Source organism: Triturus cristatus, chromosome 12, assembly GCF_964204655.1.
Source record: "Triturus cristatus chromosome 12, aTriCri1.1, whole genome shotgun sequence".
In the NCBI taxonomy this organism is placed as follows: domain Eukaryota; kingdom Metazoa; phylum Chordata; class Amphibia; order Caudata; family Salamandridae; genus Triturus; species Triturus cristatus.
This window is the reverse complement of record NC_140595.1, coordinates 265,961,347-266,105,525: the sequence shown is the minus strand read 5'-3', so window position 1 is coordinate 266,105,525 and position 144,179 is coordinate 265,961,347.

The following is a 144,179-nucleotide window of genomic DNA, read 5'->3' as shown; positions in this document are numbered from 1 at the left end:
GGGATGCATATTTAGATTACCCCAGAGGAACAAATGTCTTCAGCTAATTCTAAAAGGGTAGTCTGTTGTAAATTGGCAGCGATTGGATTAGCCTTAGCGGAATCCATCTTGTATTTAGAGGCTATCTTGTCCATTTTGTGGAATCCATTTTGTATTTCTGGCAGCCATTTTGTTTGCCATGTGCTGCCACGTGCTCAACATGTGCTTTGTCCTCCCTCAGTGTTGACTGCTTTTGTAATCTGCCTAGAAACAAACTATATTTAGCATCTTCCACCTTTGCACATGCCCAGTGAGTTTTCAGCTGTCCTTGCAGCTGTTAGTAGTATGTAACTGTCAGATGTGTTTACTAGCATTGGCAAACTGTTAACTCCTCCTACTTGTCGACTGTGCATTTCTATATGACCTTATATGTACATAAAACCTTCTCCTGTACTTGTACCGCCCTCTTTTGAGCCCCTGTGTGGGTATAAAAGGACCATGCTCCTTCTGTTTGGTGTGCTACTTCATTCAATACCGAAGGGTGCTGTGTGAATGTAGTTCCACCTCATGAGGTTTATTAAACTTTGTATTTTCTATTCCAGTTTCTGTGCCAACTTCTTCCTATTGGTCTGAGGACTCTGTGCAGAGAAGGGCGAACCCCTTGCACTGGTAGGCCTAGCTGAGGTCCACTTCTACACCTTGCCTGAATAATTAGATTTAGAATTTTTACGATATTGAAACTTTAGTGAGTGGAACATCCAGAACGAAAGGTATAATTGAGGTAACTTTAGTTAGTTACTTAGTCCAGATGCTGTGAGCACAAGAGCACGAGAGATGAAGATTTGCTGAATGCTACAGAGCTCGGAATGCTGTCGGTGTAGCGGGTGATGCTGATGCTGGGAGAGATGCTGTGAGATGCCGAAGAAGAGCCAAATGCAGAACTTGAAGCAGAACTTTCTATCCTAATTTAATTGGGTTAGATCAGAAGATTGCGGAAGAATCTCGAGAAGGAAGAGAGGGGTACGGGGCAATCGTCAGTTCTAGAGAGATCAACTATACTATCCTGAATCCTGTCCTGAAGTCTTTGTCGCCTGAACTATCCCGGGGGAACCTTACCAGCTCCTTGGCCAGGGGGTTGGTCTTCACACCATTCTTGGTAATTATAATTTTGTATATTTGCAGATGTTCTTTTCTCTCTGTCCTCTCACTTTCTGTGCATAAGTCATTGCATGAGTCCAAAGTATGTGTTTTGATGATTGATCAATTGAATTTTCTCTCCTAGTGAGTGATGGTGACTGTACTGTATTTTTGAAGTGGTTCACATGCATTTAATTTAGATAAAGACTTTAAACTTTTCCCGAGTCTATGGTTATTTACTTCGATGTATAGAAAAGTTAGGTTTATGTTCATTATCACCATCAATTAGTTCAACTAATGGTCCATCGACCAGAGGAAAGAACTTTTTGATCTGTGAAGGGTTAGCTAAAGATGAATAGAGGTATTTTAGACTAATCCTGAACATTGTGAAAACATATAAACCAGTCCAGCGGTTTACTCAATTGTGTGTGTTTATGGGTCCAGGTGAGTATATGGTAGTAGAGTATCTGTTGTTGTTGGTACGCCGCTGGATCAGTTTTCTGGTAGCAGAGCTATGGTTATTATTGACTAGTTTAATAATAAATATTGATTATTGATTTATGTTTTACGAAAGAGTAGCGTCTTGTTTTATGTTGTCCAGAAATCCCGGGGAATGAATAGTGGGTGGTGACAGAAGCCACACTGCAGTGAGTTTACTCGCCTGTTGGAATAGCACTGAGAAGCTATGCAGGGCTGGCAGTGTTAAATTAGGGACTATTTTTCTAATAAAGTAGAGTGTGAGTGATAGCAGAGAGTTCGCTGGTGAAACTTTGGTCTTATTTCCTAGTAAGGGTAACACTGAAGGAGTAACATGTTCTTCCGAGCTTGAATGAAGAGTAAACAGAGGTTTTTACTTGCAGTAGAAGAGTAGTAATTCTGAAATCTCCAGAATAAGTCAAAATCTATCCTTTGCTTAGTGGAACAGGCAGAGTTGCGAATGTTTTTATGTTGTTTTTAACGAAAAGTATTAAGAAATAAGTTTTCATATTACCTTGTGAAGGGAAGGTCAGTCGCTGGAGTTGTACTGACGTCACAGAGAGCCGCGCTGGAATTGGTTGAAACAGCGGGCGTGAGACAGAAGCAGATTGTAAAGGATTGGTCGAAAGGGAAATTGTATATTGGATTCTGATTTGACTGCTGGTGCGAGTCGCACAGATAGAAGATTTTAAGGGTTTGCGGAATACAATTTTATACATCATTCAGCTAGAATGTATGGAGAAAAGAGAAAAATGTTGTTAATAAAGAGAATTAAAAATGTCTTTAAGAAAGATAAGTCTGTATTGACTAGAGAGGGAATTCCTATTCCGCCACCGAAAACACCTGCTTCCTTTATGATGATGAGAAGAGGATATCATACTTGTGTATGGTTGAAGAATTGGATAGAATATACGAAAGGTGATGGAGTGCCAGCTTTTCCTGAACATGGTACATTTAATTGGAGAATTCTTCAGAATTTGAGAATGAGAATGAGAATGAATGATTTGGAACCGAGACCTAGGCTAACTCAGTATGAGGCTTCGGAAAAATGGGAGACTGAGGCATATGAACGAGAAAAATGTCGAAGTGGGAAATATAGAGAATTTTTTCCCAGATGTTTACATGAGTCACGCGAAGGCCAGATGAAGCAATGGAGAAGAGCTATGATATCAGAGGGTTTATATCCAGTGTAAATGGCTGAGGAACAGTCTGGAGGCAAGTGTACAGAGAAAACAAAACACATGAATGTGACAGGATATGGTGAGTCAGATGATGAATTGATAGAGAATATTTTAACAAAAAAATCATCCACCATACCAAGAAGGACCCAGTAGAGTCACCCCAAGTGCACTGGTAATGGGAACGCCCTTAGTTCCTCAAATTTTACACGATACATCAGTCAATAGGATGATTCATGATAGAGAAAGAGAAGCATTGAATAAAAATAGGGAAGAATTAATACAGAAAATAAATCAGTTAAATTTAAATGCTGAAGTTTTGATAGTACCAGTGACTATAGGTCCTGTTATTCCATTATATGGAGATAGAATGAGTTGTCTGAAACCTCAAGCTGTAACCATTCCTTTGAGCAATCCCAGAAAAGAGACAGTAATATCTGATGATCAAGCTAGTGAATGCGATTCAGTCATTTCATTAATGGACCTTCCTATAAGAGAGCCTGTAATTGAAACTCTGAAAAGAGTAAAACCTGGAAATTTGAAAGAAAAAGGGTCCATGATACCTTTAGGAACTAGAAGCTCGACAGCAGTCACTCCAGTAGATTTGGAAAGATGGGCACGAGGTATAGAAAAACGAAGCTCAATACCAAAGATTTTAGATATTTACAGATTGAAGGTGGAGTTGGAAGCGATGATAGCTGGAAATGTGGGAATAGAAAGATTGAACCTTTACAGTGAGTAAAAGTTGTTGTTTATATGTCGGAGTATAACCAGAAATGCAAAGTTCTTTCATGAGAAATTGACAGAGATTGCTTCAGAGATTGGATTGGATATAGGGGGATCAAAACTGATAAGGATTTGGAGAATATGAATGTGAATATGAATGTGTCTGGAAGAAAACTACAGATAAAAGAGTTAATGAACATTTTGCAGAAGTGGGGAGACATTGACAAGTGGAGAACTAGGTGGACAAGAAAGAAGGAGGAAGCACAGGCAAAGGAAGCGTCATCTGCATTCTTGTTAAAAGAATCAGAAAAGGCAGAAAGATTGTGTCCCATGACAGAAGTTCCTGGTGGTGGATATGTTCATGTTCCATAGAACAGACAGGATATTTTGTCATTTACAAATGATTTTCCTAGGTTAAGAGAGAAACTCGTTGAATGATACAAACAGGTTGAAAGATTTGTGAAAGTTTCAAAATTTCTGTTAAAGGATCTGGATGGTCTGTTTGATATGGTGGTACCTGCTGATTTATGGATGGAGTGTAAGATTACAGTTGATTGGCCAAATGAGGAGTTTCCAGGAGATTCTAAAAAAGGAGAACCCTCAGATGAGGTGATGAAGAAATATCATCAAGTAATTACTTTTCTGAAAGGGAAACTCCCTCCCAAAGAAATGGATTGGGTAAAGATAGATAGAACAACTCAAGAGCCAAATGAGTCTGTGCATGCATATTATGAGCGTTTACTACAGGTGTTTAAGCAGTTTAGTGGCTTTGAGAACATTGGTGATTAGGATATGGGACATTTTGTGTATCGGTTTGTGTACGGTTTGAAACCAGAATTTAGTCAGATGATTCAACAGCACATGTTGTGCTGGCAGAGTAAGTCGATTGACGAGATTTTGAAATATGCAAAGTATTGCGGAGATGACATTGAGGCAAGGCGTAGAAAGTTAAAAGAGAAAATGATGTGGGCACAAGTGAAATTGGCAGAACAGCAGGAAAATAAATTAAATACCCAGACTGATAATCAGGTAAAAGAGCAGAATCAGAATGATCAAGTGGCGAATGGTGGTAAAATTAGAGGACGAATGAATAGAGAGGAAGCAAAGAAGAAGTTTCCTTGTCATGCGTGTGGAATGCTTGGACAGTGGAAGAACGAGTGTAAGAGTATTCATAATAATAATGAGCCAAATCAAAATTTAAATCCACAGACGCAGAATGAAGTGATTATGAATCAGCCACAGCAGGTAGTTACTCCACAGTATCAGGTGCCACCAGTTCCTAGGCCAAACTTTATGAACCCTCAAAAGTACAATACCAGCGCCGGATTTCAAGGAGAAAGTGGTAAGAAAAATTCTGCGGTTTCACAATATCTTTTACAGAATAATAATGAAGAAGAGGATTACGTCCAATGACGGTGCCTGAGGGGGGAGGAAGAGGAGTGCGTGCTTGGCGCATCCTTGCCAGTAGATCAGTCAGGTCCATTTATTGATGGAAAAGTGGAAGGAAATTATATCACTTTTCTATTGGATACTGTTGCTACCCGGTCTACTGTAAGAACAGCAGACATCCCAAACCTACCCCTCTCGGGAGAATCCATCCAAGTTGTAGGAGTTTCGAATCAGCAGATTAGAAGCCCAATCACAAAGCCAATGGAAGTGCATATTGTAAATTTTAAAGACATGCACCAGTTTGTAGTGTGTGATTCTAGTCCAGTAAATCTGTTAGGACGAGACCTATTGTGCAAGAGGAACTGCACAATCTACTGTACACCAGATGGTGTCGTTTTCCAAACCCCTGGTGAAGATATTGTATACAAAATGTTGTTAGCCAAACAAGGTACAGAAGTAGATGGAATGTTTTCATTGATGACTGAAAGTGAATAACCAGAAGAATTGAGAACCACAGTGAATCCCAGTGAATGGGATTTTACAGGAAAATATATTGGGCTCATGTCAAATGTAGACCCAGTGAAAATAACGGTGAAAGAAGGAGCAGTTTATCCAAACACACGACCGTACAAATGAGTCCAGAAGTAAATGCAGGAGTTGCTCCAGAAATTGACCGAATGATTAAACAAGGCATTTTGAAAGAACTAACGAGTAGTCCTTGTAATTCACCAATAATAGGACTTTAAAAGCCTAGTGGGAAGTACAGAATAGTGCAGGATTTACGAAAAATAAACAAAATTGTAGTGCCTTGTTGCCCCGTAGTGCTGAATCCAGCAGTGATCTTTTATCAGATATCCTGGAATGCAGGCTGGTTTACAGTAATTGATTTGTGCCAAGCCTTTTTCTCTATTCCTTTGCACCCAGACAGCCAATATTTGTTTGCATTTAAGTTTGAAGATCGTGCCTTGGCATGGTGCCGAGTTCCTAAAGGGTATACAGAAAGTTCCTAAATTTTTAATCAAGTCCTGAAAAAGTGTCTAGAAACATTGGTCATGCCCAGAAACTCAGTGTTGGTTCAGTACATTGATGACTTACTGGTGGTATCAAAAACACGAGAAGACTGTGTTACTGACACAATTGCATTACTGAACCATTTGGCCGAAGGAGGACACAAAGTTTCTCCAGTGAAATTGCAGTTTTGTCAGCAAGAAATAAAATATTTAGGCCACAAAATAGAAAGAGGAGTTAGAAAAGTGACCCCAGAAAGAATAAAGATAATCAAGCAAATGCAGTTACCAAAGACACAAAAGGAGATGAGAATGTTTCTCGGTGTAGTTGGGTACTGTAGGCAGTGGATTACAGGATTTTCCCTGCTGGCAAAACCATTCATTCAGTTAACTCGAAAAAGAGCAAAAGATCTGATTGTCTGGAATGATGAGTGCGTGGAAGCGTTTGTGAAATTGCGAAATAGTCTGTGTGAGGCCCCTGCTGTAGGCATGTCCGATTATATTAAATAATTTGCACTGTTCTGTTGTGAGAGAGAAAGTTGTGCACTTTCAGTTTTGACTCAAAGACATGGACTAAGCTGACATCCAATAGCATCTTTTTCTGCTACTTTGGATCCTGTGGCTTCAGCTTTAGCCGGCTGCTTAAAAGCAGTAGCTGCTACTTGTATGAGTCTGGAGCAAAGTGAGTCGATTGTGATGGGACATCCATTTAAGGTTTCTGGCCCACATTCAGTTGAGATTCTTTTAACAAGAACTCAAACACAGCACCTTACCCCTAGTCGGATGACTAAGTATGAAAGAGTGATTCTTGGACCAGAAATAAGATGTACAATGATGAATCCTGCTACATTATTGCCAGACCCATGTTGTGAAGAAGTGAAAGATGAAGTGGATCATGATTGCTTGGATGTGACTGAGATGTGTACTAAGCCCCGAACTGATATAAAAGAAACACCCTTAAAAGAACCAGATCATGAACTATTTGTAGATGGCTCACGCCTGAGAACAGAGGGAGGAGGACTCAGTGCAGCATACGCTGTATGTAAAGTAGCGGGGGTCATTGAAGCATCCTGTTTACCGGGAGTCAAATCTGCACAAGTAGCCGAATTGGTGGCCTTAACAAAGGCATGTAAAATTGAGACAAATTGGAGAATAACCATATTTACTGATAGTCAATATGGTTTCAGGGTTGTGCACAACTTCGGCCAGCTCTGGATGCAGAGGGGATTTCTGACTTCTACAGGATCTCCAATAGGAAATGGCAAAAATGTAAAAGAATTGTTGGAAGCAATACAATTGCCAAAAGAAATAGCAGTGGTTAAGTGTGCTGCTCACCAGTCAGGAAATGACTATGTGGTGGCAGGTAACAGATATGCTGACCAAATTCCTCAATATTGTGCTAGAAATAAAATGGCACTTAACAGAAAGATTGAAGCAAGTGAAATCAGCTGCCAACTTATGCTTTTCTCAGCTCTAGAAACAAGGGATGAGGTTAGACAGGTGCAGGATGAAGTTGAGGTGAAACAAAAAGAATTCTGGATAAAGTCAGGTTGTGAACGAAGGACAGAGGATGATATATGGGTGTACACTGATGGCAGACCAGTCAAGCCAGACTGCCTACTCTCTCAAATGGCAAGAACGTATTATGGGGACACACATGTTGGTAGGAATGCCATGATTAGACTATTCAGACAAAATTGGTACAATCCAAAGTTTAGGGTAGTCGCAGAGAGTCTTTGCCAAAGATATTTAATTTGTCAGCAGCTAAATCCAAGCAGTAAGACAGTGGTCAGTTGGGGAAAAATTGGAAAGGCAGAAGGACCATTCACAAGATTACAATTAGATTTTATTGAGTTACCTCCGAGCAAGGGATTGAAAAATGTACTTGTCATAGTATGCCTGTTCTCGAAGATCGATAGAGACATATCCCACCAGAAGAAATGACAGCCTCGCAGTTGCTAAATTACTATTGAGGGAGTTGATACCTCGTTTTGGTTTTCCAGTGACTTTGGAATCAGATAGAGGACCTCATTTTAATAATGAAATAATTCGATGAATCTGTGAAGCATTCAAAATTGAACAGAAACTGCACTGTGCATACTGCCCAGAGGCTTCTGGGGTGGTTGAGCAATTAAATGGCACAATCAAATCAAGGTTATGAAAAGTGTGTGCATCAACATCACTGAAATGGCCAGATGCATTGCCTCTTGTATTGATGGGACTACAAAGTATTCCTGACAGAAAAACAGGATTGAGTCCACATGAAATACTCATGGGAAGGTCAATGAGACAAGCATTCATTCCTGGACATAAATTGATGAATATAACTGATGATTTGGTATTGGACTATTGCAAAGGACCTGTCACTCACCAGTTTGGAGAAGACGCAGTTGCCAGGCAGCTAACGCAGGCACATGATTTAAATCCTGGAGACTGGGTGGTAGTGAAGAAACACGCCAGAAAGTCATGCCTAGCACCCAGGTGGGATAAACCACGTCAAGTCATACTGGTCACTACTACAGCAGTGAAGTGTGCAGGTTTACCCAATTCAATTCATGCAAGCCATACCTAAAGAGTTCCAGGCCCCACTGAAGAAGAACAACAACTGATTGAACCAGTTGAGACTGCTGAAGGTTGTGAAGTTGGAGAATCTAGAGTGATAGATTCTGAAGTAATAGACAAGGAACAACCAAGCACAAGTCAGGGGGAATGGATACCAGTGATTGACACACCTGAAGTTGTTATTCGAACAAGAAGAAAAACCAGATTAGAAAGACATGAAAGTAGTGAGGATCAGATAGGTATAGAAGAACACGCTCAGGTAGAAGAGAATAAAGCTACCCGAAACCATGAGCAGGACCAGACAGGGTGAGAAGAACATACTCAGGCAGAGGTGGACAAAAAACTATACAAAGACCTAAGCAGGGCCAGACAGAAGAAGAAGAACACGTTCAGGCAGCAGAAGAACAAATTGTAGTAAGACCTGAACAGGACCAGTTAGGAGAAGAAGAACAAGTTTGGGCAGAAGAAGAAGATACATTTGAACTAAGACCAGAACAGGACCAGATAGAGGAAGAAGAACAGGTTCAGGTGGATTACATAAGACCTGAACAGGAACAGGTAGAAGGTGATTCAGAAGAAAAAGAACGGATTGTGCCTAAACACCCTGAAAATAAAAGAACTTTAGAAAAAGACGAAGAAGGTGAAAGTGCAGTTCAGATTAAAAGGGTCAGAAAAGGTGACAACTGGCCAGATGGAGTGAAAAGATTAAGATACTGAGAAAAGCAAGAGAAAAACCAGAGCAAACTCAGTCTAAACAATCGATTGTGAGAAACACTTGAAGAAGCCCAAGACTGAGAATTTTGAACAACAAATACAAGGGCCCCGAGTGGACCTATGTAATATTAGAAGAGTTTGAAAATGTAGACTTGAGTGAAGAGTCAGACAAAGTAGATGCTGCACAGAAGGGATGAACAGAAAGTGAGGCCACGTTGAAAACAAGAGTTTGAAATTACAAGTGAAGAAAGGAAAAGAAGAGAAATCTTTTTAGGTCAAAATGGCGAGAAATGAAGTCACTGAGCAACTGAAATGAAGTTTAAAGCAAAGATGTTGTAGAGATTGCATATGTAGTATTCTATTAGTAATTTCAATATGGCTATTACTAACAGTAGTGGTGCCTTATTTTATGATAAAAAGTAAGAAGAATGATACAGTTTCTAATGGAAAAGCAGATACAGTAAAAGGAGATAGAATAGAATTAGAAGCACCAGATGAGACAGATTTTCATCACACAGTATTAGATAATGACACATCTTTAAATGCTTTCACAAAATTGTTATTTCAGTATGTAGATACAATGGAGATTAGTGATCGTTATGTTTGTATGAAGTTACCAGCGTCAGTGTCAGAAGGTGTTACATATCACCATTTACCTCTAACTTATGGTATATCATGTAGCGTATTAGTAAGTCTGTTCTATAAAACCGGAAAACTTCAGTATTATTATTCAAACTTAGATGTAGTATTCGCAGAACTTCCTATTCGAAAAAATATGAATCCAGTACTTAGTAGTCAAGGTGCACAGTTCATGGGTGAGTTCTTCTTAACAATGAAATCAATAGATATAGTAAAAGCACACAAGAAAAATGTAACATGTATATTACGTGAAAAAGAGAAAGTATTTTTGAATTTAGTTGAGGAAAGGACACAGGATTTCTAAAGAAAGCTGCTGAACAGAAAACTCATGTACCACCATGGACTGAGAAAGAGGAAATTTATACAGCTGGCAAGGTTCATGCTGTGATGTCCCTGGACTTTGTGAAGAAAGGGAAACCCTGCCTCCATAGGTTAAAGACAGATTATAATAACATATTTATTGGTTCCAGTGAATGTGAACATAACTTTCTAATTTTGGGAGGTTGGGGACTAAAAGGGGGAGCTGATCCAGTATTTCCTGGGGTTCACTACGTGTGTAGGAATAATGCATATTATAAGTTGCCTGCACGGTGGTACGGAAGCTGCTACTTTGGGATATTTCCCAAAAATTATCATGTAAAAAGAATCACTGGAAGCAATGAAAACACTAATGAACTAACACGAAGAAAGAGAGCTAGTTTTTCAGAAATAGTAGGTAATATATTTGGTGCATTGATACCTTCAGTGGGAGTCATTCTGAATTCACACAGAATTTGTAAATTGTCGACCGTAGTTGATCGTCTCTTGACTGATACTGCTGGGGATTTCTTGATGGATTAACAAAATCGACTTGCGCTTGATATCTTATTAGCAAAAGAGTGCGAAGTCCATAGAATGCTGAAAGCGCAACATTGTTGTACTTACATACCTGATAAGAATAAGGAAATTAGAGGGTATATTAGGAATATTACAAAACTTCATTAAGATTTGAAACCATGGGAGGTTGACAGTGTATGGGAAAGACTAACAAAAAGTATTTCATCAATAGGGACCGTGGTTTTCTGATTTAGGGAAAAGTATTTTAGGTCAAATAATTCTTCCAGTAGTTGGTATAACAATAATAGTTTTGACAATAATGATTTGGTGCAAATGTTGCAGAAACAAAGGAAGAGTAAGGAATTATGAAAGAAAGGAAAAGAAAGAGGGAATATGATGAGATTCAAATGGAGGAAATGAAAGGGAGGATCTACAAAAAGATGAGAGATTTAGAAAATAAAGATGAAAATGAGAAAGAAAAATTGGAGAACGAGAATGAGAAGTGCTGAAAGTTGGCATCTGGTTTGGGATGGGTAATTTTGTGATGGCTCAAAAAGACCATCAGAGAGGGGATTGATGGAGCAAGGACTCGTGGAAAAGAAACTTGCTCGGATGCAAGTTATTAAAATTGTTTTGTGTTAAACGAATGCGCACTACAAAAACACACGGGTTAGTGAAGCTTGCTTATGTGTTTAATAGCGTTAGCAACACGAACAAAGGACTAAAACCGCTTTAAACGGGGAATCTTTAGTGAGCATGCGTCAACTGCATCTACGCAGTATGACAAGCTGATGCTTGGAGGGAAATTCTTGCGCATGAGCAGAAGGCACTAACATGGCTGCTTAAAGGCTCGCATGCATGGCATCTGCTTTGTAGAAAAGAAAACGAGCTATTTTACTAAATGCTAATGCGGGAAAAGTATTATTAAGTAAAGGGGATTAGTGTAGAGGTGGGTGGTAAACAGTACAACCATTTTATTTTTTAAAGTAAAATTTGTCTTTCTGACTTTATCATTAGTGCGCATTTGAGCCTCTCATGTATAACTGAAGTAAGCTGAGCCATGTGGCAACTGCGCATGTCTACTGAAAGTGAACCCGGAACGATGACTCGGAGTTTGAACAAAAGCCAAGGTCGCAAAGTGTCCTAGCCTGAGAACGGATGGTGAATCGTTCAACGGAATGGACTTACATGTTAGGCTTTTAACAAATGTTGCAAATGAAATGCGAATGCGGGTGGGAAATAAAGTTATGAATAAAAAATTAAGGGGATGGATTTGGGAACAATGGTTTAACTGAATTAGATGTCATGTAAGCATGGTGTGATGATCATCCCCCCTTGCCTGACCAATTAGATTTCAGATTTTTACGATATTGAAACTTTAGTGGGTGGAACATCCAGAACGAAAGGTATAATTAAGCTAACTTTAGTTAGTTAGTTAGTCCAGAAGCTGTGAGCACAACAGCACGAGAGATGAAGATTTGCTGAATGCTACGGAGCTCGGGATGCTGTCGTTGTAGCGGGTGATGCTGATGCTGGAAGAGATGCTGTGAGATGCTGATGAAGAGCCGAATGCAGAACTTGAAGCAGAACTTTCTATCCTAATTTAATTGGGTTAGATCAGAAGTTCGCGGAAGAATCTCGAGGAGGAAGAGAGTGTCAGAGAGGGGTGCGGCGCAATTATCGGTTCTAGAGACGTCAACTATCCTGTCCTGAATCCTGTCCTGAAGTCTTTGTCGCCTGAAATATCCCTGCGGACCCTTACCAGCTCCTTGGCCTGGGGGTTGGTCTTCACACCTTTCTTGGTAACTATAATTTAGTGTATTTGCAGATGTTCTTTTCTCTCTGTCCTCTCCCATTCTGTGCATAAGTCATTGCATGAGTCCGAAGTATGTGTTTTGATGATTAATCAATTGAATTTTCTCTCCTAGTGAGTGATGGTGACTGTGCTGTATTTTTGAAGTGGTTCACATGCATTTAATTTAAATAAAGACTTAAAACTTTTCCAAAGTCTGTGGTTATTTATTTCAAAGTATAGAAAAGTTAGGTTTATGTTCATTATCACCATCAATTAGTTCAACTAATGGTCAATCAACCAGAGGAAAGAACATTTTGATCCGTGAAGGGTTAGTTAAAGATGAAAAGAGGTATTTTAGACTAATCCTGAACATTGTGAAAACATATAAATCAGTCCAGCGAATTACTCAATTGTGTGAGTTTATGGGCCCAGGTGAGTATATGGTAGTAGAGTATCTGTTGTTGTTGGTACGCCGCTGGATCATATGCACATGTTATACTAATTTAGCTCAATAAAGAATTGAACACAAAACCTTATCCTTTGTTGTTAAATGGGAGATAGGGAGATCTTTCTATCCTGGAGCTGAAATGAACAGTGTGTAAACAAGAAACCTCTGCTTAAATCTCAGCTTCCTCACTAGACCAAATTGTGTGATCTTAGACAAATCACTTCGCAGTGCCTCATTTTCCTTGAATGACCAATTTGAGAACATCATGAATATATTAAGTTCAGAATATATACTATACAAAATGTCACTCATATTTGCTTTAAAACCCAATTATGTTGCTTCACAAATAACCAAAGGAAATGATGGACGGAGTGTTGAACATTGCAAGCACTCACCCCCAGTCAACTGATCTGGGTTTAATCCATCACCGTTCTTTAGCCCACTCTGCCACTCCAGTTCAGACATGGCCATATGCAATCAGTCTGACCCTGTGCCTCATGGGAATAGTCCAGTCCGAACTGCCAAGCCATGTCTTCCCTGGACCGGAAACAAGCTTCCTAGGACCGGTTTCTGGCATTTCAGCCGTATTCAGCCAGGCTTGCTTGAATCCAGTGGCAAAGTGAGCAAGGGACTCACGTCTGAGCATACCCTGCCAACTTATGGCGAACAAAGCAAAACCAAAGGAAATGATGGACGGAGTGTTGAACATTGCAAGCACTCACCCCCAGTCAACTGATCTGGGTTTAATCCATCACCGTTCTTTAGCCCACTCTGCCACCCCAGTTCAGACATGGCCATATGCAATCAGTCTGACCCTGTGCCTCATGGGAACAGTCCAGCCCGAACTGCCAAGCCATGTCTTCCCTGGACCGGAAACAAGCTTCCTAGGACCGGTTTCTGGCATTTCAGCTGTCTTCAGCCAGGCTTGCTTGAATCCAGTGGCAAAGTGAGCAAGGGACTCACGTCTGAGCATACCCTGCCAACTTATGGCAAACAAAGCAAAAACCAAAGGAAATGATGGACGGAGTGTTGAACATTGCAAGCACTCACCCCCAGTCAACTGATCTGGGTTTAATCCATCACCCTACTTTAGCCCACTCTGCCACTCCAGTTCAGACATGGCCATATGCAATCAGTCTGACCCTGTGCCTCATGGGAACAGTCCAGCCCGAAATGCCAAGCCATGTCTTCCCTGGACCGGAAACAAGCTTCCTAGGACCGGTTTCTGGCATTTCAGCCGTCTTCAGCCAGGCTTGCTTGAATCCAGTGGAAAGTGAGCAAGGGACTCACGTCTGAGCATACCCTGCCAACTTAAGGCGAACAAAGCAAAAACCAAAGGAAATGATGGACGGAGTGTTGAACATTGCAAGCACTCACCCCCAGTCAACTGATCTGGGTTTAATCCATCACCGTTCTTTAGCCCACTCTGCCACCCCAGTTCACACATGGCCATATGCAATCAGTCTGACCCTGTGCCTCATGGGAACAGTCCAGCCCGAACTGCCAAGCCATGTCTTCCCTGGACCGGAAACAAGCTTCCTAGGACCGGTTTCTGGCATTTCAGCCGTCTTCAGCCAGGCTTGCTTGAATCCAGTGGCAAAGTGACCAAGTATGGAAAAGTTAGGTTTATGTTCATTATCACCATCAATTAGTTCAACTATTGGTCAATCAACCAGAGGAAAGAACATTTTGATCCGTGAAGTAACCCTTCACAGATCAAAATGTTCTTTAAAGATGAATAGAGGTATTTTAGACTAATCCTGAACATTGTGAAAACATATAAACCAGTCCAGCGGTTTACTCAATTGTGTGAGTTTATGGGCCCAGGTGAGTATATGGTAGTAGAGTATCTGTTGTTGTTGGTACGCCGCTGGATCATATGCACATGTTATACTAATGTAGCTCATTAAAGAATTGAACACAAAACCTTGTCCTTTGTTGTTAAATGGGAGATAGGGAGATCTTTCTATCCTGGAGCTGAAATGAACAGTGTGTAAACAAGAAACCTCTGCTTAAATCTCAGCTTCCTCACTAGACCAAATTGTGTGATCTTAGACAAATCACTTCGCAGTGCCTCATTTTCCTTGAACGACCAATTTGAGAACATCATGAATATATTAAGTTCAGAATATATACTATACAAAATGTCACTCATATTTGCTTTAAAACCCAATTATGTTGCTTCACAAATAACCAAAGGAAATGATGGACGGAGTGTTGAACATTGCAAGCACTCACCCCCAGTCAACTGATCTGGGTTTAATCCATCACCGTTCTTTAGCCCACTCTGCCACTCCAGTTCAGACATGGCCATATGCAATCAGTCTGACCCTGTGCCTCATGGGAACAGTCCAGCCCGAACTGCCAAGCCATGTCTTCCCTGGACCGGAAACAAGCTTCCTAGGACCGGTTTCTGGCATTTCAGCCGTCTTCAGCCAGGCTTGCTTGAATCCAGTGGCAAAGTGAGCAAGGGACTCACGTCTGAGCATACCCTGCCAACTTATGGCGAACAAAGCAAAAACCAAAGGAAATGATGGACGGAGTGTTGAGCATTGCAAGCACTCACCCCCAGTCAACTGATCTGGGTTTAATCCATCACCGTTCTTTAGCCCACTCTGTCACCCCAGTTCAGACATGGCCATATGCAATCAGTCTGACCCTGTGCCTCATGGGAACAGTCCAGCCCGAACTGCCAAGCCATGTCTTCCCTGGACCGGAAACAAGCTTCCTAGGACCGGTTTCTGGCATTTCAGCCGTCTTCAGCCAGGCTTGCTTGAATCCAGTGGCAAAGTGAGCAAGGGACTCACGTCTGAGCATACCCTGCCAACTTATGGCGAACAAAGCAAAAACCAAAGGAAATGATGGACGGAGTGTTGAACATTGCAAGCACTCACCCCCAGTCAACTGATCTGGGTTTAATCCATCACCGTTCTTTAGCCCACTCTGCCACCCCAGTTCAGACATGGCCATATGCAATCAGTCTGACCCTGTGCCTCATGGGAATAGTCCAGTCCGAACTGCCAAGCCATGTCTTCCCTGGACCGGAAACAAGCTTCCTAGGACCGGTTTCTGGCATTTCAGCCGTCTTCAGCCAGGCTTGCTTGAATCCAGTGGCAAAGTGAGCAAGGGACTCACGTCTGAGCATACCCTGCCAACTTATGGCGAACAAAGCAAAACCAAAGGAAATGATGGACGGAGTGTTGAACATTGCAAGCACTCACCCCCAGTCAACTTATCTGGGTTTAATCCATCACCGTTCTTTAGCCCACTCTGCCACCCCAGTTCAGACATGGCCATATGCAATCAGTCTGACCCTGTGCCTCATGGGAACAGTCCAGCCCGAACTGCCAAGCCATGTCTTCCCTGGACCGGAAACAAGCTTCCTAGGACCGGTTTCTGGCATTTCAGCTGTCTTCAGCCAGGCTTGCTTGAATCCAGTGGCAAAGTGAGCAAGGGACTCACGTCTGAGCATACCCTGCCAACTTATGGCGAACAAAGCAAAAACCAAAGGAAATGATGGACGGAGTGTTGAACATTGCAAGCACTCACCCCCAGTCAACTGATCTGGGTTTAATCCATCACCCTACTTTAGCCCACTCTGCCACCCCAGTTCAGACATGGCCATATGCAATCAGTCTGACCCTGTGCCTCATGGGAACAGTCCAGCCCGAAATGCCAAGCCATGTCTTCCCTGGACCGGAAACAAGCTTCCTAGGACCGGTTTCTGGCATTTCAGCCGTCTTCAGCCAGGCTTGCTTGAATCCAGTGGAAAGTGAGCAAGGGACTCACGTCTGAGCATACCCTGCCAACTTAAGGCGAACAAAGCAAAAACCAAAGGAAATGATGGACGGAGTGTTGAACATTGCAAGCACTCACCCCCAGTCAACTGATCTGGGTTTAATCCATCACCGTTCTTTAGCCCACTCTGCCACCCCAGTTCACACATGGCCATATGCAATCAGTCTGACCCTGTGCCTCATGGGAACAGTCCAGCCCGAACTGCCAAGCCATGTCTTCCCTGGACCGGAAACAAGCTTCCTAGGACCGGTTTCTGGCATTTCAGCCGTCTTCAGCCAGGCTTGCTTGAATCCAGTGGCAAAGTGACCAAGTATAGAAAAGTTAGGTTTATGTTCATTATCACCATCAATTAGTTCAACTATTGGTCAATCAACCAGAGGAAAGAACATTTTGATCCGTGAAGTAACCCTTCACAGATCAAAATGTTCTTTAAAGATGAATAGAGGTATTTTAGACTAATCCTGAACATTGTGAAAACATATAAATCAGTCCAGCGAATTACTCAATTGTGTGAGTTTATGGGCCCAGGTGAGTATATGGTAGTAGAGTATCTGTTGTTGTTGGTACGCCGCTGGATCATATGCACATGTTATACTAATTTAGCTCATTAAAGAATTGAACACAAAACCTTGTCCTTTGTTGTTAAATGGGAGATAGGGAGATCTTTCTATCCTGGAGCTGAAATGAACAGTGTGTAAACAAGAAACCTCTGCTTAAATCTCAGCTTCCTCACTAGACCAAATTGTGTGATCTTAGACAAATCACTTCGCAGTGCCTCATTTTCCTTGAATGACCAATTTGAGAACATCATGAATATATTAAGTTCAGAATATATACTATACAAAATGTCACTCATATTTGCTTTAAAACCCAATTATGTTGCTTCACAAATAACCAAAGGAAATGATGGACGGAGTGTTGAACATTGCAAGCACTCACCCCCAGTCAACTGATCTGGGTTTAATCCATCACCGTTCTTTAGCCCACTCTGCCACTCCAGTTCAGACATGGCCATATGCAATCAGTCTGACCCTGTGCCTCATGGGAACAGTCCAGCCCGAACTGCCAAGCCATGTCTTCCCTGGACCGGAAACAAGCTTCCTAGGACCGGTTTCTGGCATTTCAGCCGTCTTCAGCCAGGCTTGCTTGAATCCAGTGGCAAAGTGAGCAAGGGACTCACGTCTGAGCATACCCTGCCAACTTATGGCGAACAAAGCAAAAACCAAAGGAAATGATGGACGGAGTGTTGAGCATTGCAAGCACTCACCCCCAGTCAACTGATCTGGGTTTAATCCATCACCGTTCTTTAGCCCACTCTGTCACCCCAGTTCAGACATGGCCATATGCAATCAGTCTGACCCTGTGCCTCATGGGAACAGTCCAGCCCGAACTGCCAAGCCATGTCTTCCCTGGACCGGAAACAAGCTTCCTAGGACCGGTTTCTGGCATTTCAGCCGTCTTCAGCCAGGCTTGCTTGAATCCAGTGGCAAAGTGAGCAAGGGACTCACGTCTGAGCATACCCTGCCAACTTATGGCGAACAAAGCAAAAACCAAAGGAAATGATGGACGGAGTGTTGAACATTGCAAGCACTCACCCCCAGTCAACTGATATGGGTTTAATCCATCACCGTTCTTTAGCCCACTCTGCCACCCCAGTTCAGACATGGCCATATGCAATCAGTCTGACCCTGTGCCTCATGGGAATAGTCCAGTCCGAACTGCCAAGCCATGTCTTCCCTGGACCGGAAACAAGCTTCCTAGGACCGGTTTCTGGCATTTCAGCCGTCTTCAGCCAGGCTTGCTTGAATCCAGTGGCAAAGTGAGCAAGGGACTCACGTCTGAGCATACCCTGCCAACTTATGGCGAACAAAGCAAAACCAAAGGAAATGATGGACGGAGTGTTGAACATTGCAAGCACTCACCCCCAGTCAACTTATCTGGGTTTAATCCATCACCGTTCTTTAGCCCACTCTGCCACCCCAGTTCAGACATGGCCATATGCAATCAGTCTGACCCTGTGCCTCATGGGAACAGTCCAGCCCGAACTGCCAAGCCATGTCTTCCCTGGACCGGAAACAAGCTTCCTAGGACCGGTTTCTGGCATTTCAGCTGTCTTCAGCCAGGCTTGCTTGAATCCAGTGGCAAAGTGAGCAAGGGACTCACGTCTGAGCATACCCTGCCAACTTATGGCGAACAAAGCAAAAACCAAAGGAAATGATGGACGGAGTGTTGAACATTGCAAGCACTCACCCCCAGTCAACTGATCTGGGTTTAATCCATCACCCTACTTTAGCCCACTCTGCCACCCCAGTTCAGACATGGCCATATGCAATCAGTCTGACCCTGTGCCTCATGGGAACAGTCCAGCCCGAAATGCCAAGCCATGTCTTCCCTGGACCGGAAACAAGCTTCCTAGGACCGGTTTCTGGCATTTCAGCCGTCTTCAGCCAGGCTTGCTTGAATCCAGTGGAAAGTGAGCAAGGGACTCACGTCTGAGCATACCCTGCCAACTTAAGGCGAACAAAGCAAAAACCAAAGGAAATGATGGACGGAGTGTTGAACATTGCAAGCACTCACCCCCAGTCAACTGATCTGGGTTTAATCCATCACCGTTCTTTAGCCCACTCTGCCACCCCAGTTCACACATGGCCATATGCAATCAGTCTGACCCTGTGCCTCATGGGAACAGTCCAGCCCGAACTGCCAAGCCATGTCTTCCCTGGACCGGAAACAAGCTTCCTAGGACCGGTTTCTGGCATTTCAGCCGTCTTCAGCCAGGCTTGCTTGAATCCAGTGGCAAAGTGACCAAGTATGGAAAAGTTAGGTTTATGTTCATTATCACCATCAATTAGTTCAACTATTGGTCAATCAACCAGAGGAAAGAACATTTTGATCCGTGAAGTAACCCTTCACAGATCAAAATGTTCTTTAAAGATGAATAGAGGTATTTTAGACTAATCCTGAACATTGTGAAAACATATAAACCAGTCCAGCGGTTTACTCAATTGTGTGAGTTTATGGGCCCAGGTGAGTATATGGTAGTAGAGTATCTGTTGTTGTTGGTACGCCGCTGGATCATATGCACATGTTATACTAATGTAGCTCATTAAAGAATTGAACACAAAACCTTGTCCTTTGTTGTTAAATGGGAGATAGGGAGATCTTTCTATCCTGGAGCTGAAATGAACAGTGTGTAAACAAGAAACCTCTGCTTAAATCTCAGCTTCCTCACTAGACCAAATTGTGTGATCTTAGACAAATCACTTCGCAGTGCCTCATTTTCCTTGAACGACCAATTTGAGAACATCATGAATATATTAAGTTCAGAATATATACTATACAAAATGTCACTCATATTTGCTTTAAAACCCAATTATGTTGCTTCACAAATAACCAAAGGAAATGATGGACGGAGTGTTGAACATTGCAAGCACTCACCCCCAGTCAACTGATCTGGGTTTAATCCATCACCGTTCTTTAGCCCACTCTGCCACTCCAGTTCAGACATGGCCATATGCAATCAGTCTGACCCTGTGCCTCATGGGAACAGTCCAGCCCGAACTGCCAAGCCATGTCTTCCCTGGACCGGAAACAAGCTTCCTAGGACCGGTTTCTGGCATTTCAGCCGTCTTCAGCCAGGCTTGGTTGAATCCAGTGGCAAAGTGAGCAAGGGACTCACGTCTGAGCATACCCTGCCAACTTATGGCGAACAAAGCAAAAACCAAAGGAAATGATGGACGGAGTGTTGAGCATTGCAAGCACTCACCCCCAGTCAACTGATCTGGGTTTAATCCATCACCGTTCTTTAGCCCACTCTGTCACCCCAGTTCAGACATGGCCATATGCAATCAGTCTGACCCTGTGCCTCATGGGAACAGTCCAGCCCGAACTGCCAAGCCATGTCTTCCCTGGACCGGAAACAAGCTTCCTAGGACCGGTTTCTGGCATTTCAGCCGTCTTCAGCCAGGCTTGCTTGAATCCAGTGGCAAAGTGAGCAAGGGACTCACGTCTGAGCATACCCTGCCAACTTATGGCGAACAAAGCAAAAACCAAAGGAAATGATGGACGGAGTGTTGAACATTGCAAGCACTCACCCCCAGTCAACTGATATGGGTTTAATCCATCACCGTTCTTTAGCCCACTCTGCCACCCCAGTTCAGACATGGCCATATGCAATCAGTCTGACCCTGTGCCTCATGGGAATAGTCCAGTCCGAACTGCCAAGCCATGTCTTCCCTGGACCGGAAACAAGCTTCCTAGGACCGGTTTCTGGCATTTCAGCCGTCTTCAGCCAGGCTTGCTTGAATCCAGTGGCAAAGTGAGCAAGGGACTCACGTCTGAGCATACCCTGCCAACTTATGGCGAACAAAGCAAAAACCAAAGGAAATGATGGACGGAGTGTTGAGCATTGCAAGCACTCACCCCCAGTCAACTGATCTGGGTTTAATCCATCACCGTTCTTTAGCCCACTCTGTCACCCCAGTTCAGACATGGCCATATGCAATCAGTCTGACCCTGTGCCTCATGGGAACAGTCCAGCCCGAACTGCCAAGCCATGTCTTCCCTGGACCGGAAACAAGCTTCCTAGGACCGGTTTCTGGCATTTCAGCCGTCTTCAGCCAGGCTTGCTTGAATCCAGTGGCAAAGTGAGCAAGGGACTCACGTCTGAGCATACCCTGCCAACTTATGGCGAACAAAGCAAAAACCAAAGGAAATGATGGACGGAGTGTTGAACATTGCAAGCACTCACCCCCAGTCAACTGATATGGGTTTAATCCATCACCGTTCTTTAGCCCACTCTGCCACCCCAGTTCAGACATGGCCATATGCAATCAGTCTGACCCTGTGCCTCATGGGAATAGTCCAGTCCGAACTGCCAAGCCATGTCTTCCCTGGACCGGAAACAAGCTTCCTAGGACCGGTTTCTGGCATTTCAGCCGTCTTCAGCCAGGCTTGCTTGAATCCAGTGGCAAAGTGAGCAAGGGACTCACGTCTGAGCATACCCTGCCAACTTATGGCGAACAAAGCAAAACCAAAGGAAATGATGGACGGAGTGTTGAACATTGCAAGCACTCACCCCCAGTCAACTTATCTGGGTTTAATCCATCACCGTTCTTTAGCCCACTCTGCCACCCCAGTTCAGACATGGCCATATGCAATCAGTCTGACCCTGTGCCTCATGGGAACAGTCCAGCCCGAACTGCCAAGCCATGTCTTCCCTGGACCGGAAACAAGCTTCCTAGGACCGGTTTCTGGCATTTCAGCTGTCTTCAGCCAGGCTTGCTTGAATCCAGTGGCAAAGTGAGCAAGGGACTCACGTCTGAGCATACCCTGCCAACTTATGGCGAACAAAGCAAAAACCAAAGGAAATGATGGACGGAGTGTTGAACATTGCAAGCACTCACCCCCAGTCAACTGATCTGGGTTTAATCCATCACCCTACTTTAGCCCACTCTGCCACCCCAGTTCAGACATGGCCATATGCAATCAGTCTGACCCTGTGCCTCATGGGAACAGTCCAGCCCGAAATGCCAAGCCATGTCTTCCCTGGACCGGAAACAAGCTTCCTAGGACCGGTTTCTGGCATTTCAGCCGTCTTCAGCCAGGCTTGCTTGAATCCAGTGGAAAGTGAGCAAGGGACTCACGTCTGAGCATACCCTGCCAACTTAAGGCGAACAAAGCAAAAACCAAAGGAAATGATGGACGGAGTGTTGAACATTGCAAGCACTCACCCCCAGTCAACTGATCTGGGTTTAATCCATCACCGTTCTTTAGCCCACTCTGCCACCCCAGTTCACACATGGCCATATGCAATCAGTCTGACCCTGTGCCTCATGGGAACAGTCCAGCCCGAACTGCCAAGCCATGTCTTCCCTGGACCGGAAACAAGCTTCCTAGGACCGGTTTCTGGCATTTCAGCCGTCTTCAGCCAGGCTTGCTTGAATCCAGTGGCAAAGTGACCAAGTATAGAAAAGTTAGGTTTATGTTCATTATCACCATCAATTAGTTCAACTATTGGTCAATCAACCAGAGGAAAGAACATTTTGATCCGTGAAGTAACCCTTCACAGATCAAAATGTTCTTTAAAGATGAATAGAGGTATTTTAGACTAATCCTGAACATTGTGAAAACATATAAACCAGTCCAGCGGTTTACTCAATTGTGTGAGTTTATGGGCCCAGGTGAGTATATGGTAGTAGAGTATCTGTTGTTGTTGGTACGCCGCTGGATCATATGCACATGTTATACTAATGTATCTCATTAAAGAATTGAACACAAAACCTTGTCCTTTGTTGTTAAATGGGAGATAGGGAGATCTTTCTATCCTGGAGCTGAAATGAACAGTGTGTAAACAAGAAACCTCGGCTTAAATCTCAGCTTTCTCACTAGACCAAATTGTGTGATCTTAGACAAATCACTTTGCAGTGCCTCATTTTCCTTGAATGACCAATTTGAGAACATCATGAATAGATTAAGTTCAGAATATACACTATACAAAATGTCACTCATATTTGCTTTAAAACCCAATTATGTTGCTTCACAAATAACAACAACATTGGGCTTATGGGCACATGACAAACCAATACCTTGACTAGTTGACTCATAATAATATCATTAGAGCACAAAGATATTCTTGACTGTTTTTAAGTTCACGTTTAGAAACTATTACTTTCAATTTCACTCTAGTCACACTAGTGGTCTGTTCTAATGTATTAATGTGAAACACGTACAGGTGTTGAAGAAATAGGCTTTTTTAATTTGAAGGAGTCTTTATAGATTTTCCATGATTTATATGCAAACTTTCAAAGGTTTCTTATGGTGGTGGGTCAGCTATCTTTGCGTATGCAGGCATTGATCACCTCTAAAGAAGCCATATCTGCCATTATAACAATGGGACATCATGGTAGATATGCTTCCCAAAGAGGCATAACAAACAGTGAACGGCTGTAGTAGTAGTAGAATACTTTATTTTGGTTACCATGACCATCAAAGTGTACATACAATAATACAATGCAAAGTGTCTAAAAATATAAATCAGTTAATAAATGGGATTGCACATGCTCGGTTTAAGATTTTTTTCCCTATCTGTATAACTATAAAATCTCAATGAGTACACATTTAATTCCTCCAAGTAATCCATCTATACAGAATTGACTGAAAAACTGAATACAAATAATATGATTGTCAGGAGATTCAAACCTCAACCAATTTTAAAAAATATTATTAATATGCAAATATATAATCCAATAAATGTGAATATAAAAAATTTGCATACAGCATGTTTCAACATGCTATCTCCTTTAGAATGTTAGTGCGCCTATTCCAAACACCTTGCAAGAATTTGCTGACAGCAAAAACATTGGCCGGGGCCGGGTCACTTTTTAAAACTCTATGAGCCTCTAAATATCTTGATAAGCCCAAGGACCGACATGTTGGTCAAATCCATTGGCGATGCGACCCAAGGTATGCTGAACTAAAAAACAAAATGTGTGTCTCAGTCTCGATGTCCAAAGAACATGCAGGACAAAGGCCTGTGGCCAGATCCTTGTTCCATGGATCAGTAAAGGATCTCAATGGGAGAATACTTAAGCGAAAACAAACATGCAAGCTTTTTGCTAGGCGAGGAGGTATAAAATCTACAAATGTTTCAAAATAAGGGACCACTTTAAAATCAAGATACATGTTAGTCAACGATCCATTTGATCCATTTCTTATGTAACCTTCATGTATATGTGCCCAGTAGCAGGTTTTCAAATTGACAATGTCAGCTCGAGATATAGCATTTTGCGCATCCTATAACCTGTTAAGACCCAGCCTCTGGAACCAATGTGAAATAAATTTAAGCCAAGGAACTGTCTTTGTACCCATTAAGTTAAGTAGATCTTTGAGTGCATCTCTGTAGTCACTTAGCTCCGGCGAAGCCAATACATTCACGGTTTAAGTGCTGCCTGATCGTTTATTTCTCTTCAGTCCTAATTCAAAGTATAGTGGAATTAAAGGGGTACTATTGGGGACAGAGACAATCTTTCTTGCAAATTTACTTTCAGCAATGGATAGTGGATGGACATCTGCGTAGCTTCAGTTCCTGGCACCGTAAAGTGCAGCGCCCTGTGCTTTTGCGCGGTAGACCTCTAGGGCTGGTGAATCAAGACGTGAACTTGTTTGCTTTTGTAACCTAATAATAGTATTTGATCTCTGTTCTATTAACATGGCACTCCCATTAATTTGCCCTCTCCATTTAAAGGCCTCATCTAGCTTAAGCCCAAGATAGTCAAAGCCATGCACCCTCTCCAGTGCTTCCCCACCCAGGTGAATATCATAGTTTTTGGAAGGCCCATTCCAAATACCATATATTTTGTTTTGTTTACATTGAGGTCTAGGCCCCTTGCCCTACAGAACCCTTGGAACTTGCCAATTAAGATTTGAAGCCCCATCGGGGTTTTAGAAATAAGTAAGGAGTCATCCGCAAATAAAAAAATAGGAATCTCTCTCTTGCTCAGGTCGGGGTAATCATTTTTACAATTCAACAGTACATCCACTCCTTCATTCATATATAGAGTGAATAGTGTAGGAACAGGAACGCACCCCTAGCGGACACCCCGCAAAACAGGGATGCGTTTGGTTAATTCACCCTGGCTGCAATATCGAACTTGAGCAAAATTCTTAGTATGAAGTCTGCTCATGAGCTGGATGAGGTTAGTAGGAACACCCATAGATGACAAAATCCGCCATAAGTTATTCGGTGGAGTAATATCAAAGGCTGGCCTGAGATCTACAAAGGCCATATAAAGTTTTTTTTTGAGGCATTGTAACATATTTCGAATGTAACATTGCAAATCTAAAAATTGAACAGCTGTACCTCATTTGTGAATACACAGGAGGTTGGTCTACAAACTGCAGTAGGATTCATTAGCCTTAATTTAGCTGAACAGATGTGCCTGCAGATGATGATATTCTTGAAGTTGATTGCGTTCCTGGAAACCATGACACACTGTTCAGTGAGGAATAGGAAGACTGGTTGGATTCTATCTCTGTTTATTTTTCTGAAGATGCAGAGCAATCAGAAAAATAATAGGTTGTCAGACCTGTGCATGTCTGTTTTAGCTTTGCATTGTACTACTAGCATCCGAACAATTGACCTGGATGAGCCTCACTTATCTGACAAGGGTCATTTCTGCACTCTCTGTACATGTAAACAGAAACAAGTGTCCTTTTATGTTGTATGGGCTCTTCATGATGCTCACTGAGAAACTCCACAGCAGGCCAGGTGGTTCTGGAATGTAAATAGGGCTGGTACAGAATCTAGGATACCTGACAGGTCGTTGACTCTGTCCAGCTTTCCAGAGGCAAATGATTTCTGAACTTTTTACCCATTCCTGACTACTTAATTTGGAATCTACAGAGAGAGGGCACTGGCAATGCTATATTGATATAGGCATTGAACAGACAAGCCACATTTCCTAATTTGTATTACTATAACTAGGAGCCACATGTCTCTTTTTGCTTCCCATGGGGTTACATTATCTAAAGCTAGGGATTTCGCATTCAGGCTTGTAAATGGTTGAAATATACTCAAGCCAACTTCTCCAGTGAAATGTGTTTATTCTTCTAGCCTTCAGGTCACATATGTGAATCTTGGTATGTCTGATGAAGTCTTTCATCCTGCTGAGAGTGATAGCAAATCTAGCATAATGTAGGATAGCAGCAATGCCAACTATTTAAAATGCTGGGCTGAGGCATTACATGTGACAAAAGAAACATATTTCCCGTTATCTGTAGTGTTTTGTGTACTTTTGACTGTAGCTAGCAAAATTATCCCAGATAGTAAAATAGTTCAGGGTGTCGAGGAGCCTCCGACAAGTATTTCATCCTCGTCAGGTTTGCAAAACGAGTACCAATAAGTTATGGAATATTAATTTGAAGAAAATAAGTTGTTGTGCTGCTTTGATGGCCTGTAGCAAAACTTCAATTGTGTAAAATATGTGGTAGAAACTAGAATGGGCAAGAATTACAAATTAAGGTTACTCCAGTGGGCAAAATGAAATAAAATTTTGAAAAAAGCGAACTTTCTGATGGGGGTGCGTAGCAGTCATCAGTCAGTCTTTATTTCGACTTGTTGTCATAAAAGACAAATTAAAAACACATTTCATCATCAAATACAAAAAAGAGAAAAAAAAAAAAAGAACAATTCATCATCAGGTATATCTGTTTGAGCTACACAATTGAGTTATACTCAGAAATAATGACACTGTAACTAGAAACAGCAGGATTTAAGTTCACTACATAAGTGGTATTCCTACTCGACCAAATAAGAAAATAAATAACTGTCTTCCATAAAAACACACTAAAACTATAAAAAAGTACCACAATTGTACTGGGTTTACTTTAGGGCGACTGGAGGGCTTTCAGTTTCCCAGCTCTTATTGTCCACATCCATTTCAGAAATTTTGCTAAAGCAATCACTATTGTTTCAGAACAGTCGGTTTGAAATATTCTCAGTGCAGTAATCCCCGTCATAATACCCTTTTGAATACAAACTGCTCTTATCCATTTATGACGGGGGGCCTTATATTCTGGGCAAATAAACAGAACATGGACTATGGTTTCCGGGTATGTTATGCAAAAAGGGCACATTTGGTCATTTTTACTAGAAGCCCATTTACAGGTGACCATATTCAGTGGGAGGGTACCTACCCTGAACTGATGGAATAATTTCCTATCATGAGGCATTGTAATCAGATCCCAGTAGATCTCATACCCAGGAGTATGTTTCAGCTCCAAAAAAGCCTTAGTATACGATGGAGCAATGTTTGACTGAAACTCCTCCTGGGATATGAATGACCAGTAGGCCTCTTTTAACTGTTGTTTGGTAGGAAATAATGCCCCCTGAGGATTGTCCCAAAGATCCCCCAATCCTAGGGACTTAAGGAGAATTTTAACCTTTCTAAACCATAGAAATTTACCCCCAGAATCCATATCACGCGTTTACAGGAGTGCTAACGCATAGTGATTCAATTCTGGCGTTACCCACAGTCTTCTCCAGTATGCAGCTGGTGTAAATCTACAAATATTTTCTAGACTCTGACATCCCAAATCCATGCGCAGAGGTACGAGTGGTGTAGAATGTGGGAGCCCTGTTATACAGCGGAGAAATTTGTTGTGTGCTTTTTGTAGACCTGCTATATCAGACGACCCCCACAGTTCCGCTCCATATAACATGGAAGATCTTACACTTGAGCCATAAATTCTTAATACTGGGGCTACAGGTTTAGTGGCTGACAACTTAAATTCTCTTAGAAGGGCACCAAATAGTTGTGCGTGCTTAGAGATTAAATGGGCCACATGCGGCTTCCACTGTAACCTAGAGCCCAATGTGATGCCCAGGTAACTGAAGCTATCAGTCTGCTCTAGTGGTTCCCCATTCATAAAGACTCTGCCCCTAATGTTCCTATGCCTATGCATCGTCATAAATTTGGTTTTAGAGACATTAACAGAGAGGCCATAGTCATTGCAAAATTTTTCGAAGCAATCTATTGCCTTCCTGAGTCTTTGATAGTAGGAGGGTGTCATCGGCAAACATTAGCAGGGGGACGGGGATGCCGTTCTGTTTGGGTGCATCAGTAGTAGATTCCCTATAGTAATCTATAACTCTATTTATATATAGTGTGAATAATGTGGGTGCCAGCACACACCCTTGCCGCACGCCCCTTTCCGTTCACCTGGCTCTGGTTTCCCCATCTGGCCTGCGCGTAGTTATTTTCATGTAGTTTAATCAAAACCGCAAGCAGTTCAGGTGGGATACCCTGCTCGTGGAGCACTCTCCACAGCCTATCTCTAGGGACTAGATCAAATGCAGCCTTTAAATCGACAAAGGCTGCATAAAGTGTGCCACCACCCATTTCCAATATATTGTGGAAAATCTAAAAACTTGATCTACCGTGCTAGTCAGGGGTCGGAAGCCAGCCTGTAAAGTGGACATGACTCCCGAGTCCTCGATCCAATTCTGGACCCTGAGAAGTACCATTCTGGCCACAACCTTCAGAATACAGGCTATTAGGCTAATTGGCCTGTAGTTTCCCGGGTCAGCTCGGTCGCCCTTCTTAAAAATTGGTATGATTTCTGCTCCCCGCCATATATCCGGCACCGTAGTGCCTTTGGCAATAGTGTTCGCCAGTAATTCAATGTAAGGGACCCAGACTGATTTGCTATGCAGAAACAAATCTGCGGGAATTTTATCTAAGCCCGGGGCCCTGCCTTTGGGAATTAAATTAAGGGCACATTCAACATCTTTCTTGGTGAACACTAGCGTGTTTGCTGATAAAGGACGGCTAAGAGAGGCTAGGGCAGGCAGAGGGACATTATTTGTGTTAGCGAACTGGGACTTAAAGTGCTTGACCCAGTGTTCTGGCGGGACATGATTAACCGGGATTGGTTTTTGATTCCCCATGCCCCACCTCATAAGATGCCAGAAGTCCGTCGAGTCTCTGGACTTACTGGCTACCAATAACTCCTCCCAGTATTTAGTGTCCCACGCTTTTTTCGCGGCATTTTGTGTCCATTTGTAATGATTCCTTGCCGCCTGTATAGCCTCCCTATCAGTGGATCGCACTGCATCAGCTAAAGATTTATATGCAGTCCTGCAGTTTTTATCATACCATGATTCCTGTTTTCTTTTCCCCTTACCAGGGTTCCTCTTCCTCAGAATACTAAAATATTTACTTAGTTTAAAAAAAAGGGTCGAGTGAATATGGACTACCCTGCTGCAGTAATCCTCGTGATCCAGCTGCCCCTGCATTTCGATGATTGCTTCATTTACCATGTCATTCATTTCGCTAATGGTTTCGGGTTTACCCAGACACTCGGCCCATCTAACCCGCCGAGTATCATTTGTCATGACGATATCATCTATTATATCATCTGGTATTAACCACAACCCTTTATGAAGCTGTAGCTCAAGACTGAGAGGGTTATGGTCACTTTCGATACGATGGATTACAGTCATATCACGTATTGAGGTCCAGAATTCAAGATTGACCAGAATATAGTCAATTCTGCTAGTGCTCAGTCCGTTATTAAAAGTTGGATTACCCTGCTCATCCCCTCGTGTCCTACCGTTCACTGCTCTCAGCCCGTATTCTAAACTGAAGGTCTTAAGTTGTAGGGCTGCCTGGGTCCACCGTTTAATAGGGGGTAGACTAAGGGGGGTGATTTGCCAACAGATATCCTCAGCCTCCGTGAGCTCTAGATCCATATGGTCCAGAGGCTCATAGGAGCAGTTGAAATCTCCGCAAATTAATATGTTGGCACCTCCCCTCCAAATACTAACATAGTGTCCCAGTGCCACCACGACTTCTGATGGTTTCCCTCCCGGCTTTCCCCTGGCATACACATTAAAAATGATGAGTTCACCAAATGAGGGAGATTTTAACTTGACCGCCAGAATATCCCTTGAATTAATTTCTAATTGTGTAATTGTAAATCCATCATCCTGTTTTACCCAAGTGGTCAGTCCCCCCTTAGGTCTCCCTTTATTTGTTTTGGTTGCAGCTATTGCAAAGTGAAGATACCCTGATCTGTATTGGGGTTCTAATGCCCATGTTTCTTGCATATTGACAATCATATAATTATCAATAAAAGTGGCCCAATCCCTGGAGGCCAACTTATTTTTAAGACCTGCCACATTCCATGAAACCAGAAACTGGCTCTCCACATTACTGCTTAAAGGATTGTGAACGTTCGTAGTATCTCTTATGCTGCTACTAACCAACACTCCCTCTGTTTCTGATCCACTGACCTCCACCAGACATCCAGTTTCATTGGCCTTCCCTGAACAGTTACTAGGTGTAAAATAACCTGTAACTCCGGGGATATCTTCATAATTGGTTAAACCATGGATTGTTGTATCGCTGACACGGCTACCTTGGTTGTCTGTTTGTGTACAGTGGTCAGAATTATTTGGCACATTTATAATGACACTAGTCGAATCAGGAACTCCATCAGATATATTTGAAACAGTGGGTACATTCCCTTCCATAGCCTCAACCAAACCACCTGTATTTAAAAAATGTGCACCCACTATCTCCTCCCCTCGTGACTGTAGACTTCAATCACAGGCATCCAGACCACTAAAGATGTCAAACCTGTTAGACACCTCCAGCGGAGTGAATGGCACTGGATAGTCCGTGCTCCTATGTACAGTGATACTTGGCCTAGTAGGTACTATATTCCACCCAGATGTTTCTGCAATTGGAGCTGCATGATGCACGGTGCATGGTGCGTAGCTTAAGTCGCAGGATGGCAAATGCTAATCGATATCCGCTACAACCCGACTACTGAGACCGGCTAATGCAGTGAGCAGCTCTGCTTCACTGGATCCAACAACGGGGCTTGGCTGGCTTTCCTCCCCAAGGCGATTTCGCAGTCCCCCCCCCCCCAGGGGCTCATGGACAGAGATGAAGCGGGAGGCTATGCCCGAGGACTGGGCCTGAAAGGAGAGACTATGAGGCCACTTGGGTCATAAGACACAAGAAAAAGAACCCCCCCAACCCCACCGAGGATGAAGCTGATACACCCTGTGGTGCTTGACCTAGGCCATGTCAATCGCCCGGATCGAGGCAAAGCCACTGCCGGACTGCAAGCTGATCCTGCGGGAGGCATGTGGTGAGCCCCGGTAGCTGCGCGGCACTGGTAAACAGAGGCCCAAACTGACCAGCGTGAGGTACCACCGTCCCTGTGGCAACGACAGGGACTCCTATCCTCTGCACTGCGGGGGAGAGCTCAGCACTGTGGTCTCCAGGCCTGGCTGGACACACGCTGCGCGGAGGCTAGGCCTCCAGCGTGGCAACGCAGCAATAAGGGGACAACCACACGTAATTATTGGTACTGGGCCAAGACCCCGAGTGGTCTTATGCACCTTTATTTAACCGCTCAGGTGAGCCCGCCCTCGGGGTGCGTGCAAGTCTTGCGTGAACAGGCCTGGCAGCGCCGTCACTACATTCCTCCAATCTTTTAGAAACTAAGGTGCTTCACATTTGCAACCTCAGTCTTTCTTTATGCACCACGCAAAGACTTTTAGTCTTTGGCTGGGGTCTGGGTTCGGCCGGAGACCATACCTCTGGCTCCGGGAGTTCTTCTCCATTCCTTGCGCACCTGTCCCTCTCTTTGACTTGGGGAACGCGGCACCTGGACTCTGCTGTTCTTCCACCGTCCTCGATTCTTCTCCTTCTGGGCGTGACACAGGCGCTGGACTACTGATAGGGATGCTTGTCGGAGCTATTCCCTCTCCTTGCTCCGGCTCCTCAGTGACACCATCTGTTGGCAACGGCCCAAACTCCACTATCATGACCCATGAGGCGTTCCTGGTAACCACAGCACTGGGAGCAAGTTTTCCTTTTCGCAAAACATCTCCCTGCTGGAGGGTGGGCCAACCCACAATTTCTGCATGCGCTTCTTTGGGGTGGTCTCGTGGGTCCTCTCGACGGTGCCGGCTGTCTCTGAATAGCGTCCACTCCCTCCTCATGGACCACAGGGGGTCGTGTCGATGCGGGCTGCGGCGAGGCCGGTTGAGGGCCACCTCCATCTCGTCTGCGCGAGCGTTTGACATCTCGTGGGACCTGGCTAGTACGAGAATCTCGTTCAGAAAGATGCCCTGTTGTCAGAGTATCAGGCGCCATAGCGTCACTGAACGACACCCCTGAATGACTTGCGCCCTGATCTCCTCCCTCTGGTCCGACAGCATGCAGGAACTCGCCAATTTCTGTAGACGAACGTAGAAAACATCAATGTTCTCGGCCTCCCCTTACCTTGCCTGTCGGAGCTTGAACCACTCGAAGTCTGGGTTTATTTGGGGTTTGAAATGCCTGTTCATGGCTGCAACCACTCCATTGCTGTCGTCGTCCACTCCTGTGTTGGGCAATGTCTCAAATAATTCATGCAGCTCACCCCCTCCGTAGCACATGAGGAGTGATCTTTTCACCCTCCCGCCGGTCTCTCGCATGCCAATAAAGTAATGGTCCAGGCAGCCGATCCAGGACTTCCAGTGTGCCGCAGCTGGGGCGGGGTCTGAGAGCTCGCTGAATGGTGGTAAGGGGGCAGCCATGGCCTGACTAGGCCGAGGTTGGGCAGGTAGGGCCGCCTGCTGAGGGACTGGCAGCTGCGAAGCAGGGGCACCACCCCCTCCATCCGCGTCTTGTACACTCATCCTCAGTCACTAGAGCCCTCGCCAATGCTCACAGGCGGTGGCAGCAGGCCAGGTCGCTGGGTGCAGGCCGATGCGGGCCACCGATGGTGCTGCCGCCACTGGACGTGGAGAGCAGGCTGGTGGTGTGGGTTCTCCAGCTAGTGATGACTACCACTACAACGAGGAGTGTTCCCTTGAGGTGAGCGCTGAGCTGATTCACCTTTGAAACCTGATGGTGACTGCCTGTGGTGCGTGGTGGGCCCAGTTACTGCCGGCCTCGTGATGGCGGGAGTGTTAAACTGCTGGGAGTGTTAATCTGCTGTTCGTATTTGCCTGGTTTTCTCTTCCCTTTTCCTTTTGTTAGGCCAATCCTTACAGCCAGTTTGAGAGGCTAGGCGCTGGGAGCATGCACATATGTGCGCTGTGCGCTGCGGGGCCCAATCCTCTCCTTCGCCGAATCAGGTGTTCCGTCCGCACTTCGGCCGCAGGTCCGACCACGTGATCGTGGGAGTGCGTCTGGGCCTTGTCACTGCCAGGGTGCCAGCTCGATCCCGCTGTGGCTGGAGTGACGAGCACGGCCAGTGCAGGCCCGCGCAGGGCAGGGCCGGCCTCACCTTCAAGGCGTTGCTCCAGGCGCCGACGACTTCAGCTCCCCACCGGTCCCACGCGACCCAGCCGACAGAGCAGGACACCAGGCAGCAGCGCAGTGTGGGGTGGGCACCCGCCAAGGATGCATGCGCCGGTGCACCCTCCACCGATAGACAGCAGCGACGTGTGGAGTGGGCTCCCGCTGAGGCGGCACACACAGATCCGGCAGAGCGGACTGAACACGCCACGCAGGCACCGGGGACAAGCGAGGCAGGTGAGGCACAACAGAGGCGTGGGTGACCCGCCTCATCGCCAATGTGGTGTCCAGGCATGGCTGGATACACACTGCGCGGAGGGTAGCGGGGCAACGCAGCGATAAGGGGACAACCACACGTAATTACTAGTACTGGGCCAAGACCCCGAGTGGACTTACGCCCCTTTATTTAACCCCTCGGGCGAGCCTGCCCTCGGGGTGCGTGCATGTGTACAAGTCATGCGTGTACAAGTCATGCGTGAACAGGCCAGGTGGCGCCGTCACTTCAAGCACCATTTTTTTCCACGATGAGGTGGCCCTTAGGCTTGGAGGTGGGTGTGGCTTGACCTGGGGGAGGTGGGGCGTGTGCAAAGGATCACTATAAGCCCTCCCACCCCCAAAGAGACCTTGTAGAGGCTTGACACTGCTGGGAGTGGGGCTCCTGTTCCCTGCGATCTTGCTGTTGAGACTACACTCGCTCCCCATTCGCACCTGCATGGCTGCCCATGGTGGTGACAGAGACAGCTATTATCTGTGGGCTGCAAAAGTATTCAAATGGGGGCCTGGACTCACACTAATCTGCCCTCACACTTTGTGACATCAGAGGAGCCACCCCTGCCAGCCACCTTTTTCTCTAGGGGACCGGGGTGCTAGAGGCTGGTGCTCTTGCATCCCAGCTACAGACACTGAACTGAAAACTCGAACGACACAGGACCCTGCTGTTGTGTCAGGCACCCACCTGAATTCTAGGTTGTTTCTTTGGGGAGAGATGTGAGAACCCACGCTACATGTGACCTAATCTGGCAACAATGTATAAAGAAACACTGAAAGGTCTCAAGGGGAGGGGGGAATTGGATCAGAGAAACAACTGCATGGATCAGTGAGTCTCAGGAATGAAGACTTGCACCTTCTCTGACTTTGCAGCACGGGACAGGATTGGACTATACTCTGGATTTTGGCACGGTATGAGTACTGCAACTTCTATTAGTGGGGACAAAAAAGTTACTAATTAGCACTGACAAATGTAAGGTGACATCTGCACTCACAAGACACTTATTCATCAATATTCTCAACAGACTACAAAGATGCAGTTACTATATCAACGTGTGGAGATAGAGGAATTCCCAGGGAAAGGTTATAGGATGGAATGTCCTGCAACATACAGTGCAAACAAATACAGTTATGTAAATGCAGTAATTCACAAATAAGGTATCAAAATAACATCAAAATTGAAAAGAAAACATTACTGCTGGAAGATGCGACTGCTCCTTGCAGTACATACAAGTCTTCCTGGATAGATTGGAAAGGGTTAATGATGGTCTCTCGAGCGGATGAGTGAAACCGTTATTGCAATTTATACAGAGAAGGCACATAAAACAATGTAAATTAAATGACAAAGTAAATACCAGTCTTTAATCACTTTAACCACGTTTGTCTAAAGAAGCAGTCCTGCGCCACACACAAAAAAAAAATGTACCTCTTGTTCTGGCGATAAAATAAAAATGAGAGTTTTTGACCACGTTATGAAAAAAGCATCTCTGCACAATACAATAAAACTAAATTGTACCTTTATATCAGAGTAGAATGCAAGACATCTTGTTTTATAGTTTTCTTCCTGTTTGCTTTGGTTTCCTAGGAGACGGCACGTTGGAGCTCCGACGCGCAGCTGCGAGTCCGGATGAGCGGCCACACTGGACCATGATGTGAAGCAGCTGAATGAGTTCTGAAGAGGAAGTCAAGGACAGAAGAATACTGAGTGGGAGCACTGGAGTCCAGGTAGTGTTGTAGCAAAGAGGCAAAGCGAGCGCTACGGCGACTTGGCTTCCTTTTATAGGAGGCTGGACTTAATGGAAGCTTTGCACTTGAGCGTGTGTCTGTCAGAGGCTTGCTGCATGTTTTAATGACAGGTGCAAGGAAGATGAGTGTAGGAGAGTAGGGTCTGCTATCCTGTGGTCACCCCAAATTTTTGCTTTTTGCTTCACTGGTTTTTGACATATTGAGGCTGTGGGCCTGCCAATCAGACCCCCAGCCTGCTGTTCTCTCTACTAAATTAAAACTATGCACCCTAGGTGCATAACCAATTGGAAGTGGATCACCCTGTGAGCCCCTGTACCAGTGTACACTAGGTACCCAGGGCATTGGTGTATCTAAGGCCTACCAGGGGCTGAAGCATGTATTGTGCCACCCCTGGCCTGGCCTAACAAATTTGACACAACTGGCTGATCACTCAGCTGGGGTATGTTGGTGTAACCACCTCTTACTTAGGTGTAGTATACCTATACCTAACCTTAAATGGGACACATGTTAACCTATGAGTCACTCCTATGGTAGGCCTTGACAATCCTGAAGGCAGAGTGCTTGGTTCCATGTGAGATGGTGCTCTGGCATGAGCTGAGCCTGTCTGCAGTGGTCGGAACCACTTCCTTCTACTGTTTCCAGATATCGTCATACCATATACTCTTAAGTGCATTATGAACCTCGCGGTTAAATGCTATCTTTGGTTTGGCTTTATCAAAACATGTCGAGTAAGGTGTCATACGAATTGGAATACTAACCCCTCGCCAATTCTGGCGACGGGGTTAGCATTCCACCCTTCTAGAGGGACACGACATGTACAGTACCTGAAACCCGGGTAAAATCAGACATAGCCTCAGCTCCACAAAATGGATGCTGCCACCACAGACACAAGTCTGCCCTCCTGCTGCTGGGAGTCCTTCCAGCTTGGGAGGTGTGGACAAAGGGTTTCCTGCCAGGGGAGGTGCGTGCACCACCCCAGACAGGATTTTGTGTATTGGTCAGGTAGGGCTTGAAAGAAACCAGACATGCCTGAGGCTCACAAGGAGCCTCGGTGCATATGCCAGTTCAAACCGGTCCTGGGGCACACCAGTTCCGGGCCTGGGGCGAGCTGGACAAAGGATTGGGGGTGTAACCACCCCCCTTCCTGGTCCCACCCTTAGGGAGGGACCTAGCAGGTAGTCCGGCCCCTAGGATCCGAATAAAGGTAGGAGCTGTGTCCTAAGACTTTAGACATCCTGGAATCAACTTAACTACAAGAAGAAGACGGGAACTTTGACGCTCTGCTGCACAGAGGACTGAAGGAAATCTCCCCTGTGGTCAGGGAGTGACCACCTTGCTAACGCAAGCACCATCCAGCGAATCAACGTCTGCTTTGCTGCCGCCTCCCGCCGGAGCCCGAGACCAGAGACTGACAAGACCTGGACCTCCAGACCTCTCACCACCCGATCCACAGTCCCTGAAAAGAAGGAACCCGTGGAGGCAACGAGACACGTGGAGCCAGCCATCTTGAAAAGACCACGACAAGCTGCAAGCGCGACAACCGAGGCTCCCTCCAAGTTGTGCTTTGGGTCCTGAGAAGCCCAACACCCGAGCAGCATCTGCACCAAAGGTGAGCCCTCCAGCATCTCCACGATCTGCGTGGGGCCCCTCTGCATTTTGCCACTCGACGCGCCTAACCGGTTGCTGGCCCGTTGGCTAGTGGCCATCTTGGCGTCGAACTTCAAGAACTACACCGCTGGTCTGGTTGCTCCAGACTGGCCCTTGCTCCCCTCCAAAGGAGCAGTCCCTCTGACCTTGCTGGTCAGAACCATCAGCTTATTTTGTTTTCCAGAACAATTGCTTTTGCCAAGGCTTGTTTGCTCCGATCAAGTCGCCGACACCGCCGACAGCGAGAGCCTGCGTGGGACAGCTCGTGAATCGACTCCTGGACGTCGTCGACCTTCAGGGACCACGTGGCTGCAGAGACAAGCTGCACCTTTCCTCCTGTTTGCACCCGACATCGCCTGGTACCCACCTGGTGCCACGCTGGTCACGGGCTAGTGACTGTGAACACTGTCCCCTCTGCTTACAGGTCTTCTACAACTCCGATCCACTCTGGGATCCACCGCATCTCTTCCGGACCGACCGCCTGCAGCATCTTTGTCTTCAGGCTCCCTTGAACAGATAGAAGAAACCCGACGCACTTCGAGACCTATGCACCCGCTTCCTGTGGGTGAGGTAAAGCTGACACTCCGGTGCCCAAGTGTAGAGTATCATCTCTAGTGCCTGTGTTTCCAATCTTAAGTTCATAGTCCATCCGGAAGATCCTTTTTGCAGTAACTTTGTAACTTTTACGCACCCATTGAAAACCTATGGGAGCCCGCATGTGACTGTTTGCTCTGCACACGCAACCCGTGGACCTCCTGGTCACTAACTAAAGTTAGCTCCTTGTAGGCCCAGCGATTTTAGAGGCCCTAGGCCTTTTCCCTTTTCTGTTCGTGGTACTTATACCACTATTTTAGTATATGGTTCGAGTGGCCACCAGGGCCTATCCATATAAAGTGCAACTTCTGTGTATTCTAACGTATTCTTGTTTAACGATTTGTGCTCCTGTGCTCATAAAGAGTCTAGGGGATACTTTGAGAAATAAAGACATATATATTTTCAATATATATCTGTGTGGTGTCCTTTCATTGGTATAAAGGGGGGTTACATTTGGTAAAACAGCCTGCTTAACATGTTTCACGAGTTCAGCCTCAAAGACTGCTTAGCCTACGCTACCACTAGGGCAGCTGGTCCGAAAAGGTTGACTTACAACCACACCATAAGGGTTGCTTGGCATGGTACAAGGTGGTCACTTTAACTAGTGAACATCATATACCAGGCCAACTTCTCAGATTGGTGAGCAGCGGTTGGATTTGAGCTTGCTGTGTTTTACCTCTGTAATCTCTTTGTTACCAATTGAAAGATCATACAGGTACCTTTAGGTACATATAAAACAAGAATAGATATACTTAAGTTCTACTGAACTTAGTTGTTGTAGAGCAAAGGGAGTAGCACACCCTGACTACAACTACTAGATAGGTTTAGTAGGAAAACCCAAGTGTAGGTAGATTGCAACACATCCACCCACACTTAAGAGCAATGGCTGGGACAGAGGGGTCCAATGTACCCATCTCTGTTGAGAGTGACCCCCAGAGGGCACCATCCATCTTTGCTACCCTAAATCAAAATGAGCTCAGGCAGTTGGCAAATATCAGGGGCCTTAAACAGCCCAAGAATCCTACTTCTGCTAAACTCAGAGAGCTTTTACAGGCTGATGAAGATCAGAAAGCTCTCAGGAAAGCCTCCCAGTTAGGCCCCTTAGGGACTCGAACAGGAGGCCCCCCTTCTGAAAATGCTACTGAGGTACCCCTTTCCAATAGTCACCCCTTAGATGAGATTCATACTACAGAGGATGAAAGTGAGAAGGGTACTGATACAGAAGGTAGTGAGGATGAAGGGAGAACTAGCCCAGTGCCAAGTGTTATACGTGGCCCAGCTAACTTAAGGCTACTGGGGACTGACAATGGGATCACCCCATTGGATCTCCCTAGTGGACTTAACCAGGGGCTTGGGAGGCAAAGGAATCACTCAGGTGAATCTAATGCTTCTCATGCCTCTAGAGGCTCTCAAGGTCACTCCAGGAGAAGGATGACCACCCCTCAGAGGAGGGAGCATGAGGCCAGAATGCAGGAAGCTCAGCTGAGAATCAGGAAACAGGAGCTAGAAGTAGCTCTGATGGAAGAGAAACCGAGTAAGGCTAGGCGACCTAAAGAGAGTGGGTCTATACCCACTGGTGGCAGCATTGTCCCTAAGGACAAGGATAGGGTCTTTGACAATAGGAACCTGTCCAAGGTTGTGCCCCCCTACAAAAGTGGGGATGACATCCACAAATGGATGACTGCTCTTGAGAGAGCCTGCAAAGTGCAGCAGGTTCCTGAAGACCAGTGGGCAGCAATCCTCTGGCTCTCCTTTGAAGGAAGAGGCAGAGACAGACTCCTCACTGTTAGGGAGGAGGATGTCAGAAACTACAGAGTCCTGAAGAGTGTCCTAGTTGATGAGTTAGGCTTAACCACTGAACAGTACAGGTTAATGTTCAGAGACACCCAGAAGACACAGACTCAGGACTGGTCTGAATACATTGAATGTGCCACTAAGGCTTTGGAGGGTTGGTTGCTGGGAAGTAAGGTATCTGATTATACAGGATTGTACAATTTGATGATGAGAGAACAGATTTTAAATAACTGTCAAAACCAGCAACTGCATCAACACTTGGTTGACTCTGATCTGACCTCTCCCCAAGAATTGGGAAAGAAGGCAGACAAATGGGTCAGAACCAGGGTTAAGCAAAAGAACCAGAACCAGGGCCAAGGGGGTGATCAGAAGAAAACAGACCAAAAGGGTGGAGATCAGAAATCTAAAGACCAGAAGTCTTCAACAGGGCCCCAAACTAGTACTAAAGAGGGTGGGTCCCAGCCTAAAGGGAAGAAGAAAGAAGGTCAAAAGAAACCCTGGTGCAATTCTTGCAAGAATACAACTCACTGGACTAGTGATTGTAAAAAGGGTGGAGCCCCCAACACTGTTGCCCCTAAGGCACCTGCTCCCAGTACTACTGTTAGCAGTGTTGGTCCCCAGACAAAGGGTGTAGTGGGAATCACTATGGGAACTGAAGGAGATTCTGACTTAGACAGAACCCTGACACAGGCAGTCCTGATCTGTGATGGGGACATAGATTTGTCCCTGACTGTGAGCCCCAGTAACCTGGGCAAGTACAGACAGACTCCTTTAATTAATGAAAAAGTGGCTCAAGCCTACAGGGACACATGTGCCAGTGTCACTATGGTGACACCAGGCTTTGTGGACCCTGGACAGTACATACCAGGTGAGAATTACCTGGTGACCAATGCCAGCAATGCCACTACTTCACATAGTGTGGCAGTTGTTAACTTCTCATGGGGAGGGGTAACTGGCCTCAAAAGGGTTGTGGTTAGTGCAGACCTCCCAGTAGAATGTTTGTTGGGCATTGACCTAGAGAGTTCTCTATAGTCTGAAGTGGAGTACAGGACACATGCAGAGATGTTAGGTATATCACCACATGTCCTTGCTGTGACCAGGTCACAGGCCAAAAAGTGCCTTACTGAACCTCAGGTCTTGGATCCTGGAACAATGGACCAAGCACCTACCAAGAAGAAGAACAGGAGGGTCAAGGCTGTTCCTTCCCCCCTGCCTCAGAGTGATGATCAACCTTCCCAGGAAGCTGATCTAGAGAACCCTGAAGGAACTGTCCCTGAAGAGCTTGAACCTGATCAGGTTGAGTTTCTGGGGACAGGGGGACCTTCAAGGGCTGACCTGAGGCAGGCTCAGTTATCCTGTCCCTCTCTTGAACCCCTCAGACAGCTGGCTGCTGCTGAGGCTGCTGGGAATGCTCAAGGTACCCATAAAAGTGTATTGGGATGAAGGGCTCCTTTATTCAGAGGCTAGAGACCCCAAGCCTGGTGCAACCAGGAGGTTGGTTATACCTCTGCAATTTAGGGGCTTCCTTCTTACCTTGGCCCATGATATTCCTTTAGCAGGACACTTAGGCCAGAACAAGACTTGGGACAGACTTGTCCCTCACTTTCACTGGCCTCACATGAATGAAGATACCAAGGAGTTTTGTCGCTCCTGTGTGACCTGCCAAGCCAGTGGCAAATCAGGTGGCACAACAAAGGCCCCCCTAATACCACTACCTGTGGTGGGGGTCCCCTTTGAAAGAGTGGGAATAGATATAGTGGGTCCCATGGATCCTCCCACTGCATCTGGGCACAGATTTATACTGGTGGTAGTGGATCATGCCACCAGGTATCCAGAGGCAATTCCCCTTAGGACCACTACAGCACCTGTTGTGGCCAGGGCCCTGCTGGGAGTATTCTCCAGAGTGGGGTTTCCTAAGGAGGTGGTTTCTGACAGAGGTACCAACTTCATGTCAGGATACTTGACAGCTATGTGGAAGGAATGTGGTGTCAACTACAAGTTCACCACCCCTTATCACCCACAATGCAATGGGCTTGTTGAGAGATTCAACAAGACCCTAAAGGGTATGATCAAAGAATTACCTGAAAAGCTCAGGCGAAGATGGGACATCCTTCTACCCTGCCTTCTGTTTGCTTACAGAGAGGTCCCACAAAAGGGGGTTGGCTACAGCCCCTTTGAATTGTTGTTTGGGCACCCTGTAAGAGGCCCACTGTGTTTGGTGAAGGAAGGATGGGAGTTACCTCTCAAAAAGCCTAAGCAAGACATAGTGGACTATGTACTTGGTCTCCGCTCCAGGATGGCTGAGTATATGGAGAAGGCATCCAAAAACCTTGAGGCAAGCCAGGCCTTACAGAAAGCTTGGCATGACCAAAAGGCTGTCTTGGTTGAGTTTCAGCCAGGACAGAAGGTATGGGTGTTGGAGCCAGTGGCCCCAGCAGCACTCCAAGACAAATGGTCTGGACCCCATACAATCCTGGAAAAGAAGGGAGAGGTTACCTACTTGGTGGACCTAGGAACTCCCAGGAGTCCCCACAGGGTACTCCATGTTAACAGGTTAAAAGCATATGTTGACAGGGCAGACATGGGCTTGCTCATGGCTACAGATGAGGGACAGGAGGAAGAGAGTGACCCTCTCCCAGACCTGTTGTCTCAGAACCCTGAGGATGGTTCAGTTGAAGGAGTGACCCTTGGAGGCAACCTCACTGATCATCAGCAGACTGAATTTAGACAAGTTCTACAATCATTTCAACACATGTTTTCCTTGATACCTAGCCAAACTGACTGGTGTACCCATGTGGTGGACACTGGTGACAGTCTGCCTGTAAAGAACAAGCTTTACAGACAACCTGACTACGTCAGGGACTGTATAAAGGCTGAGGTACACAAAATGCTGGAATTGGGTGTCATTGAACCCTCAGAGAGCCCCTGGGCTAGCCCAGTGGTTGTGGTCCCCAATCTCACACCAAAGATGGCAAGAGAGAGATGAGGTTCTGTGTGGATTACAGAGGACTCAATGCTGTCACCAGGACAGATGCACATCCTATTCCAAGGGCAGATGAGCTCATAGACAAACTAGCTTCTGCTAAGTTTTTGAGCACATTTGACTTGACAGCTGGCTATTGGCAAATCAGATTAGCTGAGGAGTCTAAGGCCAAAACAGCATTCTCAACCCCAGGTGGGCACTACCAATTTGTGGTGATGCCCTTTGGTCTGAAGAATGCACCTGCCACCTTCCAAAGGTTGGTGAATCAAGTCCTTACTGGGTTGGATGACTTTTGTGCAGCATATCTTGATGACATTGCTGTCTTTAGCTCCACCTGGGAGGATCACCTGATCCACCTGAAGAAGGCTCTTGAGGCTCTGCAAAGGGCAGGCCTCACTATCAAGGATTCTAAGTGCCAGATAGGGAAGAGTAAGGTTGTGTATTTGGGCCACCTTGTAGGTGGAGGCCAAGTTCAACCACTGGAGAGTAAGATACAATCCATCAAGGACTGGTCTCCTCCAACCACCCAGACTCAAGTTCGAGCTTTCTTGGGCTTGACTGGGTACTACAGGAAGTTTGTTAAGAACTATGGGTCCATTGTGACTCCTCTTAATGATCTGACATCCAAGAAGATGCCCAAAAAGGTTCAGTGGACAGTAAGCTGTCAAAAGGCATTTGATGACCTGAAGGAGGCCATGTGCTCTGCACCTATCCTGAAAAGTCCTGACTACTCCAAAGAGTTTATTGTCCAAACAGATGCTTCTGAGTTGGGTGTGGGAGCTGTGCTGTCACAACTTAATGTAGATGGTCAAGACCAACCCATTGCTTTTATTAGCAGAAGGTTGACCCCCAGAGAGAAGAATTGGTCAGCTATTGAGAGGGAGGCCTTTGCTGTGGTGTGGGCCCTGAAGAAGCTGAGGCCATACTTGTTTGGCACTCACTTCAAGATTCAGACCGACCATAAGCCCCTCTTGTGGCTAAATCAGATGAAGGGTGAAAACCCCAAACTGCTTAGGTGGTCCATTTCCCTACAGGGTATGGACTTTACAGTGGAGCACCAGCCAGGTACAGACCATGGGAATGCAGATGGTCTCTCCAGGTACTTCCACTTAGGACATGAAGACGAGACTGGTCAAGGCTAGTTTAATGTCCCTGCGTTTGGGGGGGGGGTTGTGTAGGAGAGTAGGGTCTGCTATCCTATGGTCACCCCAAATTTTTGCTTTTTGCTTCACTGGTTTTTGACATATTGAGGCTGTGGGCCTGCCAATCAGACCCCCAGCCTGCTGTTCTCTCTACTAAATTTACACTATGCACCCTAGGTGCATAACCAATTGGAAGTGGATCACCCTGTGAGCCCCTGTACCAGTGTACACTAGGTACCCAGGGCATTGGTGTATCTAAGGCCTACCAGGGGCTGAAGCATGTATTGTGCCACCCCTGGCCTGGCCTAACAAATTTGACACAACTGGCTGATCACTCAGCTGGGGTAAGTTGGTGTAACCACCTCTTACTTAGGTGTAGTATACCTATACCTAACCTTAAATGGGACACATGTTAACCTATAAGTCACTCCTATGGCAGGCCTTGACAATCCTGAAGGCAGAGTGCTTGGTTCCATGTGAGATGGTGCTCTGGCATGAGCTGAGCCTGTCTGCAGTGGTCGGAACCACTTCCTTCTACTGTTTCCAGATATCATCATACCATATACTCTTAAGTGCATTATGAACCTCGCGGTTAAATGCTATCTTTGGTTTGGCTTTATCAAAACATGTCGAGTAAGGTGTCATACGAATTGGAATACTAACCCCTCGCCAATTCTGGCGACGGGGTTAGCATTCCACCCTTCTAGAGGGACACGACATGTACAGTACCTGAAACCCGGGTAAAATCAGACATAGCCTCAGCTCCACAAAATGGATGCTGCCACCACAGACACAAGTCTGCCCTCCTGCTGCTGGGAGTCCTTCCAGCTTGGGAGGTGTGGACAAAGGGTTTCCTGCCAGGGGAGGTGCGTGCACCACCCCAGACAGGATTTTGTGGATTGGTCAGGTAGGGCTTGAAAGAAACCAGACATGCCTGAGGCTCACAAGGAGCCTCGGTGCATATGCCAGTTCAATCCGGTCCTGGGGCACACCAGTCCCGGGCCTGGGGCGAGCTGGACAAAGGATTGGGGGTGTAACCACCCCCCTTCCTGGTCCCACCCTTAGGGAGGGACCTAGCAGGTAGTCCGGCCCCTAGGATCCGAATAAAGGTAGGAGCTGTGTCCTAAGACTTTAGACATCCTGGAATCAACTTAACTACAAGAAGAAGACGGGAACTTCGACGCTCTGCCGCACAGAGGACTGAAGGAAATCTCCCCTGTGGTCAGGGAGTGACCACCTTGCTAACGCAAGCACCATCCAGCGAATCAACATCTGCTTTGCCGCCGCCTCCCGCCAGAGCCCGAGCCCAGAGACTGACAAGACCTGGACCTCCAGACCTCTCACCGCCCGATCCACAGTCCCTGAAAAGAAGGAACCCGTGGAGGCAACGAGACACGTGGAGCCAGCCATCTTGAAAAGACCACGACAAGCTGCAAGCGCGACAACCGAGGCTCCCTCCAAGTTGTGCTTTGGGTCCTGAGAAGCCCAACACCCGAGCAGCATCTGCACCAAAGGTGAGCCCTCCAGCATCTCCACGATCTGCGTGGGGCCCCTCTGCATTTTGCCACTCGACGCGCCTAACCGGTTGCTGGCCCGTTGGCTAGTGGCCATCTTGGCGACGAACTTCAAGAACTACACCACTGGTCTGGTTGCTCCAGACTGGCCCTTGCTCCCCTCCAAAGGAGCAGTCCCTCTGACCTTGCTGGTCAGAACCATCAGCTTATTTCGTTTTCCACAACAATTGCTTTTGCCAAGGCTTGTTTGCTCCGATCAAGTCGCCGACACCGCCGACAGCGAAAGCCTGCGTGGGACAGCTCATGAACCGACTCCTGGATGTCGTCGACCTTCAGGAACCACGTGGCTGCAGAGACAAGCTGCACCTTTTCTCCTGTTTGCACCCGACATCGCCTGGTACCCACCTGGTGCCACGCTGGTCACGGGCTAGTGACTGTGAACACTGTCCCCTCTGCTTACAGGTCTTCTACAACTCCGATCCACTCTGGGATCCACCGCATCTCTTCCGGAACGACCGCCTGCAGCATCTTTGTCTTCAGGCTCCCTTGAACAGATAGAAGAAACCCAACGCACTTCGAGACCTATGCACCCGCTTCCTGTGGGTGAGGTAAAGCTGACACTCCGGTGCCCAAGTGTAGAGTATCATCTCTAGTGCCTGTGTTTCCAATCTTAAGTTCATAGTCCATCCGGAAGATCCTTTTTGCAGTAACTTTGTAACTTTTACGCACCCATTGAAAACCTATGGGAGCCCGCATGTGACTGTTTGCTCTGCACACGCAACCCGTGGACCTCCTGGTCACTAACTAAAGTTAGCTCCTTGTAGGCCCAGCGATTCTAGAGGCCCTAGGCCTTTTCCCTTTTCTGTTCGTGGTACTTATACCACTATTTTAGTATATGGTTCGAGTGGCCACCAGGGCCTATCCATATAAAGTGCAACTTCTGTGTATTCTAACGTATTCTTGTTTAACGATTTGTGCTCCTGTGCTCATAAAGAGTCTAGGGGATACTTTGAGAAATAAAGACATATATATTTTCAATATATATCTGTGTGGTGTCCTTTCATTGGTATAAAGGGGGGTTACATTTGGTAAAACAGCCTGCTTAACATGTTTCACGAGTTTAGCCTCAAAGACTGCTTAGCCTACGCTACCACTAGGGCAGCTGGTCCGAAAAGGTTGACTTACAACCACACCATAAGGGTTGCTTGGCATGGTACAAGGTGGTCACTTTAACTAGTGAACATCATATACCAGGCCAACTTCTCACAATGAGTCTCCCACGTAATGACAGGTGCAAGGAAGATGAATCAATCACGTGTAAGCAGGGGAGCTGTCAACAATGAAGGGAGGGCGTGGTAATACTCAGCAGGGGAGAGCTGTCACAAAGGGTGAGGATGGGCAAGGCAATGATTTAGCAGGCTAACACGTGTAGTATTAAAAAGCAGTAAGACAAGTATATTGTACAAACATCATGTTTAGTAAAATCATAAAAAAAGAAAGCGTGAACTAATCAATACTGACTTATCGTACATGGATCTATGTGAACATCCTGCCATCAGAAAGCATATGCATTACACATTAGGAATGTGTGAGAGTTTCCTATTTCGGAACTGAGGCATGCCATACTGTGGAGACGATGGTGGTTCATAACACCTGCCCCTACCCAGGGAACCTTGAGTACACAACTATGGGCAGATTAAGGTCAGTGGTGCTGCACAGACACACATAGTGGCCCACCCCCCCAACTGTTGCACTGGACTCCCCTCTGCCAGGGGACACGCAATAGCCTCCTGCACCCACAGCTGACTAACTGGACAAGGTACTCGCTGCCATAGAGAGTTTCTAGATTTCCACGTAGACTAAACTCACCACCCTGGTGGCTGAGTTGAGTTTCTTGCATGACGACCACCAAAACCTGTAGACAGAATCACCGACGGGGAGAAAACACTGGCCTCGCTACAACCACAAGCCACAGACAATCAATTCAGTCTCTGGGACCTTCAAGGTTGGGTGTAGACACTTGAAGAGAGGGCAGAAGATGCAGGCTGACACTCTTGTAGGGGCAACATGCAAATCCTGGGTCTGCCAGAGGGAGTTGAAGGCCTTGATACACTGGCATTTCTGGAGACCTGGTTTAGATACTTTGTCTCCAATTCAGACCTTACCCCTTTCTTCTCTCTAGAGAGGGCCCACCGGGTGCCGCTGCAGTGCCCCCTGACCCGAGAGCCCCTCCACATTCCATGTTGGCCAAGCTTCTGCATTTCAAGGACCGAGACATCATACTGAGGGCTGCCAGAGTGACCAGCCTTTGACACTTGAGGATAGAAACATCATGTTATTCCTTGACTACACCCAAGTGGTGCAACAACAACGTGCCTCCTTTCTGGAGGTCAAAACACAGCTACAACACCTGGGTGTCAAATCATTTTTGTTATTCCCATTCCAGCATAAAATCTCGGTAGATGGTGACTCTCACTTCTTCACCGATCCTAAAGACGCATGAGACTGGGCTGACAAATACTACAATGCATCATCTACCGGGGCCGCAGCGGGACACCCTCCCGAACGGAACGGAAATGACAGATTGCCCCCGACAGGGGTCCTTATTGAGGTCCCCACCATCGAAGTCCCTCGCCCTGGAACAAATTATCGAGGACCACCGTCCGGCCCTCCAGGAGGCGGCATCCATGGGGACTAGAAGGGGAATCTCAGACTCTGAGGGAGGCCCATACATCTTCTCCTTAGATGAAAACTCTATCTCATCAGAAAGCTATAACCAGGGGCCACAGACCTCACCGCTGATGACTCCTCAAAGTGCGGCACTATAATTTAGCCTCACCCCTAATGTCTGGACACAGGTGCTAAGAGTACTTACTTCCATACTTACACCACATTTTTCTATCACCAGCCTGTTCACCGCCCAAAGACTGTGAGACAACAGCCTCATGGACCAATGGAGCTGAGACATTGCTCCGCTCCATTGATGATTGCCGCCCACGAATAGACTTAATGTCCATGTAGTCACTGGATAACTTAGCAGTGGCTCCTTCTGAAAATCCTCAGCCACCACAAGTGACCATTATTTCATTTTTATCTCTGCCTTGGATGGAAATACAGATGTGTTTGGTTGATCCCACAAATCATGGAGCCCTAATGAATTCAAGACTGACTTCATATTTGTAAGCCATGACATTCTGTTGAATTGGTCAGCCTTCATAACATCCTTTAGAGTGTCAGTGTATTGGGTGAGTTCGGGAGTGGTCCACATGCATCTCCTGTACAAGGGCAGCAGACTCATTTTGTCCGAGGCCCTAGTGACGACTAGGACACAGAACAGAGGATATAATCGAGTACTAATTGGGAGAGATGTCAAGTTCTGAAGAAATTTGTTCTCAGTTCTTATGATATCATGTTTTGAGAACCCCCACAACTCCGACCCAGACAGAGCTGACCCTAAACCATTGGCCTCTTACATTTTAAGTGCAGGAGAGATGGGTTTGGAATAAGATGTCAAGAACTTCTTTAGTATTACGCCAGAAATCTGCTTAAGCCTGTTGGTGGCCTTACTAATATGTGGTTGCCAGGACATGCCCTCTGCAAAGGTAACCCCCAAGTATGCAAAAGAATAAACTTGTTCTAGGGGGACTCCTCACAAGAATAATTTGCTTTTTAAAGATCTATGCTGATTAAAAGATATCACCTTAGTTTTCGAGGTATTGATTCCCAAGCCCCGGTCCTCACAGAACTCATTGAAATGAGTCAAGACTTTCTGGAGGCCTGACGGGGTCTTTCAAATCAGTGAGGTGTCCTCCGTGAATAAAAGAATCAGAGTTTTGGACTCCACCAAAGATGGGGCGTTTGCTTCCAATTGGGCCAAAAAGGGCACAATGTAATTAATACAAATTGAGAATAGGGTGGGTGCCAACATACATCCCTGATGAACACCTCCACAGACCGGTACCCTTTCTGTCAGCTGGGCCTGATTCCCTCCCTATCATATGCATGCGTAATTGTCTTTATACAAGCAAATTAGAAGGAATATGATCTTGGGGGGCATTCCTAAATCGGCCAAGACACTCCAAAGTTTGGGTCTTGAAATCAGATCAAAAGCCGATTTTAAGTCGACAAACGCGACGTAAAGAATACCTCAGCGAATCATCACAGTTTTCCAATAAATTAACATAAAAGAAAAAGCCTGATCAATAGTTGGAACCCTAGAGCAGACGCCTGCTAGAAATTGTTCTCATCCATCCAGTTTTGTATCTTATAAAGTAAGCACCGACCAAAGATTTTCTGAATACAATCTATAAGGCTTTTTGGCCTATAGTTGAGGCACCTTGTGCCACACACAGATAGCGTGGTAGGGTTGCGGCGCACAGAGGAAACTCCTAAAGGTTACCCTCTTCTTGAGACAAACCTCCACAACCCTGCACACTATGGCTCTTCCCAGTATTAGTGTACACCTACTCAACATATACACGGGGAGCCATGATCTGGATCCGTTCGGGGGTTCCTTCCCAGGTGGTTGACATAGTAGTAGATAGAGAGGGGTGATACCTGCTAATTGAGGGCCAAATCTATGGTTTATGCATCCTCATAGGGAGTATCTATGCCATGAACACCAGCCAAGGGGCTTTTGGACCTTCCCTCTCAGGTGTACTGTCTCACAAATCTCAAATACCATGGGTGCTGGGCAGGGACTAAAACTGTGTACTCAATATTCACCTTGGCTGCTCCCACTTACTGTTGCCTCGCTCTCCCACACACACATTCGGAACACGTTGCAGGGTGGGTTTGTCAATGGGGACTTGCAGATGCATTCAGGGCCACACACCTGAACTGGCCACACACCTGAACTCCTGACTCTACTTCTTCTACTCTGCACCTCACAACCTGTACGTATGCTTAGACCACATTCTATGGTCCCTTGCCATATTAGTCTCAGTCCACAATGCAGACTACCTAGATTGCATCACCTCAGACCACGATGCACGTACAATGGACTTGCAATGGGACACCCCAAACCCCCCAACACCTACTTGGCGAGCCCCCAGAACTGTGTGGAGTATCCAATCTTATGCAAAACAAGAGTCCCACATATGGAATAACTTTACCGAGAACCATAACTCAGCATCTACCAGGACAATCAAAGGGGGGGTGCCTTGAAGGTGGTCTCAAGAGGGTCTGTCTGAAGGAGGTAGTAGGAGTATGCAGAGCACTAGACAGGGAGATAGAAGAGGTGGACCATCTCTTACCACTGTTGGCGAGAACCCCAGAGTGTGAAGCCTTTAAAGGCTCTACGCTGGCCAAGGCAAAGACCCACCATCAAACCCTTTTGGAGTGCCTGTGCTGCTTTAATTTTGGTGCATATGTGGCCAAAACACACCGTGAGGGAGACAAGTCGGGTCACCTCCTTGCTTGGCTAATCCATTAGGAGACCCGCTCAAGTCCCATTCTGGAAATTACCTCGCACTCTAGTGCCACCATCTATGTGCCACACGACATCTATAGGCATTCCTCAGGGACTACTGCCCCATTTACGAGGCACCCCCCCTTAGCAGCTGTGGATGAGGTGGGGCCCTCCTTTCGGACCTCTCCCTCCCTCGAATTCCTGACGCCACTAGTTGTAAGTCTGGATGCTGTGATTTCAGTAGTGGATATCAATCAGGCCATTCAGGGCCTTGCAAAGAATAAAACCCCAGGCCTCGAGGGGCTGCCGATAGAATACTACAGCACTTTCACCACGAGTCTTGCACCTCGATTAACAGAGATGTTTAACAAGGCCCTGAAATCTGGGCAATTGCCTCCATCTCTCCAAGAGTCCCTCTTGGTATCCACACTAAAAGTGCCTGTCTTCTTACAAAGCAATTACAAGATCCTAGGGAAAGTCCTGTCAAACAAGTATGCTCAGAACCTTCCTAAGCTTATCCATCCAGATCAAAACTGCATAATCTCGGGTGGAGCACATCTCACAGCATTAGGCGCCTCTTTCATGCACAGAATCAAACACAGAAGCGCTTTCCACATGCAGCGTGTCTAATGCTAGACCTAGAAAAGGCGTATGACTCACTTACCTGGGACTATCTTTTCAGAGTACTGGACCGAAAGGGGGTGGTCAAGCGCCTACTAGCTTATACGAAGCGACTGTCCACAAATCCCACCTCCTTAATCTGCTTAGGCTGACTCATCTCACTCCCTTTGCCAGTGGAAAGGGGAACTAGGCAGGGGCGCACCTTATTCTACTTGCTATTTGTGATGGCAATGGAACCCTCACCATTCAGCTCGGTAGGGAGGGGCAAACTTGCGGGAACCCCCTGGATGACAGGACACATGCAGTGTCCCTCTATGCTGATGACCTATTCCTGTACCTCGAAGATGTCAGAGCAGACCTCTCCCCCATTCAAGCCACACTTTGTGCATTTGCGAAAGCAGCGGGCCTCCAGGTCAACTGAGCTAAGTCATTAGTGGACCCACTCCATCCTGGCTTGACCCCTACTAGAGAAACGTCTTAAGGATACTCCACTTAGCTGGCGAAAGACCATGGTCCGATTCGTTGGTATATGCCTCTACTACTCCCTGGCCAAACTCTTTGAGAGTTACCTGCGGGCCACATTGTCCATGTTCAGTTCAGTTCAGTTCAATTGTTTATTTCGTATTGAGAATTCTTAATACATACAAAAGCAAAAATTATAATTGTTCATAAATTTACAGCTAAAAATGTCCATATGTATTCTCATAAAACACTTTAAATATTTAAAACGATCAATTATATCACAGTCAAGTTATAAACAAAAGTTAATGTCTTGGGTTCCAACGGATTAATATTCCATACAATGTTATCGAATAACAACTTTAATTATATCAAAACAAAAATAGCAGCATCCCCATTAGCATATTTTGCACTGTGTGACTCCTATACCAGAATGCAATAATCATCTTGGAAAACAAGGTCAGCTTTTGAGACTCTGTCTCCTGGTTCCGAATTATCCATAAAGCATGCAAATATTTTGATAAACTAACAACAATCACTTCCAGTGTATCTGTTTTTAGTATCCTAAGTGATGGTCCCAGTGACCTAATGGCTAATAATCTACAAAGTGGGATGATTTATTTTCTCCTTGGGACTTTCTAAACCACACAAAAGAGTAAAATGTGACTTAGCAATTCAGCGGCACTATCACAGATAGGGCAGATATTATTGGAGTTCTTTGAGATAAAAAAAAATATATATATATACACAATCTACTTGATCACGTGTCCCTGCAAGCACCGTTATGTGGGCATTACCACCTGTAAGGTCAAACAAAGGATTCTAGAGCACAAGAGTACGATCAGGTGTAAGAAACAAGCCACTAGGCTCACAAAAATCTTTCTTGATTTCAAACACAATGCAGATGAATTTAAATGGACGGTTTTGGAACAACCGTTCATTCCAGCTCACATTACAGATGTGTCAAAGTTTTTATTTTCCAAAGAACAGAGGTGGGTGTTCAAACTCAAGAGCGACAGTTTAGATCTGAATGACGAGATACCCTGGACCTTACTGTAGTCTTATCTGGGGCCCTCTCAGGATACATGATGCCCCAGACCACACTCTTATTTTTAGCTTGGAGGTAGACCCTAGAATTATAGCCTATTTAGGAGTGCATTACACGTCTGGCCCCATGGTTAGTTGAATCACATGTCCAATAGTCTTGGTCACGTGTATCAAGAGGTCTGGCAGGACCTATGACTCTATCTGAGACATATTAATAAACAACTGATGAGAAGAACTTAACCCCTTCGGTGCTCATGACAGAATGGTTCCATAATGAGCACCAGTGCTCCTGTGCTCATGACAGAACCATTCTGTCATGAGGACAGGGGCAAGAAATATTTCAATTTTTTCTTGGGGCCTCGGGAGGTGGGGAAGAGCTTCCCCAACCTCCCGAGTCCCTTCCCTGGGTTTCAATGTGATGATGATCGTGCGCATGGCACGCTGTCGTCATTAGATTGAAAACTAAACTGAAACTTAGTTTCAGTTTTAGTGTTTCAGTGCTCTATGGGGCTATCTCAGCCCCCCGAGCACCGTAACACTTGGGAGAGGTATCGTTGGACAGGGGAGATTCTCCCCTTTCCAATGGAACCCTTCCCTAGTGGATCCCTGGTTAGGGATCATTCCAGGAGTGCGATCCCCAAGCAGTGATCCACTCACTAGCACCAGGGAGGGGGAAGCGGCCCCTTGGGCAAGGGCCTTTGCTCCCCCACATTGTTTTGGGCACAACATACTTTCGCCCACTAGAAACCATGGATTCTTTTTATTGATGTTGGGGTGGGAGCTGCCCAAAAAGGGCATGACGATGCCTCCACCCCCCAGTGAAATTCCAGTCTTTCTGCCCCCCAAGGGGCAGATGGGGAGAGTAGCCCCCAATCTGCCCCCCCGGGGGGTCAGAAAACCCATTAGAAACCAGGGATTTTTTTAAAAATTGATGTAGGGTTGAGGGCAGCCCAAGTTGGGCAGGCCAATGCCCCCCCAAAAAATTGCAACAGTCTTTCGGCTCCCCCAGGGGCAAATGGGGGCATTAGGGACCAGGGATTGTTTTTGTTTTTATAATGTAGTGGTGGGGGCTGCCCAGAATGGGCATGATAATGCCCCTACCCCAAAAACAATTACCACAGTCCTTCTGCCCCTCCCCGGAGGCATATTGGGGCAATAACCCCTTATCTGCCCCCCGGGGGGCAGAAAGCCCACTGGGCCTCAGGATTTTTTTTTTGATTCATGGGTGAGGTCAGCCCAGAATGGGCATGCCAATGACCATAGCTCCCCCCAAAAATGCCACACTCTTTCTACCCCCCTGGGGGGTGGATAGGGGCAGTGGCCCCTGATCTGCCCCTAGGGAGGCAGAAAGCCCACAAGGCGCCGGTGATTACGTTGGCTTTTTTTATGCGTGGGGGCCGCCCAGAATGGGCATACCAATTCCCCAGCCCCAAAACATAGCCACAGTCTTTCTGCCCCCCTTCGGGGCATATCGGAGCAACCCCCCCCCCTCCGATTTCCCCCCAGGGCAGCAGAAAGCCCACTAGCTACAGACTTGTTTTTAGCAATGTGCCTATCTGTGCATTTTGGGCCCTAGCGCAACCGGCACATAGGGAAACCTAGCAAACCTGTACATTTTTTAAAACTAGACACCAAGGAAAATCCCGGAAGGGGTGACTTGTGTGCTTCTCACCAGGTTTGTTACCCAGAATCCCTTGCCAACCTCAAACTTAGTTGAAAAAAAAAAATCCTCACATTTCTGTGATGGAAAGTTCTGGGATCTGCGTGGTTGCACAAAATTCCACCCACCCCGCATTCCCCAAAGTCTTCTGAGAAAAATTGTACCACACTTGTGTGGGTAGGCCTTGTGCCTGTGACAGGAAACGGCCCAAAACGCAACGTGGACACACCACATTTTCTCTGTGAAAACTGATCCGTTTTTGCAAAGTGCCTAGCTGTAGATTTTGAACCCTAGGTCTGCTGGCACCTGGGAAATCCAGCAAACCTACACATTTTTAATAACCTAGACACCCAGGGGAATCCATGTTGGGGTGACTTGTCTGGCTCTCACCAGGTCTGTTACCCAGAATCCCTTGCCAACCTCAAACTTAGTTAAAAAAAAAAAAATCCTCACATTTCTGTGATGGAAAGTTCTGGGATCTGCGTGGTTGCACAAAATTCCACCCACCCCGCATTCCCCAAAGTCTTCTGAGAAAACTGGTACCACACTTGTGTGGGTAGGCCTTGTGCCTGTGACAGGAAACGGCCCAAAACGCAACGTGGACACACCACATTTTCTCTGTGAAAACTGACCCGTTTTTGCAAAGTGCCTAGCTGTAGATTTTGAACCCTAGCTCTGCTGGCACCTGGGAAATCCAGCAAACCTACACATTTTTAATAAACTAGACACCCAGGGGAATCCATGATGGGGTGACCTGCCTGGCTCTCACCAGTTTCTGTTACCCAGAATCCCTATCAAACCTCAAACTTTGTACAAAATAAACACATTTTCCTCACATTTCTATGATGGAAAGTTCTGGGATTTGCGTGGATCCACAAAATTCCACCCAGCCCGCATTCCCCAAAGTCTTCCGAGAAAGATGGTACCTCACTTGTATGCATAAGCTTAGTGCCCGCGAAAGGAAACGGCCCAAAAAGCAACATGGACACGCCACATTTTCATAGTGAAAACTGACTCTTTTTTTGCAAAGTGCCAGCTGTGGATTGTGAACCCTAGCTCTGCCAGCACCTAGGGAAACCTAGCAAACCTATACATTTTTTAAAACTAGACACCCAGGGAAATCCAGGATAGGGTGATTTGACTGGCTCTCACCATGTTCTGTTACCCAGAATCCCTTGCAAACTTCAACATTTGTCAAAAAACCCCCACATTTTTCTCACATTTCTGTGGTGGAAAGTTCTGGAATCTGCGTGGATCCACAAAATTCCACCCACCCCGCATTTCCCAAAGTCTTACAAGAAACATGATACCTCACTTGTGTGGGTAGGCCTAGTGCCCACAACAGGAACAGCCCAAAACGCAACGTGGACACACCAAATTTTACAGTGAAAACTGACACAATTTTGCAAAGTGCCTAGCTGTAGATTTTGAACCCTAGCTCTGCCGGTACCCAGGGAAACATAGCAAACTTATACATTTTTGAAGACTAAACACCAAGGGAAATCCAGGATGGGGTGACTTGTGTGCTTCTCACCAGGTCTGTTACCCAGAATCCCTTGCCAACCTCAAACTTAGTTTTTTTTAAAAACACATTTTCCTCACATTTCTGTGATGTAAAGTTCTGGGATCTGCGTGGATGCACAAAATTCCACCCACCCCGCATTCCCCAAAGTCTTCTGAGAAAAATGGTACCACACTTGTGTGAGTAGGCCTTGTGCCTGTGACAGGAAATGGCCCAAAACGCAACGTGGACACACCACATTTTCTCTGTGAAAACTGACCTGTTTTTGCAAAGTGCCTAGCTGTAGATTTAGAACCCTAGCTCTGCTGGCACCTGGGAAACACAGCAATCCTACACATTTTTAATAAACTAGACACCCAGGGGAATCCATGATGGGGTGACTTGTCTGGCTCTCACCAGTTTCTGTTACCCAGAATCCCTATCAAACCTCAAACTTTGTACAAAAAAACCACATTTTCCTCACATTTCTATGATGGAAAGATCTGGGATCTGCGTGTGTAGGAGAGTAGGGTCTGCTATCCTATGGTCACCCCAAATTTTTGCTTTTTGCTTCACTGGTTTTTGACATATTGAGGCTGTGGGCCTGCCAATCAGACCCCCAGCCTGCTGTTCTCTCTACTAAATTAAAACTATGCACCCTAGGTGCATAACCAATTGGAAGTGGATCACCCTGTCAGCCCCTGTACCAGTGTACACTAGGTACCCAGGGCATTGGTGTACCCAAGGCCTGCCAAGGGCTGAAGCATGTATTATGCCACCCCAGGCTTGGCCTAACAATTTGACACAACTGACTGATCACTCAGCTGGGGTAAGTTGGTGTAATCACCTCTTACTTAGGTGTAGTATACCTATACCTAACCTTAAATGGGACACCTGGTAACCTATAAGTCACTCCTATGGCAGGCCTTAACAATCCTGAAGGCAGAGTGCGTGGTTCCATGTGAGTTGGTGCTCTGGCATGAGCTGAGCCTGTCTGCAGTGGTCGGAACAACTTCCTTCTACTGTTTCCAGATATCGTCATACCATATACTCTTAAGTGCATTATGAACCTCGCGGTTAAATGCTATCTTTGGTTTGGCTTTATCAAAATATGTCGAGTAAGGTGTCATACAAATTGGAATACTAACCCCTCGCCAATTCTGGCGACGGGGTTAGCATTCCACCCTTCTAGAGGGACACGACATGTACAGTACCTGAAACCCGGGTAAAATCAGACATAGCCTCAGCTCCACAAAATGGATGCTGCCACCACAGACACAAGTCTGCCCTCCTGCTGCTGGGAGTCCTTCCAGCTTGGGAGGTGTGGACAAAGGGTTTCCTGCCAGGGGAGGTGCATGCACCACCCCAGACAGGATTTTGTGTATTGGTCAGGTAGGGCTTGAAAGAAACCAGACATGCCTGTGGCTCACAAGGAGCCTCGGTGCATATGCCAGTTCAAACCGGTCCTAGGGCACACCAGTCCCGGGCCTGGGGCGAGCTGGACAAAGGATTGGGGTGTAACCACCCCCCTTCCTGGTCCCACCCATAGGGAGGGACCTAGCAGGTAGTCCGGCCCCTAGAATCCGCTTAAAGGTAGGAGCTGTGTCCTAAGACTTCAGACATCCTGGAATCAACTTAACACTAAGAAGAAGACGGGAACTTCGACGCTCTGCTGCACAGAGGACTGAAGCCAATCTCCCCTGTGGTCAGGGAGTGACCACCTTGCTAACGCAAGCACCATCCAGCGAATCAACGTCTGCTTTGCCGCCGCCTCCCGCCGGAGCCCGAGCCCAGAGACTGACAAGACCTGGACCTCCAGACCTCTCACCGCCCGATCCACAGTCCCTGAAAAGAAGAGACCCGTGGAGGCACAGAGACACGTGGAGCCAGCCATCTTGAAACGAGCACGACAAGCTGACAAGTGCAACAACCGAGGCTCCCTCCAAGTTGTGCTTTGGGATCTGAGAAGCCCAACACCCGAGCAGCATCTGCACCAAAGGTGAGCCCTCCAGCATCTCCACGATCTGCGTGGGGCCCTTCTGCATTTTGCCACTCGACGCGCCTAACCGGTTGCTGGCCCGCTGGCTAGTAGCCATCTTGGCGACGAACTTCAAGAAATACACCGCTGGTCTGGTTGCTCCAGACTGGCCCTTGCTCCCCTCCAAAGGAGCAGTCCTTCTGACCTTGCTGGTCAGAACCATCAGCTTATTTCACCTCCTACAACAATTGCTTTTGCCAAGGCTTGTTTGCTTTGATCAAGTCGCCGACACCGCCGACAGCGAGAGCCTGCATGGGACAACTCGTGAACCGACTCCTGGACGTCGTCGACCTCCAAGGACCACGTGGCTGCAGAGACAAGCTACACCTTTCTTCCTGTTTGCACCCGACATTGCCTGGTACCCACCTGGTGCCACGCCGGTCACTGGCTAGTGACTGTGAACACTGTCCCCTCTGCTTACAGGTCTTCAACATCTCCGATCCACTCTTGGATCCACTGCATCTCTCCCGGACCGACCGCCTGCAGCATCTTTGTCTTCAAGCTCCACGGAACAGATAGAAGAAACCCGACGCACTTCGAGGCCTATGCACCCGCTTCCTGTGGGGGAGGTAAAGCTGGCACACCTGTGCCCACGTGTAGTAATACATCTCTAGTGCCTGTGTTCCAAATCTTGAGTTCCTAGTCCATCCGGAAGATCCTCTTTGCAGTAACTTTGTACTTTTTACGCACCCATTGAAACCTATGGGAGCACGCGTGTGACTATTTGCTCTGCACACGCCACCCGTGGACCTCCTGGTCACTAACTGACGTTAGCTCCTTGTAGGCCCAGCGATTCTAGAGGCCCTAGGCCTTTTCCCTTTTCTGTTCGTGGTACTTATACCACTATTTTAGTATATGGTTCGAGTGGCCACCAGGGCCTATCCATATAAAGTGCAACTTCTGTGTATTCTACTGTAATCTTGTTTGACGATTTGTGCTCCTGTGCTCATAAAGAGACTAGGGGTTACTTTGAGAAATAAATACATATATATTTTGAATATATATCTGTGTGGTGTCCTTTCATTGGTATAAAAGGGGGTTACATTTGGTAAAACAGCTGGCTTAACACGCTTCACGAGTTTAGCCTCAAAGACTGCTTAGCCTACGCTACCACTAGGGCAGCTAGTCCGAAAAGGTTGACTTACAACCACACCATAAGGGTTGCTTGGCATGGTACAAGGTGATCACTTTAACTAGTGAGCATCATATACCAGGCCAACTTCTCACATTGGTGAGCAGCGGTTGGATTTGAGCTTGCTGTGTTTTACCATTGTAATCTCTTGGTTACCAATTGAAAGATCACATAGGTACCTGTAGGTACATATAAAACAAGATTAGATATACATAAGTTCTACTGAACTTAGTTGTTGTAGAGCAAAGGGAGTAGCACACCCTGACTACAACTACTAGATAGGTTTAGTAGGTAAACACAAGTGTAGGTAGATTGCAACACATCCACCCACACTTAAGAGCAATGGCCGGGGCAGAGGGGTCCACTGTACCCATCTCTGTTGAGAGTGACCCCCAGAGGGCACCATCCAGCTTTGCTACCCTTAACCAGAATGAGCTCAGGCATTTGGCAACTCTTAGAGGCCTTAAACAGCCCAAGAACCCTACCTCTGCTGAGCTCAGAGAACTCTTACAGAATGATGAGAATCAGAGAGAACTCAGGAAAGCTTCCCAGTTAGCCCCCTTAGGGTCAGGAACAGGAGGCCCCCCTTCTGAAGATGCTACAGAGGTACCCAGTTCCAATAGCCATCCCTTAGATGAGAATCATACTACAGGGGAGGAAAGTGGTGAGGATACAGAAAGTAGTGAGGATGAAGGGAGAACTAGCCCAGTGCCAAGTGTTATACTTGGCCCAGCTAAACTAAGGCTATTGGGGATTGACAGTGGGTTTACCCCATTGGATCTCCCCAGTGGACTTAACCCAGGGCTTGGGAGGCAAAGGAATCGCTCAGGTGACTCCAATGCTTCCCATGGCTCTAGAGGCTCTCAAGGTCACTCCAGGAAAAGGATGACCACCCCTCAGAGGAGGGAACATGAGGCCAGAATGCAGGAAGCCCAGCTGAGGATCAGGAAGCAGGAGCTAGAAGTAGCCCTGATGGAAGAAAAACTGAACAAGGCTAGGCAACCTAGAGAGGGTGGGTCTATACCCACTGGTGGCAGCATTGTCCCTAAGGACAAAGATAGGATCTTTGATAATAGGAACCTGTCTAAGGTTGTGCCCCCCTACAAAAGTGGGGATGACATCCACAAATGGATAACTGCTCTTGAGAGAGCCTGCAAAGTACAGCAGGTTCCTGAAGACCAGTGGGCAGCAATCCTCTGGCTCTCCTTTGAAGGAAGAGGCAGAGACAGACTCCTCACTGTTAGAGAAGAGGATGTCAGAAATTACAGAGTCCTGAAGAGTGTTCTGGTAGATGGGTTAGGCTTAACCACTGAACAGTACAGGTTAATGTTCAGAGACACCCAAAAGACACAGACTCAGGACTGGTCTGAATATGTTGAATGTGCCACTAAGGCTTTGGAGGGTTGGTTGCTGGGAAGTAAGGTATCTGATTTTACAGGATTGTATAATTTGATGATGAGAGAACAGATTTTAAATAACTGTCAAAACCAGCAACTGCATCAACACTTGGTTGACTCTGATCTGACCTCTCCCCAAGAATTGGGAAAGAAGGCAGACAAATGGGTCAGAACCAGGGTTAAGCAAAAGAACCAGAACCAGGGCCAAGGGGGTGATCAGAAGAAAACAGACCAAAAGGGTGGAGATCAGAAATCTAAAGACCAGAAGTCTTCAACAGGGCCCCAAACTACTGCGAAGGAGGGTGGGTCCCAACAACAGTCCAAAAAGAAGAAAGAAGGTCAAAAGAAACCCTGGTGCAATCATTGCAAAAATACAACTCACTGGACTAGTGATTGCAAAAAGGGTGGAGCACCCAACACTGTTGCCCCTAAGGCACCTGCTCCCAGTACTACTGTTAGCAGTGTTGGTCCCCAGACAAAGGGTGTAGTGGGAATCACTATGGGAACTGAAGGAGATTCTGACTTAGACAGAACCCTGACACAGGCAGTCTTGATCTGTGATGGGGACATTGATTTGTCCCTGACTGTGAGCCCCAGTAACCTGGGCAAGTACAGACAGACTCCTTTAATTAATGAGAAAGTGGCTCAAGCCTACAGGGACACATGTGCCAGTGTCACTATGGTGACACCAGGCTTTGTGGACCCTGGACAGTACATACCAGGTGAGAACTACCTGGTGACCAATGCCAGCAATGCCACTACTTCACATAGTGTGGCAGTTGTTAACTTCTCATGGGGAGGGGTAACTGGCCTCAAAAGGGTTGTGGTTAGTGCAGACCTCCCAGTAGAATGTTTGTTGGGCAATGACCTAGAGAGTTCTCTATGGTCAGAAGTGGAGTACAGGACTCATGCAGAGATGTTAGGTATATCATCACATGTCCTTGCTGTGACCAGGTCACAGGCAAAAAGTGCCTCACTGAACCTCAGGTCTTGGATCCTGGAACAATGGACCAATCACCTACCAAGAAGAAGAACAGGAGGGTCAAGGCTGTGCCTTCCCCCCTGCCTCAGAGTGAGGATCAGCCTTCCCAGGAAGCTGATCTAGAGGACCCTGAAGGAACTGTCCCTGAAGATCTTGAACCTGATCAGGTTGAGTTTCTGGGGACAGGGGGACCTTCAAGGGCTGACTTGAGGCAGGCTCAGTTATCCTGTCCCTCGCTTGAACCCCTCAGACAGCTGGCTGCTGCTGAGGCTGCTGGGAATGCTCAAGGTACCCATAAAGTGTATTGGGATGAAGGGCTCCTTTATTCAGAGGCTAGAGACCCCAAGCCTGGTGCTACCAGGAGGTTGGTTATACCTCTGCAATTTAGGGGCTTCCTTCTCACCTTGGCCCATGACATTCCTTTAGCAGGACACTTAGGCCAGAATAAGACTTGGGACAGGCTTGTCCCTCACTTTCACTGGCCTCACATGAATGAAGATACAAAGGAGTTTTGTCGCTCCTGTGTTACCTGCCAAGCCAGTGGCAAATCAGGTGGCACAACAAAGGCCCCCCTAATACCACTACCTGTGGTGGGGGTCCCCTTTGAAAGAGTGGGAATAGACATAGTGGGTCCCATGGATCCTCCCACTGCATCTGGGCACAGATTTATACTGGTGGTAGTGGATCATGCCACCATGTATCCAGAGGCAATTCCCCTTAGGACCACTACAGCTCCTGTTGTGGCCAGGGCCCTGCTGGGAGTATTCTCCAGAGTGGGGTTTCCTAAGGAGGTAGTATCTGACAGAGGTACCAACTTTATGTCAGGATACTTGACAGCTATGTGGAAGGAATGTGGTGTCAACTACAAGTTCACCACCCCTTATCACCCACAATGCAATGGGCTTGTTGAGAGATTCAACAAGACCCTAAAGGGTATGATCAAAGGATTACCTGAAAAGCTCAGGCGAAGATGGGACATCCTTCTACCCTGCCTTCTGTTTGCTTACAGAGAGGTCCCACAAAAAGGAGTTGGCTACAGCCCCTTTGAATTGTTGTTTGGGCACCCTGTGAGAGGCCCACTGTGTTTGGTGAAGGAAGGATGGGAGTTACCTCTCAAAAAGCCTAAGCTAGACATAGTGGACTATGTACTTGGTCTCCGCTCCAGGATGGCTGAGTATATGGAGAAGGCATCCAAAAACCTTGAGGCAAGCCAGGCCTTACAGAAAGCTTGGCATGACCAAAAGGCTGTCTTGGTTGAGTTTCAGCCAGGACAGAAGGTATGGGTGTTGGAGCCAGTGGCCCCAGCAGCACTCCAAGACAAATGGTCTGGACCCCATACAATCCTGGAAAAGAAGGGAGAGATCACCTACCTGGCCGACCTAGGAACTCACAGGAGTCCCCACAGGGTACTCCATGTTAACAGGCTTAAAGCATATGTTGACAGGGCAGACATGGGCTTGCTCATGGCTACAGATGAGGGACAGGAGGAAGAGAGTGACCCTCTCCCAGACCTGTTGTCTCAGAACCCTGAAGATGGCTCAGTTGAAGGAGTGACCCTTGGAGGCAACCTCACTGCCCATCAGCAGACTGAATGTAGACAGGTTCTAAAATCATTTTCACATATGTTTTCCTTGATACCTAGTCAAACTAACTGGTGTACCCATGTGGTGGACACTGGTGACAGTCTGCCTGTAAAGAACAAGCTTTACAGACAACCTGACCACGTCAGGGACTGTATAAAGGCTGAGGTACATAAAATGCTGGAATTAGGTGTCATTGAACCCTCAGAGAGCCCCTGGGCTAGCCCAGTGGTTCTGGTCCCCAAACCTCACACCAAAGATGGCAAGAGAGAGATGAGGTTCTGTGTGGACTACAGGGGTCTCAATGCTGTCACCAGGACAGATGCACACCCTATTCCAAGGGCAGATGAGCTCATAGACAAACTAGCTTCTGCAAAGTTTTTGAGCACATTTGACTTAACAGCTGGCTATTGGCAAATCAGATTAGCTGAGGAGTCTAAGGCCAAAACAGCATTCTCAACCCCAGGTGGGCACTACCAGTTTGTGGTGATGCCCTTTGGTCTGAAGAATGCACCTGCCACCTTCCAAAGGCTGGTGAACCAAGTCCTTACTGGGTTGGATGACTTTTGCGCAGCATATCTTGATGACATTGCTGTCTTTAGCTCCACCTGGGAGGATCACCTGATCCACCTGAAGAAGGCTCTTGAGGCTCTGCAAAGGGCAGGCCTCACTATCAAGGCTACTAAGTGCCAGATAGGGCAGAGTAAGGTTGTATATTTGGGCCACCTTGTAGGTGGAGGCCAAGTTCAACCACTGGAGAGTAAGATACAATCCATCAAGGACTGGTCCCCTCCAACCACCCAGACTCAAGTTTGAGCTTTCTTGGGCTTGACTGGGTACTACAGGAAGTTTGTTAAGAACTATGGGTCCATTGTGACTCCTCTTAATGATCTGACATCCAAGAAGATGCCCAAAAAGGTTCAGTGGACAGTAAGCTGTCAAAAGGCATTTGATGACCTGAAGGAGGCCATGTGCTCTGCACCTATCCTGAAAAGTCCTGACTACTCCAAAGAGTTTATTGTCCAAACAGATGCTTCTGAGTTGGGTGTGGGAGCTGTGCTGTCACAACTTAATGTAGATGGTCAAGACCAACCCATTGCTTTTATTAGCAGAAGGTTGACCCCCAGAGAGAAGAATTGGTCAGCTATTGAGAGGGAGGCCTTTGCTGTGGTGTGGGCCCTGAAGAAGCTGAGGCCATACTTGTTTGGCACTCACTTCAAGATTCAGACCGACCATAAGCCCCTCTTGTGGCTAAATCAGATGAAGGGTGAAAACCCCAAACTGCTTAGGTGGTCCATTTCCCTACAGGGTATGGACTTTACAGTGGAGCACCGGCCAGGTACTGACCATGGGAATGCAGATGGTCTCTCCAGGTACTTCCACTTAGGACATGAAGACAAGACTGGTCAAGGCTAGTTTAATGTCCCAGCGTTTGGGGGGGGGGGTTGTGTAGGAGAGTAGGGTCTGCTATCCTATGGTCACCCCAAATTTTTGCTTTTTGCTTCACTGGTTTTTGACATATTGAGGCTGTGGGCCTGCCAATCAGACCCCCAGCCTGCTATTCTCTCTACTAAATTAAAACTATGCACCCTAGGTGCATAACTAATTGGAAGTGGATCACCCTGTCAGCCCCTGTACCAGTGTACACTAGGTACCCAGGGCATTGGTGTACCCAAGGCCTGCCAAGGGCTGAAGCATGTATTATGCCACCCCAGGCTTGGCCTAACAATTTGACACAACTGGCTGATCACTCAGCTGGGGTAAGTTGGTGTAATCACCTCTTACTTAGGTGTAGTATACCTATACCTAACCTTAAATGGGACACCTGGTAACCTATAAGTCACTCCTATGGCAGGCCTTAACAATCCTGAAGGCAGAGTGCGTGGTTCCATGTGAGATGGTGCTCTGGCATGAGCTGAGCCTGTCTGCAGTGGTCGGAACAACTTCCTTCTACTGTTTCCAGATATCGTCATACCATATACTCTTAAGTGCATTATGAACCTCGCGGTTAAATGCTATCTTTGGTTTGGCTTTATCAAAACATGTCGAGTAAGGTGTCATACGAATTGGAATACTAACCCCTCGCCAATTCTGGCGACGGGGTTAGCATTCCACCCTTCTAGAGGGACACGACATGTACAGTACCTGAAACCCGGGTAAAATCAGACATAGCCTCAGCTCCACAAAATGGATGCTGCCACCACAGACACAAGTCTGCCCTCCTGCTGCTGGGAGTCCTTCCAGCTTGGGAGGTGTGGACAAAGGGTTTCCTGCCAGGGGAGGTGCATGCACCACCCCAGACAGGATTTTGTGTATTGGTCAGGTAGGGCTTGAAAGAAACCAGACATGCCTGTGGCTCACAAGGAGCCTCGGTGCATATGCCAGTTCAAACCGGTCCTGGGGCACACCAGTCCCGGGCCTGGGGCGAGCTGGACAAAGGATTGGGGGTGTAACCACCCCCCTTCCTGGTCCCACCCATAGGGAGGGACCTAGCAGGTAGTCCGGCCCCTAGAATCCGCTTAAAGGTAGGAGCTGTGTCCTAAGACTTCAGACATCCTGGAATCAACTTAACACTAAGAAGAAGACGGGAACTTCGACGCTCTGCTGCACAGAGGACTGAAGCCAATCTCCCCTGTGGTCAGGGAGTGACCACCTTGCTAACGCAAGCACCATCCAGCGAATCAACGTCTGCTTTGCCGCCGCCTCCCGCCGGAGCCCGAGCCCAGAGACTGACAAGACCTGGACCTCCAGACCTCTCACCGCCCGATCCACAGTCCCTGAAAAGAGGAGACCCGTGGAGGCACCGAGACACGTGGAGCCAGCCATCTTGAAACGACCACGACAAGCTGACAAGTGCAACAACCGAGGCTCCCTCCAAGTTGTGCTTTGGGATCTGAGAAGCCCAACACCCGAGCAGCATCTGCACCAAAGGTGAGCCCTCCAGCATCTCCACGATCTGCGTGGGGCCCTTCTGCATTTTGCCACTCGACGCGCCTAACCGGTTGCTGGCCCGCTGGGTAGTAGCCATCTTGGCGACGAACTTCAAGAAATACACCACTGGTCTGGTTGCTCCAGACTGGCCCTTGCTCCCCTCCAAAGGAGCAGTCCTTCTGACCTTGCTGGTCAGAACCATCAGCTTATTTCACCTCCTACAACAATTGCTTTTGCCAAGGCTTGTTTGCTTCGATCAAGTCGCCGACACCGCCGACAGCGAGAGCCTGCGTGGGACAGCTCTTGAACCGACTCCTGGACGTCGTCAACCTCCAGGGACCACGTGGCTGCAGAGACAAGCTACACCTTTCTTCCTGTTTGCACCCGACATTGCCTGGTACCCACCTGGTGCCACGCCGGTCACTGGCTAGTGACTGTGAACACTGTCCCCTCTGCTTACAGGTCTTCAACATCTCCGATCCACTCTTGTATCCACTGCATCTCTCCCGGACCGACCACCTGCAGCATCTTTGTCTTCAAGCTCCACGGAACAGATAGAAGAAACCCGACGCACTTCGAGGCCTATGCACCCGCTTCCTGTGGGTGAGGTAAAGCTGGCACACCTGTGCCCACGTGTAGTAATACATCTCTAGTGCCTGTGTTCCAAATCTTGAGTTCCTAGTCCATCCGGAAGATCCTCTTTGCAGTAACTTTGTACTTTTTACGCACCCATTGAAACCTATGGGAGCACGCGTGTGACTATTTGCTCTGCACACGCCACCCGTGGACCTCCTGGTCACTAACTGACGTTAGCTCCTTGTAGGCCCAGCGATTCTAGAGGCCCTAGGCCTTTTCCCTTTTCTGTTCGTGGTACTTATACCACTATTTTAGTATATGGTTCGAGTGGCCACCAGGGCCTATCCATATAAAGTGCAACTTCTGTGTATTCTACTGTAATCTTGTTTGACGATTTGTGCTCCTGTGCTCATAAAGAGACTAGGGGTTACTTTGAGAAATAAATACATATATATTTTGAATATATATCTGTGTGTTGTCCTTCCATTGGTATAAAAGGGGGTTACATTTGGTAAAACAGCTGGCTTAACACGCTTCACGAGTTTAGCCTCAAAGACTGCTTAGCCTACGCTACCACTAGGGCAGCTAGTCCGAAAAGGTTGACTTACAACCACACCATAAGGGTTGCTTGGCATGGTACAAGGTGATCACTTTAACTAGTGAGCATCATATACCAGGCCAACTTCTCACAGCGTGGATCCACAAAATTCCACCCAGCCCGCATTCCCCAAAGTCTTCAGAGAAAGATGATACCTCACTTGTATGCGTAGGCTTAGTGCCCGCGAAAGGAATCGGCCCAAAAAGCAACATGGACACACCACATTTTCATAGTGAAAACTGACCCTTTTTTTGCAAAGTGCCAGCTGTAGATTGTGAACCCTAGCTCTGCCAGCACCTAGGGAAACCTAGCAAACCTATACATTTTTTAAAACTAGACAACCAGGGAAATCCAGGATAGGGTGATTTGACTGGCTCTCACCAGGTTCTGTTACCCAGAATCCCTTACAAACTTCAAAATTTGTCCAAAAACCCACATTTTCCTCACATTTCTGTGATGGAAAGTTCTGGAATCTGCGTGGATCCACACAATTCCACCCACCCCACATTTCCCAAAGTCTTACAAGAAACATGATACCTCACTTGTGTGGGTAGGCCTAGTGCCCACAACAGGAACAGCCCAAAACGCAACGTGGACACACCACATTTTACAGTGAAAACTGACACAATTTTGCAAAGTGCCCAGCTGTAGATTTTGAACCCTAGCTCTGCCGGTACCCAGGGAAACATAGCAAACTTATACATTTTTGAAGACTAAACACCAAGGGAAATCCAGGATGGGGTGACTTGTGTGCTTCTCACCAGGTCTGTTACCCAGAATCCCTTGCCAACCTCAAACTTAGTTTTTTTTAAAAACACATTTTCCTCACATTTCTATGATGTAAAGTTCTGGGATCTGCGTGGATGCACAAAATTCCACCCACCCCGCATTCCCCAAAGTCTTCTGAGAAAAATGGTACCACACTTGTGTGAGTAGGCCTTGTGCCTGTGACAGGAAATGGCCCAAAACGCAACGTGGACACACCACATTTTCTCTGTGAAAACTGACCCGTTTGTGCAAAGTGCCTAGCTGTAGATTTTGAACCCTAGCTCTGCCAGCACCTAGGGAAACCTAGCAAACCTATACATTTTTAAAAACTAGACAACCAGGGAAATCCAGGATAGGGTGATTTGACTGGCTCTCACCAGGTTCTGTTACCCAGAATCCCTTACAAACTTCCAAATTTGTCCAAAAACCCACATTTTCCTCACATTTCTGTGATGGAAAGTTCTGGAATCTGCGTGGATCCACAAAATTCCACCCACCCCGCATTTCCCAAAGTCTTACAAGAAACATGATACTTCACTTGTGTGGGTAGGCCTAGTGCCCACAACAGGAACAGCCCAAAACACAACGTGGACACACCACATTTTACAGTGAAAACTGACACAATTTTGCAAAGTGCCTAGCTGTAGATTTTGAACCCTAGCTCTGCCGGTACCCAGGGAAACATAGCAAACTTATACATTTTTGAAGACTAAACACCAAGGGAAATCCAGGATGGGGTGACTTGTGTGCTTCTCACCAGGTCTGTTACCCAGAATCCCTTGCCAACCTCAAACTTAGTTTTGAAAAAAAACACATTTTCCTCACATTTCTGTGATGTAAAGTTCTGGGATCTGCGTGGATGCACAAAATTCCACCCACCCCGCATTCCCCAAAGTCTTCTGAGAAAAATGGTACCACACTTGTGTGAGTAGGCCTTGTGCCTGTGACAGGAAATGGCCCAAAACACAACGTGGACACACCGCATTTTCTCTGTGAAAACTGACCCGTGCCTAGCTGTAGATTTTGAACCCTAGCTCTGCCAGCACCTAGGGAAACCTAGCAAACCTATACATTTTTAAAAACTAGACAACCAGGGAAATCCAGGATAGGGTGATTTGACTGGCTCTCACCAGGTTCTGTTACCCAGAATCCCTTAAAACTTCAAAATTTGTCCAAAAACCCATATTTTCCTCACATTTCTGTGATGGAAAGTTCTGGAAGATGCGTGGATCCACAAAATTCCACCCACCCCACATTTCCCAAAGTCTTACAAGAAACATGATACCTCACTTGTGTGGGTAGGCCTAGTGCCCACAACAGGAACAGCCCAAAACACAACGTGGACACACCACATTTTACAGTGAAAACTGACACAATTTTGCAAAGTGCCTAGCTGTAGATTTTGAACCCTAGCTCTGCCGGTACCCAGGGAAACATAGCAAACTTATACATTTTTAAAGACTAAACACCAAGGGAAATCCAGGATGGGGTGACTTGTGTGCTTCTCACCAGGTCTGTTACCCAGAATCCCTTGCCAACCTCAAACTTAGTTTTTTTATAAAAACACATTTTCCTCACATTTCTGTGATGTAAAGTTCTGGGATCTGCGTGGATGCACAAAATTCCACCCACCCCGCATTCCCCAAAGTCTTCTGAGAAAAATGGTACCACACTTGTGTGAGTAGGCCTTGTGCCTGTGACAGGAAATGGCCCAAAACGCAACGTGGACACACCACATTTTCTCTGTGAAAACTGACCCGTTTTTGCAATGTGCCTAGCTGTAGATTTTGAACCCTAGCTCTGCCAGCACCTAGGGAAACCTAGCAAACCTATACATTTTTAAAAGCTAGACAACCAGGGAAATCCAGGATAGGGTGATTTGACTGGCTCTCACCAGGTTCTGTTACCCAGAATCCCTTCCAAACTTCAAAATTTGTCCAAAAACCCACATTTTCCTCACATTTCTGTGATGGAAAGTTCTGGAATCTGCGTGGATCCACAAAATTCCACCCACCCCGCATTTCCCAAAGTCTTACAAGAAACATGATACCTCACTTGTGTGGGTAGGCCTAGTGCCCACAACAGGAACAGCCCAAAACACAACGTGGACACACCACATTTTACAGTGAAAACTGACACAATTTTGCAAAGTGCCTAGCTGTAGATTTTGAACCCTAGCTCTGCCGGTACCCAGGGAAACATAGCAAACTTATACATTTTTAAAGACTAAACACCAAGGGAAATCCAGGATGGGGTGACTTGTGTGCTTCTCACCAGGTCTGTTACCCAGAATCCCTTGCCAACCTCAAACTTAGTTTTTTTATAAAAACACATTTTCCTCACATTTCTGTGATGTAAAGTTCTGGGATCTGCGTGGATGCACAAAATTCCACCCACCCCGCATTCCCCAAAGTCTTCTGAGAAAAATGGTACCACACTTGTGTGAGTAGGCCTTGTGCCTGTGACAGGAAATGGCCCAAAACGCAACGTGGACACACCACATTTTCTCTGTGAAAACTGACCCGTTTTTGCAATGTGCCTAGCTGTAGATTTTGAACCCTAGCTCTGCCAGCACCTAGGGAAACCTAGCAAACCTATACATTTTTAAAAGCTAGACAACCAGGGAAATCCAGGATAGGGTGATTTGACTGGCTCTCACCAGGTTCTGTTACCCAGAATCCCTTCCAAACTTCAAAATTTGTCCAAAAACCCACATTTTCCTCACATTTCTGTGATGGAAAGTTCTGGAATCTGCGTGGATCCACAAAATTCCACCCACCCCGCATTTCCCAAAGTCTTACAAGAAACATGATACCTCACTTGTGTGGGTAGGCCTAGTGCCCACAACTGGAACAGCCCAAAACGCAACGTGGACACACCACATTTTACAGTGAAAACTGACACAATTTTGCAAAGTGCCTAGCTGTAGATTTTGAACCCTAGCTCTGCCGGTACCCAGGGAAACATAGCAAACTTATACATTTTTGAAGACTTAACACCAAGGGAAATCCAGGATGGGGTGACTTGTGTGCTTCTCACCAGGTCTGTTACCCAGAATCCCTTGCCAACCTCAAACTTAGTTTTTTAAAAAAACACATTTTCCTCACATTTCTGTGATGTAAAGTTCTGGGATCTGTGTGGATGCACAAAATTCCACCCACCCCGCATTCCCCAAAGTCTTCTGAGAAAAATGGTACCACACTTGTGTGAGTAGGCCTTGTGCCTGTGACAGGAAATGGCCCAAAACGCAACGTGGACACACCACATTTTCTCTGTGAAAACTGACCCGTTTTTGCAAAGTGCCTAGCTGTAGATTTTGAACCCTAGCTCTGCCAGCACTTAGGGAAACCTAGCAAACCTATACATTTTTAAAAACTAGACAACCAGGGAAATCCAGGATAGGGTGATTTGACTGGCTCTCACCAGGTTCTGTTACCCAGAATCCCTTACAAACTTCAACATTTGTCCAAAAACCCACATTTTCCTCACATTTCTGTGATGGAAAGTTCTGGGATCTGCGTGGATCCACAAAATTCCACCCAGCCCGCATTCCCCAAAGTCTTCAGAGAAAGATGGTACCTCACTTGTATGCGTAGGCTTAGTGCCCGCGAAAGGAATCGGCCCAAAAAGCAACATGGACACACCACATTTTCATAGTGAAAACTGACCCTTTTTTTGCAAAGTGCCAGCTGTAGATTGTGAACCCTAGCTCTGCCAGCACCTAGGGAAACCTAGCAAACCTATACATATTTTAAAACTAGACAACCAGGGAAATCCGGGATAGGGTGATTTGACTGGCTCTCACCAGGTTCTGTTACCCAGAACCCCTTACAAACTTCAAAATTTGTCCAAAAACCCACATTTTCCTCACATTTCTGTGATGGAAAGTTCTGGAATCTGCATGGATCCACAAAATTCCACCCACCCCGCATTTCCCAAAGTCTTACAAGAAACATGATACCTCACTTGTGTGGGTAGGCCAAGTGCCCACAACAGGAACAGCCCAAAACGCAACGTGGACACACCACATTTTACAGTGAAAACTGACACAATTTTGCAAAGTGCCTAACTGTAGATTTTGAACCCTAGCTCTGCCGGTACCCAGGGAAACATAGCAAACTTATACATTTTTGAAGACTAAACACCAAGGGCAATCCAGGATGGGGTGACTTGTGTGCTTCTCACCAGGTCTGTTACCCAGAATCCCTTGCCAACCTCAAACTTAGTTTTTAAAAAAAACACATTTTCCTCACATTTCTGTGATGTAAAGTTCTGGGATCTGCGTGGATGCACAAAATTCCACCCACCCCGCATTCCCCAAAGTCTTCTGAGAAAAATGGTACCACACTTGTGTGAGTAGGCCTTGTGCCTGTGACAGGAAATGGCCCAAAACGCAACGTGGACACACCACATTTTCTCTGTGAAAACTGACCCGTTTTTGCAAAGTGCCTAGCTGTAGATTTTGAACCCTAGCTCTGCCAGCACTTAGGGAAACCTAGCAAACCTATACATTTTTAAAAACTAGACAACCAGGGAAATCCAGGATAGGGTGATTTGACTGGCTCTCACCAGGTTCTGTTACCCAGAATCCCTTACAAACTTCAAAATTTGTCCAAAAACCCACATTTTCCTCACATTTCTGTGATGGAAAGTTCTGGAATCTGCGTGGATCCACAAAATTCCACCCACCCCGCATTTCCCAAAGTCTTACAAGAAACATGATACCTCACTTGTGTGGGTAGGCCTAGTGCCCACAACAGGAACAGCCCAAAACACAACGTGGACACACCACATTTTACAGTGGAAACTGACACAATTTTGCAGAGTGCCTAGCTGTAGATTTTGAACCCTAGCTCTGCCTGTACCCAGGGAAACATAGCAAACTTATACATTTTTGAAGACTAAACACCAAGGGAAATCCAGGATGGGGTGACTTGTGTGCTTCTCACCAGGTCTGTTACCCAGAATCCCTTGCCAACCTCAAACTTAGTTTTTTTTTTAAAAACACATTTTCCTCACATTTCTGTGATGTAAAGTTCTGGGATCTGCGTGGATGCACAAAATTCCACCCACCCCACATTCCCCAAAGTCTTCTGAGAAAAATGGTACCACACTTGTGTGAGTAGGCCTAGTGCCTGTGACAGGAAATGGCCCAAAACGCAACGTGGACACACCACATTTTCTCTGTGAAAACTGACCCGTTTTTGCAAAGTGCCTAGCTGTAGATTTAGAACCCTAGCTCTGCTGGCACCTGGGAAACACAGCAATCCTACACATTTTTAATAAATTAGACACCCAGGGGAATCCATGATGGGGTGACTTGTCTGGCTCTCACCAGTTTCTGTTACCCAGAATCCCTATCAAACCTCAAACTTTGTACAAAAAAAACACATTTTCCTCACATTTCTATGATGGAAAGATCTGGGATCTGCGTGGATCCACAAAATTCCACCCAGCCCGCATTCCCCAAAGTCTTCAGAGAAAGATGGTACCTCACTTGTATGCGTAGGCTTAGTGCCCGCGAAAGGAATCGGCCCAAAAAGCAACATGGACACACCACATTTTCATAGTGAAAACTGACCCTTTTTTTGCAAAGTGCCAGCTGTAGATTGTGAACCCTAGCTCTGCCAGCACCTAGGGAAACCTAGCAAACCTATACATATTTTAAAACTAGACAACCAGGGAAATCCGGGATAGGGTGATTTGACTGGCTCTCACCAGGTTCTGTTACCCAGAACCCCTTACAAACTTCAAAATTTGTCCAAAAACCCACATTTTCCTCACATTTCTGTGATGGAAAGTTCTGGAATCTGCATGGATCCACAAAATTCCACCCACCCCGCATTTCCCAAACTCTTACAAGAAACATGATACCTCACTTGTGTGGGTAGGCCAAGTGCCCACAACAGGAACAGCCCAAAACGCAACGTGGACACACCACATTTTACAGTGAAAACTGACACAATTTTGCAAAGTGCCTAGCTGTAGATTTTGAACCCTAGCTCTGCCGGTACCCAGGGAAACATAGCAAACTTATACATTTTTGAAGACTAAACACCAAGGGCAATCCAGGATGGGGTGACTTGTGTGCTTCTCACCAGGTCTGTTACCCAGAATCCCTTGCCAACCTCAAACTTAGTTTTTTTTCAAAACACATTTTCCTCACATTTCTGTGATGTAAAGTTCTGGTATCTGCGTGGATGCACAAAATTCCACCCACCCCGCATTCCCCAAAGTCTTCTGAGAAAAATGGTACCATACTTGTGTGAGTAGGCCTTGTGCCTGTGACAGGAAATGGCCCAAAACGCAACGTGGACACACCACATTTTCTCTGTGAAAACTGACCCGTTTTTGCAAAGTGCCTAGCTGTAGATTTTGAACCCTAGCTCTGCCAGCACCTAGGGAAACCTAGCAAACCTATATATTTTTAAAAACTAGACAACCAGGGAAATCCAGGATAGGGTGATTTGACTGGCTCTCACCAGGTTCTGTTACCCAGAATCCCTTACAAACTTCAAAATGTGTCCAAAAACCCACATTTTCCTCACATTTCTGTGATGGAAAGTTCTGGAATCTGCGTGGATCCACAAAATTCCACCCACCCCGCATTTCCCAAAGTCATACAAGAAACATGATACCTCACTTGTGTGGGTAGGCCTAGTGCCCACAACAGGAACAGCCCAAAACACAACGTGGACACACCACATTTTACAGTGAAAACTGACACAATTTTGCAAAGTGCCTAGCTGTAGATTTTGAACCCTAGCTCTACCGGTACCCAGGGAAACATAGCAAACTTATACATTTTTGAAGACTAAACACCAAGGGACATCCAGGATGGGGTGACTTGTGTGCTTCTCACCAGGTCTGTTACCCATAATCCCTTGCCAACCTCAAACTTAGTTTTAAAAAAAAACACATTTTCCTCACATTTCTGTGATGTAAAGTTCTGGGATCTGCGTGGATGCACAAAATTCCACCCACCCCGCATTCCCCAAAGTCTTCTGAGAAAAATGGTACCACACTTGTGTAAGTAGGCCTTGTGCCTGTGACAGGAAATGGCCCAAAATGCAACGTGGACACACCACATTTTCTCTGTGAAAACTGACCCGTTTTTGCAAAGTGCCTAGCTGTAGATTTTGAACCCTAGCTCTGCCAGCACCTAGGGAAACCTAGCAAACCTGTACATTTTTAAAAACTAGACAACCAGGGAAATCCAGGATAGGGTGATTTGACTGGCTCTCACCAGGTTCTGTTTCCCAGAATCACTTACAAACTTCAAAATTTATCCAAAAACCCATATTTTCCTCACATTTCTGTGATGGAAAGTTCTGGAATCTGCGTGGATCCACAAAATTCCACCCACCCCGCATTTCCCAAAGTCTTACAAGAAACATGATACCTCACTTGTGTGGGTAGGCCTAGTGCCCACAACAGGAACAGCCCAAAACACAACGTGGACACACCACATTTTACAGTGAAAACTGACACAATTTTGCAAAGTGCCTAGCTGTAGATTTTGAACCCTAGCTCTGCCGGTACCGAGGGAAACATAGCAAACTTATACATTTTGAAGACTAAACACCAAGGGAAATCCAGGATGGGGTGACGTGTGTGCTTCTCACCAGGTCTGTTACCCAGAATCCCTTGTCAACCTCAAACTTAGTTTTTTTTTAAAAACACATTTTCCTCACATTTCTGTGATGTAAAGTTCTGGGATCTGCGTGGATGCACAAAATTCCACCCACCCCGCATTCCCCAAAGTCTTCTGAGAAAAATGGTACCACACTTGTGTGAGTAGGCCTTGTGCCTGTGACAGGAAATGGCCCAAAACGCAACGTGGACACACCACATTTTCTCTGTGAAAACTGACCCGTTTTCGCAAAGTGCCTAGCTGTAGATTTAGAACCCTAGCTCTGCTGGCACCTGGGAAACACAGCAATCCTAAACATTTTTAATAAACTAGACACCCAGGGGAATCCATGATGGAGTGACTTGTCTGGCTCTCACCAGATTCTGTTACCCAGAATCCCTATCAAACCTCAAACTTTGTACAAAAAAAACACATTTTCCTCACATTTCTATGATGGAAAGATCTGGGATCTGCGTGGATCCACAAAATTCCACCCAGCCCGCATTCCCCAAAGTCTTCAGAGAAAGATGATACCTCACTTGTATGCGTAGGCTTAGTGCCCGCGAAAGGAATCGGCCCAAAAAGCAACATGGACACACCACATTTTCATAGTGAAAACTGACCCTTTTTTTGCAAAGTGCCAGCTGTAGATTGTGAACCCTAGCTCTGCCAGCACCTAGGGAAACCTAGCAAACCTATACATTTTTTAAAACTAGACAACCAGGGAAATCCAGGATAGGGTGATTTGACTGGCTCTCACCAGGTTCTGTTACCCAGAATCCCTTACAAACTTCAAAATTTGTCCAAAAACCAACATTTTCCTCACATTTCTGTGATGGAAAGTTCTGGAATCTGCGTGGATCCACAAAATTCCACCCACCCCACATTTCCCAAAGTCTTACAAGAAACATGATACCTCACTTGTGTGGGTAGGCCTAGTGCCCACAACAGGAACAGCCCAAAACGCAACGTGGACACGCCACATTTTACAGTGAAAACTGACACAATTTTGCAAAGTGCCTAGCTGTAGATTTTGAACCCTAGCTCTGCCGGTACCCAGGGAAACATAGCAAACTTATACATTTTTGAAGACTAAACACCAAGGGAAATCCAGGATGGGGTGACTTGTGTGCTTCTCACCAGGTCTGTTACCCAGAATCCCTTGCCAACCTCAAACTTAGTTTTTAAAAAAAACACATTTTCCTCACATTTCTGTGATGTAAAGTTCTGGGATCTGCGTGGATGCACAAAATTCCACCCACCCCGCATTCCCCAAAGTCTTCTAAAAAAATGGTACCACATTTGTGTGAGTAGGCATTGTGCCTGTGACAGGAAATGGCCCAAAACGCAACGTGGACACACCACATTTTCTCTGTGAAAACTGACCCGTTTGTGCAAAGTGCCTAGCTGTAGATTTTGAACCCTAGCTCTGCCAGCACCTAGGGAAACCTAGCAAACCTATACATTTTTAAAAACTAGACAACCAGGGAAATCCAGGATAGGGTGATTTGACTGGCTCTCACCAGGTTCTGTTACCCAGAATCCCTTACAAACTTCAAAATGTGTCCAAAAACCCACATTTTCCTCACATTTCTGTGATGGAAAGTTCTGGAATCTGCGTGGATCCACAAAATTCCACCCACCCCGCATTTCCCAAAGTCGTACAAGAAACATGATACTTCACTTGTGTGGGTAGGCCTAGTGCCCACAACAGGAACAGCCCAAAACACAACGTGGACACACCACATTTTACAGTGAAAACTGACACAATTTTGCAAAGTGCCTAGCTGTAGATTTTGAACCCTAGCTCTGCCGGTACCCAGGGAAACATAGCAAACTTATACATTTTTGAAGACTAAACACCAAGGGAAATCCAGGATGGGGTGACGTGTGTGCTTCTCACCAGGTCTGTAAGCCAGAATCCCTTGTCAACCTCAAACTTAGTTTTTTTTTAAAAACACATTTTCCTCACATTTCTGTGATGTAAAGTTCTGGGATCTGCGTGGATGCACAAAATTCCACCCACCCCGCATTCCCCAAAGTCTTCTGAGAAAAATGGTACCACACTTGTGTGAGTAGGCCTTGTGCCTGTGACAGGAAATGGCCCAAAACGCAACGTGGACACACCACATTTTCTCTGTGAAAACTGACCCGTTTTCGCAAAGTGCCTAGCTGTAGATTTAGAACCCTAGCTCTGCTGGCACCTGGGAAACACAGCAATCCTAAACATTTTTAATAAACTAGACACCCAGGGGAATCCATGATGGAGTGACTTGTCTGGCTCTCACCAGATTCTGTTACCCAGAATCCCTATCAAACCTCAAACTTTGTACAAAAAAAACACATTTTCCTCACATTTCTATGATGGAAAGATCTGGGATCTGCGTGGATCCACAAAATTCCACCCAGCCCGCATTCCCCAAAGTCTTCAGAGAAAGATGATACCTCACTTGTATGCGTAGGCTTAGTGCCCGCGAAAGGAATCGGCCCAAAAAGCAACATGGACACACCACATTTTCATAGTGAAAACTGACCCTTTTTTTGCAAAGTGCCAGCTGTAGATTGTGAACCCTAGCTCTGCCAGCACCTAGGGAAACCTAGCAAACCTATACATTTTTTAAAACTAGACAACCAGGGAAATCCAGGATAGGGTGATTTGACTGGCTCTCACCAGGTTCTGTTACCCAGAATCCCTTACAAACTTCAAAATTTGTCCAAAAACCAACATTTTCCTCACATTTCTGTGATGGAAAGTTCTGGAATCTGCGTGGATCCACAAAATTCCACCCACCCCACATTTCCCAAAGTCTTACAAGAAACATGATACCTCACTTGTGTGGGTAGGCCTAGTGCCCACAACAGGAACAGCCCAAAACGCAACGTGGACACGCCACATTTTACAGTGAAAACTGACACAATTTTGCAAAGTGCCTAGCTGTAGATTTTGAACCCTAGCTCTGCCGGTACCCAGGGAAACATAGCAAACTTATACATTTTTGAAGACTAAACACCAAGGGAAATCCAGGATGGGGTGACTTGTGTGCTTCTCACCAGGTCTGTTACCCAGAATCCCTTGCCAACCTCAAACTTAGTTTTTAAAAAAAACACATTTTCCTCACATTTCTGTGATGTAAAGTTCTGGGATCTGCGTGGATGCACAAAATTCCACCCACCCCGCATTCCCCAAAGTCTTCTAAAAAAATGGTACCACATTTGTGTGAGTAGGCATTGTGCCTGTGACAGGAAATGGCCCAAAACGCAACGTGGACACACCACATTTTCTCTGTGAAAACTGACCCGTTTGTGCAAAGTGCCTAGCTGTAGATTTTGAACCCTAGCTCTGCCAGCACCTAGGGAAACCTAGCAAACCTATACATTTTTAAAAACTAGACAACCAGGGAAATCCAGGATAGGGTGATTTGACTGGCTCTCACCAGGTTCTGTTACCCAGAATCCCTTACAAACTTCAAAATGTGTCCAAAAACCCACATTTTCCTCACATTTCTGTGATGGAAAGTTCTGGAATCTGCGTGGATCCACAAAATTCCACCCACCCCGCATTTCCCAAAGTCGTACAAGAAACATGATACTTCACTTGTGTGGGTAGGCCTAGTGCCCACAACAGGAACAGCCCAAAACACAACGTGGACACACCACATTTTACAGTGAAAACTGACACAATTTTGCAAAGTGCCTAGCTGTAGATTTTGAACCCTAGCTCTGCCGGTACCCAGGGAAACATAGCAAACTTATACATTTTTGAAGACTAAACACCAAGGGAAATCCAGGATGGGGTGACTTGTGTGCTTCTCACCAGGTCTGTTACCCAGAATCCCTTGCCAACCTCAAACTTAGTTTTGAAAAAAAACACATTTTCCTCACATTTCTGTGATGTAAAGTTCTGGGATCTGCGTGGATGCACAAAATTCCACCCACCCCGCATTCCCCAAAGTCTTCTGAGAAAAATGGTACCACACTTGTGTGAGTAGGCCTTGTGCCTGTGACAGGAAATGGCCCAAAACACAACGTGGACACACCGCATTTTCTCTGTGAAAACTGACCTGTGCCGAGCTGTAGATTTTGAACCCTAGCTCTGCCAGCACCTAGGGAAACCTAGCAAACCTATACATTTTTAAAAACTAGACAACCAGGGAAATCCAGGATAGGGTGATTTGACTGGCTCTCACCAGGTTCTGTTACCCAGAATCCCTTACAAACTTCAAAATTTGTCCAAAAACCCATATTTTCCTCACATTTCTGTGATGGAAAGTTCTGGAATCTGCGTGGATCCACAAAATTCCACCCACCCCACATTTCCCAAAGTCTTACAAGAAACATAATACCTCACTTGTGTGGGTAGGCCTAGTGCCCACAACAGGAACAGCCCAAAATACAACGTGGACACACCACATTTTACAGTGAAAACTGACACAATTTTGCAAAGTGCCTAGCTGTAGATTTTGAACCCTAGCTCTGCCGGTACCCAAGGAAACATAGCAAACTTATACATTTTTGAAGACTAAACACCAAGGGAAATCCAGGATGGGGTGACTTGTGTGCTTCTCACCAGGTCTGTTACCCAGAATCCCTTGCCAACCTCAAACTTAGTTTTTTTATAAAAACACATTTTCCTCACATTTCTGTGATGTAAAGTTCTGGGATCTGCGTGGATGCACAAAATTCCACCCACCCCGCATTCCCCAAAGTCTTCTGAGAAAAATGGTACCACACTTGTGTGAGTAGGCCTTGTGCCTGTGACAGGAAATGGCCCAAAACGCAACGTGGACACACCACATTTTCTCTGTGAAAACTGACCCATTTTTGCAAAGTGCCTAGCTGTAGATTTTGAACCCTAGCTCTGCCAGCACCTAGGGAAACCTAGCAAACCTATACATTTTTAAAAACTAGACAACCACGGAAATCCAGGATAGGGTGATTTGACTGGCTCTCACCAGGTTCTGTTACCCAGAATCCCTTACAAACTTCAAAATTTGTCCAAAAACCCACATTTTCCTCACATTTCTGTGATGGAAAGTTCTGGAATCTGCGTGGATCCACATAATTCCACCCACCCCGCATTTCCCATAGTCTTACAAGAAACATGATACCTCACTTGTGTGGGTAGGCCTAGTGCCCACAACAGGAACAGCCCAAAACGCAACGTGGACACACCACATTTTACAGTGAAAACTGACACAATTTTGCAAAGTGCCTAGCTGTAGATTTTGAACCCTAGCTCTGCCGGTACCCAGGGAAACATAGCAAACTTATACATTTTTGAAGACTTAACACCAAGGGAAATCCAGGATGGGGTTACTTGTGTGATTCTCACCAGGTCTGTTACCCAGAATCCCTTGCCAACCTCAAACTTAGTTTTTAAAAAAAACACATTTTCCTCATATTTCTGTGATGTAAAGTTCTGGGATCTGCGTGGATGCACAAAATTCCACCCACCCCGCATTCACCAAAGTCTTCTGAGAAAAATGGTACCACACTTGTGTGAGTAGGCCTTGTGCCTGTGACAGGAAATGGCCCAAAACGCAACGTGGACACACCACATTTTCTCTGTGAAAACGGACCCGTTTTTGCAAAGTGCCTAGCTGTAGATTTTGAACCCTAGCTCTGCCAGCACTTAGGGAAACCTAGCAAACCTATACATTTTTAAAAACTAGACAACCAGGGAAATCCAGGATAGGGTGATTTGACTGGCTCTCACCAGGTTCTGTTACCCAGAATCCCTTACAAACTTCAAAATTTGTCCAAAAACCCATATTTTCCTAACATTTCTGTGATGGAAAGTTCTGGAATCTGCGTGGATCCACAAAATTCCACCCACCCCGCATTTCCCAAAGTCTTACAAGAAACATGATACCTCACTTGTGTGGGTAGGCCTAGTGCCCACAACAGGAACAGCCCAAAACACAACGTGGACACACCACATTTTACAGTGAAAACTGACACAATTTTGCAAAGTGCCTAGCTGTAGATTTTGAACCCTAGCTCTGCGGGTACCCAGGGAAACATAGCAAACTTATACATTTTTGAAGACTAAACACCAAGGGAAATCCAGGATGGGGTGACTTGTGTGCTTCTCACCAGGTCTGTTACCCAGAATCCCTTGCCAACCTCAAACTTAGTTTTTAAAAAAAACACATTTTCCTCACATTTCTGTGATGTAAAGTTCTGGGATCTGCGTGGATGCACAAAATTCCACCCACCCCGCATTCCCCAAAGTCTTCTGAGAAAAATGGTACCACACTTGTGTGAGTAGGCCTTGTGCCTGTGACAGGAAATGGCCCAAAACGCAACGTGGACACACCACATTTTCTCTGTGAAAACTGACCCGTTTGTGCAAAGTGCCTAGCTGTAGATTTTGAACCCTAGCTCTGCCAGCACCTAGGGAAAACTAGCAAACCTATACATTTTTAAAAACTAGACAACCAGGGAAATCCAGGATAGGGTGATTTGACTGGCTCTCACCAGGTTCTGTTACCCAGAATCCCTTACAAACTTCAAAATTTGTCCAAAAACCCACATTTTCCTCACATTTCTGTGATGGAAAGTTCTGGAATCTGCGTGGATCCACAAAATTCCACCCACCCCGCATTTCCCAAAGTCTTACAAGAAACATGATACCTCACTTGTGTGGGTAGGCCTAGTGCCCACAACAGGAACAGCCCAAAACACAACGTGGACACACCACATTTTACAGTGAAAACTGACACAATTTTGCAGAGTGCCTAGCTGTAGATTTTGAACCCTAGCTCTGCCTGTACCCAGGGAAACATAGCAAACTTATACATTTTTGAAGACTAAACACCAAGGGAAATCCAGGATGGGGTGACTTGTGTGCTTCTCACCAGGTCTGTTACCCAGAATCCCTTGCCAACCTCAAACTTAGTTTTTTTTTTAAAACACATTTTCCTCACATTTCTGTGATGTAAAGTTCTGGGATCTGCGTGGATGCACAAAATTCCACCCACCCCGCATTCCCCAAAGTCTTCTGAGAAAAATGGTACCACACTTGTGTGAGTAGGCCTTGTGCCTGTGACAGGAAATGGCCCAAAACGCAACGTGGACACACCACATTTTCTCTGTGAAAACTGACCCGTTTTTGCAAAGTGCCTAGCTGTAGATTGAGAACCCTAGCTCTGCTGGCACCTGGGAAACACAGCAATCCTACACATTTTTAATAAATTAGACACCCAGTGGAATCCATGATGGGGTGACTTGTCTGGCTCTCACCAGTTTCTGTTACCCAGAATCCCTATCAAACCTCAAACTTTGTACAAAAAAAACACATTTTCCTCACATTTCTATGATGGAAAGATCTGGGATCTGCGTGGATCCACAAAATTCCACCCACCCCGCATTCCCCAAAGTCTTCAGAGAAAGATGGTACCTCACTTGTATGCGTAGGCTTAGTGCCCGCGAAAGGAATCGGCCCAAAAAGCAACATGGACACACCACATTTTCATAGTGAAAACTGACCCTTTTTTTGCAAAGTGCCAGCTGTAGATTGTGAACCCTAGCTCTGCCAGCACCTAGGGAAACCTAGCAAACCTATACATATTTTAAAACTAGACAACCAGGGAAATCCGGGATAGGGTGATTTGACTGGCTCTCACCAGGTTCTGTTACCCAGAACCCCTTACAAACTTCAAAATTTGTCCAAAAACCCACATTTTCCTCACATTTCTGTGATGGAAAGTTCTGGAATCTGCATGGATCCACAAAATTCCACCCACCCCGCATTTCCCAAAGTCTTACAAGAAACATGATACCTCACTTGTGTGGGTAGGCCAAGTGCCCACAACTGGAACAGCCCAAAACGCAACGTGGACACACCACATTTTACAGTGAAAACTGACACAATTTTGCAAAGTGCCTAGCTGTAGATTTTGAACCCTAGCTCTGCCGGTACCCAGGGAAACATAGCAAACTTATACATTTTTGAAGACTAAACACCAAGGGACATCCAGGATGGGGTGACTTGTGTGCCTCTCACCAGGTCTGTTACCCATAATCCCTTGCCAACCTCAAACTTAGTTTTAAAAAAAAAACACATTTTCCTCACATTTCTGTGATGTAAAGTTCTGGGATCTGCGTGGATGCACAAAATTCCACCCACCCCGCATTCCCCAAAGTCTTACAAGAAACATGATACCTCACTGGTGTGGGTAGGCCTAGTGCCCACAACAGGAACAGCCCAAAACGCAACGTGGACACACCACATTTTACAGTGAAAACTGACACAATTTTGCAAAGTGCCTAGCTGTAGATGTTGAACCCTAGCTCTGCCGGTACCCAGGGAAACATAGCAAACTTATACATTTTTGAAGACTAAACACCAAGGGAAATCCAGGATGGGGTGACTTGTGTGCTTCTCACCAGGTCTGTTACCCAGAATCCCTTGCCAACCTCAAACTTAGTTTTAAAAAAAAACACATTTTTCTCACATTTCTGTGATGTAGAGGTTCTGGGATCTGCGTGGATGCACAAAATTCCACCCACCCCGCATTCCCCAAAGTCTTCTGAGAAAAATGGTACCACACTTGTGTGAGTAGGCCTTGTGCCTGTGACAGGAAATGGCCCAAAACGCAACGTGGACACACCACATTTTCTCTGTGAAAACTGACCCGTTTTTGCAAAGTGCCTAGCTGTAGATTTTGAACCCTAGCTCTGCCAGCACCTAGGGAAACCTAGCAAACCTATACATTTTTAAAAACTAGACAACCAGGGAAATCCAGGATAGGGTGATTTGACTGGCTCTCACCAGGTTCTGTTACCCAGAATCCCTTACAAACTTCAAAATTTGTCCAAAAATCCACATTTTCCTCACATTTCTGTGATGGAAAGTTCTGGAATCTGCGTGGATCCCCAAAATTCCACCCACCCCGCATTTCCCAAAGTCTTACAAGAAACATGATACCTCACTTGTGTGGGTAGGCCTAGTGCCCACAACAGGAACAGCCCAAAACACAACGTGGACACACCACATTTTACAGTGAAAACTGACACAATTTAGCAAAGTGCCTTGCTGTAGATTTTGAACCCTAGCTCTGCCGGTACCCAGGGAAACATAGCAAACTTATACATTTTTGAAGACTAAACACCAAGGGAAATCCAGGATGGGGTGACTTGTGTGCTTCTCACCAGGTCTGTTACCCAGAATCCCTTGCCAACCTCAAACTTAGTTTTTTTTTAAAAACACATTTTCCTCACATTTCTGTGATGTAAAGTTCTGGGATCTGCGTGGATGCACAAAATTCCACCCACCCCGCATTCCCCAAAGTCTTCTGAGAAAAATGGTACCACACTTGTGTGAGTAGGCCTTGTGCCTGTGACAGGAAATGGCCCAAAACGCAACGTGGACACACCACATTTTCTCCGTGAAAACTGACCCGTTTTTGCAAAGTGCCTAGCTGTAGATTTAGAACCCTAGCTCTGCTGGAACCTGGGAAACACAGCAATCCTACACATTTTTAATAAACTAGACACCCAGGGGAATCCATGATGGGGTGACTTGTCTGGCTCTCACCAGTTTCTGTTACCCAGAATCCCTATCAAACCTCAAACTTTGTACAAAAAAAACACATTTTCCTCACATTTCTATGATGGAAAGATCTGGGATCTGCGTGGATCCACAAAATTCCACCCAGCCCGCATTCCCCAAAGTCTTCAGAGAAAGATGGTACCTCACTTGTATGCGTAGGCTTAGTGCCCGCGAAAGGAATCGGCCCAAAACGCAACATGGACACACCACATTTTCACAGTGAAAACTGACCCTTTTTTTGCAAAGTGCCAGCTGTAGATTGTGAACCCTAGCTCTGCCAGCACCTAGGGAAACCTAGCAAACCTATACATTTTTTTAAACTAGACAACCAGGGAAATCCAGGATAGGGTGATTTGACTGGCTCTCACCAGGTTCTGTTACCCAGAATCCCTTACAAACTTCAAAATTTGTCCAAAAACCCACATTTTCCTCACATTTCTGTGATGGAAAGTTCTGGAATCTGCGTGGATCCCCAAAATTCCACCCACCCCGCATTTCCCAAAGTCTTACAAGAAACATGATACCTCACTTGTGTGGGTAGGCCTAGTGCCCACAACAGGAACAGCCCAAAACGCAACGTGGACACACCACATTTTACAGTGAAAACTGACACAATTTTGCAAAGTGCCTAGCTGTAGATGTTGAACCCTAGCTCTGCCGGTACCCAGGGAAACATAGCAAACTTATACATTTTTGAAGACTAAACACCAAGGGAAATCCAGGATGGGGTGACTTGTGTGCTTCTCACCAGGTCTGTTACCCAGAATCCCTTGCCAACCTCAAACTTAGTTTTTAAAAAAAACACATTTTCCTCACATTTCTGTGATGTAAAGTTCTGGGATCTGCGTGGATGCACAAAATTCCATCCACCCCGCATTCGTCAAAGTCTTCTGAGAAAAATGGTACCACACTTGTGTGAGTAGGCCTTGTGCCTGTGACAGGAAATGGCCCAAAACGCAACGTGGACACACCACATTTTCTCTGTGAAAACTGACCCGTTTTTGCAAAGTGCCTAGCTGTAGATTTTGAACCCTAGCTCTGCCAGCACCTAGGGAAACCTAGCAAACCTATACATTTTAAAAAACTAGATGTAGGAGAGTAGGGTCTGCTATCCTATGGTCACCCCAAATATTTGCTTTTTGCTTCACTGGTTTTTGACATATTGAGGCTGTGGGCCTGCCAATCAGACCCCCAGCCTGCTGTTCTCTCTACTAAATTTACACTATGCACCCTAGGTGCATAACCAATTGGAAGTGGATCACCCTGTGAGCCCCTGTACCAGTGTACACTAGGTACCCAGGGCATTGGTGTATCTAAGGCCTGCCAGGGGCTGAAGCATGTATTATGCCACCCCAGGCTTGGCCTAACAAATTTGACACAACTGGCTGATCACTCAGCTGGGGTAAGTTGGTGTAACCACCTCTTACTTAGGTGTAGTATACCTATACCTAACCTTAAATGGGACACATGTTAACCTATAAGTCACTCCTATGGCAGGCCTTAACAATCCTGAAGGCAGAGTGCTTGGTTCCATGTGAGATGGTGCTCTGGCATGAGCTGAGCCTGTCTGCAGTGGTCGGAACCACTTCCTTCTACTGTTTCCAGATATCGTCATACCATATACTCTTAAGTGCATTATGAACCTCGCGGTTAAATGCTATCTTTGGTTTGGCTTTATCAAAACATGTCGAGTAAGGTGTCATACAAATTGGAATACTAACCCCTCGCCAATTCTGGCGACGGGGTTAGCATTCCACCCTTCTAGAGGGACACGACATGTACAGTACCTGAAACCCGGGTAAAATCAGACATAGCCACAGCTCCACAAAATGGATGCTGCCACCACAGACACAAGTATGCCCTCCTGCTGCTGGGAGTCCTTCCAGCTTGGGAGGTGTGGACAAAGGGTTTCCTGCCAGGGGAGGTGCGTACACCACCCCAGACAGGATTTTGTGTATTGGTCAGGTAGGGCTTGAAAGGAATCAGACATGCCTGAGGCTCACAAGGAGCCTCGGTGCATATGCCAGTTCAAACCGGTCCTGGGGCACACCAGTCCCGGGCCTGGGGTGAGCTGGACAAAGGATTGGGGGTGTAACCACCCCCCTTCCTGGTCCCACCCTTAGGGAGGGACCTAGCAGGTAGTCCGGCCCCTAGAATCCGAATAAAGGTAGGAGCTGTGTCCTAAGACTTTAGACATCCTGGAATCAACTTAACTACAAGAAGAAGACGGGAACTTCGACGCTCTGCCGCACAGAGGACTGAAGCCAATCTCCCCTGTGGTCAGGGAGTGACCACCTTGCTAACGCAAGCACCATCCAGCGAATCAACGTCTGCTTTGCTGCCACCTCCCGCCAGAGCCCGAGCCCAGAGACTGACAAGACCTGGACCTCCAGACCTCTCACCGCCCGAGCCACAGTCCCTGAAAAGAAGGAACCCGTGGAGGCACCGAGACACGTGGAGCCAGCCATCTTGAAAAGACCACGACAAGCTGCAAGCGCAACAACCGAGGCTCCCTCCAAGTTGTGCTTTGGGATCTGAGAAGCCCAACACCCGAGCAGCATCTGCACCAAAGGTGAGCCCTCCAGCATCTCCACGATCTGCGTGGGGCCCTTCTGCATTTTGCCACTCGACGCGCCTAACCGGTTGCTGGCCCGTTGGCTAGTGGCCATCTTGGCGACGAACTTCAAGAACTACACCACTGGTCTGGTTGCTCCAGACTGGCCCTTGCTCCCCTCCAAAGGAGCAGTCCCTCTGACCTTGCTGGTCAGAACCATCAGCTTATTTTGTTTTCCACAACAATTGCTTTTGCTAAGGCTTGTTTGCTTTGATCGAGTCGCCGACACCGCCGACAGCGAGAACCTTTGTGGGACAGCTCGTGAACCGACTTCTTGGTGTCGTCGACCTTCAGGGACCACGTGGCTGCAGAGACAAGCTACACCTTTCTTCCTGTTTGCACCCGACATCACCTGGTACCCACCTGGTGCCACGCTGGTCACTGGCTAGTGACTGTGAACACTGTCCCCTCTGCTTACAGGTCTTCTACAACTCCGATCCACTCTGGGATCCACCGCATCTCTTCCGGACCGACCGCCTGCAGCATCTTTGTCTTCAGGCTCCATTGAACAGATAGAAGAAACCCGACGCACTTCGAGACCTATGCACCCGCTTCCTGTGGTTGAGGTAAAGCTGGCACTCCGGTGCCCAAGTGTAGAGTATCATCTCTAGTGTCTGTGTTTCCAATCTTGAGTTCATAGTCCATCCGGAAGATCCTTTTTGCAGTAACTTTGTAACTTTTACGCACCCATTGAAAACCTATGGGAGCCCGCGTGTGACTATTTGCTCTGCACACGCAACCCGTGGACCTCCTGGTCACTAACTAAAGTTAGCTCCTTGTAGGCCCAGCGATTCTAGAGGCCCTAGGCCTTTTCCCTTTTCTGTTCGTGGTACTTATACCACTATTTTAGTATATGGTTCGAGCGGCCACCAGGGCCTATCCATATAAAGTGCAACTTCTGTGTATTCTAACGTATTCTTGTTTAACGATTTGTGCTCCTGTGCTCATAAAGAGTCTAGGGGATACTTTGAGAAATAAATACATATATATTTTCAATCTATATCTGTGTGGTGTCCTTTCATTGGTATAAAGGGGGGTTACATTTGGTAAAACAGCCTGCTTAACACGTTTCACGAGTTTAGCCTCAAAGACTGCTTAGCCTACGCTACCACTAGGGCAGATGGTCCGAAAAGGTTGACTTACAACCACACCATAAGGGTTGCTTGGCATGGTACAAGGTGGTCACTTTAACTAGTGAACATCATATACCAGGCCAACTTCTCACATTGGTGAGCAGCGGTTGGATTTGAGCTTGCTGTGTTTTACCATTGTAATCTCTTGGTTACCAATTGAAAGATCACATAGGTACCTGTAGGTACATATAAAACAAGATTAGATATACTTAAGTTCTACTGAACTTAGTGTTGTAGAGCAAAGGGAGTAGCACACCCTGACTACAACTACTAGATAGGTTTAGTAGGTAAACCCAAGTGTAGGTAGATTGCAACACATCCACCCACACTTAAGAGCAATGGAGGGGGCAGAGGGGTCCAAGGTACCCATCTCTGTCGAGAGTGACCCCCAGAGGGCACCAACTCTCTTTGCTACCCTAAATCAAAATGAGCTCAGGCAGTTGGCAAATATCAGGGGCCTTAAACAGCCCAAGAATCCTACTTCTGCTGAACTCAGAGAGCTTTTACAGGCTGATGAAGATCAGAAAGCTCTCAGGAAAGCCTCCCAGTTAGGTCCCTTAGGTACTGGAACAGGAAGCCCCCCTTGTGAAAATGCTACTGAGGTACCCCTTTCCAATAGTCACCCCTTAGATGAGATTCATACTACAGAGGATGAAAGTGAGAAGGGTACTGATACAGAAGGTAGTGAGGATGAAGGGAGAACTAGCCCAGTGCCAAGTGTTATACGTGGCCCAGCTAACTTAAGGCTACTGGGGACTGACAATGGGATCACCCCATTGGATCTCCCTAGTGGACTTAACCAGGGGCTTGGGAGGAAAAGGAATCACTCAGGTGACTCTAATGCTTCTCATGCCTCTAGGTCACTCCAGGAGGAGGATGACCACCCCTCAGAGGAGGGAGCATGAGGCCAGAATGCAAGAAGCCCAGCTGAGGATCAGGAAGCAGGAGCTAGAAGTAGCTCTGATGGAAGAGAAACTGAGCAAGGCTAGGCAGCATAAAGAGAGTGGGTCTATACCCACTGGTGGCAGCATTGTCCCTAAGGACAAAGATAGGGTCTTTGATAATAGGAACCTGTCTAAGGTTGTGCCCCCCTAAAAAAGTGGGGATGACATCCAAAAATGGATGACTGCTCTTGAGAGAGCCTGCAAAGTACAGCAGGTTCCTGAAGACCAGTGGGCAGCAATCCTCTGGCTCTCCTTTGAAGGAAGAGGCAGAGACAGACTCCTCACTGTTAGGGAGGAGGATGTCAGAAACTACAGAGTCCTGAAGAGTGTCCTAGTTGATGGGTTAGGCTTAACCACTGAACAGTACAGGTTAATGTTCAGAGACACCCAGAAGACACAGACTCAGGACTGGTCTGAATACATTGAATGTGCCACTAAGGCTTTGGAGGGTTGGTTGCTGGGAAGTAAGGTATCTGATTATACAGGATTGTACAATTTGATGATGAGAGAACAGATTTTAAATAACTGTCAAAACCAGCAACTGCATCCACACTTGGTTGACTCTGATCTGACCTCTCCCCAAGAATTGGGAAAGAAGGCAGACAAATGGGTCAGAACCAGGGTTAAGCAAAAGAACCAGAACCAGGGCCAAGGGGGTGATCAGAAGAAAACAGACCAAAAGGGTGGAGATCAGAAATCTAAAGACCAGAAGTCTTCAACAGGGCCCCAAACTACTGCTAAGGAGGGTGGGTCCCAACAACAATCCAAGGGAAAGAAGAAAGAAGGTCAAAAGAAACCCTGGTGCAATCATTGCAAGAATACAACTCACTGGACTAGTGATTGTAAGAAGGGTGGAGCCCCCAACACTGTTGCCCCTAAGGCACCTGCTCCCAGTACTACTGTTAGCAGTGTTGGTCCCCAGACAAAGGGTGTAGTGGGAATCACTATGGGAACTGAAGGAGATTCTGACTTAGACAGAACCCTGACACAGGCAGTCCTGATCTGTGATGGGGACATAGATGTGTCCCTGACTGTGAGCCCCAGTAACCTGGGCAAGTACAGACAGACTCCTTTAATTAATGAAAAAGTGGCTCAAGCCTACAGGGACACATGTGCCAGTGTCACCATGGTGACACCAGGCTTTGTGGACCCTGGACAGTACATACCAGGTGAGAACTACCTGGTGACCAATGCCAGCAATGCCACTACTTCACATAGTGTGGCAGTTGTTAACTTCTCATGGGGAGGGGTAACTGGCCTCAAAAGGGTTGTGGTTAGTGCAGACCTCCCAGTAGAATGTTTGTTGGGCAATGACCTAGAGAGTTCTCTATGGTCAGAAGTGGAGTACAGGACACATGCAGAGATGTTAGGTATATCACCACATGTCCTTGCTGTGACCAGGTCACAGGCCAAAAAGTGCCTTACTGAACCACAGGTCTTGGATCCTGGAACAATGGACCAAGCACCTACCAAGAAGAAGAACAGGAGGGTCAAGGCTGTGCCTTCCCCCCTGCCTCAGAGTGATGATCAACCTTCCCAGGAAGCTGATCTAGAGGACCCTGAAGGAACTGTCCCTGAAGAGCTTGAACCTGATCAGGTTGAGTTTCTGGGGACAGGGGGACCTTCAAGGGCTGACTTGAGGCAGGCTCAGTTATCCTGTCCCTCTCTTGAACCCCTCAGACAGCTGGCTGCTGCTGAGGCTGCTGGGAATGCTCAAGGTACCCATAAAGTGTATTGGGATGAAGGGCTCCTTTATTCAGAGGCTAGAGACCCCAAGCCTGGTGCCACCAGGAGGTTGGTTATACCTCTGCAATTTAGGGGCTTCCTTCTTACCTTGGCCCATGATATTCCTTTAGCAGGACACTTAGGCCAGAACAAGACTTGGGACAGGCTTGTCCCTCACTTTCACTGGCCTCACATGAATGAAGATACCAAGGAGTGTTGTCGCTCCTGTGAGACCTGCCAAGCCAGTGGCAAATCAGGTGGCACAACAAAGGCCCCCCTGATACCACTACCTGTGGTGGGGGTCCCCTTTGAAAGAGTGGGAATAGATATAGTGGGTCCCATGGATCCTCCCACTGCATCTGGGCACAGATTTATACTGGTGGTAGTGGATCATGCCACCAGGTATCCAGAGGCAATTCCCCTTAGGACCACTACAGCACCTGTTGTGGCCAGGGCCCTGCTGGGTTGTATTCTCCAGAGTGGGGTTTCCGAAGGAGGTGGTTTCTGACAGAGGTACCAACTTCATGTCAGGATACTTGACAGCTATGTGGAAGGAATGTGGTGTCAACTACAAGTTCACCACTCCTTATCACCCACAATGCAATGGGCTTGTTGAGAGATTCAACAAGACCCTAAAGGGTATGATCAAAGGATTACCTGAAAAGCTCAGGCGAAGATGGGACATCCTTCTACCCTGCCTTCTGTTTGCTTACAGAGAGGTCCCACAAAAAGGAGTTGGTTACAGCCCCTTTGAATTGTTGTTTGGGCACCCTGTGAGAGGCCCACTGTGTTTAGTGAAGGAAGGATGGGAGTTACCTCTCAAAAAGCCTAAGCAAGACATAGTGGACTATGTACTTGGTCTCCGCTCCAGGATGGCTGAGTATATGGAGAAGGCATCCAAAAACCTTGAGGCAAGCCAGGCCTTACAGAAAGCTTGGCATGACCAAAAGGCTGTCTTGGTTGAGTTTCAGCCAGGACAGAAGGTTTGGGTGTTGGAGCCAGTGGCCCCAGCAGCACTCCAAGACAAATGGTCTGGACCCCATACAATCCTGGAAAAGAAGGGAGAGGTTACCTACTTGGTGGACCTAGGAACTCCCAGGAGTCCCCACAGGGTACTCCATGTTAACAGGTTAAAAGCATATGTTGACAGGGCAGACATAGGCTTGCTCATGGCTACAGATGAGGGACAGGAGGAAGAGAGTGACCCTCTCCCAGACCTGTTGTCTCAGAACCCTGAGGATGGTTCAGTTGAAGGAGTGACCCTTGGGGGCAACCTCACTGATCATCAGCAGACTGAATGTAGACAAGTTCTACAATCATTTCAACATCTGTTTTCCCTAATACCTAGCCAAACTGACTGGTGTACCCATGTGGTGGACACTGGTGACAGTCTGCCTGTAAAGAACAAGCTTTACAGACAACCTGACCACGTCAGGGACTGTATAAAGGCTGAGGTACACAAAATGCTGGAATTAGGTGTCATTGAACCCTCAGAGAGCCCCTGGGCTAGCCCAGTGGTTCTGGTCCCCAAACCTCACACCAAAGATGGCAAGAGAGAGATGAGGTTCTGTGTGGACTACAGGGGTCTCAATGCTGTCACCAGCACAGATGCACACCCTATTCCAAGGGCAGATGAGCTCATAGACAAACTAGCTTCTGCTAAGTTTTTGAGCACATTTGACTTGACAGCTGGCTATTGGCAATTCAGATTAGCTGAGGAGTCTAAGGCCAAAACAGCATTCTCAACCCCAGGTGGGCACTACCAATTTGTGGTGATGCCCTTTGGTCTGAAGAATGCACCTGCCACCTTCCAAAGGTTGGTGAATCAAGTCCTTACTGGGTTGGATGACTTTTGTGCAGCATATCTTGATGACATTGCTGTCTTTAGCTCCACCTGGGAGGATCACCTGATCCACCTGAAGAAGGCTCTTGAGGCCCTGCAAAGGGCAGGCCTCACTATCAAGGCTACTAAGTGCCAGATAGGGCAGAGTAAGGTTGTGTATTTGGGCCACCTTGTAGGTGGAGGCCAAGTTCAACCACTGGAGAGTAAGATACAATTCATCAAGGACTGGTCCCCTCCAACCACAAAGACTCAAGTTCGAGCTTTCTTGGGCTTGACTGGGTACTACAGGAAGTTTGTTAAGAACTATGGGTCCATTGTGACTCCTCTTAATGATCTGACATCCAAGAAGATGCCCAAAAAGTTTCAGTGGACAGTAAGCTGTCAAAAGGCATTTGATGACCTGAAGGAGGCCATGTGCTCTGCACCTATCCTGAAAAGTCCTGACTACTCCAAAGAGTTTATTGTCCAAACAGATGCTTCTGAGTTGGGTGTCGGAGCTGTGCTGTCACAACTTAATGTAGATGGTCAAGACCAACCCATTGCTTTTATTAGCAGAAGGTTGACCCCCAGAGAGAAGAATTGGTCAGCTATTGAGAGGGAGGCCTTTGCTGTGGTGTGGGCCCTGAAGAAGCTGAGGCCATACTTGTTTGGCACTCACTTCAAGATTCAGACCGACCATAAGCCCCTCTTGTGGCTAAATCAGATGAAGGGTGAAAACCCCAAACTGCTTAGGTGGTCCATTTCCCTACAGGGGATGGACTTTACAGTGGAGCACCGGCCAGGTACTGACCATGGGAATGCAGATGGTCTCTCCAGGTACTTCCACTTAGGACATGAAGACGATACTGGTCAAGGCTAGTTTAATGTCCCTGCGTTTGGGGGGGGGGGGTTGTGTAGGAGAGTAGGGTCTGCTATCCTATGGTCACCCCAAATTTTTGCTTTTTGCATCACTGGTTTTTGACATATTGAGGCTGTTGGCTTGCCAATCAGACCCCCAGCCTGCTGTTCTCTCTACTAAATTTACACTATGCACCCTAGGTGCATAACCAATTGGAAGTGGATCACCCTGTGAGCCCCTGTACCAGTGTACACTAGGTACCCAGGGCATTGGTGTATCTAAGGCCTGCCAGGGGCTGCAGCATGTATTATGCCACCCCAGGCTTGGCCTAACAAATTTGACACAACTGGCTGATCACTCAGCTGGGGTAAGTTGGTGTAACCACCTCTTACTTAGGTGTAGTATACCTATATCTAACCTTAAATGGGACACATGTTAACCTATAAGTCACTCCTATGGCAGGCCTTAACAATCCTGAAGGCAGAGTGCTTGGTTCCATGTGAGATGGTGCTCTGGCATGAGCTGAGCCTGTCTGCAGTGGTCGGAACAACTTCCTTCTACTGTTTCCAGATATCGTCATACCATATACTCTTAAGTGCATTATGAACCTCGCGGTTAAATGCTATCTTTGGTTTGGCTTTATCAAGACATGTCGAGTAAGGTGTCATACGAATTGGAATACTAACCCCTCACCAATTCTGGCGACGGGGTTAGCATTCCACCCTTCTAGAGGGACACGACATGTACAGTACCTGAAACCCGGGTAAAATCAGACATAGCCTCAGCTCCACAAAATGGATGCTGCCACCACAGACACAAGTCTGCCCTCCTGCTGCTGGGAGTCCTTCCAGCTTGCGAGGTGTGGACAAAGGGTTTCCTACCAAAGGAGGTGCGTGCACCACCCCAGACAGGATTTTGTGTATTGGTCAGGTAGGGCTTGAAAGGAATCAGACATGCCTGAGGCTCACAAGGAGCCTCGGTGCATATGCCAGTTCAAACCGGTCCTGGGGCACACCAGTCCCGGGCCTGGGGAGAGCTGGACAAAGGATTGGGGGTGTAACCACCCCCCTTCCTGGTCCCACCCTTAGGGAGGGACCTAGCAGGTAGTCCGGCCCCTAGAATCCGAATAAAGGTAGGAGCTGTGTCCTAAGACTTTAGACATCCTGGAATCAACTTAACTACAAGAAGAAGACGGGAACTCCGACGCTCTGCCGCACAGAGGACTGAAGCCAATCTCTCCTGTGGTCAGGGAGTGACCACCTTGCTAACGCAAGCACCATCCAGCGAATCAACGTCTGCTTTGCCGCCGCCTCCCGCCGGAGCCCGAGCCCAGAGACTGACAAGACCTGGACCTCCAGACCTCTCACCGCCCGATCCACAGTCCCTGAAAAGAAGGAACCCGTGGAGGCACCGAGACACGTGGAGCCAGCCATCTTGAAAAGACCACGACAAGCTGCAAGCGCAACAACCGAGGCTCCCTCCAAGTTGTGCTTTGGGATCTGAGAAGCCCAACACCCGAGCAGCATCTGCACCAAAGGTGAGCCCTCCAGCATCTCCACGATCTGCGTGGGGCCCTTCTGCATTTTGCCACTCGACGCGCCTAACCGGTTGCTGGCCCGTTGGCTAGTGGCCATCTTGGCGATGAACTTCAAGAACTACACCACTGGTCTGGTTGCTCCAGACTGGCCCTTGCTCCCCTCCAAAGGAGCAGTCCCTCTGACCTTGCTGGTCAGAACCATCAGCTTATTTCGTTTTCCACAACAATTGCTTTTGCCAAGGCTTGTTTGCTTCGATCAAGTCGCCGACACCGCCGACAGCGAGAGCCTGCGTTGGACAGCTTGTGAACCGACTCCTGGACGTCGTCGACCTTCAGGGACTACGTGGCTGCAGAGACAAGCTACACCTTTCTTCCTGTTTGCACCCGACATCGCCTGGTACCCACCTGGTGCCACGCTGGTCACTGGCTAGTGACTGTGAACACTGTCCCCTCTGCTTACAGGTCTTCTACAACTCCGATCCACTCTGGGATCCACCGCATCTCTTCCGGACCGACCGCCTGCAGCATCTTTGTCTTCAGGCTCCATTGAACAGATAGAAGAAACCCGACGCACTTCGAGACCTATGCACCCGCTTCCTGTGGGTGAGGTAAAGCTGGCACTCCGGTGCCCAAGTGTAGAGTATCATCTCTAGTGTCTGTGTTTCCAATCTTGAGTTCATAGTCCCTCCGGAAGATCCTTTTTGCAGTAACTTTGTAACTTTTACGCACCCATTGAAAACCTATGGGAGCCCGCGTGTGACTATTTGCTCTGCACACGCAACCCGTGGACCTCCTGGTCACTAACTAAAGTTAGCTCCTTGTAGGCCCAGCGATTCTAGAGGCCCTAGGCCTTTTCCATTTTCTGTTCGTGGTACTTATACCACTATTTTAGTATATGGTTCGAGCGGCCACCAGGGCCTATCCATAAAAAGTGCAACTTCTGTGTATTCTAACGTATTCTTGTTTAACGATTTGTGCTCCTGTGCTCATAAAGAGTCTAGGGGATACTTTGAGAAATAAATACATATATATTTTCAATCTATATCTGTGTGGTGTCCTTTCATTGGTATAAAAGGGGGTTACATTTGGTAAAACAGCCTGCTTAACACGTTTCACGAGTTTAGCCTCAAAGACTGCTTAGCCTACGCTACCACTAGGGCAGCTGGTCCGAAAAGGTTGACTTACAACCACACCATAAGGGTTGCTTGGCATGGTACAAGGTGGTCACTTTAACTAGTGAACATCATATACCAGGCCAACTTCTCACACTAGACAACCAGGGAAATCCAGGATAGGGTGATTTGACTGGCTCTCACCAGGTTCTGTTACCCAGAATCCCTTACAAACTTCAAAATTTGTCCAAAAACCCACATTTTCCTCACATTTCTGTGATGGAAAGTTCTGGAATCTGCGTGGATCCCCAAAATTCCACCCACCCCGCATTTCCCAAAGTCTTACAAGAAACATGATACCTCACTTGTGTGGGTAGGCCTAGTGCCCACAACAGGAACAGCCCAAAACACAACGTGGACACACCACATTTTACAGTGAAAACTGACACAATTTTGCAAAGTGCCTTGCTGTAGATTTTGAACCCTAGCTCTGCCGGTACCCAGGGAAACATAGCAAACTTATACATTTTTGAAGACTAAACACCAAGGGAAATCCAGGATGGGGTGACTTGTGTGCTTCTCACCAGGTCTGTTACCCAGAATCCCTTGCCAACCTCAAACTTAGTGTTTTTTTTAAAAACACATTTTCCTCACATTTCTGTGATGTAAAGTTCTGGGATCTGCGTGGATGCACAAAATTCCACCCACCCCGCATTCCCCAAAGTCTTCTGAGAAAAATGGTACCACACTTGTGTGAGTAGGCCTTGTGCCTGTGACAGGAAATGGCCCAAAACGCAGCGTTGACACACCACATTTTCTCTGTGAAAACTGACCCGTTTTTGCAAAGTGCCTAGCTGTAGATTTAGAACCCTAGCTCTGCTGGCACCTGGGAAACACAGCAATCCTACACATTTTTAATAAACTAGACACCCAGGGGAATCCATGATGGGGTAACTTGTCTGGCTCTCACCAGTTTCTGTTACCCAGAATCCCTATCAAACCTCAAACTTTGGACAAAAAAAACACATTTTCCTCACATTTCTATGATGGAAAGATCTGGGATCTGCGTGGATCCACAAAATTCCACCCAGCCCGCATTCCCCAAAGTCTTCAGAGAAAGATGGTACCTCACTTGTATGCGTAGGCTTAGTGCCCGCGAAAGGAATCGGCCCAAAAAGCAACATGGACACACCACATTTTCATTGTGAAAACTGACCCTTTTCTTGCAAAGTGCCAGCTGTAGATTGTGAACCCTAGCTCTGCCAGCACCTAGGGAAACCTAGCAAACCTATACATTTTGTAAAACTAGACAACCAGGGAAATCCAGGATAGGGTGATTTGACTGGCTCTCACCAGGTTCTGTTACCCAGAATCCCTTACAAACTTCAAAATTTGTCCAAAAATCCACATTTTCCTCACATTTCTGTGATGGAAAGTTCTGGAATCTGCGTGGATCCCCAAAATTCCACCCACCCCGCATTTCCCAAAGTCTTACAAGAAACATGATACCTCCCTTGTGTGGGTAGGCCTAGTGCCCACAACAGGAACAGCCCAAAACACAACGTGGACACACCACATTTTACAGTGAAAACTGACACAATTTTGCAAAGTGCCTTGCTGTAGATTTTGAACCCTAGCTCTGCCGGTACCCAGGGAAACATAGCAAACTTATACATTTTTGAAGACTAAACACCAAGGGAAATCCAGGATGGGGTGACTTGTGTGCTTCTCACCAGGTCTGTTACCCAGAATCCCTTGCCAACCTCAAACTTAGTTTTTTTTTAAAAACACATTTTCCTCACATTTCTGTGATGTAAAGTTCTGGGATCTGCGTGGAAGCACAAAATTCCACCCACCCCGCATTCCCCAAAGTCTTCTGAGAAAAATGGTACCACACTTGTGTGAGTAGGCCTTGTGCCTGTGACAGGAAATGGCCCAAAACGCAACGTGGACACACCACATTTTCTCTGCGAAAACTGACCCGTTTTTGCAAAGTGCCTAGCTGTAGATTTAGAACCCTAGCTCTGCTGGCACCTGGGAAACACAGCAATCCTACACATTTTTAATAAACTAGACACCCAGGGGAATCCATGATGGGGTGACTTGTCTGGCTCTCACCAGTTTCTGTTACCCAGAATCCCTATCAAACCTCAAACTTTGTACAAGAAAAACCACATTTTCCTCACATTTCTATGATGGAAAGATCTGGGATCTGCGTGGATCCACAAAATTCCACCCAGCCCGCATTCCCCAAAGTCTTCAGAGAAAGATGGTACCTCACTTGTATGCGTAGGCTTAGTGCCCGCGAAAGGAATCGGCCCAAAAAGCAACATGGACACACCACATTTTCATAGTGAAAACTGACCCTTTTTTTGCAAAGTGCCAGCTGTAGATTGTGAACCCTAGCTCTGCCAGCACCTAGGGAAACCTAGCAAACCTATACATTTTTTAAAACTAGACAACCAGGGAAATCCAGGATAGGGTGATTTGACTGGCTCTCACCAGGTTCTGTTACCCAGAATCCCTTACAAACTTCAAAATTTGTCCAAAAACCCACATTTTCCTCAGATTTCTGTGATGGAAAGTTCTGGAATCTGCGTGGATCCACAAAATTACACCCACCCCGCATTTCCCAAAGTCTTACAAGAAACATGATACCTCACTGGTGTGGGTAGGCCTAGTGCCCACAACAGGAACAGCCCAAAACGCAACGTGGACACACCACATTTTACAGTGAAAACTGACACAATTTTGCAAAGTGCCTAGCTGTAGATTTTGAACCCTAGCTCTGCCGGTACCCAGGGAAACATAGCAAACTTATACATTTTTGAAGACTAAACACCAAGGGAAATCCATGATGGGGTGACTTGTGTGCTTCTCACCAGGTCTGTTACCCAGAATCCCTTGTCAACCTCAAACTTAGTTTTTAAAAAAAACACATTTTCCTCACATTTCTGTGATGTAAAGTTCTGGGATCTGCGTGGATGCACAAAATTCCACCCACCCCGCATTTCCCAAAGTCTTACAAGAAACATGATACCTCACTTGTGTGGGTAGGCCTAGTGCCCACAACAGGAACAGCCCAAAACACAACGTGGACACACCACATTTTACAGTGAAAACTGACACAATTTTGCAAAGTGCCTAGCTGTAGATTTTGAACCCTAGCTCTGCCGGTACCCAGGGAAACATAGCAAACTTATACATTTTTGAAGACTAAACACCAAGGGAAATCCAGGATGGGGTGACTTGTGTGCTTCTCACCAGGTCTGTTACCCAGAATCCCTTGCCAACCTCAAACTTAGATTTTTTGTAAAAACACATTTTCCTCACATTTCTGTGATGTAAAGTTCTGGGATCTGCGTGGATGCACAAAATTCCACCCACCCCGCATTCCCCAAAGTCTTCTGAGAAAAATGGTACCACACTTGTGTGAGTAGGCCTTGTGCCTGTGACAGGAAATGGCCCAAAACGCAACGTGGACACACCACATTTTCTCTGTGAAAACTGACCCGTTTTTGCAAAGTGCCTAGCTGTAGATTTAGAACCCTAGCTCTGCTGGCACCTGGGAAACACAGCAATCCTACACATTTTTAATAAACTAGACACCCAGGGGAATCCATGATGGGGTGACTTGTCTGGCTCTCACCAGTTTCTGTTACCCAGAATCCCTATCAAACCTCAAACTTTGTACAAAAAAAACACATTTTCCTCACATTTCTATGATGGAAAGATCTGGGATCTGCGTGGATCCACAAAATTCCACCCAGCCCGCATTCCCCAAAGTCTTCAGAGAAAGATGGTACCTCACTTGTATGCGTAGGCTTAGTGCCCGCGAAAGGAATCGGCCCAAAAAGCAACATGGACACACCACATTTTCAAAGTGAAAACTGACCCTTTTTTTGCAAAGTGCCAGCTGTAGATTGTGAACCCTAGCTCTGCCAGCACCTAGGGAAACCTAGCAAACCTATACATTTTTGTAAAACTAGACAACCAGGGAAATCCAGGATAGGGTGATTTGACTGGCTCTCACCAGGTTCTGTTACCCAGAATCCCTTACAAACTTCAAAATTTGTACAAAAACCCACATTTTCCTCATATTTCTGTGATGGAAAGTTCTGGAATCTGCGTGGATCCACAAAATTCCACCCACCCCGCATTTCCCAAAGTCTTACAAGAAACATGATACCTCACTTGTGTGGGTAGGCCTAGTGCCCACAACAGGAACAGCCCAAAACACAACGTGGACACACCACATTTTACAGTGAAAACTGACACAATTTTGCAAAGTGCCTAGTTGTAGATTTTGAACCCTAGCTCTGCCGGTACCCAGGGAAACATAGCAAACTTATACATTTTTGAAGACTAAACACCAAGGGAAATCCAGGATGAGGTGACTTGTGTGCTTCTCACCAGGTCTGTTACCCAGAATCCCTTGCCAACCTCAAACTTAGTTTTTTTTTAAAAACCACATTTTCCTCACATTTCTGTGATGTAAAGTTCTGGGATCTGCGTGGATGCACAAAATTCCACCCACCCCGCATTCCCCAAAGTCTTCTGAGAAAAATGGTACCACACTTGTGTGAGTAGGCCTTGTGCCTGTGACAGGAAATGGCCCAAAACGCAACGTGGACACACCACATTTTCTCTGTGAAAACTGACCCGTTTTTGCAAAGTGCCTAGCTGTAGATTTAGAACCCTAGCTCTGCTGGCACCTGGGAAACACAGCAATCCTACACATTTTTAATAAACTAGACACCCAGGGGAATCCATGATGGGGTGACTTGTCTGGCTCTCACCAGTTTCTGTTACCCAGAATCCCTATCAAACCTCAAACTTTGTACAAAAAAAACACATTTTCCTCACATTTCTATGATGGAAAGATCTGGGATCTGCGTGGATCCACAAAATTCCACCCAGCCCGCATTCCCCAAAGTCTTCAGAGAAAGATGGTACCTCACTTGTATGCGTAGGCTTAGTGCCCGCGAAAGGAATCGGCCCAAAAAGCAACATGGACACACCACATTTTCATAGTGAAAACTGACCCTTTTTTTGCAAAGTGCCAGCTGTAGATTGTGAACCCTAGCTCTGCCAGCACCTAGGGAAACCTAGCAAACCTATACATTTTTTAAAACTAGACAACCAGGGAAATCCAGGATAGGGTGATTTGACTGGCTCTCACCAGGTTCTGTTACCCAGAATCCCTTACAAACTTCAAAATTTGTCCAAAAACCCACATTTTCCTCACATTTCTGTGATGGAAAGTTCTGGAATCTGCGTGGATCCACAAAATTCCACCCACCCCGCATTTCCCAAAGTCTTACAAGAAACATGATACCTCACTTGTGTGGGTAGGCCTAGTGCCCACAACAGGAACAGCCCAAAACGCAACGTGGACACACCACATTTTACAGTGAAAACTGACACAATTTTGCAAAGTGCCTAGCTGTAGATTTTGAACCCTAGCTCTGCCGGTACCCAGGGAAACATAGCAAACTTATACGTTTTTGAAGACTAAACACCAAGGGAAATCCAGGATGGGGTGACTTGTGTGCTTCTCACCAGGTCTGTTACCCAGAATCCCTTGCCAACCTCAAACTTAGTTTTTAAAAAAACACACATTTTCCTCACATTTCTGTGATGTAAAGTTCTGGGATCTGCGTGGATGCACAAAATTCCACCCACCCCGCATTCCCCAAAGTCGTCTGAGAAAAATGGTACCACACTTGTGTGAGTAGGCCTTGTGCCTGTGACAGGAAATGGCCCAAAACGCAACGTGGACACACCACATTTTCTCTGTGAAAACTGACCCGTTTTTGCAAATGCCTAGCTGTAGATTTTGAACCCTAGCTCTGCCAGCACCTAGGGAAACCTAGCAAACCTATACATTTTGAAAAACTAGACAACCAGGGAAATCCAGGATAGGGTGATTTGACTGGCTCTCACCAGGTTCTGTTACCGAGAATCCCTTACAAACTTCAAACTTTGTCCAAAAACCCACATTTTCCTCACATTTCTGTGATGGAAAGTTCTGGAATCTGCGTGGATCCACAAAATTCCACCCACCCCGCATTTCCCAAAGTCTTACAAGAAACATGATACCTCACTTGTGTGGGTAGGTCTAGTGCCCACAACAGGAACAGCCCAAAACACAATGTGGACACACCACATTTTACAGTGAAAACTGACACAATTTTGCAAAGTGCCTAGCTGTAGATTTTGAACCCTAGCTCTGCCGGTACCCAGGGAAACATAGCAAACTTATACATTTTTGAAGACTAAACACCAAGGGAAATCCAGGATGGGGTGACTTGTGTGCTTCTCACCAGGTCTGTTACCCAGAATCCCTTGCCAACCTCAAACTTAGTTTTTTTTTAAAAACACATTTTCCTCACATTTCTGTGATGTAAAGTTCTGGGATCTGCGTGGATGCACAAAATTCCACCCACCCCGCATTCCCCAAAGTCTTCTGAGAAAAATGGTACCACACTTGTGTGAGTAGGCCTTGTGCCTGTGACAGGAAATGGCCCAAAATGCAACGTGGACACACCACATTTTCTCTGTGAAAACTGACACAATTTTGCAAAGTGCCTAGCTGTAGATTTTGAACCCTAGCTCTGCCTGTACCCAGGGAAACATAGCAAACGTATACATTTTTGAAGACTAAACTCCAAGGGAAATCCAGGATGGGGTGACTTGTGTGCTTCTCACCAGGTCTGTTACCCAGAATCCCTTGCCAACCTCAAACTTAGTTTTTTTTTAAAAACACATTTTCCTCACATTTCTGTGATGTAAAGTTCTGGGATCTGCGTGGATGCACAAAATTCCACCCACCCCGCATTCCCGAAAGTCTTCTGAGAAAAATGGTACCACACTTGTGTGAGTAGGCCTTGTGCCTGTGACAGGAAATGGCCCAAAACGCAACGTGGACACACCACATTTTCTCTGTGAAAACTGACCCGTTTTTGCAAAGTGCCTAGCTGTAGATTTTGAACCCTAGCTCTGCCAGCACCTAGGGAAACCTAGCAAACCTATACATTTTTAAAAACTAGACAACCAGGGAAATCCAGGATAGGGTGATTTGACTGGCTCTCACCAGGTTCTGTTACCCAGAATCCCTTACAAACTTCAAAATTTGTCCAAAAACCCACATTTTCCTCACATTTCTTTGATGGAAAGTTCTGGAATCTGCGTGGATCCACAAAATTCCACCCACCCCGCATTTCCCAAAGTCTTACACGAAACATGATACCTCACTTGTGTGGGTAGGCCTAGTGCCCACAACCGGAACAGCCTAAAACGCAACGTGGACACACCACATTTTACAGTGAAAACTGACACAATTTTGCAAAGTGCCTTGCTGTAGATTTTGAACCCTAGCTCTGCCGGTACCCAGGGAAACATAGCAAACTTATACATTTTTGAAGACTAAACACCAAGGGAAATCCAGGATGGGGTGACTTGTGTGCTTCTCACCAGGTCTGTTACCCAGAATCCCTTGCCAACCTCAAACTTAGTTTTTTTTTAAAAACACATTTTCCTCACATTTCTGTGATGTAAAGTTCTGGGATCTGCGTGGATGCACAAAATTCCACCCACCCCGCATTCCCCAAAGTCTTCTGAGAAAAATGGTACCACACTTGTGTGAGTAGGCCTTGTGCCTGTGACAGGAAATGGCCCAAAACGCAACGTGGACACACCACATTTTCTCTGTGAAAACTGACCCGTTTTTGCAAAGTGCCTAGCTGTAGATTTTGAACCCTAGCTCTGCTGGCACCTGGGAAACACAGCAATCCTACACATTTTTAATAAACTAGACACCCAGGGGAATCCATGATGGGGTGACTTGTCTGGCTCTCACCAGTTTCTGTTACCCAGAATCCCTATCAAACCTCAAACTTTGTACAAAAAAACACATTTTCCTCACATTTCTATGATGGAAAGATCTGGGATCTGCGTGGATCCACAAAATTCCACCCAGCCCGCATTCCCCAAAGTATTCAGAGAAAGATGGTACCTCACTTGTATGCGTAGGCTTAGTGCCCGCGAAAGGAATCGGCCCAAAAAGCAACGTGGACACACCACATTTTCATATGAAAACTGACCCTTTTTTTGCAAAGTGCCAGCTGTAGATTGTGAACCCTAGCTCTGCCAGCACCTAGGGAAACCTAGCAAACCTATACATTTTTTAAAACTAGACAACCAGGGAAATCCAGGATAGGGTGATTTGACTGGCTCTCACCAGGTTCTGTTACCCAGAATCCCTTACAAACTTCAAAATTTGTCCAAAAACCCACATTTTCCTCATATTTCTGTGATGGAAAGTTCTGGAATCTGCGTGGATCCACAAAATTCCACCCACCCCGCATTTCCCAAAGTCTTACAAGAAATATGATACCTCACTTGTGTGGGTAGGAATAGTGCCCACAACAGGAACAGCCCAAAACGCAACGTGGACACACCACATTTTACAGTGAAAACTGACCCTTTTTTTGCAAAGTGCCAGCTGTAGATTGTGAACCCTAGCTCTGCCAGCACCTAGGGAAACCTAGCAAACCTATACATTTTTTAAAACTAGACAACCAGGGAAATCCAGGATAGGGTGATGTGACTGGCTCTCACCAGGTTCTGTTACCCAGAATCCCTTACAAACTTCAAAATTTGTCCAAAAACCCACATTTTCCTCACATTTCTGTGATGGAAAGTTCTGGAATCTGCGTGGATCCACAAAATTCCACCCACCCCGCATTTCCCAAAGTCTTACAAGAAATATGATACCTCACTTGTGTGGGTAGGCATAGTGCCCGCAACAGGGACAGCCCAAAATGCAACGTGGACACACCACAATCAACAGTGAAAACTGACACAATTTTGCAAAGTGCCTAGCTGTAGATTTTGAACCCTAGCTCTGCCGGCACCCAGGGAAACTTAGCAAACCTATACATTTTTGAAAACTAAACACCCAGGGAAATCCAGGATAGGGTGACTTGTCTGGCTCTCACCAGGTTCTGCTACCTAGAATCCCTTACAAACCTCAAATCTGTCAAGAAAACATATTTTCCTCACATTTCTGTGGTAAAAAGTTCTGGAATTTGTGTGGTTCCACAAAATTCCACCCACCCCACATTCCCCAAGAAAAATCGTACCTCACTTGTGTGGGTGGGTCAAGTACCGGCGACAGGCAAGGGTCCAAAACCTATTGAGGCGACTTCAAAATTACCTATCACAAAACAAGCTGGTTTTGCAAGGGAGGTCCCATGAGATATTTGCTCCGAGCTCGGCGACCATCTTGGAAAACCTACCAAACCCACACATTTCTGAAAACTAGACACCCGGGGGAGTCCAGCAAGGTATGGTTTGCATGGGTCCCCCCACATTTCCCTACCCAGAATCCCCTGCAAACCTCACATTTAGGTGAAAAAAAATCACTTTTGTCTCAAATTTCTGAGTGGGAAAGTTCTGGAATCTGCGTGGATCCACAAATGTCTTCTTCACAGCATTCCCCCAGATCTCCCGATAAAAATGGTACCTCATTCACGTGGGTGGGTCGAGTACCATTTCACTTGGGACACTAAGGAGTACGCTGTGGGGGAGGACATTTGTGCCGCCACGGTGATTCCACACATAAATATGTGGAAAATGTGTTTTTTCAGCTAAATTTGAGGTTTGCAGGGGATTCTGGGTAGGGAAACGTTGGGGGACCCACGCAAGCCATACCTCATTGTACTCCCCAGAGTGTCTTGTTTTCAGAAATGTGTGGGTTTGGTAGGTTTCCTTAGATGGCGGCGAGCCCGGGGCCAAAATCCCCGGTGCCCCCCCAAAACCAGGTAGTTTTGTTATTGGTAATTTTGAAGTCTCCACAGTACGATTTGGGCCATTTCCTGTTGCAGCCACTAAGCCTACTCACACAAGTGAGATACCATTTTTATCAGGAGACCTGGGGGACCGCTGGGTGGTAGGACATTTGTGTCAGCCCAGTGATCCTACCAATTTCCCACACAGAATGTGAGAAAAAATAGATTTTTCCAACAAATTTGAGTTTTGCAGGGAATTCTGGGTAGAGAAATGTTGGGGGACCCACGCAATCCATACCTTGCTGGACTCCCCAGGGTGTCCAGTTTTCATAAATGTGTGGGTTAGGTAGGTTTCTCTAGATAGCTGCCAAGCACGGGGCCAAAAACACATGGGACCCCCCTTGCAAAACCAGGTTGTTTTGTGATAGGTAATTTTGAAGTCGCCTCAATAGGTTTTGGGCCCCTGCCTGTCGTGTGTACTTGACCCACCCACACAAGGGAAGTACCATTTTTCTCGGAAGACTTCAGGGAATGCGGGCTAGGTGGAATTTTGTGGATCCACACAGATTCCAGAACTTTCCACCACAGAAATGTGAGGAAAATTTGTTTTTTTGACAAATTTTAAGGTTTGCAAGGGATTCTTGGTACCAGAACCTGGTAAGAGCCAGACAAGTCACCCCTTCCTGGATTCTCCTGGGTGTCTAGTTTAAAAAAATATATAGATTGGCTAGGTTTCCCTAGGTGCCGGCAGAGCTAGGGTTCAAAATCTACAGCTAGGCACTTTGCAAAGAAAGGGCCCGTTTTCACTGTGAAAATGTGGTGTGTCCATGTTGCGGTTTGGGCCGTTTCCTGCTGCGGACACTAGGCCTACCCACAGAAGTGAGGTACCATTTTTCTCAGAAGACTTTGGGCAATGCGGGGTGGGTGAAGTTTTGTGGATCCATGCAGATTCCAGAACTTTACACCACAGAAATGTGCGGAAAATATCATTTTGGGACAAATTTTGAGGTTTGCAAGGGATTCTGGGTAATAGAACCTAGTGAGAGCCAGATAAGTCACCCCATCCTAGATTTCCCTGGGTATCTAGTTTTCAAAAATGTATAGGTTTGCTAGTTTTCCCTAGGTGCCGGCAGAGCTAGGGTTCAAAATCTACAGCTAGGCACTTTGCAAAATAGTGTCAGTTTTCACTGAAAAATGTGGTGTATCCACATTGCGTTTTGGGCCATTTCCTGGCCTACCCACACAAGTGAGGTACCATTTTTCTCAGAACACTTTGGGGAATGCGGGGTGGGTGGAGTGTTGGGGATCCACACAGATTCCAGAACTATCCACCACAGAAATGTGAAGGAAATTTGTTTTTTTTGACAAATTTTGAGGTTTGCAAGGGATTCTGGGTAACAGAACCTGGTGAAAGCTAGTCAAGTCACCCCATCCTGGACGCCCCTTGGTGTCTAGTTTTCAACAATGCATAGGTTTGCTAGGTTTCCCTATATTCCGGCAGAGCTAGGGGACAAAATCTACAGCTAGACACTTTGCAAAAAAAGGGTACATTTTCAATGTGAAAATGTGGTGTGTCCATGGTGCATTTTGGTCCATTTCCTGTCACGGGCACTAGGTCAACCCACACAAGTGAGGTACCTTTTTTATCGGAAGACATTGGGGAATGCCGAGTGGGTGGAATCTTGTGAATGCACACAGATTCCAGAATGTTCCACCACAGAAATGTGAGAAAAATTTATTTTTGGGGACAAATTTCTAGGTTTGCAAGTGATTCTGGGTAACAGAACCTAGTGAGAGCCAGTCAAGTCACCCCATCCTGGATTCCCCTGGGTGTCTAGTTTTAAAAAATGTATAGGTTTGCTAGGCCCTAGGTGCCGGTAGAGCTAGGGTTCAAAATCTACAGCTAGGCACTTTGCAAAGAAATGGTCCGTTTTCACGGTGAAAAGTGGTGAGTCCACGTTGATATTTGGGCCGTTTCCTGTTGCGGGCACTAGGCCTACCCACACAAGTGAGGTACCATTTTTCTTGGAACACTTTGAGGAACGCGGGGTGGGTGGAATTTCGTGGATCCACACAGATTCCAGAACTTTCCACCACAGAAATATGAGGAAATGTGTTTTTTTGACAAATGTTTAGGTTTGCAAGGGATTCTGGGTAACAGAACCTGGTGAGAGCCAGTCAAGTCACCCCATCCTAGATTCCAAAGGGGTATCAAGTTCTAAAAAAAGAATAGGTTTGCTAGGTTTCCCTAGGTGCCGGCGGAGCTAGGGTTCAAAATCTAAAGTTAGGTAGTTTGCAAAAAGAGGGTCAGTTTTCACAGTGAAAATGTGGTGTGTCCACATTACGTTTTGGGCCGTTTCCTGTTGTGGGCACTAGGCCTCCCCACACAAGTGAGGTATCACTTTTCTTGGAACACTTTGGGGAATGCGGGGTGGATGGAATTTTGTGGATCCACCCAGATTCCAGAACTTTTCACCACAGAAATGTGAAGAAAATGTTTTTTTTGGGACTAATTTTAAGGTTTGCAAGGGATTCTGGGCAACAGAACCTTGTGAGAGCTAGTCAAGTCACCCCATCCTGGACTCCCCTAGGTGTCTAGTTTTCAACAATGTATAGGTTTACTAGGTTTCCCTAGGTGCAGGCAGAGTTTGGGTTCAAAATCTACAGCTAGGCATTTTGCAATAAAAGGGTCAATTTTCACTGTGAAAATGTGGTGCGTCCACATTGCGTTTGGGCCGTTTCCTGTCGCGGGTACTAGGCCTACTCACACAAGTGAGGTCCCATTTTTCTCAGAAGATGTTGGGGAACGCTGAGTGGGTGGAACTTTGTGGATCCACGCAGATTCCAGAACTTTCCACCACAGAAATGTGAGAAAAATGTGTTTTTTTGCGGAAATATTTAGGTTTGCAGGGGATTCTGGGCAACAGAACCTGGTGAGAGCCAGTCAAGTCATCCCATTCTGGATTTCCCTAGGTGTTTAGTTTTAAAAAATGTATAGGTTTCCTCGGTTTCCCTAGGTGCCGGCAGAGCTAGGGTTCAAAATCTACAGCTAGGCACTTTAAAAATAGTGTCAGTTTTCACTGTAAAATGTGGTGTGTCCATATTGCGTTTTGGGCCGTTTCCTGCCACGGGCATCTGGCCTACCCACACAATTGAAGTATCATTTTCTCTGAAGACTTCGGGGAATGCGCGGTGGGTAGAATTTTGTGGATCCGCGCAGATTCCAGAACTTTCCACCACAGAAATGTGAGGAAAATATGCTTTTTTGAAACATTTTGAGGTTTGCAAGGGATTCTTGTTAACAGAACCTGGTGAGAGCCAGTCAAGTCACCCCATCCTAGTTCCCCCTGGGTGTCTAGTCTTAAAAATGTATAGGTTTGCTATGATTTCATAGGTGCCGGCAGAGCTAGGGTTCAAAATCTACAGCTAGGTAGTTTGCAAAGAAAGGGTTAGTTTTCACTGTGAAAATGTGGTGTGTCCACATTGCGTTTTGGGCCATTTCCTGTCGCGGGCACTAGGCTAACCCACATAAGTGAGGTACCATTTTTCTCGGACGACTTCGGGGGAACGCGGGGAGGGTGGGATTTTGTGGATCCACGCAGATTCCAGAACTTTCCACCACAGAAATGTGAAGAAAATTATTTTTTGGGGACAAATTTTGAGGTTTGCAAGGAATTCTGGGTAACAGAAGCTAGTGAGAGCTAGTCAAGTCACCCAATCCTGGACTCCCCTACATGTCTAGTTTTCAACAATGTATAGGTTTGCTTGGTTTCCCTAGGTGCCGGGAGAGCTATGGTTCAAAATCTACAGCTAGGCACTTTGCCAAAAAAGGTTACGTTTTCACTGTGAAAATGTGGTGTGTCCACGTTGCATTTTGGTCCGTTTACTGTCGCGGGCACTAAGCCTACCCACACAAGTGAGGTACCTTTTTTGGTCGGAATACATTGGGGTATGCCGAGTGGGTGGAATTTTGTGGATCCACGCAGATTCCAGAATTTTCCACCACAGAAATGTGAGGAAAATGTGTGTTGTTGGACAAATGTTTAGGTTTGCAAGGGATTCTGGGTAACAGAACCCGGTGAGAGCCAGTCAAGACACCCCATCCCAGATTCCCTGGGTATCTAGTTTTAAAAATGTATAGGTTTGCTATGTTTCCCTAGGTGCCGGCAGAGCTAGGGTTCAAAATCTACAGCTAGGCACTTAGCAAAGAAAGGGTCCGTTTTCACAGTGAAAATGTGGTGTGTCCAAATGGCGTTTTGGGCCGTTTCTTGTTGCGGGCACTAGGCCTACCCACACAAGTGAGGTACCATATTTCTTGGAAGATGTTGGGGAACGCTGAGTGGGTGTAATTTTGTGGATCCCTGCAGATTCCAGAACTTTCCACCACAGAAATGTGAGGAAAATTTGTTCTTTTGACAATTTTTTGGTTTGCAAGGGATTCTGGGTAACAGAACCAGGTGCGAGCCAGTCAAGTCACCCCATCCTGGATTCCCCTGGGTGTTTAGTTTTGAAAAATGTACAAGTTTGCTAGGTTTCCTTAGGTGCCGGCAGAGCTAGCGTTCAAAATCTACAGCTAGGCACTTTACAAAAGAGTGTCAGTTTGCACTGTAAAATGTGGTGTGTCCACATTGCGTTTTGGGCCGTTTCCTGTTGCGGTCACCTGGCCTACCCACACAAGTGAGGTACCATTTTTCTTGGAACACTTCGAGAAATGCGGGGTGGGTGGAATTTTGTGGATCCACCCAGATTCTAGATCTTTTCACCACAGAAATGTGAAGAAACTGTGTTTTTTGGGACACATTTTGAGGTTTGCAAGGGATTCTTGGCAACAGAACCTGGTGAGAGCTAGTCAAGTCACCCCATCCTGAACTCTCCTAGGTGCCTAGTTTACAACAATGTATAGGTTTGCTAGGATTACCTAGGAGTCGGCAGAGCTAGGGTTCAAAATCTACAGCTAGGCACTTTGCAAAAAAAGGGTACGTTTTCACTGTGAATGTGTGGTGAGTCTACTTTGCATTTTGGGCCGTTTCCTGTCGTGGGAACTAGGCCTGCCCACACAAGTGAGGTACCATTTTTCTCTGAAGAGTTTGGGGAATGCGGGGTGGGTGGAATTTCGTAGATCCACGCAGATTCCAGAACTTTCCACCACAGAAATGTGAGGAAAATTTGTTTTTTTGACAAATATTTAGGTTTGCAAGGGATTCTGGGTAACAGAACCTGGTGAGAGCCAGTCAAGTCACCCCATCCTGACTTCCCCTGTGTGTCTAGTTTTCAAAAATGTGTAGGTGTGCTAGTTTCCCCTAGGTGCAGGGAAAGTTAGTGTGAGAAGTTGGCCTGGTATATGATGCTCACTAGTTAAAGTGATCACCTTGTACCATGCCAAGCAACCCTTATGGTGTGGTTGTAAGTCAACCTTTTCGGATTAGCTGCCCTAGTGGTAGCGTAGGCTAAGCAGTCTTTGAGGCTAAACTCGTGAAGCGTGTTAAGCAGGCTGTTATACCAAATGTAACCCCCCTTTATACCAATGAAAGGACACCACACAGATATATATTGAAAATATATATGTATTTATTTCTCAAAGTAACCCCTAGTCTCTTTATGAGCACAGGAGCACAAATCGTCAAACAAGATTACAATAGAATACACAGAAGTTGCACTTTATATGGATAGGCCCTGGTGGCCGCTCAAACCATATACTAAAATAGTGGTATAAGTACCACGAACAGAAAAGGGAAAAGGCCTAGGGCCTCTAGAATCGCTGGGCCTACAAGGAGCTAACTTTAGTTAGTGACCAGGAGGTCCACGGGTTGCGTGTGCAGAGCAAATAGTCACACGCGTGCTCCCATAGGTTTTCAATGGGTGCGTAAAAGTTACAAAGTTACTGCAAAAAGGATCTTCCGGATGGACTATGAACTCAAGATTGGAAACACAGACACTAGAGATGTTACTCTACACTGGGGCACCGGAGTGCCAGCTTTACCTCACCCACAGGAAGCGGGTGCATAGGTGTTGAAGTGCGTCGGGTTTCTTCTATCTGTTCAGTGGAGCCTGAAGACAAAGATGCTGCAGGCGGTCGGTCCGGAAGAGATGCGGTGGATCCAAGAGTGGATCGGACTTGTAGAAGACCTGTAAGCAGAGGGGACAGTGTTCACAGTCACTAGCCAGTGACCAGCGTGGCACCAGGTGGGTACCAGGCGATGTCGGGTGCAAACAGGAAGAAAGGTGTAGCTTGTCTCTGCAGCCACGTGGTCCCTGAAGGTCAACGACGTCCAGGAGTCGGTTCACGAGCTGTCCCGCGCAGGCTCTCGCTGTCGGCGGTGTCGGCGACTTGATCGAAGCAAACAAGCCTTGGCAAAAGCAATTGTTGTGGAAGCCGAAATAAGCTGATGGTTCTGACCAGCAAGGTCAGAGGGACTGCTCCTTTGGAGGGGAGCAAGGGCCAGTCTGGAGCAACCAGACCAGCGGTGTATTTCTTGAAGTTCGTCGCCAAGATGGCCACTAGCCAGCGGGCCAGCAACCGGTTAGGCGCATCGAGTGGCAAAATGCAGAAGGGCCCCACGCAGATCGTGGAGATGCTGGAGGGCTCACCTTTGGTGCAGATGCTGCTCGAGGGTTGGGCTTCTCAGATCCCAAAGCACAACTTGGAGGGAGCCTCGGTTGTTGCACTTGCAGCTTGTCGTGGTCGTTTCAAGATGGCTGGCTCCACGTGTCTCATTGCCTCCACGGGTCTCTCTTTTTCAGGGACTGTGGATCGGGCGGTGAGAGGTCTGGAGGTCCAGGTCTTGTCAGTCTCTGGGCTCGGGCTCCGGCGGGAGGCGGCGGCAAAGCAGACGTTGATTCGCTGGATGGTGCTTGCGTTAGCAAGGTGGTCACTCCCTGACCACAGGGGAGATTGGCTTCAGTCCTCTGTGCGGCAGAGCGTCGAAGTTCCCGTCTTCTTCTTAGTTTCAAGTTGATTCCAGGATGTCTAAAGTCTTAGGACACAGCTCCTACCTTTATTCGGATTCTAGGGGCCGGACTACCTGCTAGGTCCCTCCCTAAGGGTGGGACCAGGAAGGGGGGTGGTTACACCCCCAATCCTTTGTCCAGCTCGCCCCAGGCCCGGGACTGGTGTGCCCCAGGACCGGTTTGAACTGGCATATGCACCGAGGCTCCTTGTGAGCCTCAGGCATGTCTGGTTCTATTCAAGCCCTACCTGACCAATACACAAAATACTGTCCGGGGTGGTGCACGCACCTCCCCTGGCAGGAAACCCTTTGTCCACACCTCCCAAGCTGGAAGGACTCCCAGCAGCAGGAGGGCAGACTTGTGTCTGTGGTGGCAGCATCCATTTTGTGGAGCTGAGGCTATGTCTGATTTTACCCGGGTTTCAGGTACTGTACATGTCGTGTCCCTCTAGAAGGGTGGAATGCTAACCCCGTCGCCAGAATTGGCAAGGGGTTAGTATTCCAATTCGTATGACACCTTACTCGACATGTTTTGATAAAGCCAAACCAAAGTTAGCATTTAACGGCGAGGTTCATAATGCACTTAAGAGTATATGGTATGACGATATCTGGAAACAGTAGAAGGAAGTTGTTCCGACCACTGCAGACAGGCTCAGCTCATGCCAGAGCACCATCTCACATGGAACCAAGCACTCTGCCTTCAGGATTGTTAAGGCCTGCCATAGGAGTGACTTATAGGTTAACATGTGTCCCATTTAAGGTTAGGTATAGGTATACTACACCTAAGTAAGAGGTGGTTACACCAACTTACCCCAGCTGAGTGATCAGCCAGTTGTGTCAAATTTGTTAGGCCAAGCCTGGGGTGGCATAATACATGCTTCAGCCCCTGGCAGGCCTTGGATACACCAATGCCCTGGGTACCTAGTGTACACTGGTACAGGGGCTCACAGGGTGATCCACTTCCAATTGGTTATGCACCTAGGGTGCATAGTGTAAATTTAGTAGAGAGAACAGCAGGCTGGGGGTCTGATTGGCAGGCCCACAGCCTCAATATGTCAAAAACCAGTGAAGCAAAAAGCAAAAATTTGGGGTGACCATAGGATAGCAGACCCTACTCTCCTACAGTTAGGGTTCAAAATCTGCAGCTAGGTACTTTGCAAATAAAGGGTCCGTTTTCACTGTGAAAATGTGGTGTGCCCAAGTTGTGTTTTGGGCCGTTTCCTGTCGCAGGCACTAGGCCTACCCACCCAAGTGAGGTACCATTTTTCTCAGAAGACTTTGGGAAACACGGGGTAGGTAGAATTGTGTGGATCCACGCAGATTCATAACTTTTCACAACAGAAATCTGAGGAAAATGTGTTTATTTGGACAAATTTGTAGGTTTGCAAGGGATTCTGGGTAATAGAACCTGCTGAGAGCCAATCAAGTCACCCCTTCCTGGATTCCCCTGGGTGTCTAGTAAAAAATGTATAGGTTTGCTAGGTTTCCCTAAGTGCCGGCAGAGCTAGGGTTCAAAATCTACAGCTTGGTACTTTGCAAAAATAGGGTCCGTTTTCACTGTGAAAATGTGATGTTTCCACGTTGCGTTTTGGGCCATTTCCTGTCGCGGCACTAGGCCTACCCACACAAGTGAGGTACAACTTTTCTCAGACGACTTTGGGGAATTCAGGGATGGGTGAGATTTTGTGGATCCACGCAGATTCCAGAACTTTCCGCCACAGAAATGTGAGAAAAATGTGGGTTTTTTTGCAAATGTTTAGGTTTGCAAAGGATTCTGGGTAACAGAACCTGGTGAGAGCCAGACACGTCACCCTATCCTGGATTTCCCTGGGTGTTCAGTTAAAAAAAAAATGTATAGGTTTGCTATGTTTCCTTAGGCGCTGACAGAGTTAGGGTTCAAAATCTAGAGCTAGGCACTTTGCAAAAAAAGGGTCAGTTTTCACTGTGAAAATGTGGTGTGTCCATGTTGCGGTTTGGGCTGTTTGCTGTCGCAGGTCCTAGGCCTACCCACACAAGTGAGGTACCATTTTTCTTGGAAGACTTAGGGGAACACGAGGTGGGTGGAATTTTGTGAATCCACACAGATTCCAGAACTTTCCACCACAGAAATGTGAGGAAAATGAGTTTTTGACAGAGTTTTAGGTTTGCAAGGGATTCTGGGTAACAGAACCTGGTGAGAGCCAGTTAAGTCACCCCATCCTGGATTTCCCTGGGTGTCCAGTTTTCAAAAAAGTATAGGTTTGCTAGGTTTCGCCAGGTGCCAGCAGAGCTAGGGTTCAAAATCTACAGCTAGGCACTTTGCAAAAAAAGAGTCAGCTTTCACTGTGAAAATGTAGTGTGTCCACGTTGCGTTTTGGGCGGTTTCCTGTCGCAGGCACTAGGCCTACCCACACAAGTGAGGTACCATTGTTATCAGGAGACTTAGGGTAACACAGAATTGTAGAGCAACTGTTATTACCTATTGACTTTCGATGCATTTCTGCCTTCCAAATGAAAGACAATGTGTAAAAAAGAAGTCATTTTGAAAAATGACCAATAATTCTCATGCTAGTATGAGGACTCACAATTTGGGAAATTTGCAAATATCTACTGTTTATAAACTTTAATATTTTGTTCCAATTTCAGAAATACATAGGTGTATTTAATACCAATTTTACCATGTATATTGTTTCCCTAATTAATTGCTATATACCCTGTACATAATAAAAAAACATCGCAAGACGCTGCTAGGTTATTGGCTCTGGGTTCGTCGGGTTCTTGGTGAACCTACAAGTCCTATATATCCCTACAACCAGAAAGGTCCAGCAGATGTAACGGTATATTGCTTTCAAACAGCTGTCATAATTAGAAGAAGTTACAGGTGAAAACGTTGACACAAATGGCTGTTTTTTTCAACGAATTTTCAATTTTTCGTATATTCAACTGTTAGTTTCTATAAAGAAACCTTGAAGGATCTACACAAATGACCCCTAGCTGATTTCAGAATGTTGTCTACTTTTTAAAAATATATAGCTTTCCATTTCTATTATTAACTGGAAGGAGGTTGAAAGCACAAAACATAGCAAAAATAGGCTATGTCCCAGAAAAATGCCAAAACTGTGTAAACAATTTTGGTTTTCTGACAAAAGTCTGCTTGTTCCTGAAAGCTGGGAAGATGGTGATTTCAACACCACAACCCCTCTGTTGATACCATTTGCAGGTAAAAAACCAGATGCTTTCATCTGTAGCCCTTTTTCCCCCAAAACCCCAACATTTAGCTGTATTTTGGCTAAATTCTGGGTCCCCTGCAGGGGAATCCACAAACCCTGGGTACCTTTAGAATCACCATGATGTTGGAAGAAAGGGACACAAATTTGGCGTGGATACCTTATGTGGTCAAAAAGTTACAGGGGCCTAAGCCCGAACTACCCCAAATAGCCAAAAAAAGGCTTAGCACGGGGGGGAAGGCCTAGCAGCGAAGTGGTTCATTTCAAGCACTGCTCATTTCAAGTACTGCTTTAGACCATAAACAATGTATTCACTTATAGCTTTACATTGACCATAATACACTGATAATATTTTAATGTGTGGTATTGCCAGAGCATTTTTTCCCTGTCATTATCACTTTATAAAGAATTACAATCAGTATGGACGAATGGTATGTTCCCATGGGTATATTTAACATAGGTTTGATGGAGCAAGGTTTCTCAGCAAAAGAAACTTGCTCGTATGCAATCCTCTTGAATAACCTGTAATATTATAACCAATCTGTCTGTGAATACCAATTTTGCACCACATTTTACATAATCATATCTAGGGGAAGCTTTTCTATGTGCTGTCTTAATAAGTAACCCGAGTGTCCTAAAATGGCCACTAAAACACGGGAATTCTTCTGCGCATGCGTCTACTACATCTACGTAGTATGATGTTTTCTGTCGCTTGCGGGTAAAACTTTGCAGCTGCGCAGTAGCTTCTAAAATGGCAGCTGAAACTAACCCATGCAAGTTCTACTAAGCTATTAATGCAAAAGATTTAGTAAGTAAATGGGTTAGAGTAGAAGTAAGTGGTATACCGTGAATTCATTTAAGTTTGTATTCTAATGTGTTCTTCTTTGACTTTATTAATAGTTCCCATTTGGGCATTGGAGGATGACCGAGTCTCTGTTTCCATGTGACTTCTACACATGCGCTGTTTGCTCTGAACAAGTGAACTAACTTGATTGACTGCCAAACTCAAGCCCAGCAAGGGCATGGGAACCCAACTTTTGACCCTACAAGAGGAAGGAGAAGAAACATTGTAAAAAGAGACTTACTGATCCACATATGAAATATCTGTGGGAACAAAGCTTGTGGGTATTAAAATTAAGGGGCGGGGAATTAGACAATAGATTAAAGAAAACTATTGCACTTGGTATGGTGTGATGTCCTCACCCCACTGCTTGGCCCAATCAAAATTGCGGGTGAACATGAAATTGAAACATTTGGGGGTGGATCATACACTTGAATTTGGTATAACAGAGGTAAGTTATAGTTAGTTAGACACACTTGTCACTTGATGCTGAGATGCTGATGCTACGCTGAGATGCTGCCCGATTTTGCTGCAATCTGACTGAAGAATCCAACACTAGGGAAATTTCGCGGAACAACCGAGGAGGCACATCTAGGAAGGGGTCCGGACGAGCCAGAGCCAGAGAGAGTAGCACCAGAGAGGGGTGTAACGCTGGTGTTACACTAGAAGAGGTCACCTTTCCCTGTCCTGAATCTGTCCTGAATCCTTGACTCTCTGATGTCGGGGTCCTCACACCATTCTAGGTCAATATATCTGTAGGGTAAATGCTCCGTACTTGCTCTCTGTCCTTTCTCTCCCCAGGTGCCATCATTGCAAGAATTTATTAATGCAAACTGATTATAAGCTAATTGTACTATTTTCCTGATAGAGATTTCTGGTATACTCATGTGTATTTTGATTTGACTCGGATTTGGTGGACTGACTGTACCCCAACCAGGGGGCCAGTGTGGGTTTCGGGTGCAATAATGGAGGGTCCAAACTATCAACTTCACATAAAGGACCATTAGGATACAATCGAGTAGGTAGCTATATGGGCCTTAGTCGAGAGACCACAAACTCTACATCTCTGGAAACCCAACCATTATATGTTAATCTGGACTCTAGTGATCTATTCCCAGTCGAAAAAACACCCGACCCAAGCGTTGTTCCGGTAGGAGAAGCTATGACTCAAGGGAGCATTGGGGAAGGGGCAGGGATTCTTAGCTCCCCCCGGGATACTTCTTGTCCTTTACTCAGAATACTGTCTTGGAATGTAGCGGGGCTGCCTAATAAAGTGATGTGCCCGGAATGGGGGTCCTTTATTGATAAGAGCGACGTATGCCTCTTCCAGGAGACATGGGCCCGAGATAACCAGCTACGTAGGGGCTTTGCTTCTTTTAGTGTGCCGGCAAGTTAGGGAGGGAAGGGGCGTCCGTCAGGGGGCCTCATCATCTGGGTGGGTTCACATTTGGGTTGTAGGGCTACACCAATGACCACTCATTCTCAAGATATACAATGTGTTGTGCTTGAATGGCCTAACTTATCTAAACTTGCTCTTGTTAATGTATATGCACGGCCAGTTAGTGGAGCTAAGGAATCTCCAACCATTGAGGAATTGTCGTCTTTTTTACACACTATTCTTAGTGATGTACACCTCGTGGTGGGGGGTGACTTGAACTGCCATTATGAGCCACTGGCCGGTCTAAGGGATGGTGTCTCAATGGCAGAGGATGACCATTGGGCAATTCCGTTACCCCAGGCCCCAGCATCGGGGTCATGGTCTCCCCTAGCCATTCAAATTACTTCCCTAACCCTGAATCACTCAATCAGGGCTTACAATGGCCGCACGTCTTCGGACATGCCAGCAAAGTGTACATTTAACAAAGTGGGCCACGAGTCTCGCCTGGACTACATCCTGTCTGAAACAAGGCTGTGGCCCAGGGATATCGACTTTGCTGTTTCCCCCAGAATCGAGAGCGATCACAACGCCCTGATTCAGGAGTTAAGCTTGGCTGGTTTTCAGAACGAAACTCGCACGAGCCCTGTGGACTTAGGCACTAGGCTGACCATTTCTAACAACAGGCGCAGAGTCAGGTGGGATAATTTGGTAGCCCACCCGGAAGAACTATACAATCTATATCTAGGGATAGTTCCTGTATTTGATGAGGTAAGCGCCCTAATTGCTCAACCTTGCCCCATTGATAACCACCTTAAACTACAGGCACTCCATGTTGCCCTAGTAAGTACCCTGGCTGAAGTGTTGAACCCTCCGGCACCTAGACGGACCAAGAGGGCTTATCCGTCCTCCTGGTACAATGCCTCCTGTAGAAAGTCTAAATCAAAGCTTATACAGGCACTCAAGCAGAATAGCAATAAACTCTTAATAAAAGAAAGGAGAGTTGAATATAGACGACTGCTTGAGTGTGCAAAGACTGAGTGGGACCATGACAAATGGACAAATTTGACAGTTGCCCTCGCAACTAGAAACCACCGAGAATTTTGGTCCATTGTCAACACTGGCTCTGGGGAGCCGGTGTCGGCAATCGAACCTAATATAGCAGCGGAGGTTTGGAAGGAGCATTTCCGGAGCATGTACAGTTCAGTTGAGGGCTTTGAATCTGGGGGGACTGATAGGAACATGTTTATATCTACCTCATCCGAGGCGGTGTTAGAATTTACAGTAGAAGAGGTTCATGAAGCAATTGGTAAAGTTATACCTGGTAAAGCTCCGGGATTGGACAAACTCCCGGGTGACCTCTTTAGACACGAACCAAGGATATGGGCCCCATATTTGTGCATTTTGTACAATGCCATCCTGAGAGGCATGGAGGTGCCCTGTACTTGGCTGGGCGCAGATATAGTACCTATATTTAAGAGGGGCTCTCCTCTGCTCCCAGCCAACTACAGGCCCATCAGCCTTATAGATGTCCAGCAAAAGGTCTTTGCGAGGTTAATTTTAATTCATCTGCAGGATTGGATTGATGAGCATTCGGTAATGAGCCCATTCCAGGTGGGATTTAGGAAAAACACGTCCACCATGGATCAGATCTTCCGTCTATCTCTCTTATTCTGGAAGACAGTTACGCTGGAGGGCGGCAGCCTCTACATGGTGTTTGTGGACCTACGCGCCGCCTTCGATCTGGTCCCATGCCAGAATTTGTGGTCCATGCTCCATGAGTTGGGTATACCGCATCATCTTCTGCGCATTCTGATGAGGCTCCATGAAGCATATTTTGCCTGGGTAAGGTGCGGGAAGGATGGAGCCTTGACAACACGATTCCCCGTTGACAGGGGGGTAAGGCAGGGGTGCGTTCTGGCACCGACCCTGTTCTGCCTCTATGTCAACGGAGTGATCACTCATTTGAATACGGTTCGAAACACTGATGCCCCAAAGCTGGCGGGAAATCGGGTGCCTGCAATTATGTTTGCAGACGACACCCTCCTGCTCTCAAAATCCCCAATGGGGATTCAACGCATACTGGACGGATTTGAGTCCTTTTGCCTTGAGCGGGGATTGGAGATCAATGCACTAAAAACTAAATTTATGATTTTCAATCCACCAGCGACCACTCGCCCCAGTCCAAAAATAGGCAGTACAAGACTGGAGAGGGTTCAGATATTTGATTACTTAGGGGTAACTATCAATGAGAGTAAGACGTGGCCCCCCCAGCAAACCAAGTCCCAACTGAAATTGGCACAGTTGGCAGGGGGCATTCTAAAGCTTGATAACAAGTCGACCATAAAGCCAATAGGACCACCATTAGAGATTTACAAAACACAAGCCAGGGGCGCGGTGATGTATGGGGGTGAACTATGGGGTCATGTTTGTAAGTCTGACATTAGCATGACTGAGAACAAATTTCTAAGAAAACTATTGGCCCTACCATCCAGCACTCCACTCCTCCCATTGAGGTTAGATCTGGGTATAAGACCGATCGCCCACAAGCTTGGCGTCAAACCCTTAAGGTTTTGGCGTAGGCTCTGGGCCACTCCTGAGCTATCAAATTACAGGCTGGAATTGGCAGAAATATTATGTATGCCCAAGATATGGAAAATATCCTGGCTTATGTATGTCAAGAGCGAATGTGGTAGGTTGGGCATACCTGCCTTATGGGACGACCCTTTGAATAGTTGCAACGCGATCTCTCGCAAACACCTCTCTAGATTGTTTTATGATAGTAAGTTGGATTCTCTCCTCCATAATCAAGAGGTGGGCACTCTCACAGAATCTTTTTTAAAGATTAAACATGTATATAATTTTGAATTTTTTTTAGATGACATCTACCCCGTCTTAGCCAGGAAACTCTACCTGCAATGGAGATATGGAACCCCACCGCTTAGAGCATTTACGACCAGGTGGTCTACCTCTTCTCCAATGAATTGTCCCGGTTGCAATTGTGATAATGAACTTCATGTTTTATTTTTTTGCCCGGCTTATAGTAAGCCTAGAAGGTACTGGCTCGTACCTTTGTGTAAAAATCTGGGGTTCGCTCATTGCATGAATGCATTCCGAATACTTAAATCAGATGTGACGAGATCTACTGTATTCGCTGTTTCAAAATTCCTGGCTGCTATGTGGTTTAAGTGACGAGTACTACTGAAAACTGCATAAATCGTTAATCTGGATGTACAGTTTCTTTTCCACATTTTTAACTGTTTTTAACATTATAACTAGCCTTGGGGTTTATTTTATACTTGTTCTTCTTTTATGGCTATTATGCCGAAATAAAGATTTTACAGCAGATTTGACTCACAAAAATATTAATTCAGATAAACTTTTAAAACTCCTTCTGAGTCTGTGGTTCTTTAAAATAAAGTTAAATGCATTATTGTCTTTCCTTCTTTATTCTAATCTACTACTAGATCTTATCGAACCGTTCATTTACTCAGGAGACAGGAATGGTAAGAATACGGGTGTAAAGGTTTCCTAGGGTAAAATAAAATTGATGACCAGTGGATATTTGCCAGCTCATTGTGTGTATGAATGTACATGGGCCCAAATGGGTGTTGTGTGTATGAATGTGTAGAGCTGGTAAACTCCCCTGCATCAGTTTTACTTGGTAGCAGACGCATAGTTATTTAGGTGAGGATTGTATTTGAAAATTTGAATTATTGATTTATGTTTGAACCAAAATCCTTTATGTATTGTTTTACGTTGTCTGAAAATTCCCGGGAATATTGAATAGCGGGTGGCGAATGGAAGCCACACTGCAGTGAGGTTATTGGTCTGGATCGAGAAAGTGCTAAAAGTTACGCAGGACTGGAAGCACTAAGTTAGGGAAAATTTCTTGTATATTAGTGAGAATAATTGGTAGCGAGGAGTTCGCTGGTGAAATTTTAGTATTATATCACCTAGAAAGTGTAATACTGAAGGAGTAGCAGGTTCTCTGATGCTTGTGTGAAGAGTAAGCGGAAAGGTTTTACTCGTAGTGTGTGAATAGTAAGCAGAAGGGTTTTACTCGCAGTGAAAGAAATCTTACTATTCTTTGAATTAGTGGGTCAGACACAATGGTGTATGTTTATACATTGTTAATTAATGAAATTGTGTGAAAAGTTGGTTTTCGCATTACCTTGTGAAGGAGGGGTCAGTTGTGGGTGCTGCACTGACGTCATTGAGAGCCGCGCTGGGATTGGTTGGAACAGCGGGCGTGTAGTTGATGCGAAATTGTAAAGGAGGGGTCAGTTGTAAGGAGTGATACTGACGTCACAGAAAAGCCGCGCAAGCATTGGCTGAGCGAGCGAGCAGAGTAAAAGTTGATTGGACTGCAGACTAGAAAACGTTTTGGTATTGGAGAATTATTAGAATCAAAGCAAGTGTTTAATTGGTCCTCAAAATAGAGATCCCGAGAATAATAATAGATAGTGGAGTTTGCACGTACGATCCAACCTTAACAGGGACTCGATCAGATAGAAGATTTGTAGGGTTTGCTTCCGAGCAGTACCTTACACAAGCACGCAACGCACGGAGAAAAGAGAAAAATGACTTTCATGCAAAAAGTTAAGAATTATTTCGAAAAGGACAAACCCATTAAGAGTAGAGAGTGGATTCTCATTCCTCCTCCAAATACGCCTGCATCATACATGATGGTGGAGAGAGGCTATCATACCTGTGTATGGTTAGAAAATTGGGTAGAATACACAAAAGATGACGGAATGTTAGCATTTCCTGAGTATGGAAGCTTTAGTGGAAGAATATTGTACAACTTAAGAACACGAATGAATGAATTAGAACCCAGACCTAGATTGACTCAATATGAAGCGTTAGAAGAATGGGAAATGGAAGCCTTTGAACGTGACAGACCATGAAGTAACAGGACCTTAATCAAATATTACCCACAATTTCCCCGAGAGACTAGAGATAGTCAAATGAAACAATGGAGACAGGCCATGGTGGCAGAAGGTTTATATCCTGTATTAACATCAGAAGAGCCGACAGGAGGTAAAGGTACAGAGAAAATCAAGCACTTAACGATGTTAGGTAGTGGATAAGCAGAAGCGGGATACCCAGAAGACATATTGATGAAAAGTCCTCCACCTTATAATGAAGGATTCAATAGAATGACCCCTAGTGCCCCAATGGTAAGGACACCTTTAGGTCCACAAATAAAACATGATACCGCCAACAGGGTGCTTCAAGAAAAGGAAAGGGAAGCAATAAAGATGAACTAATCCAGAAAATAAATCAGATGAATATACATCCTGATGCTTTTAACCAAGAGCCAGCGTGATGGGAAACAAAAAAACAAAAGGTGGTTGAATAGAGAATGTTCATATCAGCATAATAAATTAATCAAAATCTTAAAAATCATACCTCACGATAAGGAGGCAGGTAGGCAGGCCCATGTGTGTGTGTGGTTAGAAAATTGGGTAGAATACACAAAGGATGACGGTATATTAGCATTTCCCAAGTACGGAAGTTTTAATGGAAGAATACTGTACAATTTAAGAACAAGAATGAATGAATTAGAACCCAGACCTAGATTGACTCAATATGAAGCTTTAGAAGAATGGGAAATGGAAGCATTTGAGGATGACAGACCACAAAGTAACAGGACTCTAAGCAAATATTATCCGAAATTTCCCCGAGAGACTAGATATAGTCAAATGAAACAATGGAGACAGAACATGGTGGCAGAAGGGTTATATCTTGTGTTAACATCAGAAGAGCAGATTGGAAGTAAATGTACTGAGAAGACTAAGGGCCAGATGCATCAAAGGGTTTCGCCCGTTCCGTGTCTATGGGAAAATGTGTTCATGCATATGGCCCTAAGCACTTTACCGTGATAGATAGCGGAGAAACAGAAGAAGGGTATTTAGAGGAGTATTGATGAAAAGCCCTCCACCTTATAATGATGGATTCAATAGAATGACAGCTAGTGCCCCGATGATAGGAACACCCTGGGTTCCACAGATAGTACATGCCACCGCAGACAGGGTACTTCAAGAAAAGGAAAAGGAAGCAATAAATAAAATCCAAGATGAATTCAATTCAATTCAATAAGCTTTATTCGGTTAAAATGTGGCAACCATAAAAGCAAATGTACAGATACAGATACAATGTCCAAATTCATTAAGAACAGCCGACAATCAATTAGAGTATCAAAACAACGTACTATTCCCAGCAAATTGAACTTAAAATAGATATCACAACATAAAAAAACTAATCTCAACTCTTTTTGTGTAAACAATAGACTCATAGCAGCCTTTAATAAATGATTGTTTAAAATAGACAATTCTAAAATTCAAGAACAAGTCACATAGAGGTAGAAAGTGCAAAGTGCTCTATTAGTATGTCCATCCCATGGTCATGGGGGGACTGGTCACAATTCCAAAAACATTAAAACGGCAAAAAAATTCAAATACAGCACAAAATTTCATTAAAACCACATACTTTACCTGGCATTAATTGAACTTAAAATAAATGTCGCAGCATAGAAACAAATCTCAGATTCTCTTAACGTGAACAGTAGGCTCATAGCAGCATTAGTGGTTTTGGTGTTATATTTCTTGAACAGTGGTTTAAGATAGGCGATTCTTAAATTCAAGTACAGATCACATAAAAGTAAAAAGTGCAAGGTGTTCTGTTTGGTATGCCCATCACATGGGCATGGGGGGTTGATCGCTGTTTCATTGTGGGGAAAGCTACTAAATGGTGGACAAGCCCTAACCTCATTCTTGTTAAAACATATCGGTGGGAGGGTCTCGTCACAAGTGTTAGATAGCTTTGAAAGCCAACGGCATCTATATGTAGATGGTAAAGCTAGTTTGTGGTTTGCTTCCCTACTGTTCTCAGCCTGCATTCTTTCTTATGGTGCAGGAAAGTATTTTTTAAGTCCTGTTTAGACAATCCAACAACATCATTTGGGTTTTGCAGGTTCATCATATTGAATAAGTCTCTATAGGTATTAACTAAATATTTAAGCCAGGGAACCTAAAAACAGTTATCCAATCGCAGGCAGTCATTGATAATAGATTTAGTGAATATGGTCTCCTCTTTTGACCATATTGATCTCCACAACAAGTCTGACAAATAATTGAGCCCCACTTCACAATGGATTAGTTCAGAGGAAGCTGAGTCCGGCAGACATAAAAGCTTTTTTTCCTCAGTTTGCAATTCTTGATTTGGGTGGTAGCCCCACACACCTGCCCCATATAATGCAACAGAGGTACATCTAGCTTTATAGATATAGGCCATGTCTTTAATGCGGCGAACCCCCAGTTTAGAAGCAAACTTGAAGACCCCGTACACAGTTTTGGTAATTTTAGCCCGAACATTAGACATTTTGCGGTTCCATTTCCCGTCACAGGAAAGAGATAACCCTAGATAACAAAAATTATCTACATTTTGCACTTTATTGCCATCAATAAAAAAGGATTTCATATTCCTGGGTTTCGAACCACAGATCATTGTGTATGTTTTGGCCTTGTTAATCAACAGCTTCCTCCCGCTAATAAAATCTGCAAACCCATCAATCAACCTCTGAAGGCCTACAGATGTTCTGGATAGGAGCACAGCGTCGTCCGCATAAAGCAGGACTGGAACATCCTGGCCCTCAGCTTGGGGGAGTCCGCCTGTATCATTCTAAGTACTGCGTCTACTTCATTAATAAATAAGGTAAAAAGCAATGGTGCTAGGACGCAGCCTTGGCGGATATCATGTTTTACATAAAAATTTGGGGTGCAGTCGCCCATTTGGCCATACCATACTTTAGTCGATAGTTTCTCGTACAGCCTGGCTAAAAAGTAAATGATGGGCTCCGGGGCACCATGATTAAGTAAAACTGGCCATAAAATAGCGTGGTCCACTAAATCAAAAGCGCTGCTAAGATCAGCAAAACATTAAAAAAGCCGTCCCTATTTAGCACATGTGTATTTTCCAATTACAAGCTCTAAATTAATACACTGTCTATCGTACCCAGCCCCTTTCTAAAACCGTATTGGGCCTGTGACAATATACCATTATTCGCAACCCACTCTTTCAGTCTTATTAGTAAAACCCTACTCATGATCTTAACTGAAGAGTCAAGTAGGGAAATTGGCCGATAGTTCTTAGCCACTGATTTGTTACCCTTTTTAGGTCTCGCTGAGCCCAGCGCATGCGCTGGCTCGAAGAGACATTTTGTATGTGGGCTCCAAAAAGTGCTACCAGGCCAGCCTAGAGCTACAGTGCACGGCCGCTTTGATCGCGATCACTTTCACTTTCGCGGCCGCACGGCCGCTTTGCTGCGCAGACCCAGCCTCCTCTGCCGGCACACCCACTGTTTTCATTGAATCACTTGTTTTTTTCGTCGTTCACGTTCTCTCTCTCCCCATTTTCCCAATACCACTCACTGTCCCAAAGTGGCATGTAACCTTTAGTAACCCCCTCCTTTCCTTCAGGTACCCTGCTTTTCTAGCCTGTTTGCTATTTTCGTTTTGTCTTCTCTTAGCACAGGCTATTCCCCGCGGTGCCGCGGCCTTTGCTTCCCAAGGCCTATCGCTTTCGGATCAGCGAGCAGGCTGTAAGCCGATGCGTTCGCCCTTTCAGACCCCTTAATATTGCAGGCAGTGTTTCTTGCACATGCCCCTCGCACTCTGCCACCCTCCTCACGATGACACTTAACACCCCGGCTCCCATTTGATAGCTTCGTTTTCAATTAAGGGGGACGGTGGGTATCTGTAAACACGCCAAATTGGAGCAGAGGCCGCTTAGTCTAACTGTGCGCGAGCCACGGGTCGCGCGGATGCTGCCGTGGACTGTACACTACAGTTCAGTGCTCATTGATTTGTTGCCATCAGTCTCTTCATATTAACCAAGCCCCGCTGGCTGAGGTAAACAGAAAAACACATAAATTCGGAATCAAAAGGTCAAAACGCCTCTAGTAATCTGCCAAGTAGAGTCCGGGAAGTCTGAGTTTGGCGGTATACTGTACAGTGAGCACGACACACCATGGTGATGCCTCCATGCGGAATCTGGTGAGTGGCCATTTACTCTCGTAAATCACAGGTATTCATCGGATTTTTTTTAATGTAATACTTTGGGAAATGGATGTAAACAGGAAGAAGGGATCGTATTGTGTCTATTAGATAACTGATCATGTGTTTTTTACCTGAAAATGCATCAAATGTAACTAGTTCAAAATCGTCTCAAATGCAGTGCCGATATGGATGGGTACTTGAGATGAGCACCTATCTGTGTACAGACATCTCTTATGGTAACAGATCATATATGGTTCTTCACCCGCCGACTCCCAGAGCTGGAGTTTGGCTCTCCAGGCACCTCTAGTAACGGCCTGCGGTAGTGCACCAGAGTGAACCCAGCGCGAAGCGTGGCTCTACAGGGACCTCTAGTAACGGCCTGCGGTAGTGCACCATAGTTTACTCGGCGCTGTATATGCCTATCCAGGAACGTTTGGTAACAGCCTGTGTTGCTGCAACAGAATCAACTTTTTGTCTGGCTCAGGAGGTACCTCTAGTTAAGGGCCGTGGTACTAGAACACAGAGCACGGAGCGCTGTACCTAGCTCTACAGGAACCCTAACTATCCCTGGTAGAGCACCTTTTTTCGTTCCCAGCGCTAGTGCCAGGCCCCAGAGCACTCCAGTAACGCTTTGTGGTGGTGCACCTTGGTTTTATAATAGACCTCTAGTAACAAGTTCTGGTCCTGCAGCCTGTGTGGACAGGGCTGTTGCGTATGTCCGCAGAGTGAATTAGTAGTGTTAAAGATAGTCTAAGCTTAGAAAACATATGACAAAATCTGTGCGGAATATTGGAGTAAAATGATGAAATAAAAAAAAATATACTCCCCGTTGATGCTAAACATAGTAAAACGGTACTTTTTTTTGTTGATGCGGTTAATATCCGTCAAAGGTGCTTCTGTCTCAGTCGCAGTGTTATTTGTCAAAAATAAATGTTGTCCACCAGACTTTTTTTTTACGAAGCATCAAAATGTAACTAATGCTAAATATTTAAATCTATGGTCGAAGTAGAGTTGTAGTGGTGTGGTGTCTTCATGAGTTTAAATGAAATATGATAGATTACACATATGTCTTTTTTTGCCATTTATTGAATGCAGTAGTAGTTGCTTTCCAGTGATTGTGTGTTTGACACGGAGTCTTATGAAAACTGCTCCGGTATTGGTTTTCTGGGCAACATCTGCGTATGTACAGCGAGGAATCTCTTGCAGTTTATACTGTTTAGCATCGGTTCCGAAAGCTGCATTTTTCCTTTTCTGGAGCATATCTTAGCATGCTGGGTGAATAGAACAATTCTTGAACACCATGTGGCGTCTAAAGTTAACCCCTACCTCTCCTTCATTTCCGAGAGCCTGTCATCCATCGGTCTAGTTTTGGACGTGCCAGCAAGGCGTGTAAATGCAAGGAGAGTCGCCGGTTTTGTTGCTGTGGTTTGTAATGTTATATTCGAACCCCTACCTCAAGGAACACTAGTGTGCTCATCAGTCTTTAAAATAATAGGCTTGCTCTTTTGACCTGAAAATGAATAAAACGTGAGTCGGTAAAAATGGCCTAAAATGCAATTCTGATATGGATAGGTATGTGAGCTGAGCACCTACCACCGTGATCTCCTTGTACAGACATCTGTGCTAGTATCAGCTTGTGGTTTTTAACTAGCCGACACACAGAGCTGCCGCCTGTCTGTCTGTCTAGGGACCTATGGTAGTGCACCCAACGTGGGAGCCTGGCTCTCCAGGGCCCTCTAGTAACGGCCTGCGGTAGTGCACCCAGCGCTGAAGCTGGCTCCACAGGGACCTCTAGTAATGGCCCAGCGTTGTCTAGTCTTATCCAGGGACCTCTAGTGACGGCCTGTGGCAGTGCACCATAGTGAACTCTGCACTATAGCCTAGTTCCCAATGTTTTTTTAGGTCTCGCCTTGTTATCGCGTAAGCGATCGCAAAGCGAGACTGTAGGGGCTTTTAAAAGTGCTCCCAAAAAGCGGATTGCATGGCTAGCACGCGCACAATCACGCGCATCGTGCCGCCATCCGCTTTTTGGGAGCACTTCAAAGGGTCCGCTCCCCCGCCTGGAATGCGCTCCCCCGCCCCCAAGCGCGCGCGCCACGCTCTGCCGGGCTTGTCTTGTTTACCATGGCATCTGCTTCACTCGCAGGCACGCACATACGTTTTGGGGCGCCATGCGCCCACTTTTGTACTTATACACATGACATGCTTATTTACAGTGTGCCGCCCGCTTTTGTATTTATACATGACATGCCTATTTTCTTTTGCAGGGTGTTTAAATAACTTTGAACAATTCAGTGAGGCGGCCATTTCACGAGCTCTGAGCATTCAGCTCCAAAGCTCCATCTCCCCGTAAGGTGCCCTCCCTCCCACCACCAAAAACAGGCTATTTAAATCCACTTCCACCCCCGGCCTAAGGGGTTCTAATGATCGCATTTGTAATTTTATTTTTTGTTTTGATTCCCACTGTTTATTTCATTTTATTGGTGCTGATCAATATCTTGTTTTGTAGGCATGGCAGAGCTGAGACTCGAAACCGGTTCCCAAGTACAAAAGTCGGCAGCTCTGTACTTTGCACCACGTCCTCTTAGATCGCTTACTTCTTTAACTTGTAAAGTGTGGCCTGGCTCAGCTTATAGATCACCTCCGCGGGTGTGTGCAGCCCAGACTGGCTTTGTGTTTTACACAGACCGTCTGCTCTTCTGTGTAACACAGCCTTGTTTTTTTGTAGGTTTGTTTACTTTTCTTTACGGCGCAGCGGTATGTGCTATAATGTTTTAACTACAACCCCCCCCCCACCTCGACACCCACCTCGCCTTAGGCTGTTTCTAGGCAGTTAGACGAGGTGTTTGTAAACAAGGCCTCGTCTACTCCACCTTACTAAACCAGAAACAAAAACCTCAGCACTTCTGGTAGCGCCTTAATAGCCATACTGGGGCTTCATTTAAACTGGTGTTTGCTGGACTGCTTTTCATCAAAAAGCATCTACAAATGCCATATACCAAGACAGCGGGCGGTTTATAAATGGGCTTTTTAAATAAAAGTTTCCCTTCACTGCCTTCTTTCACACCCGTCCTGTTTGGGTTGGTCAGGGCTACAATACAGACGTGGGTAGGCCTACTGAAATGTAAATAAAACATTGTTGGTTGCGCACGAGAGCACCTGCTTCTCACTGGCATATGACTGCAAATGTACAGCTAGGTCAAATATAGTTTAGAACAGATGGCCTTTTAATTAAGTATTCAGTTCAAACTAAAATAATGCGGCGTTAAAAAACCCGAAATGTTGGTACTTGGCAACATGATCAAAGTGCACACTCGCCAGTTAACTAAGTGTGCAAACGAAAAGTTTTAAAATAATCTGAGGGTACACCACTGTACAGCGTGCATATTACAGACAAATTCCAACAGTGAACACTGTACTCGCTCACATATCCTACCAGCTGTAAAAATGCATTACCTTATTAGAAATAACTGTATGCAGGGCATTAATTAAGATTACATGCGCTTTCTGTCTTTAGCTGAAACAACGTTACAAAACTTTATTGCAGCCTTATTTTTAACGTAGCATTCGAACTTTGAAACTATAACACAAATCCTTCCATTGTGCATTACTGTTACTGCTACCACATCCCCCCTCAAACAGCATACCTTATTTAAGCAACAGGTCGCCTTATCCTGCAGAGCGATTCCTTCAATGAAAATGCCTACAGACGAATTCACACTCAAACATCTACATTTCGCTAACATCCACCTAGCCATCTGTAGGTTACTGGCGCCACCTAAATTAACATAAGAAAATGGGTGAAAGAACGCAACAATTGACAGGATCAACCGACTGCCATCTAAACAAACAAGCATTTGCAATGCAATTGGTCTCGCATTTGCGAGAGTTTGAGCTATTAGCATTGTAAATGACCGTGCCTTTTATTTATGTTTTAAAAAAAACAAACTTAAATAAAAATCATTGTCATTTACAACGCCAATAGCTCAAACTCGTATAAATGCGAGACCTATTGCATTGCAAATGCTTGTTATAGATGGGGATAATGACAGATTCACCCCAAGTAGTCGGAGGTCCCTCTGTTACTGCAGCATTAAAAACTCTTGTTAGTATCGGGCCCCATAGTTCAGGGACAGTTTTATATACGTCGATGGGTACACCATCTGGGCCTGGTGCTTTTCCTCCTTTGCTACTTCCGATACCTAACTCAACCTCATCAAGGGTGATATTTAGAGGAATGACGGGCCATTTGCTTAGGTTGGCAGGATCATTTATAACTGTAGAGCATGGGTTAAATATGCTAGTGAAGTGTGCCACCCACTCCTCACAGCTGAAATGACACAGAAGTTCTGGGAAGGATTCGTTTTTAAGGAATGTCGAGTTCACAGTTTCCCAGAACAACTTATTATTGGATGAGTCTACCGCCAGCGCAAGATTATCCCATGCCTCCTGTTGGAGTTCCCTCTTCCTGCGTTTTAAGTTAGACTTATATACTAATCTTAGTTCTTGTACTAACGCCTTATCCCTGGGTCTGCTGGAGAGTGCTAGTTTCAACTGATTCAGTGAGTCGGTACAGGAATGGTTAAACCAACCCCTTATCTGCATATGTTTCCTGCGGATGTATGACATTACAACGCGTGTCATTACAACGCAAGTCTTTACATCGACTTGCACTAGATGGCGTGCTAACATTAGAAAAGTGTAATTTACTATTCCAACTCCAGTCCACGTAACAGTAGGGAAGGTGTTGGGATAGTAAACTACACTATTTGTAATGTTAGCACGCCATCTAGCGCAAGTCGATGTAAAGACTTGCGTTGTAATGGCATTGCGTTGTAACATCGCATGCGTTGTAACGCATGCGATGTAAAAGCTGCGCGTGGTAAAAACCGCGTTGTAATGGCTGTTCCCCGTTTCCTGCGTGTGGATGCAGTAAATAATTTAGAAATTGAATAATTCATTGTGCTAAAATTGGTCAGTATCTTGGCTGGTTCGACCTCAACTTCTAAACTATCTTCGATCTCTTTACCACATGCTAGGACAATGTTTTTAATATCTCACCTGAGTTAGTACCTTTCCATCTAATTCTAGTGCCGTTTGGTCTGCACGGGGCAATATTGCAGATAGCAGTATGTTGTACTACTGATTTATTCCCCCACACAAGCAGTGGCATGATAATACAGTTATGGTCACTCAGGGACAAATCATCGATCCATGGTGTACAACAGAGATTTACAATATTGGCAGATACTATTACATGATCAATAATACTATTTGCATTTCTTCCTGTAAAGGTTGGAATCTCCCTCCCGCACCCATCCCGTGCACATTGCATAATGTCGAGATCAAAGTTCGCCAGGACGGTATTTACGGTGTCTCCATAGATGTTATGTGGGAAATGTATGCAGTCATCCCCTTCATCATTCTGGAACTCACAAACTTTTGTCATAGATAGAGGGCAAATTGGAATATTAAAATCTCCGATCCATATGAAAGCAAACTTTGTATTTTCAGCAGTTACCAGGTTATCGAGTTCCAACTTTAAATCAGTGACTACATTATGGCGAGTTGAATCACATATATTATTATAAAAGTTAATCAATAAAACATCCTGGGGAGGAGCCTAGCGCGCAACCAAGATGGCCGCGTAGGTGCGAGGCTCCCGAGGACCTCCGCGACCTCCTGAATTAATCCTGCCGATATCCTGTTCTTGTTGAGGGGACTGTGTCGGTGAACCCGAGCTGAGGCGCCACCCGTTTTTTGGGCTCGAATCGGACCCCGAACACCGGTGGGAGCATCGATTGAAGGTTGCGGCCTTCTCCTCGCGGGCCCCCCGGATTGGAGTAGTGGGGCGATCCGGGGACGAAGTGAATAACAGCGGCGAGCGGGGCTGGGCGACTCGCGTACCCCGCACTTTCACTTTCGCTTTTGCGCCCTCCTTGCCTCAGGCGGGGTCGGGCTGCGGAGCGGGGTGCGGTGGTGTTGCCTTGTCCAGGTGCCCGGCTGACCCGCCGGCGGTGGGTTGACCCGCGGCCCGGTGGTCGCCCCCGCCCCCCCCCCTGACACCCGTGATTTGGTGTGGCGGCCCGTTTGGAGATCTTGGTACGACGGTGGAAGGGCCAGCATGTCCACCAAACAAGATGGCGACCGGGCGAAGATGAAGACAACCCGCCGTGGCACGGCGCACCAGGCCAATAGTATGGATCGCTATACGCTCCAGAAGGGTTCTCCGGAGACATCGCGGTCATCCCTGGTGGGCCCGACGGAGGCGCCTGCCCAACCGGTGGATCTGACCCTCCGGGACGTCATGGGCGCCATCGCAGAGATGAAGGCCTCAGTGGACCAGCGTTTCGACACCTTGGCGCAAAAAATTGACTCGGTCCTGGTGGATGTGGGCCTTGTGAGGGCAGACTTGTCAAAAACGAACGACCGAGTTGACTCCCTGGCCCACACCACAACGAGCCTCACTACGGACGTGGTGGCCCTCCAGAAGGAGGTGCGCCGGCTTGGCCAGGCGAGCGCCCTGATGGACCGGCGACTGGAGGATTCCGAGGGTCGGGCCCGGAGGAACAATGTTCGCATTATTGGTGTGCCGGAGGGCCGAGAGGCGGAGGCGGCAGATCTCTTCGTGGAAGAACTGATCCTGACCCATCTCCAGCCCCGGGGGCTGAGTAAGCTTTTTGCGGTGGAGCGTGCTCACCGGGTCCCTGGGGGCCGCCCTAAGACCGGTGCCCCGCCGCGGCCTATTATTGCCCGGATTTTTAATTTCCGGGACAGAGACGCCATCCTCCAGACCTCCAGGCAACAGGGACCGGTCAGGCTGGACAACATGGATGTACACTTCTACCCAGACTTTACTCCGGCGGTCCAGAAGCAGCGACAGAGCTTTCTTGGTATTAAACGTCGCCTAAGGGACCTAAACCTCAAGTACTCAATGCTCTTTCCGGCTAAGCTGAGGGTGGAGGTGGATGGCCGTACGCACTTCTTCGACCGGCCCGAGGTGGCTGGGGACTGGTTAGATACTTTGCCTGGAGATCGGGGTGGGGGGGGCGCGGCTGGCGGGGAGGGCCCGCCGGATCAGAATTGAGGGGTGACTGTATAGGCCTTGCTCTGGATATTGTTCCTTTACCATATATTGCTTTCGTATGTTCCCCTCCCATGGAGGTCGGGTGGGGTCTGCTGGGGGCTTCCCTCCTCCTCGGGGGGACTAGTTAGTACTTAGCTATGGGGCGACAGGCACACTGCACTTTGGGGGGGCTGTCTGGGCTCATGCAGGGGTGCAGGGAGGGGGGAGTTCTGTTGGGACCGGGGGGTGGGGGGGGGTGTTGTTTGTTAGCACCGCAAGGCAAACCCGCAACCGTTTTGTTGTTTTTAAGATGCTCGGTGGGGGGCGACCGATTGTTTTGACGTATGATGGGGGGTAGGGATTTGATTGTGTTGTCATGGAATGTTAACGGCCTGGGGGATAGGATTAAGCGTGGTGTGGTCCTGCAGTATTTAAAACGTATTTCTCCAGATGTTGTCTTCCTGCAGGAGACACACCTTATAGGTAACACCTTTCATGCAATGAATCGGCGGGGATATCGTTTGGCGGCCCACTCCGGCTTCACTTCGGGCTCGCGGGGGGTGGGTATTATGGTCAAGAACTCGCTCCCGTTGGAGATTGACGAGGTGCGCCATGATGAGAGGGGACGTTACACTGTTCTGGTGGGACGAATGGAGGGTAGAGTGTTTATCTTTATATCAGTGTACGTCCCGCCTGGGTTACAAGCCACTACATTTGCGGACCTGGGGCGCCTCCTTCTGGACCTTCCGGGTGGCCTGTTGGTGGTTGGAGGGGACTTTAACGCGGTTGCCTCTGGGTCTATGGATCGCCATCCCCCTAGGGACCTCCCCCGGGCACAGGCGTGGCTGCCCGGCCTTTTAGACACGCTGGGCCTGGTGGATTGCTGGCGCTTAAAGCATCCCGTATTGCAACAGTACACCTTCCACTCGGGGGCCCATGGTAGCCTCTCGCGGCTTGATTACATCCTTGTCCCGGCGGCCCAGGCAGGGAGGGTGGGGGAGGTGCGCCATTTGGCACGGGGTATCTCAGACCACTCCCCATTGTTGTTGCATTTCGATGTCTTCCCGAGGGGGGATGGCAGAGTGGCCCCGATCAATGCATGGTATTTGCGCGACCCCACCATTCGTGCCGACTTGATCAAAGCCTTACAGCGCTATTTCGATGAGAATGTGGGGTCGGTCCCGTCTGCCATCTCCCTGTGGGAGGCTTTCAAGGTGGTTCTTAGAGGGGAGGCTCTCTCCTTTATTTCCAATGCCCGGCGGCGCGAGCGGGAGGAGGTGACCCGGGTTGAGGCCGAGATTGCAGAACTGGAGGGTGACCTGGGGAGCGGGGTAACAGACGCCAAGTTGCATGTTTTGCACTTAAAGCAGGCGGCCTATCGGGCCCTCGTCACGGAGGCGGCCAGGGGCCTCAGTAGAGAGCAGCAGGGGCGATTGTATGATGTGGGTGACAAGGCTGGCAAATTGATTGCGTGGTTGGACAAGAGGGAAAGAGCGAGCCGCGTGGTGCCTTTGATTGAGAGCGTGGATGGTGTGTGCGTCACTGAGCCGGAAGCCATTGTCTCCTGCTTCGCGGATTATTTCCGCGAAGTCTACTCCCCGGTTTCTCCCTGCTCGGAGGAAGATTCCCATGCCTTGCTTCGGGACATCGCACTGCCCTCCCTTACGGTGGAGGACAGGGATTCGCTGGATGCCCCGCCCACCTCGGACGAAATTGCCTCGGCTATTCGCTCGGTTGCATCCGGCAAGGCCATGGGCCCCAATGGTATTCCCATTGAGCTATACAAGCTACGCCCGGATGTGTTGGCGCCCCACCTGCGCGCGATGTTCCTTGCGGCCCACTCGCAGGGCTCCCTCCCGCCGGACCAGCGTCTGGCTACAATTGTGGTGATCCATAAGGAGGGGAAGCCCCGTGAGCGGGTCACATCCTATAGGCCGATTTCGCTCCTGAACGCGGAGCCCAAAATCCTCGCCAAGGTGTTGGCCAACCGGTTGGTTGGCGTGGTGGGCGATTTGGTCCACCAAGACCAATCGGGCTTTATACCACACCGCAACACGGCGCTTAATCTGCGGCGCTTACACGGGGTGCTCGCGCGTGTCCCATTTGTGCGGGAGCCGGCCATCTTGGCGTCCTTGGACGCCACCATGGCGTTTGATACGCTCGAATGGCCATATGTTTGGGCGATGCTGGCGAAGTTTGGGTTCGGCCCGGGTTTCGTCAGCTGGGTCAAATTGCTATATTCGGGCCCGTTGGCGCAGGTGGTGGTGAATGGGCGAGTATCTGCCCCATTCGCGCTGGGACGGGGCACGCGACAGGGTTGTCCCCTGTCGCCTCTCCTGTTCGCCCTGGCCATGGAGCCCCTGGCGGAGTGGTTGCGGTGGCACCCTTCTATCCGTGGTCTCCGCTGGACCCCAGAGCATGAGGACCGCGTGTCCCTCTATGCTGACGATATCCTTTTGTATCTCGCCTCCCCGCGCAAGTCACTGATCGTCCTGGTTGATGTTTTGCGCTCCTTCGGTCGCAACTCAGGCCTGGTCATCAACTGGGCGAAATCCTGTGTCTATGTGCTCTCCGGGGAGGCCCCGGTCTTGCCACGGGACTGCCCGATCCAGATTGCCTCCCAGGGTTTCCGGTACCTGGGTATATATATCACTCTTGACCCGGAGGCCCGCTATGAGCGGAACTTGCTGCCCCCCCTCCAGCGTCTGAGGGAGGACGTGGTGCGCTGGCGGCGTCTGCCGCTCTCGCCGCTCGGCCGAGCGGCCTTATTTAAAATGATGTCCCTGCCGCGCTTCCTCTACGCCCTTCAGAATACCATGGACCTGGTCCCGGCACGCTACTTTCGCGAGGTGGAGGGCCTCCAGCGGCGCCTGTTCTGGGATGGGAGGCCGCGTATTGCTCTGGCTAAATTGACGCTCCCGTGGTACGATGGAGGGGTCGCCCTCCCGGACATCAAACGGTATTACTGGGCCTCCCAACTAGCTGCAATTAATCATGGCCTTTACGGGCCCGCCTTGAACCCGGCATTTGAGATGGACAGGACGCTTCTGCCCGGTGCCGATTATAATCGAGCGCTCTACTCTGGCGCGCCCGACTCCCGTTTGACGGGACCGACGCGTGTCATGGTGCGTGTCTGGCACGCGGCTAATGCAGCTATGGGGTGGAAGGACCGTTTGACCCGAGCGTCTCCGCTGTATGCATCTGAGAGGCTGGGCTCCCTGTGGACGTCGAAGGGCTTCGAGAAGTGGGACACGATCGGAATCAGCACGGTGGGAGATCTCTGGACGAGGGGGGGATTCAAAACTTTTGAGACGCTGCAGGCGGAGTTTCAGCTGCAGGGCAGTGAGTACTTTCGGTACCTACAGGTCCGCCATGCGCTGGGCTCCGTCTTCCCGGATGTTGCATCCATTCCGGAGTCTTCCCCCCTGGAGGACAGAGTGCTAGATGGCCATGTCCCGGACAGCACGATCTCCCTCATATACAAAAAATTGATTAACGATAGATCGTGTCTGCTGACTAGTCTCCGCGAGGCTTGGGTTGCCGACGGGCTGGAGCTGGACGACGAGGATTGGATCTCCGCGGTGGCCTCACCGAAAGAGGTGGCCATCCCGGCTCGCCTTCGTTTCGTCCAGCTCAAGATCCTTCACCGGGTCTACATGACGGGGCCAAGGCTTTTACGTATGGGTTTTGCCGGTGATGGAATGTGTAAGCGTGGCTGTGGTGCGTTGGCGACTTTCATGCATATACTGTGGGAGTGCCCGAAGGTGGAGCGATTCTGGCGTGGTGTGCATGAGGTTCTACGCATGGTTACGCGTGTCGCGCTGCTGCCTGAAGCGAGGAGATGCTTGCTGAATGTCTGGGAACCAAATGACTACTCGGTCCCGCAGGCGCGGTGGGTGACTCTGGGATACATGATAGCCAAGCGTGATATTGCCCAATTGTGGGGATCCCAGAGGCCCCCTGCGGTGTCGGCCTGGAAAGAGCATATGGATTGGTCTATGTTTCGTGAAAAGGTGGTGTATGTGGCGAGGGGTAAGCCTGGGGCGTGGATGAAACTCTGGGGCCCCTGGAACGCCTACCGCGGGGGTATTTGTGAGCCGCCGCTGCTACCGGCGGCCTCGCCGGCTCCGTCTCCCTAGATGGCGCCCCTCCCTTGGCCGCGGGCGCGCGGTCCCCCAGTCCCTGATCTACTCCCGTCCCCCTCTTCAGAATTTTGCTGCTGGTTTGGATCCCCCACTTATGGAGCACGTGTTGTCACTTTGGATCGAGGGTTGCCTTGCGGTTGTGGTTTGTTCACGTTGTTTTGCTTTAAGAAAATGGAACCGTACTGTGGGCATGGAGCTGTGAGGCCTGCACCATTGATCACTCCTGTCTTCCTACTGTGCACCGCTGAGAAAGTTTTTGCTGTATGTATGTAATATGCTTTTGATGCTCTAGCGGCCGGCCGTGTGGTTGTAGGCCCATACCTGTAACTTCTATAAACTGCAATAAACGGTTTCAAAAAAAAAAAAAAAATAAAAAAAAAAAAACATCCTGGCCATCCTTATGGTGTAGCCAAAGTATCTGCGAGTGGTACCCTACATTAATAACACTTTTTACTAACAGGGGGAAATTATTTTTCAAAAGGATTAACAACCCACCTTTCGCTCTACCAAACATTGAGGGGGTTGCTGGTAAATCATAAGAGGTAAACCCTTCAAAGTAAACATTATCAATACTCCAGGTTTCCTGTAAACAAATTATGTAGTGTGTATTAATAAACTCCGTCCAACCTAACATATCCTTTTTACTTGCCAGTCCGGCTATATCCCAGGTGGCAATGGTATAGCCGCAGGCTAAGGGGTTTGCTGAACTATCAATGGGTTGGTCCTTAGTTCTGCTACTGGCCGCTCCTTTACAAGTACAGGAAGGCAATACGGGGATTTTAAGGTCTTTACCGTTATTTGCCCTATATTTTCATCTAGGTTGACCCCTACGCTTGCAACCAACTGCTTTCCTAAGGCTGTGGTAAATGTAAGGCAGGCATATTTATGTTCCTAGGAGAATACTTGGGCATAATTGGATTATCCATGGCCTTGTTATGCACACTATCTGCAGGTAACCCTACGCCCGTCAACCCAGTACCACACTCCACCCCCCCTCAGGCAGACGGGCAATATTCTGTCAATCATTAGTATTGAGTGTGCTAAGTGGTGAAAATCTATTAAATGTAGGTAAACCAAAATGCGGCTGGGGTAGCACTCCTGATTTAATTCTACGTAACTCCTGATCCCCTCCCATATTGTGTGAGGGTCTTAGATGTCTATAGAAGAAGCCGAGGGGCAAAAGTGATACAATACAATCTTTAGGCGGATATGTGGCTGCTCTTTCCAGAGAGGTTAGGGCCCAGTTAGGATTCTTAAAGTTAATATTGATGCAGTCACCGTGCAATGATTTTCTTGAGGGCCCGATCCAGTTCACTCTTCTAGTCAAGTGTATCTGGTCAGCACGACCCACAGGAAAACCACAATTTTGGTTTAACCAGTGCACCACTTTGTTTTTTAAAGTATCATGCTTTTCCTTTTGGCCCGTGTAGGAGAGTAGGGTCTGCTATCCTATGGTCACCCCAAATTTTTGATTTTTGCTTCACTGGTTTTTGACATATTGAGGCTGTGGGCCTGCCAATCAGACCCCCAGCCTGCTGTTCTCTCTACTAAATTTACACTATGCACCCTAGGTGCATAACCAATTCGAAGTGTATCACCCTGTGAGCCCCTGTACCAGTGTACACTAGGTACCCAGGGCATTGGTGTATCTAAGGCCTACCAGGGGCTGAAGCATGTATTGTGCCACCCCTGGCCTGGCCTAACAAATTTGACACAACTGGCTGATCACTCAGCTGGGGTAAGTTGGTGTAACCACCTCTTACTTAGGTGTAGTGTACCTAAACCTAACCTTAAATGGAACACATGGTAACCTATCAGCCACTCCTACAGCAGGCCTTGACAATCCTGAAGGCAGAGTGCTTGGTTCCATGTGAGATGGTGCTCTGGCATGAGCTGAGCCTGTCTGCAGTGGTCGGAACCACTTCCTTCTACTGTTTCCAGATATCGTCATACCATATACTCTTAAGTGCATTATGAACCTCGCGGTTAAATGCTATCTTTGGTTTGGCTTTATCAAAACATGTCGAGTAAGGTGTCATACGAATTGGAATACTAACCCCTCGCCAATTCTGGTGACGGGGTTAGCATTCCACCCTTCTAGAGGGACACGACATGTACAGTACCTGAAACCCGGGTAAAATCAGACATAGCCTCAGCTCCACAAAATGGATGCTGCCACCACAGACACAAGTCTGCCCTCCTGCTGCTGGGAGTCCTTCCAGCTTGGGAGGTGTGGACAAAGGGTTTCCTGCCAGGGGAGGTGCGTGCACCACCCCAGACAGGATTTTGTGTATTGGTCAGGTAGGGCTTGAAAGAAACCAGACATGCCTGAGGCTCACAAGGAGCCTCGGTGCATATGCCAGTTCAAACCGGTCCTGGAGCACACCAGTCCCGGGCCTGGGGCGAGCTGGACAAAGGATTGGGGGTGTAACCACCCCCCTTCCTGGTCCCACCCTTAGGGAGGGACCTAGCAGGTAGTCCGGCCCCTAGAATCCGAATAAAGGTAGGAGCTGTGTCCTAAGACTTTAGACATCCTGGAATCAACTTAACTACAAGAAGAAGACGGGAACTTCGACGCTCTGCCGCACAGAGGACTGAAGCCAATCTCCCCTGTGGTCAGGGAGTGACCACCTTGCTAACGCAAGCACCATCCAGCGAATCAACGTCTGCTTTGCCGCCGCCTCCCGCCGGAGCCCGAGCCCAGAGACTGACAAGACCTGGACCTCCAGACCTCTCACCGCCCGATCCACAGTCCCTAAAAAGAAGGAACCTGTGGAGGCAACGAGACACGTGGAGCCAGCCATCTTGAAAAGACCACGACAAGCTGCAAGCGCAACAACCGAGGCTCCCTCCAAGTTGTGCTTTGGGATCTGAGAAGCCCAACACCCGAGCAGCATCTGCACCAAAGGTGAGCCCTCCAGCATCTCCACGATCTGCGTGGGGCCCCTCTGCATTTTGCCACTCGACGCGCCTAACCGGTTGCTGGCCCGTTGGCTAGTGGCCATCTTGGCGACGAACTTCAAGAACTACACCGCTGGTCTGGTTGCTCCAGACTGGCCCTTGCTCCCCTCCAAAGGAGCAGTCCCTCTGACCTTGCTGGTCAGAACCATCAGCTTATTTCGTTTTCCACAATAATTGCTTTTGCCAAGGCTTGTTTGCTTCGATCAAGTCGCCGACACCGCCGTCAGTGAGAGCCTGCGTGAGACAGCTCGTGAACCGATTCCTGGACGTCGTCGACCTTCAGGGACCACGTGGCTGCAGAGACAAGCTGCACCTTTCCTCCTGATTGCACCCGACATCGCCTGGTACCCACCTGGTGCCACGCTGGTCACTGGCTAGTGACTGTGAACACTGTCCCCTCTGCTTACAGGTCTTCTACAACTCCGATCCACTCTGGGATCCACCGCATCTCTTCCGGACCGACCGCCTGTTGCATCTTTGTCTTCAGGCTCCCTTGAACAGATAGAAGAAACCTGACGCACTTCGAGACCTATGCACCCGCTTCCTGTGGGTGAGGTAAAGCTGGCACTCCGGTGCCCAAGTGTAGAGTAACATCTCTAGTGTCTGTGTTTCCAATCTTGAGTTCATAGTCATCCGGAAGATCCTTTTTGCAGTAACTTTGTAACTTTTACGCACCCATTGAAAACCTATGGGAGCCCGCGTGTGACTATTTGCTCTGCACACGCAACCCGTGGAGCTCCTGGTCACTAACTAAAGTTAGCTCCTTGTAGGCCCAGCGATTCTAGAGGCCCTAGGCCTTTTCCCTTTTCTGTTCGTGGTACTTATACCACTATTTTAGTATATGGTTCGAGTGGCCACCAGGGCCTATCCATATAAAGTGCAACTTCTGTGTATTCTAACGTATTCTTGTTTAACGATTTGTGCTCCTGTGCTCATAAAGAGTTTAGGGGATACTTTGAGAAATAAATACATATATATTTTCGATATATATCTGTGTGGTGTCCTTTCATTGGTATAAAGGGGGATTACATTTGGTAAAACAGCCTGCTTAACACGTTTCACGAGTTTAGCCTCAAAGACTGCTTAGCCTACGCTACCACTAGGGCAGCTGGTCCGAAAAGGTTGACTTACAACCACACCATAAGGGTTCCTTGGCATGGTACAAGGTGGTCACTTTAACTAGTGAACATCATATACCAGGCCAACTTCTCACATTGGTGAGCAGCGGTTGGATTTGAGCTTGCTGTGTTTTACCTCTGTAATCTCTTTGTTACCAATTGAAAGATCATACAGGTACCTTTAGGTACATATAAAACAAGAATAGATATACTTAAGTTCTACTGAACTTAGTTGTTGTAGAGCAAAGGGAGTAGCACACCCTGACTACAACTACTAGATAGGTTTAGTAGGAAAACCCAAGTGTAGGTAGATTGCAACACATCCACCCACACTTAAGAGCAATGGCTGGGGCAGAGGGGTCCAATGTACCCATCTCTGTTGAGAGTGACCCCCAGAGGGCACCATCCATCTTTGCTACCCTAAATCAAAATGAGCTCAGGCAGTTGGCAAATATCAGGGGCCTTAAACAGCCCAAGAATCCTACTTCTGCTGAACTCAGAGAGCTTTTACAGGCTGATGAAGATCAGAAAGCTCTCAGGAAAGCCTCCCATTTAGGCCCCTTAGGGACTGGAACAGGAGGCCCCCCTTCTGAAAATGCTACTGAGGTACCCCTTTCCAATAGTCACCCCTTAGATGAGATTCATACTACAGAGGATGAAAGTGAGAAGGGTACTGATACAGAAGGTAGTGAGGATGAAGGGAGAACTAGCCCAGTGCCAAGTGTTATACGTGGCCCAGCTAACTTAAGGCTACTGGGGACTGACAATGGGATCACCCCATTGGATCTCCCTAGTGGACTTAACCAGGGGCTTGGGAGGCAAAGGAATCACTCAGGTGAATCTAATGCTTCTCATGCCTCTAGAGGCTCTCA